This window comes from Triticum aestivum, chromosome 1D (assembly GCF_018294505.1).
Source record: "Triticum aestivum cultivar Chinese Spring chromosome 1D, IWGSC CS RefSeq v2.1, whole genome shotgun sequence".
NCBI classification, from domain to species: Eukaryota; Viridiplantae; Streptophyta; class Magnoliopsida; order Poales; family Poaceae; genus Triticum; species Triticum aestivum.
The window spans coordinates 233413372-233557550 of record NC_057796.1 but is presented as its reverse complement, the minus strand read 5'-3'; positions in this window follow the sequence as shown (position 1 = coordinate 233557550).

Genomic DNA, 144179 nt, shown 5'->3' with positions numbered 1-144179 from the left:
CCCCCTCTTGGTCCCAACCGGAAACACCCATGCCCCCTGACCGGATGACTGGCTTTAATCCAAGGCCATGGAACCCTCATCCCGGCCCCTCTATTTGGTGTGTACAAGGAAAGAGGTTTGCAACTTACTAAACTGTATTCTTTGCAGAAAACATGTGGCAGCACGGGAGGGGACGAACGGTAACGTGGCTCGGTCCACGTTAACGTCGGAGTTTATCGGATGACATAAGACTGGCATGCTACAACAATACCATCTTACTACCTCTCATGTCACCACATGATCAGGTCATCTCTCATCAAAAGATCACAGTAAACTTCGAAGCACACGGTTAGTTGCCTTGCATGCAACGAAACACTCACCGATGCTCATATGCTATGCACAAACTATCCAAGCAAACATGCAAAACACCCATCATATCAAATGTTCAAACATGCTTGCCTGGTTCGGAGAAGTCGGACTCTAGCTCGGCGAAGTTCGCGGCTCCGTCACCTCCTTCGGAACCTACGGTATAACGAAACCGTATACTAACGTGAATACCGTTGCGTGCATAAAACTTATTCCAATTTTTTTCCAAATAAATACTATAAAAAACTAGACAAAAATATAAGACTGACAAAAAAAGAATTAATCAAAAAGCATCTTTTATTTAAAAGATATAAGGTTTTTAGTCCAAGGACTGATCTGTGATGAAACAGAAAAGATCCAGGGACTTGTTTGAAAAACCGGAAAACGCTTCGGTATGAAATACGTCAGCCTAGAGAGAAAACACATTTTGCCCGAAGGCGCTTTCAGAAAACCGTTCGAAGGAGAAAGGAGAGAGGCTGACGGGGGGTCCCACCCGTCAGGTTCAAAACTCCAACAGAGTTCGCCGGCGCCCGAAGGCTGCGGTGGTCGCCGGCGTCGATCCACGACGAGGTAGGGTGATCGGAGGGTACCTACGGGTTCAGGGTGTCCTTCCGCGTCGGTGGGTGGTGGACTTGGCCGTCGGCGAGCACCACGTCGACGGTGACTCTATCTCCGGCGGACGGTGGTTCGGGCGAGGGTGGAGCTCTCCGGTGGGTGCTGCAAACTTCAAATTGGTGCGCGGGTCAGAGATGTGGATGCACTAGGAGACTACTGGCATGAGCTGAGAGGTAGGGGTGCACGCACGGGAGTGAATCGAGCTGGATCCCGAAGCGGGTCGAGGCGGCCGGAGTTGGGGAAGAAGACTCCCTCGGGGGCTGCCCAGTGGCTTGGCGTGGTACTAGTGGTGTTAGAGATGGTGCGGGTTCGAATTCGAGCTCGGGGCCTCCTTTTATAGGCTATCCGAGGAGGTGGCCGTGAACGGGATAACGCCGGCGAGAAATTACGGCGAGGCAGAGGTTGGGCAGGGGGTTTAGGTGGCTAGGCATCATCGTGGTGGATCACTGGCACTGTTTCTCCGCTCAAACCTCGGTCGGGCTTGTGTAATACACTGGCCCTCGACGGAACGGCCGTACGGGCATGACGGCGGCAGGGAGCACGCTCCGCGCCTTCCAGTTCACGACGATGGCCCTGCAGCGTGCACAGGTGAGTGGACGGCCACACGGTGGCCTCTGGTGGCTTGGGCGGCGCCGTCCAACGCTGCGCCTCTCTGGCAGCTGCAATGGGCGCTGCTGCTGCCACTCACGGGGAGGCGCACCTCTGCCAGCTCGTCGCCGACGCCCGCAAGCTTCCAGGCGATCGTGCGGCACAGGGATAAGAGGGAAGGAACAGGGAGCAAGGCGCCACCGCGGCTACTGGCGAGATCGAGGTAGGTTTCTGAAGAAAACGACGGCGGCTCTGAAACTGTATCTCTGAACACTGAACTTTGACAGTAACAGTGCACGCCAGGTGTTTGATGATATGACTTGGCATGAGGAATTTTTTTTGGAGCTAGGACTTGGTGAGGTGACCTCTCGATGCATCCAGAGGCTGCCTGAATTTTCTCAGATTTTTAGGAGGGGAAAACAAATGAATTTCATCAAATTTGACAAATATGGTCCAAACTTGCAGCAAGCACAAATTGAAAATTTTGAACTGGAGACCAGTGGATCTTCATGGATCTTGGTTGAGGGCTCTAAGGACTAGCCAGGGAAATTTGTTTGGAGGCAAAACTCAAAGGAAAAATGGTAGTTCCTTTGTAAATCTCCAAGGGTCAAAATAGAGGACAGAAAAAGTTTTTGATAAGAAATAAATGGAAATAAATCATGGGGGAGTTCAACTTGCTGGATTTGAAGTTTATCTTGACACCAAGAGGGGAGATGTCCTTTGGGGGGGATTTCCACTTAGGTCATGGCAAGAGGAGATTTTGGAAGGGGAAAGGATCACTCCATAAGCCAAAGGGCTATTTAAAAAGAAAAGATTTTCAAGAGCTTTCCCAAGGAAAAACACTTGTGTTGAGTAAACATAAGATGAAAACCTCCAAGACCAAAGATCAAGTCTTGGGTGAAACCAAACTAAATACATGTCATAAAAGAAATTTTTTGAGAAGGAGAGTTCTTTAGAAGAAAAATTCAAATAACCTCCTTCAAATCAAATAAAATTTTGATAAAGCCAAATAAAATTTTTGGGTGTCACAACTACCACGGTCTGAATTGATCTCTAGTGGAACACCATGAAGTGACACTATTCGAGAAATATATAAGTCAACGAGCTGACTAGCAGTGATACTCTCTCGAACAGGTAGGAAGTGAGCCACTTTGGAAAGACGATCAATGACTACGAAGATAGCGTTATTCCCTTTCTTGGTCCTGGGAAAGCCGGTGATGAAATCCATACCAACTTTATCCCATTTCCACTCAGGAATGGCTAAAGGTTGAAGGGTGCCAGCAGGTCTTTGATGCTCTGCCTTAACGCGATGACAAACGTCACAGTTAGCTATGAACTCAGCAATTTCTCTCTTCATCCTAGTCCACCAGAACCTTTGGCGTAGGTCCTGATACATCTTAGTACTACCGGGATGAATCGTGAGAGGGGATTCATGTGCCTCCTTAAGGATCAATTGTCGCAGATGTTGATTCTTGGGAACCACCAAGTGATTCTCAAAGAAAACAGCACCTCGATCATCCATGGAGAAACATCCACCAACTCCCTTCTTAAAGTTTCTCTTGATGCGGGTAACACCCCTATCAAACTTCTGGTCAGAAATGATCTGATCCTCAAGGGTAGGTTTCGCCACCAAGGTAGAAAGGAATCCATGAGGAGCAATGTGAAGATTAAGCTTACAGAATTCCTCATGGAGAAGTGGTTGGCCCTGCTGCAACATAAGATTGTTGCAATAGGACTTACGACTTAGCGCATCAGCCATGACATAGCCCTTGCCTGGGGTGTAGGTAATCCCTAAGTCGTAATCTAAGATCAACTCCAACCAACGTCTTTGCGTAAGGTTCAAATCTGGTTGGGTGAAGATATACCTGAGACTCTGGTGATCGGTGTAAATCTCGCAACGTTTACCGAGAAGGTAATGTCGCCATGTCTTAAGTGCATAGACTACGACTGCAAGCTCTAGATCATGTGTAGGATAATTCTCCTCATGTGGATGCAACTGTCGAGATTCATAGGCAATCACATGACGATTCTGCATAAGAATGCAGCCTAGTCCCTGTCGTGAGGCGTCGCAGTAGATAACAAAGTCTTTAGTGAAATCCGGTGGCACAAGTATGGGGGCAGAAGTCAGGTGTCTTTTCAGTTCCTGAAAACTGTATTCACACTGTGGGGACCACTCAAACTTTTTATACTTCTTGAAGTTCCGTGAGGGGTTTGGCTACTTTGGAGAAGTTTTCAACGAAGCGGCGACAATAACTGGCTAGACCAAGGAAACTCCTAACTTGTTTAACTGTTTCAGGTGGAGTCCAATCAAGAACGGCCTGAACTCTCTCAGGATTGACAGCAATGCCCTTACCAGAGATCACGTGGCCTAGGTAGGTCACTTCTGGCAACCAAAATTCACACTTGAAAAACTTGGCATAAAGGCGGTGCTCTCTGAGTTTTTCTAACACAAGTCTAAGATGTTCGGCATGCTCTTCCTCGTTCTTTGAGTAAATAAGGATATCATCGAGGTAAACCACGACGAACTTATCTAAGTACTCCATGAAGGTCGAGTTCATCAAGCGGGAGAATGTGGCTGGAGCATTGGTTAGACCGAAAGACATGACGGTGTACTCGTACTGGCCATAACGAGTGACAAAAGCCGTCTTAGGAATGTCCCCGTTTCTAATCTTGATTTGATGGTAGCCTAACCTCAAATCCATCTTGGAAAAGACTGAGGATCCAGCGAGTTGATCATACAGGTCGTTGATCCTAGGGAGCGGATACTTGTTCTTTATCGTGGCCAAATTAACGGGACAATAATCTACAACCATCCGGTCCGTACCATCCTTCTCCTTGACGAAGAGGACGGGGCAAGCCCAGGGAGAAGAACTAGGACGAATGAAACCCTTTTGCAAGGACTCATCAAGTTGTTTCTTAAGCTCAGCTAGTTCTAAAGGTGCCATCTTGTAAGGTCTCCTAGAGATTGGGGCGGTTCCTGGGATAAGATCTACGACAAACTCTACATCTCTGTCAGGTGGAACACCTGGCAGTTCCTCTGGAAAGACATCCGGAAAGTCACGGACTACCGGGATATCTTCAAGGTCTGGAAGAGGACTGGCATTAAGAGGATAGAGTTGACGCTTTGCAACTCTGGTGGAGACAGTGACTAACTTGCCAGATGGGTGTGTGAGTTGAACAGACCTGGTGTAACAATCAATCTTGGCATGATGAGCTGTCATCCAGTCCATACCCAAGATGATGTTAATATCTGTAGACTTGAGGGCTATAAGTGAGGCAAGGAATACAAGTCTGTCAACAAGGATTTCATTACCATGGCTTATTCTGGTAGTTTGCCATCTAGACCCTGGAGTTTGGATTTCAAGTGGAGTTGGCATATCACAAAATGACATGTCGTGCAAACGAGCATAGCCTTCAGAGATGAAGGAGTGAGATGCTCCAGTATCGAATAGAACCGAAGCTGGATGGCAATTGACAAGGAGTGTACCAAGAACGACATCCGGATAATCATGAGCGTCTTTAGCTGAGGCGTGATGCACACGTCCACACTCAGTGGGAGCTGACTTGACACTGATCATCTTGCATGATGGCTTACCACTGCCAACAGACTCCTCAGGCAGGGGTGGGGCATAGTTGGTTTGAGAGCAGTCACGTGCATAGTGTCCTGGCTTCCCGCATGTGAAGCAAGTCCCTGAAGTTGGATGTGGACCCGCATTGACAAGCGGTCTACCAATAGGCTTGGGTGGAGCATACTGCTGAACTGGGTGAGGCGCCACATAAGATGGCCTCGGTGAATATCCGGGTGGAAGCGCGGAGTTCGGAACCCAAATCCGGCGCTTATGAGAACTAGAACCAGATGAAGAAACCAAATCACGGGTGTGCTTACGAGACTCCTCGTAGGTGAGCTGAGCTGTCTCCGCATTAATGGCCTTGTTCACAAGAGCCTGGAATGTATTGCAATGGTGCAAGTGGAGATCACGACGCAACTTGGGGTTGAGACCCTTCCGGAACCTAGCCTGCTTCTTAGCGTCCGTGGACACTTCTTCTGTAGCATAGCGGGCGAGGTTCTCAAACTCTCTACTGTAAGCATCAACAACCATCTTACCCTGGGTGAAACTACAAAACTCTTCTCTCTTGCGGTCAATGAGAGCCTGAGGAATGTGATGCTCGCGAAAAGCCTCAGTGAAATCTCTCCAGGTCGGTATCTGGCCAGCTGGAAGCATAGCCTCATAGTTCTGCCACCAAAGACTAGCAGGACCTTCCAGGTGATATGCAGCATAGGTGACCTTGCCACCTTCAGCTACGTTCGCAGAATGCAGCTTGTGTGTGATACTACGGAGCCAGTCATCTGCATCGAGTGGCTCAATGGAATGATGGAAGGTAGGTGGTTTTAGACCAATGAAATCATAGATGGTCGCTGACTCTTTGCACTGGGGTGCGGTGTTCTCCTCGATACGTGCGAACAAGCGGTTAGACTCATGCTTGTTCCTCTCCATCTCTAACATAAACTCTGCCAACGAAGGCTGGTCGGGAGGATCCTCCTCATCCCTACCACCTCCGTGGTTTAGGCAACGAGCAACAGAACTTCGGTTAACTGACGACATCCTGAGAAGCGGAACCAAGGACGAGGTCAACAACAACTATAGGATGCAACATGTAGCACAAGGAAGTTTAGTATCTCTCAAACTCCTAAGACAATTCCGGCGGCATAACGACAATAGAATGCTCAAAATGAGACATTCTGCAAAGGACGGGGTAGCACCATACTCAACATCATCACTCAAGGTTCTGAGATATTACTAAACAGGCTACACCGGAGGTACTCGAACTGGGATATGACTCTGATCAACCAATCCTAAGAGACTACGGAGTAGTAACATGTGATCCTGATAGACAGAAGAGGAAGCCTAGTTCCTTAACCCCGTAGGAAAGATAGGATGACTCAGATCAGAAGGCCATGAGGTATAAGGAGTAAAAAGAGCTTTACGTTCCTTCCCACAATCAATTCCCTTACATAACTAGAGAATTTCTAGACTCAACTTCGACCAGGTTGGCTTGGAAATCCTACAGGCAGTCAGGCTCTGATACCAAAACTGTCGGGACCCCAATTCTAAGTCACACCGATCTAGCATGTAACACCTCATATCACTTTGCGGCCTCACGCATGGTATTCCCACGGGTGTCGCCTTACCATGGCCGGGACCGTTTGCGCCTTTTGGCTCACGTATATGATAGTGTTGCTAGCATCCATATGACAAAGAACCCGGGCCGACATGACTAGTCGTGAACCCAAAGTGGCACTAACTTACGGGGACAGGCATACATGAAACAACATCGAGCATGTCGGTCAGCAGCGTGTGAATCCGGGCTGTAGCAACTGGGCTAACAGGACTCTGGGAACCCGGGCTGTAGCTGGCTAGGCAGGACTCCGGATGTCACCGCGTGACATTTCCCCGAAGGGACAGACACAGGAACGAAGTGAATCACATGCCGGCTAGTCTAAGTGTTCCGGAGCAGTAGTGCTGGGCTAGCAGGACTCCGGTAAACCGGGCTGAAGCGGACTACCATGGCTCGGTGGAAGCACTAGACTACATTTCCCCATAAGAGAGGCTACCAAGGATAGACAACTAGGTTGTCGGATCCCACACATAGCAATACACGTTACACGTACGCATAACATGCAAGTATGTGCTGTACAACATGGCATCACAACATAACGCAAACTCATATAGATAAAAGGCCCAGAAGAGCCACATAGCATTAAGTACAAACAAGGGTCACATGACCCATCATTCAGAGCATACAAGCAACGGAAGCATTACATGTCTGAGTACAGACAACTACAGAAGAAAAGGGCGAGAAGCCTGACTATCTACAAGCCCCTCCCAAGGGTACAAGATCGTAGCTGAGGTACAAGCTACTCGTCGAAGTCCAAGCGGAACTACTAATAAGACTGAAGTCTCCGCTGCAAAAACATAAATAAAGCAACATAAGTACAAAGGTACTCAGCAAGACTTACATCAGATCCTATCATACATGCATTTGTATCAAGAAGGTAGTGTGGGGTTTAGTTGCAGCAAGCCAGCTTTGACTCAGTGGCTATCCTGTTCTACGACTACGAGAAACTTCTTGAGGTAAGAAGGCGCACACGAGTCCACTAATCACCACCTCAATACACCACTATGGATTCATTCCCGTCTCACTACGAGAAGCCATCCATAGCACTCACACTTACCTTGAGCATTTTAGAGTATCCACTTCAAGTTGTCTATGTACCACGTAAGCATCCAAGAAGTCCATAACCGAGGACACGGCTATTCGAATAGATCATGATAACCCTGCAGGGGTGTACTGCTTCACACACGCTCTCACCACTTACCGCCATGTACACGTCATGTACCTCGGCAACCTTCAAGCGGAAGCCTGGCGAGGGTGTCGGCCACGACCTAACTAACCACACAAGACTCTAGTCCAGGTTTATCGCCTATTCGGGTTCCATCCGCAAGGAGATCCGGCCGGGGTGTCGCTCACGGCCCCAAACGATGTGTGCAGGGTTCCCAAGCCCACCATCCGGGTGCCACTCGGTACACCGGGCCACGTGTGCCTAGTCTGTCCCAAGCCCACCCTGCCGGGTGCCACTCGGTAGAAAAATAGCACTACCTACAAACACCAGAAACTAGTTGCAACTCCTGGACAGAGATCAAGTTGGTTAATAAGTCGAGAGGGGCACTTAAGCATTCCAATGTGTGGTAGTAGCTAGTCATTGGACAACATACACAGAACTCAGTGCTTAAGGACGGTTCCAATGAGACAACCCACCATGTACTCCTACATGGCCTCTCACCGCTACCTTTACCAAATCGTGTTCACACGCTTAACTCTCGGCACCAGAACATATCGTAACACTCCAATTCATTCCCAATGAACCAGACCTGACACAACTCTAAGCAATAGCAGGCAAGGCATGGTAGGAACACAACATGGCTCAAACAACTCCTACACATGCTAGTGGGTTTCAACTATTTACTGTGGCAATGACAGGTCATGCAGAGGAATGGGTTCAACTACCGCAGCATAAAGTAGCAGTTGAATCGTTGTTGTCCTAATGCACTAAAAGAGAGCAGGAGCAAGAGAGTAGGATTGTATCGGAATGAACAAAGGGGGTTTGCTTGCCTGGTAGATCAACGGGGTGGCACTGCTCCTCAGATAGGTACTCTGGAACACTCTCCGGAGCAGGACCTACCGAGAAGGAACGGTGTCGACAATCAAAACACAATCATATGCAACAATATGATGCATGAATATGGCATGAATATGTTATGTGTTTTGAGCCAATGCATTTAGCATTCAACTTGGAAGAGATCCATTTGAACCAAAGGTTCAAATGCAACTCTAATATAAGTCCCTTTAAATGCCATAAGTGTGTTTTCATATATACAGCATGTATAGGTTGGTTTGTCATGCATGAAAATGGCACAGATGGATAGATTGAATTTTTCTGATCATTTTTCATATATAAATTATTTAAATCTGAGCTACGGTTGAATTTCTATGAATTTTTGAAGTTTATATCATTTTCTGGAATTTCCTGATTTAATTTAAATCCAGAAAATGAATAACTGCGTCAGCACTGCGTCATGCTTGCGTCACCAAGTCAACGGCGCTGACTGGGGTCAAACCTGACGTGTGGGGGCCACACGTCATTGACACACGTTTTAAACAGAGGGTTTAATTTATTCTAATTATAGGATTAGGCGTAGGGGCCCACTGTCAGTGTCCCAGAGGGGGGTAATTAGTGCGGTTTGACCCGGGTTGACCGGCGGTTAGTCGCCGGCGAGGCCGAGCACGGCGGAGCGCGTCGGGTTCGTCGCTCCGGCGACCATTTGGGCAGCGGAGGCCACCTACGCGAAGCCCAGGCTCGCGCGCATCCGGTGGGACACGCGGGAGACCGTGGGGTGGTCGGAGCTCGCCGGAGCGAAGCTCGCGGCAGTGGCCGGAGTTCGGCCAAGGGCGGGCGCAGCGCTGCGGTGCACGGGGGCGTGAGCGGAGAGGCGCTACGGCCTCCTGGCGTCACCAGGAGCACGGTGACGCGCTCGGTTGCGGGCTGCGGTGGCCAGGGCGACATGGACGGCGGCAAGGAGCTACGGCCATGGCGGGGGAAGGGCTACGGCGCGAGAACGGAGGAACGGGAAGAGGGAAACGGAGCAGAGGCTCACTGCGGACTCGACGGCGTCGACGGCGGGCTCGGGGAAGGGCTGGAGTCGGCGGGGCGGCGAAGACGATCTCCGGCGACCGGAGATGAAGACGGCGTCGAGGGAGGCGCTCCAGGGCCTCCCGAGGCGCGTGGCTTGACGGAGAGGTGGTGGACGACGTGGCGGAGCTTCTGAATACGGGGAGAGGGCGAGGGGGAGGCGGTGGCAACGGCGAGCGGCGGCGACGGTGGCGTTCGGCCGCGCGAGAGAGAGAGAGCGAAGGGGAAGAGGGAATGGGCACGGGGAAGAGCGAGAGAGGTGCGGGGCGGCGCGTGGCGTCGCGCGGGTGTTCCAGGCGACGAGGGGGAGAAGCAGGAGGTGGCCGGACGCGTGGCCGTGCGCACCGAGCGCGTGCCCCTGTCCTCCTGGCGCGAGGAAGGGGACGACTGGCACGGCCAGCTGGCTGGGCGGGCCTGCTGGGCCGCTGGGCCAGGCCAGGCTGCACAGTGAGGTAAGTGCAGGTGGGTTTTCTTCCTTTCTTTCTATTTTTGTTTTCTGTAATTTGTTTTGATATAGTTTTAAACACTAAATCATTTTATTTACTTCTGTCAATTTTTGTAGGAACTAGTTGGATTGCTCCAATACTCCTCACCAATTTGGAGCAATTTTTATCTGGGTCATTTCCAGAAATGATTTCTAAGGGTTTCACAAATCCCCATTTCAATTTTAAATTGAATTTAAACATGATGCTCACAAGAAGGCTAGCCTAGGTCATACCAGAGCTAGGGATGTGACATCCGCACTCCGCGTGTTGGCCATCCGCCACCTTCGGCTTTACGTTGAAGATCTTGAGCCACACTCCGAAGTGGGGCTGGATGCGGAGGAAAGCCTCACACACGACAATAAATGCCGAGATGTTGAGGAAAGAGTTCGGGGCTAGATCATGGAAATCTAGCCCATAATAGAACATAAGTCCGCGGATGAAAGGGTGGAGTGGAAACCCTAACCCGCGGACGAAATGAGGGAGGAACACCACCCTCTCGTTGGGCTTCGGTGTAGGGACGACTTTCCCCTTGGCCGGAAGCTGGTGGGTGATTTCTTTCGTCAGATACCCGGCCTCCCGAAGCTCGGCGATGTCCTTCTCCTTAATGGAGGAGACCATCCACTTGCCTTGCCCTCCGGATACGGACATGGTTGAGTGCTTGCTGGAGGTGGAAAAGATGGGAACTTGGGCACTGGAGCTCAAGGATGGAGGGGAAGAGGAAGAGAGAAGGCGTGGGCGAAGAAAGGGAATCCTTATCCCCTTATAAAGGCAGTGAATATCGAACGCCTCCCCACTCGCTTTAAAACTCGCCTATTCCCAAGGGATGTGCAAACAGCACAGTTGGATTATCCACGCCCGCATTGATGAGAATCCCGCAATAAGGGGACACGATCTCTGCTTTGACAAGACGTGCCAATGGAAACCGCGTCTTGAAACATGGAACGATAGACGAAAACGGTTCAAAATAATGACCGGGCAGACGTGATGTCATCTTGCAAAAAGTTGTCAGTGGATGAGACTCGTGAAATATTATACTCCCTACGGCTGTGTGTGTGGTACCTGTGTTGCAGATCCGGACACGTTCGTTTCGTCCGAAGACTATCATTGGAGTATTCGAAAAGGGGAACTCGCCTTGCAATGCCAAAGACAATCTGCGCGCCGAACGCCTCGTCATTGAAGCCTGGTTCAGGGGCTACTGAGGGAGTCCTGGACTAAGGGGTGCTCGGGCGTCTGGCCTGTTGGACATGGGCCGGACTAATGGGTTGTGAAGATACAAGACCGAAGACTCTCTCTCGTGTTCGGATGGGACTCCCCTTGGCGTGGAAGGCAAGCTTGGTAATCAAATATGAAGATTCCTTTTCTCTGTAACTGACTTTGTACAACCCTAGCCCCCTCCGGTGTCTATATAAACCGGAGGGCTTAGTCCGGGTAAAGAAATAGTCAGACAGGCTAGACTTCTAGGGTTTTAGCCATTACGATCTCGTGGTAGATTAACTCTTGTAATACTCATATTCATCAAGATCAATCAAGCAGGAAGTAGGGTATTATCTCCATAGAGAGGGCCCGAACCTGGGTAAACATTGTGTCCCCTGTCTCCTGTTACCATCAACCTTAGACGCACAGTTCGGGACCCCCTACCCGAGATCCGCCGGTTTTGACACCGACACCCCCGCATCCATTCTTTCGGGTTTTTTGAACTTCTTCAGTGCTCAGATCCACCACTTTCCTCCAAACACAATCTCATACTTTGCCGCATTTGTTTCAATGTGCGAGAACTTCCTTGGGTGTCAGCCGCACTGGGGTCTATTCAAACACATTTTACTTGCCAATCTCAGTCGGTAAAGAAAGCCAACCCAGATGACAAAAAGACACACGTGATCCAAATGTGTGGGGATTAGGGATCCAAATGAGAGGTAGGAGTACTTTTCCCCCCATGACCTTCCCCGGGTCAGTTAGAGGATGGTAGTCGACTTGGTTTTACTGCAAAGACATCCCGACTCCCGGTCAGTCGACCGGCCTTCCCCCTTTCACTCTAGATAGACTCCGCCGACCTTCTTCACTGGAAGTAACCACGGCGGAGAAGGGTGAGGTGTCCATGTTAGTCGACGCGGTCGTTGCATTAGTCCAGGGGGAGAGTGAATGGCATGGATCTGCTGGAGGTGTTTCTCAGTCGACGCATTCAACCTCTCCAAGCTCGTGACCACCCAATGTGGATGTACTCGGGCGTCGATGACACCGCTCGGGTCCACCCGGAGGAGGTCGCTGAGGAGACGGTGGCTCAGTGGCTGTGAAGCATCACTGGTAACAAAGACAACCCTCGTGGAGCCAGAAGAATCTTGCCATTCGATGCCAACAATGCTCCAGACGAGGTCAGGCTCGATTTACTGAGTGTTTTTTCAATACGCAATTGTTCTAGAATTCGAGTGATACTTGTAACTTGTGTCTTGTAGGTTTTCACCAATATGTACTCAATGCCAAACAGGGAGTAGCACCAAGGAGTAGAGAGTGATGGTGAAAGTGCAGACTTTGAATATGCAGATGATAGTGAGGATGACAGTGAGGACTCTGGTAGCAGTGAGGAAGTTGATTTGCTGCCCCGCTCTGAACGACGTTCCAAGGAATCGCAAGACCCTGCGGGTGGACGTGGCAAAGCACTTCCGTCGAGCGCGAAGGTTCCGAACCGCACTCAAACTTCAACCCCAGAGCCAACAGAGAAGGCCGCAAAGCAGGCCAAAGTTGTTCCACCGAAGCCTCAGAAGGCTCTGCCCAGGATCAAGGTGGCCGTGCCCATTGCCTCAACGTAAATGTTTCTTTTCCTTGTCTTTCGTTACCATTGTGAACTTCTTTACTTGCTTGACCGAGTGAAATTTGGAACTTTCAGTGCTGCTACTTCTGCAACATCTATGAACATCGACGAGGAGCGGGGTGATGCGGAGACCGCAGACGCGGCCAGTTCTCGGGCAGGTATGATTCCACAGCCATGCTTTTACTCTGTCAACTGTTTTGGTGGGCGACTGAAATCTTACTGTCGAGTGTTTTGTAGTGCCGACAAATGTTATCCAGCTTCCAGATGATGACGATGAGGATGTACCTCAAAGGAGTACATGGAGAAGGGGCGGAGCTTTGAGCAGGAGGGTACCTTCTAGCAAAGCGCCTCGCCCGACATCTGAGCCTATTGTTCAACAACTTGATGATCCAGTACGGGCTACTTTCTCTTTCGTTGATCCTCGATCGACTGGCCGACCTTTGGCGTCGACTACTCAGGCTTCTGGTCCGATTGCACAACCTCAAGCTCCAACCCCACTGGCCACGTCATCTGTTCCATCATCCACTCCATTTTTTATGCACCACGTCCCGAAGGACCAAGTAGGAGTTGCCAAGGAAGCCATGATCCAGGCAGGTCTGATGATGGACCGACTGAAGGTGGTGTATGACACCAGCAAGGCCGCCTACGACGCCAGCTCTGCCCTCCAAGCCAATGTTTGAGTAAGTGGGATTGTAAGTTGATTTCTGATTGGCTTTTCCAGCTTGACCCTTGCTCTGTTAGGATATGCTTCCTGAAAACCGCTGCTTTATTATTCGTAAGATGTCCATTTTGGAACCTTTAATGTGCATCTATCATGGGTCTATGCCTTGCATCTGTACACCCACTAGGTGTTTTCTCGTAGCTGTGTAGCTCTTCCACTCGAGTTTAGACAGGTCGTGTCGAGTGAGATATTGGTCCAGTGGGGGCACGCTGAGTGCACCCACCGGGTGTAGTCCCCGAGACCGCGGCCGATTGCGGGCTGTCGACGGTGGTCTAAGAACAAATGTTTTGTTACACTTTCCACTCGGGCTGGGCGGACCATGCCAAGTGGGAAATCGAACCAGTGGGGGCACGCTAAGTGCACCCACTGGGTGTAGTCCCCGATACTACTGTTGAATGTTTGATACGGCGGCAGTCTTAGAACTCTGTTGCCATAGCAATTTGATCTTGCACTTTTTCACTCAGAAGTAACTAATCTTTGTTTCTGTCGATTGATTTATCTTGTTGTTGATTGCAGAAATCTTGCAAGCTTGGGACTCAGTATGCTTCCTTGGAACAGGAGAAAATCCAACTCAAGCTTGACCTAGACCTGGCCAAGGAGAACTTGAAGAAGGCTCAAGATGAAGTGGCAATGATGGGAGGTAACGACTTATCGACTGCACGCCTTGTTATTTTTCCTTTCCCATCCCCTTTTGACATGAGTGAGTGATCCCACTCGAACGGATGTGCGTAGTGAAAACCGTCAACTCCAAGCCTGACTGAGGAATGTTGTTTCTTTAGAAAAAAATGAAGCAGGCTTTGGAGCAGAAGGACCTTGATCTTGCGGGGGTGCAGAAGACGGCGTGTGAGAAGACTGAACTGACTGACAGGAAGCTAGCTTCTGCCGGTAAGTTGGAAGAGGAGAATGCCAAGCTGAAAACTGATGTTGACGAGGCAAAGAAAGAAGCTGCACAGCTGAAGGAGGAGAAGGTGGTCCTGGCCGACAAAGTGGATGTTCTCACTCGAAAGAGGGATGAACTGGAGGCTTATCTGGGAGGTCTTTCCAAGAAGATGTTCCTCATGCTCGAAGGTACTTTTCCTCATCCGACTGGGTTCAAAAAACCTCTTCACCATGTTGCTGCCAATTCATTACTTTTCTTGGCGTGCAGAGTTCTGCCAGAATTTTGAGGAGGAAACCGAGCGGATCGAGACGGAATTAGACCCCATCAATTCTCCTGTCGGAGATGAAGCTGCAATGAACGTGTTGTGACTGGAATCTCACCTTGCCAACATCTTGAACTACATTGCTCGGCTGAACGTCGCACTGACTCAGGTGGACAAGGAGCTATGGCCAGAGGACAATCTTCAGAGTGACCTCAAGTCTCTGATGACTCGCCTCAATGACATCCCTGGTCGAGTGCAAGCTTGGAAGAAGTCAACTACTCATTGTGGAGCCGATGTGGCCTTATCACTCGTTCGAGTCCACTGCAAGGAGGCTAGGGAGGACATGCTGAAGGCACTCCAGGTGGCTAACACAAAGAAGCTCCAGTTTGAAGACTTTATGGAGACTTTTATCGATGCAGCCACTCGGATCGCCGACGGTATTGACTTGGACACCTTCGTCGAGCCAGCTAGCCCTCCTCCTGCTGAGTGAAAAACTTGATGATTTGAATACATTTGCCTCGGAATGCCGAGTGATCATATATCTGTTAAACTCTTTCGGGCCTGACGCACGAGTACTTTTGCTTGTGGTTCTGAACTTTGCTGGATTTATCCGAACTTGGTTGTTTTATCTGAATGAACTTTTCTTGCCTCCAATATGTTTGGATTCTTTAACTTAGGCGAAGCTGGTTCGCGGCTAAGTCCCCGAGTAGGGGGTGGAGCGGACGTTGTACTTGTGGCGCAACTCAGACTGCACCTCGTCGTACTTGCGAATTGCTCCTCCCGAGTGGGGGGATTGCTCTCCACTCGGAGTGTTTTTGAAACTTAGGCGAGTATGGGGTCGCAGCTAAGTTCCCGGGTGAGAGGATCGCTCTTCACTCTAAGTATTTTTGAAACTTAGGCGAGTACGGGGTCGCAGCTAAGCCTCCGGGTGAGAGGATCGCTCTTCACTCGGAGTATTTTTGAAACTTAGGTGAGTACGGGGTCGTAGCTAAGCCTCCGAGTGAGAGGATCGCCCTTCACTCAGAGTATTTTTGAAACTTAGGTGAGTTTGGGGTCGCATCTAAGTCCCCGAGTGAGAGGATTGCTCGTCACTCGAAGTATTTTTGAAACTTGGGCGAGTACGGGGTCACAGCTAAGCCTCCGAGTGAGAGGGTTTCTCTACACTCGGAGTATGTTTTAAAACTTAGGCAAATCTGGTTCGTAGCTAAGCCCCCGAGTGAGAGGGTTGCTCTTCACTCGGAGTATGTTTTGAAACTTAGGCAAATCTGGTTCGCAGCTAAGCCCCCGAGTGAGAGGGTTGCTCTTCACTCGGAGTATGTTTTGAAACTTAGGCGAATCTGGTTCGCAGCTAGGCCCCGAGTGAGAGAGTTGCTCTTCACTCAGAGTATGTTTTGAAACTTAGGCGAAGCTGGTTCGCATCTAAGCCCCCGAGTAAGAGGGTTGCTCTTCACTTGGAGTATGTTTTGAAACTTAGGCGAATCTGGTTCGCAGCTAAGCCCCCGAGTGAGGGGGTTCCTCTTCACTTGGAGTATGTTTTGAAACTTAGGTGAATCAGGTTTGCAGCTAAGCCCTCGAGTGTGAGGGTTGCTCTTCACTCGGAGTATGTTTTGAAACTTAGGCGAATCTGGTTCGCAGCTAAGCCCCTGAGTGAGATGGTTGCTCTTCACTCGGAGTATGTTTTGAAACTTAGGCGAATCTGGTTCGCAGCTAATGTCAGGACCCCGATTCTAAGTCACACCGATCTAGCCTGTAACACCTCATATCACTTTGCGGCCTCACACACGGTATTCCCACGGGTGTCGCCTTACCATGGCCCGGGACCGTTTGCGCCTTTTGGCTCACGTATATGATAGTGTCGCTAGCATCCATATGACAGAGAACCCGGGCCGACATGGCTAGTCGTGAACCCAAAGCGGCACTAACGTATGGGGACAGGCATACATGAATCAACATCGAACGTGTCGGTCAGCAGCGTGTGAATTCGGGCTGTAGCACTGGGCTAACAGGACTCCGGGAACCCGGGCTGTAGCAGGCTAGGCAGGACTCCGGATGTCACCGCGTGACATTTTCCCCGAAGGGACAGACACAGGAACAAAGTGAATCACATGCCGGCCAGTCAGGTGTCCGGAGCAGTAGTGCTGGGCTAGCAGGACTCCAGTGAACCGGGCTGTAGCGGACTACTATGGCTCATGGAAGCACAAGACTACATTTCCCCATAAGAGAGGCTACCAAGGATAAACAACTAGGTTGTCAGATCCCACACATACCAAGCATTTCAATCATACACGCAATATGCTCGATATGTGTAAATACAACATGGCATCACAACAAGACTCTACGACTCAGAGTATTTATTCATTAGGCTCCGAAGAGCCAGATATTACAAACATGGTTCTCATGACCCAACATTCAAAGCATACAAGTCAAAGCACATGCGGAAGCTTAACATGTCTGAGTACAGACATCTACAAATGAAAAAGGCTGAGAAGCCTGACTATCTACAAGATCCTGCCGAGGGCACAAGATCGTAGCTGAGGTATCAAGCTAAACGTTGAAGTCCACACGGAACTACTAGTGAGACTGATGTCTCTCTGCAAAACATAAAATAAGCAAACGTGAGTACAAATGTACCCAGCAAGACTTACATCAGAACTATCTACATATGCATCGGTATCAACAAAGGGGGGTGGTGGAGTTTAACTGCAGCAAGCCAGCTTTGACTCAGTGGCTATCCTAAGCTACAATTGCAAGTAACTCTTTTGAGGTGGCGCACACGAGTCCACATATTCACCATATCAATACACCACTATGGATCCGCTCCCGTCTCCCTACGAGAACGCCATCCACAGCACTCACGCTTATCTTGCGAGTTTTAGAGTATCCACTTTCACTTGTCTATGAACTGTACAGGCAACCCAGAAGTCCATTACCGCCGACACGGCTATTCGAATAGATCGTATTAACCCTGCAAGGGTGTACCTCATCACACACGCTCTCGCCACTTACCACCATGTACACGTCGTGTATCTCTGCAACCTTCAAGCGGAAGCCTGGCGAGGGAGTCGACCACGACCTGACTAACCACACAAGTCTCTCGTCCAGGTTTATCGCCTATTCGGGTTCCATCCGCAAGGAGATCCGGCCGGGGTGTCGCTCACGGCCGCAAACGATGTGTACAGGGTTCCAAGCCCACCAAACGGGCGACACTTGGCATACCCGGCCACGGTGCCTAGTCTGTCCCAAGCCCACCTATACCGGGTGCCACTTGGTAGACTACTAACACTACCTACAAACACCAGAAACTAGTTGCAACTCCTGGACAGAGATCAAGTTGATTAATAAGTCGAGAGGGGCACTTAAGCATTCCAATGTGTGGTAGTAACTGTTCATGGATCACAACACAGAACTCAGTTCCTGAGGACGGCTTCAATGAGACAACCCACCATGTACTCCTACATGGCCTCTCACCGCTACCTTTACCAGATCGTGTTCACACACTTAGCTCTCACACAGTAGGACATGTTCACAACTTTCCAATTCATTCCCGATGAATCAGACCTGACACAACTCTAAGCAATAGCAGGCATGACAAACAAGCATGAATGAGTAGGCACATCAGGGCTCAAACAACTCCTACTCATGCTAGTGGGTTTCATCTATTTACTGTGACAATGACAGGTCATGCAGAGGAAAGGGGTTCAACTACCGCAGCAAGTAACCGATGAAACGTTGTTGTCCTAATGCAGTAAAAGAGGGCAGGAGCGAGAGAGTGGGATTGTATCGGAATGAACGAGGGGTTTTTGCTTGCCTGGCACTTCTGAAGATAGCATTGAGTCTTCATTAGTGTCAACGATCACAACGCCGGAACATCGTCTACCGAGAGGGGACAAATACCGGCAACAGAGAAGAAATACAATCAATGCAATGCACAAGATGATGCATGATCATGACATGGCAATATGAATGTGTTTTGGGCTAATGCAAGCTAGAACAGATTGAGATGAGTCCATTTGAACCAAAGATTCAAATGCAAACCCATTTTATAGAGTCATATAAGTGCATTATCTTGTTTCATCTAAACAGCATGTTTAGGTTGCTCTAACATGCATGAAACCAGTACAGATGGATAGATTGGATTTTTCTGATCATTTTTCATATATAAATCTTTTCATTCTGAGCTATAGATAATTTTCTATGAATTTTAGAAGTTAGCACTATTTTCTAGAATTTCCTGAATAAGAATAAGTCTAGAAAAAGGTTAATTGCATCAGCATGACGTCGTGGTGATGTCAGTAGGTCAATAGCGGCTGGTCCAGGTCAAACCTGACCAGTGGGGTCCGCATGTCAGTGACACAGGGCTAATCCCGGTTAAACCCATCATTGACTGGGGTTTGACGAGTGGTTGGGCCCACTGTCAGTGCCTATTAGGGGGTGCTTAGCTGGTAGCGGTTAGCACTAATGACGTCCACGTCAGCACGCCGGGGTTTGACTGGCGACGACCATCCAACGCGGCGAAGGTGCGTCGGAATTGCGCTGCGGTTGTCGGCTGAGCATGCGGCTTGGTCCTACGGCGAGCTGGAGGTGTGCCGCATCTAGTGGTGCAGGCGGTTGGGTGCAGGGAGGCCGGAAACGCCGCAGGCGAGCTTGACAGCGGCGGCCGGAGTTCGGACACGCACGGGTTTGATGTTCCGGTGCGCGGCTGGACCAGCTGGTGGTCGGGATCGTCTCCTAGGAGCAACCCGAGCAGGATGACGCGCCCAGGCGCAGGCTACGGCATCGGTAGCCATGACGGCGATGAAGCACGGCGTCGGCGGGCTTCGGAGCTCATGGGGACGACGTCTACGGCAAGGGATAGACCACGGGGTTAGGGGGAAATGGTGGTAGAGCTCACCGCGGTTCTGACGAGCAAGCTAGCTAGGTCGGGGAAGCACGGACGGCGGCGAATCGACGATGAAGTTGCCGGCGGCCGAATATTGAAGATGAGCTCGGGGACGGCGCTGCGGGGCTTCCGGCGGGGCGTGGCTCGGTGAAGGGGCCGCGGACGACGTCGAAGAGCTCGGGGATGCATCAGAGAGGCGAGGGGGTGGCTCTGGCTATGGGTATGGCGATCGGTGGCGACGGGCTCCGCTCGGTGGTGCTCGGGAGAGAGGGCAGGAGAGGGAGAGACACGGGAGAGAGTGAGAGCGGTCCAGGGGGGTGCCTGGCGACGAGGGAGAGATCCAGGGCGAGCAGGCAAGCAGGAGGTGGCCGGCGCGTGCACGCGCGGGTCGGGCACACGCCCTCCTGCCTACTGGCAGGAGGTTGAAGACGGTGGCGGCTGCGGTGGGCTGGGCCAGCTCCTGGGCCAGCCAGGTGGCTACAGTAGCAGGCCACAGGTGGGTGCAGGTAAGTCCTCGCTTTTTTATCTCTTTTAATTCCTGTTTTCTATTTTGTTATTTTGTTCTGGGCTTTATTAAAAATGCCAGGGCATTTCCAAAAATCATGAAACTAATCATGGCTACTGTTTAGAATATATCCAACAGTAAACATTTTAGTCTATGATTATTTGAGCATTTAAATATTTAATAGCATTTAAATGCCCAAATGCAAATACTATATGATTTAATTCAGAGCCCAAATATGTCATGGAAAAATGTGCAGCACCTCTGGTTATTATTTCCAGCATTTTCCAGAAATGATGAACATTTTTAAAAGCCATTTGGAAACACCGAGAATATTTTAGTTGAACCTAGTGAATTCCTTTGATGCTAGGGTTTAGGCAATCCCCATTTCAATTTTCTGCAAAAATTCAAACATGATGCACACATGAAGCTAGCCCAGTGCAATACGAGAAGCTAGGGATGTGACAGCTAAGCCCCCGAGTGAGAGGGTTTCTCTTCACTCGGAGTATGTTTTGAAACTTAGGTGAATCAGGTTCGCGGCTAAGCCATCCACTGGGGGATTTGGACACACATTTATGCGAAAACAATCATTAGGATACTGCGGAAATCATGTCTTTGATAAACAATCTGAAAGTATTCTTATTACATCTCGACGATCGAGTGTTCAGGTATAAAAGCGGCGGAGCAAATTCGCGTTCCAAGAGCTTGGTTGAATCAGTTGGCCCCTCGAAGTATTTTCTCTTGGGAAGATTTAGCCCGAGTGTTCATCAAGACATTCGAGGGCACCTGCAAGCAACCCGCTGGGTTGACTGAATTGTAGCACTGCGTTCAGAAGCCGAATGAAACTTTGAGATACTTCATCCAGACATGGACTACCCTTCACTATGTGGTGGAAAATGTGTCAGAGCACCAGGCAGTTTGCGCCTTCAAGGAGGGTGTCCTATACAGAGAGCTCATCCTAAAGTTCAGTCGTTCCAGAGACATGTCTCTGAGCCGAATGATGGAAATAGCCACTCGGTATGCTAACGACGAAGAGGAAGACCGACTTCGCAATGGCAAGGGGAAACCAGTCGACCAGGACACCGGAGGTGGAAACTCCAGTCGGAAGCAAAAGCTTAAGGCTAAGCCTATTGGACCTACTGAATGTGCAGTCCTGAATTTTCAAGGAAAGTTTAAAGGAAAGCCTAAGAGGCAGTGAGTGCCCAAGAAGGTGAAAGATTAGTCAGGCCAAGATGTCTTGGATTGCCGTGTTATATTCACACGAAGAAGGATGAAGAAGGTAACTTGATTCAGCCCAGGCATACCACTCGACAGTGTCGACTCCTGATTCAGCAGTTCCGAGAGGGCCAGCCCAGTGAGAAAGAATCTGATAAGGATGAGGAGAAAGAAGAAGATGATGGTTACCCTAAGGTCAATGCAACCTTGGTGAATTTTACTGATATCGAGAGCAAAAGTCGACTAAAAGTCATTAACAGAGAAGTGAATATGGTTGCTCCGGCAACTACGACGTACTTGAAGTGGTTGAAGACTCCCATTACATTCGACCAGTCAGATTACCCAGCGCACGTTGCTACTCCCGGGTGGCAAGCGTTGGTGGTCGACCCAGTCGTTGGGGGCACCCGACTGACTAAAGTTCTTATGTATGGTGGCAGTGGTTTGAACATTCTGTATGTTGAGACCCTCCAAGGGATGGGCATTCCGATGTCCAAACTCAGTGAGAGCAACAAGCAGTTCCACGGTGTCATCCCAGGAAAGAAAGCAAAGTCACTTGGGCAGATCGCTCTTGATGTGGTTTTTGGTGATTCCAAGAATTTCTGAAAGGAGAAATTGACGTTTGAGGTGGTGAATTTCCACAGTGCCTATCATGCTATTCTAGGCAGGCCCACATATGCTCGTTTCATGGCCCGACCATGTTACGTGTATCTCAAGTTGAAGATGCCTGGTCCAAAAGGTGTGATCACAGTCACGGGAAATAGACAGAGAGCAGAGGAGTGCCTTCAAAAAGGCTCCAAAATTGCTGATGAGCATATGGCAACAGTAGAGATGGAGGAATACAAGAAAAATGCCGATCCGAGTGATTTGTTGCGAGCTAAGAAACCTGCTTCAGAATCTGCATTTGAGTCGGCAGGCGAGACAAAGCCGGTCCACATTCACCTGGGAGACCCCACTGCTTCTCTGCCCACATTTCAACGACACTTGACATTAAATAGGAAGCCGCGCTCATCTAGTTCCTCGTGAGAACTGGGACATCTTTGCATGGAAACCATCAGACATGCCAGGTGTACCCAGGGGGCTGGCTGAGCACCGTTTGCGTGTCGACCCAAAAGCAAAACCTGTCAAAGAGCATCTCCGACGATCTGCCGTGGAAAAAAGGAAGGCAATTGGTGAGGAAGTGGCTCGGCTCCTGGCAGCTGAGTTCATCCGCGAGATATACCACTCCGAGTGGCTCGCCAACATCGTCATGGTCCCTAAGAAAGATGATTCACTTCGCATGTGTATAGATTTCAAGCATATCAATCGGGCCTGCCCGAAAGATCATTTCCCTCTACTCTGCATTGATCAGATTGTTGACTAAACTGCGGGGTGTGAGCATTTGTCTTTTCTGGATGCGTATTCCGGGTATCATCAGATCCATCTGTATGGACCCAATGAAATAAAAACGGCCTTCATCACCCCATTCGGGTGTTTTTGCTATGTCACCATGCCTTTTGGTCTTAAGAATGCTGGTGCCACGTTCATGCGCATGATTCAGAAGTGCCTGCTTACTCAAATCAGTCAAAACGTGGAAGCATACATGGATGATATCGTGGTCAAGTCACGCAAAGGTTCCGACCTGCTGACTGACCTCGCTGAAACCTTTGCCAACCTAAGAAGATATGACATCAAGCTCAATCCGTCGAAATGCACGTTCAGAGTCCCAGGAGGGAAGTTACTCGGTTTTCCCGTTTCCGAACGAGGGATCGACGCAAACCCATAAAAGATTGGAGCAATTATCTGAATAAAACGCCCTGTGCATGTGCATGACGTTTAGAAGCTCACAGGTTGTTTGGCTGCATTGAGTCCATTCATTTCTCGTCTTGGCGAAATGGCATTGCCTCTTTACCGACTGATGAAAAAGTCTGATACATTCAAGTGGACTCCTGAAGCTGAAGTAGCGTTTGTAGAGATCAAAGCCCTGCTTTCCACCCAGCCGGTTCTTGCTGCCCCAGTCAGCAAAGAGCCTCTATTTTTATATATTGCAGCCACTGGACAGATTGTCAGCACAGTGCTCATAGTCGAGCGAGAGGAAGAAGGCAAAGCCTGCAAATTTCAATGCCCTGTAAATTACATTTCTGAAGTCTTGACTCCGTCCAAGCAAAGGTATCTGCATTACCAGAAGCTTGTCTACGGAATTTATCTGACCACGAAGAAAGTTGCACATTACTTCGCAGACCACTCGGTTTCAGTCGTCAGCGATGCTCCATTATGAGAAATTTTGAACAATCGAGATGCAACTGGTCGAGTGGCTAAGTGGGCGATAGAACTTCTCCCTCTGGATATCATGTTCGAAGCAAAAAAGGCAATTAAGTCCCAGGCAACTGCAGATTTCCTGGCCGAGGGGATTAAGCAACAACAGCCGACTCAAGTTCACTTGAAACACTGGACCATGTTCTTTGACGGATCTAAGATGTTGAATGGTTCTGGTGCTGGAGTGGTTCTGGTGTCCCCAAGAGGCGACAAACTCAGTTACGTCCTCCAGATTCACTTTGATTCCTCTAAAAATGAAGCTGAGTACGAAGCACTTCTGTATGGGTTGCGTATGGCCATCTCACTCGGCGTCCGTCGCCTGATGGTTTACGGCGACTCAGATTTGGTGGTTAATTAGGTGATGAAGGAGTGGGATATCAGGAGCCCTACCATGACTGGATACTGAAATGCAGTAAGGAAATTAGAGAAGAAGTTTGAAGGGTTGGAGCTCCACCACATACCCCGAGTCAAGAATCAAGCAGTTGATGATCTGGCGAAAAAAGGTTCCACTCGGAAGCCTATTCCCAGTAATATGTTCTTGGAGCATCTCCACACCCCGTCAGGTAAGAAGATCCCTTTACAGAGGAGCCCCCACAACCAATAAGTGCTACCAATCCGACTGAGGTCAAAGTGCCAGCAGTAGTCGACTTAATCATGGAGATTGTGGTAATCACCCCCGACTGGACAGTGCCGTATATTGCATATTTGCTCAGGCAGGAGCTTCTAGAAGATGAAGTTGAAGCACATCAGATTGTCCGCGGGTCGAAAGACTTCACAGTTATAGGTGGACAACTTTTCAGAGAAAGTGTTACTGGCGTGGCTCAGCGATGTATCTCTTCGGAAGAGGGTCGACTGATCTTGAATGATATTCACTCGGGGACCTGTGGTCACCACACGTCCTCTCGGGCCATCATGGCCAAAGCATACCAAGAAGGATTCTACTGGCCACAGGCAAATGAAATGGTGAAAGATATCATCGACAAATGTGAAGGCTGCCAGTTTTAGTCGAACATGTCCCACAAACCTGCATCAGCTTTGAAGACTATTCCACTCGTCTGGCCATGTGCTATGTGGGGACTGGACATGGTTGGGCCCTTAAGAACCGACATAAGTGGTTTCACTCATTTGCTCGTAGCAGTCGGCCAGTTCACTAAGTGGATTGAAGCAAAACCTACCAAGAACTTAGACTCAAGCACAACCATTAGCTTTATCAAAGAATTGGTGTTCCGATACGGAGTTCCGCACAACATCATTATGGACAACAGATCAAACTTTGATTCTGATGAGTTCAGAGCATTCTGCGCTTCCCAAGGCACTCGGGTCAACTATGCATCCGTTGCACACCTGCAGTCGAATGGACAAGCTGGAAGAGCGAATGTTTTGATCCTCCAAGGGTTGAAACCCTGATTGATGCATGATCTCAAGCATGCGGCTGGGGCTTGGGTGACCGAGTTACCGTCTATTCTTTGGGGATTGAGGACAACTCCCAACCGGTCGACCGATCGAAGCCCTTTCTTCATGGTGTATGGGGATGAAGCCGTGCTTCCGAGCGACTTGCTACACAATGCACCTCGAGTGGAACTTTTCTCAGAGGCCGAGGCAGAGCAAGCACGTCAAGACGCCATTGATCTTCTGGAGGAAGAGCGAGAGATGGCTTTGATCCGGTCGATCATTTATCAGCAAGACCTTCGTCGATTCCACGCCTGAAACATCGAAGGTCGAGCATTTCAGGAAGGAGACCTTGTGCTCCGAGTGCATCAGCAACGGCCTCATAAGCTCGTCCCTGCTTTAGAAGGAACCTTCATCATCACCAAGGAGCTGCACAATGGGGTGTATCACCTTTACAACATAGCCAAGAAGCAAGATGAGCCGTGCTCTTGGAACATTGTAAAGGTGATATGCCCTGTTGTGGATCACCTTGGTGATGATGAAGGGTCCTTCCCAAGCAGGGGCAAGCTTATGAGGCCGTTGCTGATGCACTCGGAGCACAAGGTTTCCTTCCTGAAATGCTCGCCCTTGCTTGGGAAGGACCCTTCATCATCACCAAGGTGCTCCACAATGGGGCGTATCACCTTTACAACGTTCCAAGAGCGCGGATCGTCTTGCTTCTTGGCTACGTTGTAAAGGTGTTACACCCCGTTGTGGAGCACCTTGGTGATGATGAAGGGTCCTTCCCAAGCAGGGGCGAGCTTATGAGGCCGTTGCTGATGCACTCGGAGCACAAGGTCTCCTTCCTGAAATGATCGACCTTTGACATTTTGTGCGTGGAATCGACGAAGGTCTTGCTGATAAATGGTCGACCGGATCAAAGCTATCTCTCGCTCTTCCTCCAGAAGATCAACGGCGTCTTGACGTGCTTGCTCTGCCCTGACCTCTGAGAAGTGCTTCATGGCTACATCATCGTTGCCTCGACCAATTTGTATTGCCACTCTGTAATCTTCCAGCCACGTGTCTGGCTTTGACTCACCAGTGAACTTGCTCACGCCCGTAGACAATCTGAAGTTGGGTGGGATCTCAGCTACTCGGATGGTTCTGCTGAAACACTCAGGCCCGGAAACAAACACCCTGCTTCCAGTCAGACGATCTCTGTCCAGCCCTTCTCTGTTAGCCCTACCTCTGTCAACCAAACCCTGTATGAGGAGTGACCTCGCATCAAACCCAGGCTCTCTTGGGTCGACTGGGGCTCTCCGCTTGTCACCATACTGGTGCCTGTCGTCATACCACTGGGGCGCGTACGACCCACCCCTCGGAGGGGGTGTAGGCACTCGATGGTGGTCATCACGAGGATATCAAGGATCAAACTGCCCGTGGCCTCGACGAAGGTACCGATCTTGGCGGTAACCACGATCTTCACGCCGCAGAGGCGATCTCGGGCTAAGTGCTGACTGAACTGTGTCTGCAACCACAGATCTGCTATGAATTTTGTTGCGCGACTGAGAAATAGCCGAGTTCTATTCCCCTGCTGCCCAGAGCAGCGCTCAGATCTGCTGCAATCCTCTACCAGCTTCTGAATGGGACGGCTGGATTAACTCTGTATGCGTGCTGCTGCCGCAACATTTTGGATCGGAGTATGGTATACCTGAGGTTCTTCTCGAGATTCAGTTGGAAACAGCTGTCGTGGCCTTCGACTGGAACCAGGAATCTGCTGACGGGCGCGTTCGTCAAGTGCTTGCTGAAGATTCTCCAGACGTGTACGCTCAGCCAAGGTGGCTAAGCACGCATCCTCCAAAGCCTGAGCCTCGGAGGTCTCCCCAATGATGGGGGTCTGGAGTGCCTGGACATTGCAGCGATGCAGCTCTTCCCTCTGATCCGCGGTGAGGGCTTGGGGAATGTATTCGTCATGATCACGCAACGGGCAGCCGATGCCGCCGCCGCGACGAAATCCGGGCTGACTGCGCTGGGAGTTGACCATGAGGACTTCCGCCGCTGGATCGTTGCTCTCGCACTCAGAAAGCGAATCCAAGTGACCAGCCAACAGATCAAACAAACTGTATAGGGATTCGTCGGGCTCGATTGCTGCGACTTGAGGGGTGGTCGACTGGCGAGCCACCGCGTGCTTCACCCACCGCCGGAGCCGCGAACGACCGGACCGCTTGAGACGGCGAACGACGGGGAGCGAAGACGCCATGGGAGCCAACCGATACTGAGTCGACGGCTGCCGCAAAAGGACGCCGTAGGGACTCGCATGGAAGTGCGCCGCCCCATGGATGGGGAGGGCCTCGGCGTCGAGGGGAGCTTCTTGAAGCCAGGCGGAGTCATCGGTGATGAAGACAAGCGCACCGAGATGGATCTCGTGGCCCAAAGCCAAACCACCGCCGGAAACCATGTTGGTGGAGAACGAAATTCGCAACCTCACCGGAAGTCGCTCAGACGCCGGCCCCAAGGTGGGCGCCAACTGTCGTTGGAATGAGTCTGACAGTAAGAGTAGGGGATACATAGAAGGAAGCAGTGTCCTAGCTGCAGCGAGGTTGTACACACAAGTTTACGAGTTCAGGTCCCTCTTGGAGGAGGTAAAAGCCCTACGTCTCGGTGCCGCCGAGGCTTGTTAACTGGATATGTGTTGAAGTCACAGGGGGTGCGAACCCTTGTGTCAGAGGAGGGGGTGGCTTATATAGAGTGCGCCAGGCCCCTCGCAGCCCTCGGTTACACAGGGTCAATGTGAGTTAAGACTAGGACGTTACTGGTAAGGCCTGCTATTAAAGATCTTTATGGCGACAGAGTGAATGCCTAACCGTTGCCATCCTAGGGTGACCTTAGGCCTTCTGTACTCTGAGTGATTCTTTATATGGTCGAGTGGAATTCGGATATCCGAGTGGAATCTTCCATCGAGTGGATTACACTTCAGGGTTATTTCAGTCGGTATCTTCTATTGAGCTCCGTCTATCTCTGACTTTAGGGTAGTGTCCTTGGGTAGGGTGTCTAGGTCAGGCCTAAGACCCTACCCTAGGTACATGTCATCGTCAGGCGGTAGCCCACTTGAGGTCCCACTGGGGTGCGCCTTCGGCGGACTGCGTAAAAAACACCCTTATAAGATGGCTATTGCTAAACAGGACTCATTGATAGTACACGGTACAAGAGCGATGACGTACCCTCGAGGTGCCAGTTTCTTACTCCCCATAGCAAGGGGGTTGTTCTCTAATTCATCGGAGATCTCAACTCTCTCTAACGACCTGCTAGCGGCCATGGCCAAGGTCCTCCTTGGCCTCTTCGAGCCCTAGGGCTATGCACCGGCTTCGGCATCTTCCGACGCCCCCTCTTCCCTTTATGGGGAAGGTTCTCCTCCTCCTCCCCCTCCCCCATGTCATCTTCATGGATGGAGGAGGCGTGGGTCTCCTCGGACTGGGTGACTGATGTCTCCCAAGTCCCAGCACTTACCTTGCCCTTCTAGGTCTTTGTCCCTTTGGGGACCACCATGTGTGGCTCCTCGACCAGGAGCGCCGTGAGCAGAGGAGTTTTGGGTTCCTCTGGTAGTGGGGCCGGGCACCGCACGTTCTGCACCCAGGCCGACCACTTCTGCAAGCATCAAACAAGGAGATTCAATTAAAACCTTCCCCTCGATGTGGGAGAAGAGAGCATAGAATTGTGTATTAGAGCACTTACTGGGTGTGCTTTGTAGCCATCCTTGAAGCCGAGGTCCTCCCCCTCTTTGGGGATCTTGTCCTTAGCTGGCTTGAGGAGCCGTGTCCACATACCGGCCAAGGTGGAACGGAAGAAGGTGGTGACGGCCCCCACGTCCTCGGGCTTGTGCCCCCACATCGGGGTAGTCCGGAGTTGGAGTGGGAGGATGCGGTGGTTGAGCATAATGTTAATGACGTCGGCAAGCTGGACGTTCTTCGTGGTAGACCACCATTTGATCCTCTTGACCATGGCTTTCACTTCGTCTGGTCCCCCCAGCCGACGCTCTTCTCCCTCTGGGATTTGAGCTTCTTGGGAGGTCCAGCCGAGAAGGCCGGGACCTCGGCCTGGCCCGGGGCGAGTGGCTCGGTGATGTAGAACCACTCGCGCTGCCACTCCTTCACCATTTCGATGAAGGTGCCCTTGAACCAGTCAGCATTCTGACCATGGCCCCACTACACTCCATCAGATCGGCGTCACTAGACTTCGGCTTGATGCCGAAGATCTTCAGCTAGAGGCCGAAGTGTGGCTCGACACGGAAGAACGCCTCGCACACCATGATGAAGGAGGCGAGGTGGAGGATGGATTTCAGGGCCATGTGGTGAATTCAAGCCCGTAATAGAACATCATCCTGCGCACAAAAATGGGTGCAGCGGGAACCACAATCCTCGGATGAGGTGGGGAACAAAGACTACCCGCTCCCTTCGGTTGGGAGCAGGCATTTTCTCATTCTTGTCCAGAGCGCGGGTGGCGACGTGGGCGGAGAGGTACCCCATGTTGCGTAGCTCTAGGATGGTACCATCAGTCATGATGGAACCACCCCAATGCCCCTTGAGGGGATCGGCCATGGCTGGACGTGGGAGCTCGGGAAAATGGGATGGGATTCCTAAGGAAGAAGTGAGACTAGATCTAGGCGCTAGAGCTCGATGAGGAGGCAGGCAGGGGAAATGAGAGCGTGGTGGCCTGCGTTATGCTCCTTTTTGGGTACTTATAGGTTGATTAAAATGTCAAACGTCCCATTGCCGCACCGATAAAACGCCACTCCCGTAAAAGATTTCGATTACTGGTATGGGGGAAACAAAATCTTAATTATATCCCTTAGAAAACGGGCACGATCTCCCCTGGATGGGACGCGCCAGTAGAAAGGCTACCTCGAATCGCGATTTGGGGGTGAGCAATAATTTCCTGACCCATCATGGGGTATGGCATTTTGATAAAGTTTTCAGACTAAGTGGCACTATTCACACCTCTACCGGTGGCCTTCAAGGCTAAGTTATCTCAACTCTTCGGATAAAAATTAAGCTCGGCAAAATCCTATGTGTGAAACTATACTCCTTCGAGAAGATTTTGAAATTGAGAAGAGGAACTCGTCTGTCAAGTCAAGGACTCGCCTTGTTATTTTTCCTTTCCCATCCCCTTTTGAGACGAGTGAGTGATCCCACTCGAACGAATGTGCGTAGTGAAAACCGTCAACTGTAAGCCCGACTGAGGAATGTTGTTTCTTTAGACAAAAAGAAGCAGGCTTTGGAGTAGAAGGACCTTGATCTTGCGGGGGTGCAGAAGACGGCGCGTGAGAAGACTGAACTGGCTGACAGGAAGCTAGCTTCCATCGGTAAGTTGGAAGAGGAGAATGCCAAGCTAAAAACTGATGTTGACGAGGCAAAGAAAGAAGCTGCACAACTAAAGGAGGAGAAGGTGGTCCTGGCCGACAAAGTGGATGTTCTCACTCGGAAGAGGGATGAACTGGAGGCTTATCTGGGAGGTCTTGCCAAGAAGATGTTCCTCATGCTCGAAGGTACTTTTCCTCATCCGACTGGGTTCAAAAAACTTCTTCACCAAGTTGCTGCCAATTCATTACTTTTCTTTGCATGCAGAGTTTTGCCAGAATTTTCAGGAGGAAACTAGGCGGATCGAGACGGAATTAGACCCCATCAATTCTCCTGATGGAGATGAAGCTGCAATGAACGTGTTGTGACTGGAATCTCGCCTTACCAGCGTCTCGAACTACATTGCTCGGCTGAAGGTCGCACTAACTCGGGTGGACAAGGAGCTATTGCCAGAGGACAATCTTTAGAATGACCTCAAGTCTCTGACGACTCGCCTCAATGAACTCCCTAGTCGAGTGCAAGCTTGGAAGAAGTCAGTTGCTTGTTGCGGAGCTGATGTGGCTGAAAGTGCAACTATCCCTGGGTGGTTTTGGTAATTATTAAGAACATATAGCTCATTGAACTAATGCTATTTCAAGATAAATATTTCAGGAAAGTTCAATGATTGGAATGGCATGTATTAGAATTGTGGACCCCTCAAAATGCTAAGGACACATATTGGCTCAAGCTCAAGACTCTACATTTTACTTTTAGTGATCCAAGATCACATTGAGTCCATAGGAAAAGCCAATACTATTAAAAGGGGATGAGGTGTTGCTTAATGGGTTGCTTTCTCAAAATTCTTAGTGATATGCTCCAAAAACCCTCAACCACTTTCTCATATCCACATATGTCCCAAACAAAAAGTCGAACTCGGCCCCACCGAAACAGTCTATCCGGCGCCACCGAGTTCACTTGACATAGACACTGCCACAAACCCTAGTCACTTCGCTTTCACAGATAGGGATCTCGGTATCACCGAGATGGGATTGCAAACTCTCTGTTTTCCTTCATAACATTTCGGTCCAACCGAGATGAGCGATCGGTCCCATCGAGTTAGTAATGCAAACTCTCTGTTTCCCCTTCGTAATGTTTCGGTCTCACTGAGATGAGCGAATCGGTCCCACCAAGTTTGCCTGACCAACTCTCTGGTTAGCTTATTACCAAAGTCGGTCTCATCGAGTTTGTGTAATCGGTCTCACCGAGATTACGTTATGCCCTAACCCTAATGAAATCGGTCTCACCGAGTTGACATATCGGTCCCACCGAAATGCCTAACGGTCACATTATGAAGTGAATCGGTCTGTCCGAGTTCTCTAATTCGGTCTCACCGAGTTTGGTGAATTGTGTGTAACGGTTATATTTTGTGTGGAGGCTATATATACCCCTCCACCCACTCTTCACTCGTGGAGAAAGCCATCAGAACATCCCTACACTTCTAGCATACATTTTCTGAGAGAGAACCACCTACTCATGTGTTGAGGTCAAGATATTCCATTCCAACCACATAAATCTTGATCTCTAGCCTTCTCCAAGTTGCTTTCCACTCAAATCATCTTTCCACCAAATCCAAATCTGTGAGAGAGAGTTGAGTGTTGGGGAGACTATCATTTGAAGCACAAGAGCAAGGAGTTCATCATCAACACACCATCTATTACCTTTTGGAGAGTGGTGTCTCCTAGATTGGTTAGGTGTCACTTGGGAGCCTCCGTCAAGATTGTTGAGTTGAACCAAGGAGTTTGTACGGGCAAGGAGATCGCCTACTTCGTGAAGATCTACCCTAGTGAGGCAACTCCTTCGTGGGCGATGGCCATGGTGGGATAGACAAGGTTGCTTCTTCGTGGACCCTTCGTGGGTGGAGCCCTCCGTGGACTCACGCAACCGTTACCCTTCGTGGGTTGAAGTCTCCACCAATGTGGATGTACGATAGAACCACCTATCGAAACCACGCCAAAAATCTCCGTGTCTACATTGCGTTTGCTCCCTCCAAACTCCTCCCTTTACCTTCATGTGCAATGTTCTACATTCCGCTGCTATACTCTTAGACTTGCATGTGTAGGTTCTTTGCTTGACTTGTTCTAAGTTGTTAAAATCTGCCAAGACTTAAAATTGGGAAAAGGCTAGATTTTTATTTGGTCAAGTAGTCTAATCACCCTCCCTCTAGACATACTTTCTATCCTACAAGTGGTATCAGAGCTTTGGTCTCCATTGCCTTGATTTCCATAGCTTTTGGTGATCATAGCCTTGGTTTCACAACCTAGGAGAGTATGGCATCTAGCGAGGGAAATTACCACCGTAGAGGTCCTTACTTTGATGGTACTAATTTTGCTAGTTGGAAGCATAAGATGAAAATGCATATTCTTGGACATAACCCTGCCGTTTGGGCTATTGTGTGTATTGGCTTGCAAGGTGAATTCTTTGATGGGAGAGAACCAAACCGTGAAGCTACCGCAGAAGAGTTGAAGATGCTGCAATACAATGCTCAAGCTTGTGATATTCTCTTCAACGGATTGTGCCCCGAAGAATTCAACAAAATCAGCCGTCTTGAGAATGCAAAGGAAATTTGGGATACTTTGATTGATATGCACGAGGGTACCGACTCCGTCAAGGAATCCAAATTGGATGTGCTTCAATGTCAGCTTGACAAGTTCAAAATGAAGGATGGTGAAGGTGTCGCTGAAATGTACTCTAGGCTCGCTCTCATCACAAATGAGATTGTCGGCTTAGGAAGTGAAGAGATGACAGAAAGATTCATCATCAAGAAGATCCTAAGAGCCTTGGATGGAAAATATGATACCGTGTGCACATTGATCCAAATGATGCTCCATTACAAAGATCTCAAGCCAACAGAAGTCATTGGAAGAATTGTTGCTCATGAGATGTCACTCAAGGATAAGGAAGAGCTTCACAACAAGTCAAGTGGTGCTTACAAAGCCTCATGTGATGCTCCTACATCATCAAGTGAGAAACAAACCTTCAATGAAGAATTGAGCCTAATGGTGAAGAATTTCAACAAGTTCTACAAAACTAGAAGCAAGGAAAGAAGTTCCAAGTCAAGGTCCTACAATGACAAAAGACCTTCAAGTCGTGAGCCTAATTGCTACAATTGTGGAAGACCCGAACACTACTCCAATGAGTGTACGACTCCCTAAAAAAGAAGAGAAGATTCACCCAAAAGAAGAAGTAGAAGAGAAGAATCACCACCAAGAGAAAGGAGGAGTAGAGATGATCGTTATGAACGAAGAACCTCTCGCAGTTGCAAGGATTCGAAAAGGAAGGACAAATCATCAAAGAGCTACACAAAACAAAGACATCAAGATCACATTGGTGAATGGGTATCCGGCTCTGACTCCGACCATCACTCCGAGAGAAGTTATCACTCCGACTCCTAATATACTCAAGATGAAGGTTTTGCCGGTCTAGCACTTGTGTCAACCAACTCCTATGACATATTTGACTCACCAAATGAAGGAATTGGAAGATGCTTCATGGCTAAAGGCCCAAAGGTATCACACCCCGAGTATGTTGATTTCAATAGTGATGAAGATGATTTGCTAGGAGATGATGATTTACTTGTTGACAACTCTAGTTATGAAAACTATGATGAACTTGCTATTAATCATGCTAATCAAGATAAAACGAATGATTATGATAAGAAGGAGATTGAGCGTCTAACTAAAGAACTAAACACTCTTAAGTTAGCTCATGAAACTACCTTGGAAGATCATCGAGAACTTTTAAAGACTCATGAAAAGCTATGCTTTGAAAAGCTCAACCTTGAGCAAGAGCATGGGTTCTTAAAAGCAATCAATGATGATCTTCGCAAGAAAAGTTGTTCTTACATTGCCAAGCGTTTACTCTTGTCTACTTACATGCCACAAGTAAAATCTAGCAACAAGAGTAAGAAAGATTCTTCATCTAGTAGTAACAATAATCATGCTAAATCCAATGTTGTTGCTTCTAGTAGTTATCTTGATTCCACTAATGATTCTCTTAGCCAAGTTACACTTGAGCAAGAAAATAGCTTATTGAAGGGAATTATAGAGAAAGGTGTTTACAAGAGCCTTGCCAGGAGTAAGCAATTTGAGGAAATTGTACGCAAGCAAGGAAGGCACCGGAAGAATCAAGGAATTGGTTTTGAACGAAAGTTCAGTGCCAATGGAGTTGAGTGGGAAGAAGATCAATACCCCAAGACAAAGTTTGTTCCTCAACAAGAGAATTATGATCCTACTTCTTTCCAAGGGACACAAGCTCAAGATGATCTTCCACCACAAGACCACAAGCAAAAAGGCAAGGACAAGCTCCAAGAGGAGATTGATGGATTTGAAGAAGCTCCTAAGGCCTTGGTCAAGTGGGTTCCCAAGACTACATCAAGTTCTACTACATCAAGTACGACTACAGCTCCAAGGATTCCCATCAAGATGATGTGGATCCCGAAGAAGAAGAACTAGAGAGTTCTTGAGGGTGACTCCGCCAACATACTTCACTCATATCTTTTTGGCAAGGACAAGTGCGAACAACTTCCACATCTTGCACTAGTTCAAGGAGTCACAAACCCTCTTGTTGGTAAGGCAAAGGACAAGGTAACCTAATGTTTTCATGGATATCATCTTGTGTGTACATCACTCTATGTCTATGGATATTCTTGGACATAACCCCTCCGTTTAGGCTATTGTGTGTATTGGCTTGCAAGTTGAATTCTTTGTTGGGAGAGAACTGAACCGTGGAGCTACCGCGGAAGAGTTGAAGATGCTGCAATACAATGCTCAAGCTTGTGATATTCTCTTCAGCGGATTGTGCCCCGAAGAATTCAACAAAATCAGCCGTCTTGAGAATGCAAAGGAAATTTGGGATACTTTGATTGATATGCGCGAGGGTACCGACTCCATCAAGGAATCCAAATTGGATGTGCTTTAAAGTCAACTTGACAAGTTCAAAATGAAGGATGGTGAAGGTGTCTCTGAAATGTACTCTAGGCTTGCTCTCATCAAAATGAGATTGCCGGCTTAGGAAGTGAAGAGATGACCGATAGATTCATCATCAAGAAGATCCTAAGAGCCTTGGCTGGAAAATATGATACCATGTGCACACATTGATCCAAATGATGCCCAATTACAAAGATCTCAAGCCAACGGAAGTCATTGGAAGAATTGTTGCTCATGAGATGTCACTTAAGGATAAGGAAGAGCTCCACAACAAGTCAAGTGGTGCTTACAAAGCCTCATGTGATGCTCCTACATCATCAAGTGAGAAACAAACCTTCAATGAAGAATTGAGCCTAATGGTGAAGAATTTCAACAAGTTCTACAAGAGTAGAAGCATGGAAAGAAGTTCCAAGTTAAGGTCCTACAATGACAAAAGATCTTCAAGTCGTGAACGAAATTTTGCTACAATTGTGGAAGACCCGGACACTACTCCAATGAGTGTACGGCTCCCTACAAAAGAAGAGAAGATTCTCCCAAAAGAAGAAGTAGAAGAGAAGAATCACCACCAAGAGAGAGAAGGAGTAGTTATGAACGAAGAACCTCTCGGAGAAGCAAGGATTCGGAAAGGAAGGACAAATCATCAAAAAGCTACCAAAACGAAGACATCAAGCTCATGTTGGTGAATGGGTATCCGGCTCCGACTCCGACCATCACTCCGAAAGAAGTTATCACTCCGACTCCAAATATACTCAAGATGAAGCTTTTGTCGGTCTAGCACTTGTGTCAACCAACTCCTATGACATATTTGACTCACCAAATGAAGGAATCGGAAGATGCTTCATGGCTAAAGGCCCAAAGGTATCACACCCCGAGTATGTTGATTTCAATAGTGATGAAGATGATTTGCTAGGAGATGATGATTTATTTGTTGACAACTCTAGTTATGAAAACTATGATGAACTTTCTATTAATCATGCTAATCAAGATAAAACGAATGATGATGATAAGAAGGAGATTGAGCGTCTAACTAAAGAACTAAACACTCTTAAGTTAGCTCATGAAACTACCTTGGAAGATCATCGAGAACTTTTAAAGACTCATGAAAAGCTACGCTTCGAAAAGCTCAACCTTGAGCAAGAGCATGGATTCTTAAAAGCAATCAATGATGATCTTTGCAAGAAAAGTTCTTCTTACATTGCCAAGCGTTTACTCTTGTCTACTTACATGCCACAAGTAAAATCTAGCAACAAGAGTAAGAAAGATTCTTCATCTAGTAGTAACAATAATCATGCTAAATCCAATGTTGTTGCTTCTAGTAGTTATCTTGATTCCACTAATGATTCTCTTAGCCAAGTTACACTTGAGCAAGAAAATAGCTTATTGAAGGGAATTATAGAGAAAGGTGTTTACAAGAGCCTTGCCGGAAGTAAGCAATTTGAGGAAATTATACGCAAGCAAGGAAGGCACCGGAAGAATCAAGGTGTTGGTTTTGAACGAAAGTTCAATGCCAATGGAGTTGAGTGGGAAGAAGATCAATACCCCAATACGAAGTTTGTTACTCAGCAAGACAAGTATGATCCTACTTCTTTCCAAGGAACACAAGCTCAAGATGATCTTCCACCACAAGACCACAAACAAAAAGGCAAGGACAAGCTTAAAGAGGAGATTGATGCATTTGAAGAAGCTCCCAAGTCCTTGGTCAAGTGGGTTCCCAAGACTACATCAAGTTCTACTACATCAAGTACGACTACAACTCCAAGGATTCCCATCAAGATGATGTGGATCCCAAAGAAGAAGAACTAGAGAGTTCTTGAGGGTGACTCCACCAACATACTTCACTCATATCCTTTGGCAAGGACATGTGCAAACAACTTCCACATATTGCACTAGTTCAAGGAGTCACAAACCCTCTTGTTGGTAAGACAAGGGACAAGGTAAACTAATGCTTTCATGGACATCATCTTATGTCTATGGATATCCTTGTTCCTTGTGGGACTAACCCGTGTAGGTATTGAAAGTGCAACTCACTCCAATGGATTGCTCCGAATGATCTACATCAACATTGAGCGTCCACATCTTCAACACCTACATGAAGTCATCATCGACAAAACCCAAGGTTCGTTCATCCCTCTTAGGGGGGATCTCACATCTAGGGGGAGCTTTACTCAAATCAATTGAGCTAAAGCAACTCTAGTGGTGTGAACACAACAATGCTTTATGTAAAAGTGGTAACTCCACTTGTGCTTGAATGATGAGTATGACCTATGATCAAATGTTCTCATTTGACTCCTAAGTCAATATACTCATATATAGATGACCTAGTCATCGCCAATTGCTTGATAGATGCTAGAGTGTTTGTGCATGCTTTGTCACATATTTCATTTGCTATTTTATTGTGTGAGCATGTTGATTGCATATTTCACTCATTCGAGGACATCCATTTGTTGCTTTGATTGTTTGCCTTTTTCTCTTTTGCCAAATGGATGGACAAGAATGCCTAAGAGCTCCCTCTAGCTATCTATGCTTTTCTCGTCTCAAACTCTATTCATGCTACATCACAAAGTTTGATCAAGTCAAATTCGAACCACTCTGTGTGAGGAGCACTCGGAGTCCCCGATTCGTCATAGGCTTAAACTTCCAAAACCTCTTTGTGCATTTCGGTATGACCGAGTTATGCACTTCGGTCACACCGAGTTCACTAAGTTGATCTAGGTTTTCCATCTCGGTGCAACCAATTTGAACTTTTCGGTCACACCGAGTTGCAGTAACCGCTTGCGATTCTGCATCTCGGTGCCACCGAGTTGTTCCACTTGGTCACACCGACAGGGTCGGGATATATATATATCCACGGGTGAGATTTTGGAAATTTCTTCAAAAGCCCTCAGCCCACGCGTATCCTGCTCTGCCGCCTCGGGTCTCCGTATCGTCTCCTCGCCGCCAACGACCTCCTACCGCTGGTTTTCGTCGCCATCAATGGAATTCTGCTCCGCCGTTGTCACCGTAGCGAACTCCCGCCGAACTAGGGTATGGGTTCGATACTTTATGCTATTTCCTTACTCCGATTCCTAGCATATTGCTTTGCCATGATCATTACCACATATGAAAACAATCCATCTAGATAAAACATCCTTTAAGTTAGGTTTGATTCAAAAATTTAGGGTTAGGTTTCCGCCGAACTCATCTCGGACCGACCGAGTTGTAGAAATCGGTCTCACCGATTTGGCTTAGGCCATTGCACATGCGCTTTTTGGTTTGACCGAAAATTGCAAATCGGTGTGACCGAGTTCAACTCTCTGTGAAACCCTAGCAATCTCGGAGCCACCGAACTGTGACTCGGTCCGACCGAGTTCACTAGTTTAGACTCCAAAAGTTGCTTTGGTATCACCGAGTTTATCAAATCGGTATCTCCGAAATGCTTTCTATGGAGAACTAAAACTAAGTTTTTGACTCATCTGTTTTGCAAAAAACTTTGCACTTTGTGATGCTCATCTACTCTACCTCATCTATATCTATTTACAAGGTTTGCTGTCAGTTTGCTTGTCGAGATGTCTGACCAGAGTGATAGCCAGAACAGATCTGAAGAGCAAGTGCAAATGAGTGAGGGCACTAGTCCCTCAAGCAGCTATGATGAGGGCAGCAGGAGCACACCAAGTAACTTGCCCTAAGCAGCCACCAGATCAAGGAAGAAGAGAACCTCGGATTCTGAGGATGAGGACTATGTGGCTACTGAAGAAGAAGTGAGCTCAAAGAAGAAAATCTTGAAGAAAGAGTACAGCACAGCTGCTGCAACCAAGCCAGGGTTGAACAAGAAGGCACCAGCAAAAAGATTTCCTATGTCAAAGGCTAGAACCTCCACTCAGGAACCCTCGAAATCAACTGGAGGAGAGGCTGCAGGTGAGGAGAAGAAGAAGAAGGAAAGAAAGAGAGGAAGATGGTGCAAGAAGGTGGACCCCATGGAAGAATTTGAGAGGCATTCTTCTGATGAAGAAGAAGAAGAGGAAGAGGATGCTACACTAGCAACCAAGTCCCAAAAGCTTATGGGAGATGCAATCAAGTCAGGGGCTGCCACGTCTAAGCCCAAAACTGCTCCCAAAGCAACAACTCAAGCTCAGAAGCCTTCTAAGCCAAAGAGAAGCACCAGAAACATTCCTGCTGAAGAGAAGAACAAGGCCCCAGTGCCTGAAGTTGAAGAAGAAGATGATGAAGCCCAAGTGCTAAGAAAACTGAAACAAAGATTCCAGATCACAATGACACTCATCCAGTGGCAGAGGACATGAACATCAAAAAGGATGCGGGATTGAGACTTTGGAGACAGTCTGATCCTTATGCTGTGAGAAGGAGAACTGCTGTAGATTACAAGTTCCACACTAAAGAACAACAAGACTTTTATGAGACCATTCTGCTTGATAAGAAGCCAATTGTCTGTGATATGAAGTGGGTTGATTGGGAATATATTGATGAGAATGAAGATCACTTCCCAGGTGTACATGAAAGCTTCAAAGCTTGTGGAGTTGACAAGTTTGTTGGACAGAAACTTACAAAATGGAATGATGAGCTAATCATGCAATTCTACTCCACTGCTCATTTTTATACAGATGGAAGGATAGTGTGGATGTCTGAAGGTACAAGGTACCAATCAACTGTTGAAGAATGGGCCAAGTTGATCAATGCCCCGGAAGAACATGAGGATGATTTGGATGTGTATGCCAAGAAGAAGAAAGACCACAATTCAATGGCAAATATCTATAAGGAGATCCCAGACAAAGCTTTAGAGAGACACAAGTTTGGATCTGTACACTATTTGTGGTCTGGTCTGCCTACTATCAACACCATCTTAAGGCATACTCTGTTACCCAAATCTGGAGATCACAAGATGATTAGAGGACATTCCATCAACTTGTTGCAGATCTTTGATGTGCCACAAAAATTCAAGGTCATGAGTCTGATTGTAGAGACAATCAAAAGGACAACTGCTAATCAAAAAAGATCTTGTTGGTATGCTCCACACATTCAGGTGCTCATCAACTCAAAGATGGGCACAGGTACTTACTTGTTGGACAAGGAGCATTTACCTTTGCACCCTGAATTTGAAGACAACATAGTTGTGATGAATGAGGATGAACCTTGATCTATGCAAGCACAAGAGAAGAGAGCAAAGGCCAAGGCAGAAAAAGCTGCAAAGATGCCAAGTATTGAGGAGGCATCTGAAGTGTTCCTAAAGACCAAACAAGATCAACTAGCCTATCTGATTCAAGCTACATTGAGGATTGAGAAGGGCTTGGCCACCCTGACTCAGAATTAGGAGAGCTTGGAGAGGATTATAGAGACCAAGTTTTATGATCTTGATCTGAAGGTCAATGAGATTCAGACAACAATTGAGCAGCTCTAGGAAGAAGCAGAGGAGAAGAGAGGACAAGGTACTACAGATGCTTTTCGGCGAGTGCCCAGAGGTCAGAGGTCAGCTGCAGTGCCAGTGCCAGATACGAGAGCTACATTATCTGCACCAGCAGCAACAGCTTCTGTTCCACCTCCAGCAGCAACTCCATCAGCTCCAGCTACATCAACTGATGCCTTCGTCCTTCGAGTTCTCTCTACACCACCTCCTGAAGACCAAGCCTGAGAGACACATAGCACTATGCATTTTCGAACTTTTTGGTAACTTGTTGCCAAAAGGGGAGAAAAGTATAGATCATAGGCTTCGAGAGAGAGTGTTTTGCTTCTTTGTCTCTCTTGCTATTTGGTTAAACTTTATTGTGTGCTTGTTGTGTGAGATACTTGTATGATCATGTGTTTGATCATATGCTACCTTAATGCTTGCTTGGATGATATTATCTCTTATATCCCATATACGATCATTCACTTTGCTTGGTGATGAGTGCATGCTTTTTATTTCTATCATTTTGAGCGCTCCACCAAGATGTATGTGACATGGAAGAGTAACCCATGATCCTAATCGATTGTGCATTTGCATTCAAAAGCAAATTTTAAATAATGCACAAATTTAGGAGGAGCTCTTGCTTATCACAAACTTCTCAAAGCGACGACGTATTTCAATCTTATTATCATTTGTCGAAGCTTTGATCTATATATTGTCATCAATTACCAAAAAGGGGGAGATTGAAAGTGCAACTATCCCTGGGTGGTTTTGGTAATTATTAACAACATATAGCTCATTGAACTAATGCTATTTCAAGATAAATATTTCAGGAAAGATCAATGATTGGCATGGCATGGATTAGAATTGTGGACCCCTCAAAATGCTAAGGACACATATTGGCTCAAGCTCAAGACTCTACATTTTACTTTTAGTGATCCAAGATCACATTGAGTCCATAGGAAAAGCCAATACTATTAAAAGGGGATGAGGTGTTGCTTAATGGGTTGCTTTCTCAAAATGCTTAGTGATATGCTCCAAAAACCCTCAACCACTTTCTCATATCCACATATGCCCCAAACCAAAAGTCAAACTCGGCCCCACCAAAACAGTCTATCCGGCGCCACCAAGTTCACTTGACATAGCCACTGCCACAAAGCCTAGTCACTTCGGTCTCACCGATAGGGATCTCGGTCTCACCGAGATGGGATTGCAATCTCTCTGTTTCCCTTTGTAACATTTCGGTCCAATCGAGATGAGCGATCGGTCCCATCGAGTTAGTAATGCAAATTCTCTATTTCCCCTTCGTAATGTTTCGGTCTCACCGAGATGAACGAATCGGTCCCACCGAGTTTGCCTGACCAACTCTCTGGTTAGCTTATTACCAAAGTCGGTCTCACCGAGTTTATGTAATCGGTCTCACCGAGATTACGTTATGCCCTAACCCTAATGAAATCGGTCTCACCGAGTTGAAATATCGGTCCCACCGAAATGCCTAACGGTCACATTATGAAGTGAATCGGTCTGACCGAGTTCTCTAATTCGGTCTCACCGAGTTTGGTGAATTGTGTGTAACGGTTATATTTTGTGTGGAGGCTATATATACCCCTCCACCCACTCTTCACTCGTGGAGAAAGCCATCAGAACATCCCTACACTTCCAGCATACATTTTCTGAGAGAGAACCACCTACTCATGTGTTGAGGTCAAGATATTCCATTCCAACCACATAAATCTTGATCTCTAGCCTTCTCCAAGTTGCTTTCCACTTAAATCATCTTTTCACCAAATCCAAATCTGAGAGAGAGAGTTGAGTGTTGGGGAGACTATCATTTGAAGCACAAGAGCAAGGAGTTCATCATCAACACACCATCTATTACCTTTTGGAGAGTGGTGTCTCCTAGATTGGTTAGGTGTCACTTGGGAGCCTCCGTCAAGATTGTGGAGTTGAACCAAGGAGTTTGTACGGGCAAGGAGATCGCCTACTTCATGAAGATCTACCCTAGTGAGGCAAGTCCTTCATGGGCGATGGCCTTGGTGGGATAGACAAGGTTGCTTCTTCGTGGACCCTTCGTGGGTGGATCCCTCCGTGGACTCGCGCAACCGTTACCCTTCGTGGGTTGAAGTATCCATCAACGTGGATGTACGATAGCACCACCTATCGGAACCACGCCAAAAATCTCCATGTCTACATTGCGTTTGCTCCCTCCAAACTCCTCCCTTTACCTTCATGTGCAATGTTTTACATTCCGCTGCTATACTCTTAGACTTGCATGTGTAGGTTCTTTGCTTGACTTGTTCTAAGTTGTTAAAATCTGCCAAGACTTAAAATTGGGAAAAGGCTAGATTTTTATTTGGTCAAGTAGTCTAATCACCCCCCCTCTAGACATACTTTCGATCCTACAAGTGGTATCAGAGCTTTGGTCTCCATTTGCATTGATTTCCATAGCTTTTGGTGACTTTTATCGATGCAGCCACTCGGATCACCGACGTTATTGACTTGGACACCTTCGTCGAGCCAGCTAGCCCTCCCACTGCCGAGTGAAAAACTTGATGATTTGAATACATTTGCCTCGGAATGCCGAGTGATCATGTATCCGTTAAACTCTTTCGAGCCTGACGCACGAGTACTTTTGCTTGTGGTTCTGAACTTTGCTGGATTTATCTGAACTTGGTTGTTTGATCTAAATGCAGTTTTCTTGCCTCCAATATGCTTGGATTCTTTAACTTAGGAGAAGCTGGTTCACGGCTAAGTCCCCGAGTATGGGGTTGAGCGGACATTGCACTTGTGGTGCAACTCAGAGTGCACCTCGTCGTACTTGCAGATTGCTCCTCCTGAGTGGGGGGATTGCTCTCCACTTAGAGTGTTTTTGAAACTTAGGCGAGTACGGGGTCGCGGCTAAGTTCCCGAGTGAGAGGATCGCTCTTCACTCAGAGTGTTTTTGAAACTTAGGCGAGTACGGGGTCGCAGCTAAGTCCCCGAGTGAGAGGATCGCTCTTCACTCGGAGTATTTTTGAAACTTAGGCGAGTACGAGGTCACAGCTAAGCCTTCGAGTTAGAGGATCGCTCTTCACTCGAAGTATTTTTGAAACTTAGGTGAGTACGGGGTCGCAGCTAAGCCTCCGAGTGAGAGGATCGCTCTTCACTCGGAGTATTTTTGAAACATAGGCGAGTTCGGGGTCGCAGCTAAGTCCCCGAGTGAGAGGATCGTTCTTCACTCGGAGTATTTTTGAAAGTTACGCGAGTACAGGGTCGCAGCTAAGCCTCCGAGTGAGAGGGTTGCTCTTCACTCAGAGTATGTTTTGAAACTTAGACGAATCTGGTTTGCAGCTAAGCCCTCGAGTGAGAGGGTTGCTCTTCACTCGGAGTATGTTTTGAAACTTAGGCGAATCTGGTTCACAGCTAAGCCCCCGAGTGAGAGGGTTGCTCTTCACTCGGAGTATGTTTTGAAACTTAGGCAAATCTGGTCGTAGCTAAGCCCCCGAGTGAGAGGGTTGCTCTTGACTTGGAGTATGTTTTGAAACTTATGCGAATCTGGTTCGCAGCTAAGCCCCCGAGTGAGAGGGTTGCTCTTCACTCGGAGTATGTTTTGAAACTTAGGCGAATCTTGTTTGCAGCTAAGCCCCCGAGTGAGGGGGTTGCTCTTCACTTCGAGTATGTTTTGAAACTTAGGTGAATCAGGTTCGCGGCTAAGCCCCCAAGTGAGAGGGTTGCTCTTCACTCGGAGTATGTTTTGAAACTTAGGCGAATCTGGTTCGCAGCTAAGCCCCCGAGTGAGAGGGTTGCTCTTCACTCGGAGTATGTTTTGAAACTTAGGCGAATCTGGTTCGCACCTAAGCCCCCGAGTGAGAGGGTTGCTCTTCACTCGGAGTATGTTTTCAAACTTAGGCGAATCAGGTTCGCGGCTAAGCCATCCACTTGGGGATTTGGACACATGTTTATGTGGCAACAATCATTAGGATACTGCGGAAATCATGTCTTTGATAAATAATCTGAAAGTATTCTTATTACATCTCGACGATCGAGTGTTCAGGCATAAAAGCGGCGGAGCAGATCCGCATTCCAAGAGCTTGGTTGAATCAGTTGGCCCCTGGAAGTATTTTCTGTTGGGAAGATTTAGCCCGAGTGTTCATCAAGACATTCGAGGGCACCTGCAAGCGACCCGCTTGGCTGACTGAATTGCAACACTGCGTTCAGAAGCCGAATGAAACTTTGAGATAATTCATCCAGAGATGGACTACCCTTCACCATGTGGTGGAAAATGTGTCACAGCACCAGGCAGTTTGCGCCTTCAAGGAGGGCGTCCGATACAGAGAGCAGATCCCGATGTTCAGTCGTTCCGGAGACATGTCTCTGAGCCGAATGATGGAAATAGCCACTTGGTATGCTAACGGCGAAGAGGAAGACCGACTCCGCAATGGCAAGGGGAAACCAGTCGACCAGGACACCGGAGGTGGAAACTCCAGTCGGAAGCAAAAGCATAAGGCTGAGCCTATTGGACCTGCTGAAGCTGCAGTCCTGAATGCTCAAGGAAAGTTTAAAGGAAAGCCTAAGGGGCAGTGAGTGCCCAAGAAGGTGAAAGATCAGTCAAGCCAAGATGTCTTGGATTTGCCATGTTATATTCACATGAAGAAGGATGAAGAAGGTAACTTGATTCAGCCCAAGCATACCACTCGACAGTGTTGACTCCTAATTCAGCAGTTCCGAGAGGGCCAGCCAGTGAGAAAGAATCTGATAAGGCTGAGGAGAAAGAAGAAGATGATGGTTACCCTAAGGTCAATGCAACCTTGGTGATTTTTGCTGATATCGAGAGCAAAAGTCGACTGAAAATCATTAATAGAGAAGTGAATATGGTTGCTCCGGCAACTACGACGTACTTGAAGTGGTTGAAGACTCCCATTACATTCGACTAGTGAGATCACCCAGCGCACGTTGCTTCTCCTGGGCGGCAAGCATTGGTGGTCGACCCAGTCGTTGGGGGTACCCGACTGACTAAAGTTCTTATGGATGGTGGCAGTGGTCTCAACATTCTTTATGTTCAGACCCTCCAAGGGATGGGCATTCCGATGTCTAAACTCAGTGAGAGCAACATGCAGTTCCATGGTGCCATCCCAGGAAAGAAAGCAAAGTCACTCAGGCAGATCGCTCTTGATGTCGTTTTCAGTGATTCCAAGAGTTTGCGAAAGGAGAAATTGATGTTTGAGGTGGTGAGTTTCCATAGTGCCTATCATGCTATTCTGGGCAGGCCCACATATGCTCGTTTCATGGCCCGACCATGTTACGTGTATCTCAAGTTGAAGATGCCTGGTCTAAAAGGTGTGATCACAGTCACGGGAAATAGACAAAGAGCAAAGGAGTGCCTTCAAAAAGGCTCCAAAATTGCTGATGAGTAGATGGCAACAGTAGAGATGGAGGAAAACAAGAAAAATGCCGATCCGAGTGATTTGTTGTGAGCTAACAAGCCTGCTTCATAATCCGCATTTCAGTCGGCAGGCGAGACAAAGCCGGTCCACATTCACCCGGAAGACCCCACTACTACTCCGACCCACATTTCAACGACACTCGACAGCAAATAGGAAGCCACGCTCATCCAGTTCCTCGTGAGAACTAGGACATCTTTGCATGGAAACCATCAGACATGCCAGGTGTACCCAGGGGGCTGGCTGAGCACCGTTTGCGTGTCTACCCAAAAGCAAAACCTGTCAAAGAGCATCTCCGGCGATCTGCCATGGAAAAAGGAAGGCGATTGGTGAGGAAGTGGCTCGGCTCCTGGCAGCTGAGTTCATCCGCGAGATATACCACTCCGAGTGGCTCGCCAACGTCGTCATGGTCCCTAAGAAAGATGATTCACTTCGTATGTGTATAGATTTCAAGCATGTCCATCGGGCCTTCCCAAAAGATCATTTCCCTCTCCCCCGCATTGATCAGATTGTCGACTCAACTGCGGGGTGTGAGCGTTTGTCTTTTCTGGATGCGTATTCCGGGTATCATCAGATCCGTCTGTATGGACCCGATGAAATAAAAACGGTCTTCATCACCCCATTCGGGTGTTTTTGCTATGTCACCATTCCTTTTGGTCTTAAGAATGCTGGTGCCACGTTCATGCGCATGATTCAGAAGTGCCTGCTCACTCAGATCAGTCGAAACGTGGAAGCATACATGGATGATATCGTGCTCAAGTCACGCAAAGGATCCGACCTGCTGAATGACCTCGCCGAAACCTTTGCCAACCTAAGAAGATATGACATCAAGCTCAATCCGTCGAAATGCACATTCGAAGTCCCAGGAGGGAAGTTACTCGGTTTTCTCGTTTCCCAACGAGGGATCGACGCAAACCCAGAAAATATTGGAGCAATTCTCCGAAAGAAATGCCCTGTGCGTGTGCATGCGTTCAGAAGCTCACAGGCTGTTTGGTTGCATTGAGTCGATTCATTTCTTGTCTCGGCAAAAAGGCATCGCCTCTTTACCGACTGATGAAAATGTCTGATACATTCGAGTGGACTCCTGAAGCTGAAGCAACGTTTGTAGAGATCAAAGCCCTGCTTTCCAACCAGCCGGTGCTTGCTGCCCCAGTCAGCAAAGAGCCTCTATTGTTATATATTGCAGCCACTAGACAGATTGTCAGCACAGTGCTCATAGTCGAGCGAGAGGAAGAAGGCAAAGCCTACAAATTTCAGCGCCCAGTATATTACATTTCTGAAGTCTTGACTCCGTCCAAGCAAAGGTATCCGCATTACCAGAAGCTTGTCTATGGAATTTATCTGACCATGAAGAAAGTTGCAAATTACTTCGCAGACCACTCGGTTTCAGTCGTCAGCGATGCTCCATTATCAAATTTTTTGAACAATCGAGATGCAACCGGTCGAGTGGCTAAGTGGGCGATAGAACTTCTCCCTCTTGATACCAAGTTTGAAGCAAAAAAGGCAATTAAGTGCCAGGGAATTGCAGATTTCCTGGCCGAGTGGATTGAGCAATAGCAGCCGACTCAAGGTCACTCGGAACACTGGACCATGTTCTTTGACGGATCTAAGATGTTGAATAGTTCTGGTGCTGGAGTGGTTCTGGTGTCCCCAAGAGGCGACAAACTCAGTTACGTCCTCCAGATTCACTATGATTCCTCCAACAATGAAGCTGAGTATGAAGCACTTCTGTATGGGTTGCGTATGGCCATCTCACTCGGCGTCCGTTGCCTGATGTTTTACGATGACTTAGATTTGGTGGTTAATCAGGTGACTAAGGAGTGGGATATTAGGAGCCCTGCCATGACTGGATACTGCAATGCATTAAGGAAATTAGAGAAGAAGTTTGAAGGGTTGGAGCTCCACCACATACCCCGAGTCAAGAATCAAGCAGTTGATGATCTGGCGAAAAAAGGTTCCACTTTGGAAGCCTATCCCCAGTAATGTGTTCTTGGAGCATCTCCACACCCCGTCAGTATAAGAAGATCCCTTTATAGAGGAGCCCCCACAACCAATAAGTGCTACCAATCCGACTGAGGTCGAAGTGCCAGCAGTAGTCGACTTAATCATGGAGATTGTGGCAATCACCCCCGACTAGACAGTGCCGTATATTGCATATTTGCTCAGGGAGAAGCTTCCAGAAGATGAAGTTGAAGCACGTCTGATTGTCCGCAGGTCGAAAGCCTTCATAGTTATAGGTGGACAGCTTTTCACAGAAAGTGTTACAAGTGTGGCTCAGTGATGTATCTCTTCGGAAGAGGGTCGACTGATCTTGAATGAGATACATTCGGGGACCTGTGCTCAGCATGCGTCCCCTCGAACCATCATGGCCAAAGCATACCGAGCAGGATTCTACTAGCCACGGGCAAATGAAATGGTGAAAGATATCGTCGACAAATGTGAAGGCTGCCAGTTTTACTCGAACATGTCCCACAAACCTGCATCAGCTTTGAAGACTATTCCACTCACCTGGCCATTTGCTGTGTGGGGACTGGACATGGTTGGGCCCTTCAGAACCGACATAAGTGGTTTCACTCATTTGCTCGTAGCAGTCGGCTAGTTCACTAAGTGGATTGAAGCAAAACCTATCAAGAACTTAGACTCAAGCACAACCATTAGCTTTATCAAAGAATTGGTGTTCCGATACGGAGTTAGGCATAGCATCATTACGAACAATGGCTCTAACTTTGATTCTGATGAGTTCAGAGCATTCTGCGCTTCCCAAGGCACTCGAGTCGACTACGCATCCGTTGCACACCCGCAGTCGAATGGACAAGCTGAAAGAGCGAATGGTTTGATCCTACAAGGGTTGAAACCCCGATTGATGCGTGACCTCAAGCATGCAGCTGGGGCTTGGGTGACCGAGTTAACGTCTATTCTTTGGGGATTGAGGACAACTCCCAACCAGTCAACCGATTGAACCCCTTTGTTCATGGTGTATGGGGCTGAAGCCGTGCTTCCGAGCGACTTGCTGCACAATGCACCTCAAGTGGAACTTTTCTCAGAGGCCGAGGCAGAGCGAGCACGTCAATACGCTGTTGATCTTCTGGAGGAAGAGCGAGAGATGGCTTTGATCCGGTCTATCATTAATCAGCAAGACCTTCGTCGATTCCACGCCCGAAACGTCAAAGGTCGAGCATTTCAGGAAGGAGACCTTGTGCTCCGAGTGCATCAGCAACAGCCTCATAAGCTCGCCCCTGCTTGGGAAGGACCCTTCAGCATCACCAAGGTGCTCCACAGAAGGGCGTATCACCTTTACAACGTAGCCAAGAAGCAAGATGAACCGCGCTCTTGGAACGTTGTAAAGGTGATACGCCCCGTCTCGGTGCCGCTGAGGCTTCGACTGGATATGTGTTGAAGTTACACGGGGCGCGAACCCTTGTGTCAGAGGAGGGGTTGGCTTATATAGAGTGCACCAGGCCCCTCGCAGCCCTCGGTTACACAGGGTTCAATGTGAGTTAAGACTGGGACGTTACTGGTAACGCCTGCTATTAATGATCTTTATGGCGACGGAGTGTATGCCTGACCGTTGCCATCCTAGGGTGACCTTAGGCCTTTTGTACTCCAAGTGATTCTTTATATGGTCGAGTGGAATTGGGATATTCGAGTGGAATCTTCCATCGAGTGGATTACACTTCAGGGTGATTTTAGTCGGTATGTTCTGTTGAGCTCCGTCTTTCTATGACTTTAGGGCAGTGTCCTTGGGTAGGGTGTCTAGGTCGGGCCTAAGGTACATGTCATCATCAGGCGGTAGCCCACTTGAAGACCCACTGGGGTGCGCCTTTGGCGGACTGTGTAAAAAACACCCTTATAAGATGGTTATTGCTAAACAAGACTCACTGATGGTACAGGGTACAAGAGCGATGACGTACCCTTGGGGTGCCGGTTTCTTCCTCCCCATAGCTAGGGGTTTGTTCTCTGATTTGTCGGAGATCTCAACTCTCTCTAACGACCTGCCAGTGGCCATGGCCGAGGTCCTCCTTGGCCTCTTCGAGCCCTAGGGCTGTGCACCGGCTTCGGCATCTTCCGACGCCCCCTCTTCCCTTTAGGGGGAAGGTTCTCCTCCTCCTCCCCCTCCCCCATGTCATCTTCATGGACGGAGGAGGCGTGGGTCTCCTTGGACCGGGTGACCGATGTCTCCCAGGTCCCAGCACTTACCTTGCCCTTCTAGGTCTTTGTCCCTTTGGGGACCACCATGTGCAGCTCTTCGACCAGGAGCGCCGTGAGCAAAGGAGTTATGGGTTCCTCTGGTAGTGGGGCCGGGTACCGCACGTTCTGCACCTAGGCCGACCAATTCTGCAAGCATCAAACAAGGCGATTCAATTAAAACTTTCCCCTCGGTGTGGGAAAAGGGAGCATAGAATTGTCTATTAGAGCACTTACTGGGGGTGGTTTGTAGCCATCCTTGAAACCGAGGTCCTCCCCCTCTTTGGGGATCTTGTCCTTAGCCGGCTTGAGGAGCCATGTCCACATACCAGCCAAGGTGGAGCGGAAGAAGGTGGTGACGGCCCCCACATCCTCGGGCTTGTGCCCCCACATCGGGGTAGTCCGGAGTTGGAGTCGGAGGATGCGGTGGTTGAGCATAATGTTGATGACGTCGGCAAGCTAGACGTTCTTCGTGGTAGACCACCATTTGATCCTCTTGACCATGGCTTTCACCTCGGCTGGTCCCCCCAGGCGACGCTCTTCTCCCTCCGGGATTTGAGCTTCTTGTGAGGTCCGGCCGAGAAGGTCGGGACCTCGGCCTGGCCCGGCGCGAGTGGCTTGGTGATGTAGAACCACTCGCGCTGCCACTCCTTCACCATTTCGATGAAGGTGCCCTTGAACCAGTCAGCATTCTGACCATGGCCCCACTACACTCCGTCAGATCGGTGCCACTAGACTTCGGCTTGATGCCGAAGATCTTCAGCTAGAGGCCGAAGTGTGGCTCGACACGGAGGAATGCCTCGCACACCATGTGAAGGAGGCGAGGTGGAGGATGGGTTTCGGGGCCATATGGTAAATTCAAGCCCGTAATAGAACATCATCCTGCGCACAAAAATGGGTGCGGCGGGAACCAAAATCCTCGGATGAGGTGGGGAACAAAGACTACCCGCTCCCTTCGGTTGGGAGTAGGCATTTTCTCATTCTTGCCCAGAGCGCGGGCGGCGACGTTGGCGGAGAGTTAACCCGTGTTGGGTAGCTCTAGGATGGTGCCATCAGTCATGATGGAACCACCCACTACAAAAAAAAGACACATCCGTGACATTTTGGGCCGAACGAAAAAAATGTCTGTCATACATATGACACTTCTATGACGATAATTGTGACAAAACCCGGTATCATCATAGATGTGGTGGGCTCCTACTTCTATGACAAAAAATCATGACAAAAAATGGGCTTTTCCTCTTGTGCGGGCCGGAGACGCAGCTGCATGAGATTCTTTGGGCCGTCCATGATGGAAAAAACCGTGGTAGAAGCGAGGGCGAGGAAAATTTCGGGGAGCTCCCGGTTACTGTGGGAGGTCGGGGGCCGAGCGATGCGCGTTTCTCTCGTACACGTACGCGCGTGTGTGCGAGGCGTTGGCTCTAACTGAACCCGAGCGAGGCATTGGGCTCTAACTGAACCCGAGCGATTGCACTACAGGCTACGCATTACTGAACCCGAGCGATCGATCGATGCCTGTTAACTGAACCCGATCGAGCGATTCCTTCGCTACTGCTACTAACTGAAGCTGATCGATGCTGCCTCTGGGATGAACAGTGAGTGTTGCGGGGGGGTTTGGATGAACAGTGAGCGGTGGCGTTGCCTCTGGATGAACAGGACCCCGTGGTCTGGTGGAGGGCTGGATGAACAGTATACGGTGGAGGGGTGGTTGAACAGGACCCCGTGGTGTGGAGGGCTGGATGAACAGTAGACGGTGGAGGGGTGCCCGTGGAGGGGTGGTTGAACAGTAGCCGGTGGAGTAGCGTGTGGTGGAGGCTGGATGAACAGGAGCCTGTGGAGGCTGGAGGAGGTCGACGGTAGCCCGTGGAGGCTGGAGGAGGTCGACGGTGGAGATGAACAATATCCCGTGGAGTCCCGTTTTGCGGTACGCCACACCTTTCCCGATGAACAGGACCCCCGTTTCGACCGTAGGAGGTCCGTTTCGTCCGTTTTGCGGTATGCCACACCCCTCCCCATCAACAGGACCCCCGTTTCGACCGTAGGAGGTCCATTTCGTCCATTTTGCGGTACGCCACACCCCTCCCGATCAACATGACCCCTGTTTCGACCGTAGGAGGTCCGTTTCCTCCGTTTTGCGGTACGCCACACCCCTCCCGATCAACAGGACCCCCGTTTCGACCGTAGGAGGTCCGTTTCCTCCGTTTTGCGGTACGCCACACTCCTCCCGATCAACAGGACCCCCGTTTCGACCGTAGGAGGTCCGTTTCCTCCGTTTTGCGGTACGCCACACCCCTCCCCATGAACACGACACATTCCGTTGCCTCCCCATGAACACGACGCATTCTGTTGCCTCCCCATGAACACGACGACGACGTTGTTTCTCCGTTCCGACCCAGCCATGTACACGAGCCCTCGCCGTACGTATGCGCCAATAGGCGTTCGAGACCCCGCCCGTATGTACACATACGTGGCCGTATTTTCTTTCTTGCACCCTGGCCGCTATACGTACGTGTACATGCTACGTGCGCGCCTCTACTATGACACGTACGCGCCTCTACTACGACACGTGCGCGCCTCTACATCCACCAGTATATATGTACGTACATGTTCGCGACCAGAATGACAACGCTACGTACGCTTCGACCAGGTGGGTCCCGATTGTCAGGCACTTCCTTGCCTGCGAAGATGTAGCTGGTGGGTCCCAGCAGTCAGGGGGGCGAATCGTTTTTTTTTGCCCGGACGCACTTCCTTGCGTGCGAAGATGTAGCTGGTGGGTCCCAGTAGTCAGGGGCAAATGTTTTTTCGCGAAATACGGTGGCCCGTCCGGTGGGTCCCCGCTGTCAGGTGGAGGAATAATTATTTTGCACGTAATAAGGAGGCACTTCCTTGCTGCGGCCGTGGACCCAGCTGTCAGCCTCTCCACGTACAGTCCACGTCCAATGGAAGCCGTTCCTTGACCATGTTGACCACGCCGCGCCGCGCCGAGAGCACCAGGGCGGTGGACGACGGCGAGGCCTAGGAAGGGGACGACGCGGAGCCGGGGAAGACGCGGCAGTGGATGCCCACGCGTAGAGGAGTACGGGGGTTCACTGGTTTGCTGCGGTGTGAGGCTGCTGTCGCCGCAGAATAACAGGGGGTGTGGGTGAGTAGAGGGATGGCCTGGCCAGCGGTGGGAGTAGTAGGGGGCGATGAGGCCTCCGCCGCATCGCAGCCGGCCACGGGAGGCAGGAGCACGAGGCACGACCGGCGCTGGTTTGGGTTGCTGGAGCAAGAAGGCCAGAGGTTGAAGAAGCACTACGGCCGTTGGATGGACATCGTACGGTCACTGGAGCTAGAATCGTGCATATTGACTAAGTTGACAAAGCCCTCTGTCCCCTTCAACTTAGTAGGTCCACAAGCCAGCCTGCCACTATACTGGGTCCCAGCTAACAGGGGGAGTATTCATTAATTTTGTGCGTAATAAGGAGGCACTTCCTTGCGTGCGAAGATATAGCTGGTGGGTCCGAGCTGTCAGCGGCGGTAACGTTTTTTTCACGAAATACAGAGGCCCTTTCGGTGGGTCCCTAATGTCAGGTGGAGGAATCATTATTTTGCGCGTAATAAGGAGGCATTTCCTTGCGTGCGGCCGTGGACCCAGCTGTCGGCCTCTCCACGTACAGTCCACATCAGATGCATGTCGGTCATTGACCACGTTGACCAGGCCACGCCGAGAGCACCAGGGCGGTGGACGACGGCGAGGCCTAAGAAGGGAACGACACGGAGGCAGGGAAGACTCGGCAGTTGTTTCCCACGGGGAGGGGAGTACGACTGTACGAGGGTTTACTGGTTCATCTGCCGTCATCGGAGAATAACAACAGGTGTGGGTGAGTAAAGGGATGGCTAGGCCAGCGACGGGAGTACGGTGGGGCGGTGAGGCCTGCGCGGCAGCAGAGCCGGCCGCGGGGAGGTGGGAGCAGGCAGTCCCGCCGGCGCTTGTTTGAGCGGCTGGAGCAGGAAGAGCAGAGATTGAAGAAGCACGACGGCCGTTGGATGGCCATCCAACAGTCACTGCTTGTGCGTCAACCTTTTTTTTAGGAAAGCCTCAAATCTGTGGAAAACAGCATACATCCCATCTGCCATTATTTCTAATAATTTACAGCCCATTTGCTAATTATTAAGGTTTTCTTGGAGCCCATATTCTTTTTGTTAGCATTACAGCCCATATTGTGGCCGCGGTTAAAAAATTATACGAAATTTTGCATATTTCGGTGCGGTCTGAACTGTTTTTAATCCCGAAATTTCGACTCACATTCAAACTGATTTTAAAAATAAATGTATATCAATATAAAATCCAACAATTTCTCCACGCATAAAAATTAATGTAATTTAAAATCTCGAAATGAAAAAAAAGATATTCGAAACTAATTGCCGGTTTGATGTGTTTTAAAAATGTACAGCCCATTTCTCATTACTGATGGGCCATTTTCTCGGCCAGCCGAATGAAAGCTCTCCTCGTCTTGAAAGATTTGCAGCCCAACAGGCCTGACAAAGCGACTTACTTGGCAAATCACAAAAAAACTTGGTTATGGCCGTGGACCCAGCTGTCAGCCTCTCCACATACACTACTCTTTCGATGGAAGTCGTTCCTTGACCACGTTGACCACGCCACGCGGAGAGCACCACGGCGGTGGACGACGGCGAGGCCTAGGAAGGGGACGACGCGGAGCCGGGGAAGACGCGGCAGTGGAAGCCCGCGCGGAGAGGAGTACGAGGTTCATTGGTTCGGCTGCGGTGTGAGGCTGCCGTTGCCGCAGGGCCTGGCCAGCGGTGGGAATAGTAGGGGCGGTGAGGCCTTCACGGCAGCACAGTCGGCCACGGGAGGCAGGAGCATGCGGCACGACCGGCGCTGCTTTGGGCGGCTGGAGCAAGAAGACCAGAGGTTGACGAAGCACTACGGCCGTTGGATGGACATCGTACGGTCACTAGAGCTAGAATCGTTCATATTGACTAAGTTGACAAAGACCTTCGTCCCCGTCAACTTAGTAGGCCCACAAGTCAGCCTCCCACCAAGGTGGGTCCCAGCTAGCCGGGGGAGTATTCATTTTTTTGTGCGTAATAAGGAGGCACTTCCGGTGGGTCCGAGCTGACAGCGGGGGGAACATTTTTTTTCGCGAAATACGGTGGCCCGTCAGGTGGGTCCCAGCAGTCAGGGGGCAAACGTTTTTTCGCAAAATACGGTGGCCCGTCCAGTGGGTCCCTGCTGTCAGTTGGAGGAATAATTATTTTCCGCATAATAAGGAGGCACTTACTTGCTGCGGCCGTGGACCCAGCTGAGACTCTCCACGTACAGTATACTTCCGATGGAAGTCGTTCCTTGACCATGTTGACCTCGCCGCGTTCCGTTGCATGCATGCGTCCATGGGCGTGGTGCGTCCCCACTATCAGCCTCTCACGTACAGTCATCTTCCGATGACTCTCGGTTGTTGACCATGTTGACCACACCGTGCCGAGCGCACCCAGACTGGAACGACCCGGAGATGGGGAAGACGGGGCAGTGGAGTCGTAGATGGAGAGGAGTGGGAAACTTCACTGGTTCGGGTGCGCGGCAGCACAACCACGGTGACGCCCACGGGAGACAGGAGCAAGAACAGAGGTTGAAGAAGGAGCACGGCTGTTGGATTAACATCCAACGGTCCAGCTGCTAGAATCATTTGTTGATTAAGTTGACAAAGCCATGCGTACACGTCCGCTTAGTAGGCCCATAAGTCAGTCACCAAATCTGACGGGTCCCAGCTGTCAACGGGATGAATATTTTTTTTTCACAAAACAAGGAGGCACTTCCTTCCGTGCGAAGATATAGCCGGTGGGTCCCAGCTGTCAGGTGGAGAAATAATTTTTTTCGCAAAACAAGGAGGTTCCTCCTGTAGCTGGTTCAAATCCAAACCTAGACTATGACTATATATGGTGCTATGCTACTCTGCAAGTAATGAAACTGACATATCCAACGTTCGCTTCTCCTCTTCTCTACTTACTCTGCCTAGCATCAGAAGCTCTGGCTGCAGCAACCATGTCCGCTGGCTGCTCGTCCACCTGCTCTTCAGCAGGCAACAACCAGATATGCGCCAAGTCGCCACCCATACCATCGCCTGTGGGTCTCATCACACCCCCGCCGGCACGCGCACCGCAGCCGATTGCTTACCGCAACCCGCTGCCGTTGGTGTGGTGCCACTGCTGCAAATCACGCAGAGTCATCCGTCACGTCTCAACCACAATCTGCAACCCTTGCTGAGTCTTCTACAAATGCCCGAATCATGGGGTAATAATATGTTTAAGTGTTGTTCTGCTGCTTTCAGTTGCTGATTTTTTTAATAGTTTGGTTGATGATCTTCCAATTTGATTCGTGCAAAAAAGGGAAGATTCGTGTTATTTGTATTTCTGGGAAGTTGCTGATGTGGGGGAATGCAACTACGCTGATTATTTGGTTAGCCGAGGAATCCCAATACCAGCAGGTTGGGGTGTTGGACAAGTAACTAAAGGAACGGCAGAAGAGGAAGATGCAGAGCAGAAGGTTAAAGATGCAGTTCCTCTGATCATGGCCAAGCAACAGCTGCTGAACGGCCTTGATAGCAATGAGGAGATGAAAGAGCTTGTGAAGATAATGGGCAAAATCGATGTGCTCTGTAGGATGATTGTCTCTTTATTTGCAGTGTATGTAGTACTCGTGATGTATTCAGTGGCTACAACATGAGCACTTTCCTGAAACTAGTAATGAATGAAACCTGTGTAGCAGGCTGGGCGTAGTGTTGTGAACATCTAATGGTTTCTATTAACGGAAATCAGGGGTATCCCCTTTTGCTCATATAAATAAATAAATAGCAGAGGCCCTGTCGGGTCAGCTTTGTTCTCATTTGAAGACGTCGAGCAAATTGCAGTCCAACAACAAACTATGTCATCAAATTCAAGTTTCACAGCCAAATATGAGTACAACTAAACAACAATGTCATCACGTTTTAGTTGTCATACAATCACCAAACACAAATCAGCATACATAACAAGTGATGTTCTCACAGCAAAATACTAAACAAGATGTTCATCAGGTTTCAGTTGTGATAGCAAACACAATTTCACATAGTAGATAAAAAAACGTCTTCTGACAGGCAAATACGACAAAAGCAATGTAATCATCATCCGCAACAGCAGCGTCAACATCTTCGCCATGTGTATCAGTCTAAATCGTAATTCCCCATGGTGTCATCTTCTTCTTCGTCCTCAACGTCCTCGAACGTTGGCTTCTTCTTGATCAACTCTTGTATGTCCACAGCACGACAGGCAATCTTTTCGCCGGCATCATTGACGTGATGGTTCTCAAAGATATTAGGAACATCTGTGTTATCTTGTACATCAGGAGCAGTGTAAGCATCATCTTGTTGTGCAACTTCATTAAACGAATTCCTCTGCTCAAACCTTTGCAATACTCTACAATCATCGCTACGTGTAAATCTGTCATCCAAGAAAATATTTGTGTTGCTTGATTTGCCAAAATAAAAGGCTCGTTGGTCTGGTACGCCGCCTTGACATTGATGGATTTGAAATAATCATCAGCTCTGGGTTTTGCGATCCTGGAAAACAGGTTATACCAATGACGGCACAACAGAACCACACACCGATGATCCTCGAAACTGGAGATATACTGCAACTGAACAATGTCTGTTATGTTAGCATACATTTCAGTTATCTCTTTGTCATACGTATCCGTGCTCATGATGGCACTGTTTTGTGTCTTCCTGCCTTCGTCTCGTGCAAGGGTGTTGTAGCGCACATCTCCAACAACGCAAGATTCATAATGTCTTACCCGAGTATCAGGACCCATTGCTAGTGAGTAAAGGGCATCATCAACTACCTGCCCATCCTCCCGCATCTTCTTAAACTATGGTTAGAAAATAGACAAGCTGATCATCTTATGTACTCAATATATTAAAAAAACTGACAGTGCACTTCAAAAGCTTACATGGTTCTTGAACCATTTCGAAAATCCTGCCATAACCAGTTTGTCAATGTTTCTTGGATTTTGCGGCAGTAACTCCTCTTTGTAGATGCTGCACAACATAGTGATCGCGGCAAACATCTAAATATATAAGAATTTGCTGCAAGTTTAGTAGATTACGATGTATAAGCTGCAGTACTGCACTTACTTGATATAAGGTTGTATCTCAGGACAGTTATTCAACACATACCAAACCATTTTGTCCAAATCTTTAGGTTTGTCCTCTTGTCGACTCTTCCCTGTAACTCGAACAGTATAATCGAAAACATTGAGCCCGGGATTGTCTTCACCCACCTCTTTGCTAAGCTAATCAGCTGTTTCAGTGTATTTTGAGCAGAATGTCAACGCTTCTGTAGCAATGTAGGCCTCTGCAATGGAACCCTCGGGTCTAGCTCTGTTCCTAACATAGCCCTTGAAAGTGCCTAGCCGCCTTTCAATAGGGTACATCCAGCCATACTGTACTGGACCTCTAAGTAGTGCCTCATCAGGTAGATGAACAGCCAAATGCACCATCACATCAAAGAAGGCTGGAGGATATATCTTCTCAAGGTCGCATAGGATAGTTGGTATCTTGTCTCTAAGACGCTCCAAAGCATCTATCCTGATATTCCTACTGCAGAGTTCCCTGAAGAATTGTCCCAACTCTGCAACTGCTCTGTATAAGTCAGGGTGGCCCAATCCTCTAAGGATAACAGGTAAAACCCTTTGAAGTAGGACGTGGCAGTCATGAGTTTTCAACCCTTGTACCTTGTTTCCATCTGGACTGACTCTCCTTTCAGGGTTGGAAGCAAATCCATGTGGGAATCTCACACGTGACAGGACCTCGCAGAATTCTTTTCTTTTTACCTTGTCCAAGACGTACACAGCTGGTGCCATATCCCGTGGTTTACCTTCATCTTGCACCTGCAAATCCTTTCTGATACCCAGGTGTGTCAAATCAATCCTAGATTTTAAGGTATCTTTCGTCTTGGCTTCAATATTAAGAAGTGTGCCGATAATGCTGTCACATATATTTTTCTCGATGTGCATCACATCAAGATTATGCCGCAGATCCAAATCTTTCCAATACTCCAAGTCCCACAAAGTGGACCTACGGGTAAACAATAACCTCTCTTCTACCCTGCCACGCTTCCTTTTCCCGCTACCATTACCAGGATGGTTTCCTGGTGTAATATGCCTGACCTTCTCTAATTCCACTTGCAACTCATCGGCGGTGAGCCTCTTTGGCACATCACGGTTTTCATGGTTTGAATTGAACACATGTCTTCGGTATTTTCTAGGATGCGGCTTGTCCTTGGTAAGGAAACGGCGGTGACCAATGTAACAGATCTTGCTAAGTATTGCGTATGACAGCAGATTCCTGTCACAGCGAACACATGCATTGTAACCATGTGTCGTTCACCCTGACATAGTGCCCAAAGCTGGATAATCATGGATGCACCAAATTATAACAACACGCAGAAAGAAATCAGTTGGTGGGCTGCTATATAGGTCTCGAGTGAGAACACCCTTCCATAGTTGTTGAAGTTCCTCCACAAGAGGCTCCATGAACAAATCAAAATCCTTTCCGGGACTTTTTGGACCTGGGATGAGCAAGGCCATCATGTAGTTTGATTCTTTTGTGCAGACATTTGGAGGCATGTTGTAAGGGATAACAAGCACTGGCCACATGCTATATGTGGCGCTCTGGTGGCCAAATGGGTTAAATCCATCTGAAGCTAAGCCAAGTCTAATGTGTCTCGGATCAGCAGCAAACTCTTTGTGTTTATCATTGAAGTTTTTCCACTCACTACCATGAGATGGATGGCTCATTACATTCTGATCTCTGTACTCCTGGTTCCTAGAATGCCACAGTACATCCTCTCTTGTTTCAGCATCATGAAACAACCTCTGCAATCTTGGTATAATTGGAAAATGTCTCAGAACATTACGAGGAATCCTCTTCACAGCATCGCCATCTTTCCATCTTGATGATTTGCATTTTGGGCATTCACTTAAGTTGGCATAATCCTTCCGGAACAGAACACAATTATTCTTACAAATATGGATCATATCATATCCAATTCCAACGGCACGAAGGAAATTCTTCATTTTACTGTAGGTGTGTGGCAGCTCAGACGCATCTGGGAAAGATTCACGGAAAGCAGCCAACATCGCATCGAATGATTTGTTGATCATCCGCTCAGATGACTTCACCTGAAGAAAGGTGACCATAGCGGAGAATACTGACAGCTTATTTCCTGGGGTGACAGCAACGTTGCATTGTTCCAACATGCGGGCCCACCGTTTTTCTTCTGCAGGTGAAAGTTCACGGAATGCACGAGCATTTCGTAGCATTGTTTCAATGTTGGTCAAACTCACTGGCTCCGCCACCACCACCTCCTCCTCCTCTTCCACCTGAGCATCAGGCAGATCAAGATGGTGATCTGCTGCTTCCACGTAGTCAATAACATTAACGTTCATAGCTTCACCATGATGAACCCACCTAGTATATGTGACCGACATCCCATACAAGTGTAGATGATTTTGCACACAGTTGACTGGGGTCTTGTAACTGAATTCATACAACTGCTACACGGGCAGAGCACATCTAATTTCGGACCACCGTACTCAGCTCTGATAAAGTTCATGAAGTTTTCAACCTCGACATATGCAGCGGAGAATCTTCGAGCAGAAGTTATCCAAGTCCTGTCCATCTATTAGACATACAAATTATTTCTTCTACTAGATATTACAGGAAAAACATATATGCTTTTTTATGAAGTCCAGAAAAAAAATACCTAGGTCGATGTCTAAAGCTATGGCAAGATATTTGGACGAGCAGATATAAGTAACGAAATATATGTAAAGCTAATTCAACAAAAAGATTTGAATGCCAAATTATGGCAGGCTGTTTTAGCAGTCAATGAGGCCGAGCACACAGCCATCGAACTATCGAAGGCCATCGCAGCAACAAAGATCGAGTATAAAACGGTGTAGAGCTATTTCACCTAACAGATTGGCTACTAGACCATGGCAATCTACGTCACTATAAATATATGGCAGGATATTTTAGCAACTAATCGGCCTTGGCATGCCATCTCAGCTAAACAGATTGAGTGCAGAACAGGGCAAGGAAGCTTCTTAAGCAGAACATATTGACAGTAAACTACTTCAGCAAACAGTGAGATTAACAACGTCTATCAGCTAACATTCAGCGCTACACCAACATGAACGGAGCCTCAGTCTAGAATGCGCGTACCGTGGGAGAAGCTGACCGCCGTGCGTCTCCACACGAACGTCGCCAGCGGTGGCGGCGCTGACCACCGTGCGCCTCGACAAGAACGTAGCCAGAGGTGTCGGCGCGGCTAGAGGATGGCAGTCTACGAGAGCGTACCGTGGGAGCGAGAGGATCGCCGAACCGCGGCGCCGACGTATCGGCGCGGCGGGGAGGGCGGTTTTGGCGGAGCGAATGGAGTGGAGGGGGACAGGGGGAGGGGGTTTGGGGAATATTTGGGTGTGGGGGGGGGGAGGATTTTCGTGCGGTGGGCGGGGGGAGTTTGGCGCATGGTCGGTTTCTCCAAGTGTAGTCCCACGTGTCAGTGAAGAGGCAAGCCGAAGCACGTTCCGTTTGCGTGAGCCGTGTGTAGGACCGAACGTGTGTGGGGTGCAATGCGACCGCGACAGGAGTGCTGTGAGTGTACCGCCTTTTTTCCTTTTAAACTAGGTGCTTGGCCCCCACAAAAAAAATTTTTGTTGCTTCGCGCGATCCATCGATACTACTACTAGTAATCCGGTAATCCCGACTAAAACGGCGCGGCCGGGTCTTATCCCGCGCGATATGCTGGGAGGTTGGCTTAGTTGGGTTTTTTAGGACGAGTAATGCTACACCTACGTAATCCCAGTTACGTAATTAACGTAATGTGAAACGTGTGAGCTGTTGATTGTAGATTGGGGGAGGGAGGGGCCCACCACCATGAAAATCAAGGGAGGAGAGAGAGAGGCAATTTACGTTAACCCTTTCGTAGGTTCCCGTAGATGTAGAAAGATGTGAAATGCGTGAATGTGTAGTGGACGTACTATTGGAGTGCCTAAGATAATTTGTGTATGTATAGACCCTATGTGTTTATTTTACTTCGCATGTTAGATTTGCCTCAGTTCAATAAAAAGCAGAGTTGGTGATGATGGTGTGCCTGTCGTCCTGCAATATAGGCCGTCCGATCTATATCTAACGGATAGGAAGGAAACTATGACAATTTACCCGCACTCCTCTCCACATTTGCAGATAAGGCTTTCCCTCGTTCATCCTTTTCTCCCACAAGATCTTGATCTTCCGTGCAACGCACGGGCATCTTTCTAGTACTCCTACAATATGTATATTATTGTGAAAGTTCATATACACCGGCCGAGATTAATGCAAACACGGCAGATTTTCATTACATTTCGAACTTTTATAGGACAGAAAAATAAAAGAAACCCGACCCTAAACCTATTCTACAGCGGCGACCGACGTCCTCCATCTGCGATCTCTATGTACGTGGGCGGGGTTCAAGACCCGTGAAGTGAAGGTGCGGTCTCCGGCGAGGAAGAGTAGAACACGGGATACGGACCGGCCAGTTGGCACACCATGCCCTGCCGCCTCCCATGCCCTACTCATCCTCGGAGGAGTCCCCGACCTCAGCGGTGCCGGACGTTGGACGGCGGCAAGTAGGACGCATGGCTGACGGTGCTCCCGTCGTCGCCCGCCAGCGTGGCCACCGCTTGTGCGGTCGCGTCCGCGTCCGGCTACGCCGCTATTGCGCCGCGAGAGGCGACTTGAGCGAGGGCGGCGACCTCGAGCTTCATCCCCGAAGACAAGCTCTCCCGCATAGCGTTGGCACTTGCGGTCATGACGGATGTGGTGCCAGGTAGGAGGACGATGCGCTATGGTGTGGAGGTTAGCTGGGCGTTGCCACTTTAAGTAGCGTATTCCGGTGAGGCCAAGCGTCCGGGTGCGTCATTAAGTCGCCGGAGTTGGTTCCTCGGGCACCGAGCCTCTTAACGATGACATACGAACGGACGACATGAATGCGGGCAGTTGGCGCCGGCTGGGAACGCACCGCGCGATGGCGCGAGGGACGAGGGTTTTGGTGTGCCAGGGTAGTCAGCTGCGGTCGTGGCAACGATGGAGATGCCCTTTGCTCACATGCGATCCCTGCATGTCATTGAAAAAGCAAGACGACCCGGCATGGTCTCAGGTCTAGAGGATGCAGTTGGCCGTGCTACACCACTCCGCGGACACGTCGCGGCGCCCCGTGCATCCTCGACGAGCCGGGTGTTGGGGTGTGTTTGGATTGTGGCCAAAGTGCACCTTACCAAAATTTTGGTCATGACCCAAAGATTGGTCTTTGTTTGGATGGTTGCCATTTTTTGGCATGCCAATGAACTCTAGCCAACTCTAGTTCATTTTTCTTGCCAATGTCGGCCAAATCATGGGCAACCAATACCTCAACCAAAATTTTGGTCATGACCCAAAGATTGGTCTCTGTTTGGATGGTTGCCATTTCTTTGGCATGCCAATGAACTCTAGCCAACTGTAGTTCATTTTTCTTGCCAATGTCGGCCAAATCATGGGCAACCAATACCTCAACGAAAATTTTGGCTACCCAATGCTTTGATGGGGCAACCTCAGGCACAAACCAAACATACCATTGGTCGTGCCACAGCACTAACGCCACCCTCGGCACACTGAAACCGACCGTGTCTAGCGACGATATGAGTGTGTCGCTCACCGCGGTCGCCGTGTCCAGAGGCTGTGCTGGAGCTGCGCCCCGTTGTTGGCCCCAACGACCCACATGAACGGTTGTCGGTGGCGAGGAGGTCGTGGGCCAGCTCCTCCATTGGACTAGTCGGCGCTACGTCATCCCGACGGGTGTGCCCCACATGTCGGTTTCCCTGTTTTCTCGGCCATATTCGAGCGTCAGTGCTCCGCGTTGCGCATTAGGCCTTTCACTATGTAGGCCAAGCGAGACAACTTATTGTTTATTTGAGCCGTTCAAGTATAATCATGTGGCGTTTGCTTATTTCTCATTCCTCTCCAACACTCTTCTCCATCGATCATGTCGCCCTCCAGTCGAGTCCATCCTCCCGCATGCCTCATTTGAACATTCCGCCGAGTATCATTCGCATGTACCCACCCTAGTCCTCTTTCAATAGATCTCCGGACCCCGAGATGAAATCGAGAGGGAACGAGTGGGGGCACGTGATACCTAAGGCGGATTCAAAATTTTGAACCGGTGATCATAGCATCCGCAAATCATATATAAAGGGTATTCAATGTTCGTTTCGTTTTTGAACGTACAATATACTCCCCCTATCCTTTCTAGTTTACATATAAGTTTTATGTGTAGTCAAAGTATCTCTACTTTGATCAAAAAGGTATCAACATTCAACAACGCCCAATCAATATTGTTAGATTCGTACGTACTCCTAGATTTGTACTCGAGATGGTTTCCAATTTGACTATTGACAAGATTAATAGTACATGAGATGTATAATGTGAAAATTATATCATTGGAAACTCCTTTCACATATGAATTTGACCGTATGCTTTGTGTAAGGTGCATGTTATATATTATTACTCTAACATTTGGTCAAAGTTAGCCTCGAAAAACGCATTAGACCCTGTATGCTTTGTGTAAATTGCATGTCATATATTATTACTCTAACATTTGTGTAAGTTGCATGTCATATATTATTACTCTAACATTTGGTCAAAGTAGTATAGTGGAAGTGGATCCTTTGACGTAGGTATCCCTGCCTTACCCTCCCTTTCGGTCACTTACTGGCGGACCCCATGCTTGCTAGGCCCCGCATGTCAGTTACTCAATGGGTTCGGCCACGTCAGGGGATCCTCATCCATAGTATACTCCCTCTGTTTTTATTTACTCCGCATAAAACAGAGGGAGTGGTGGTATAATAAATGACGCGGGCGGGGGAGGGGGAGGGACGTCGGTTTGCTCTCAACTCCGGTCCCACAAGCGAGCGAAAACGCAAGACGAAGCGCGTTCCATTCGGTGAGCGACGTGGAGGGTCCAGTGTGCCGAGCTGCAACGCGAACGCGACAAGAGCGATGTACAGTCAAAACCGATTGACCAGTCATCACCGGAACCACTATTCACACCAGAACCTTCGCTGCTCGGCCTACGCTAGCCACTGCCCTAAAACCACACCAAATCTCCAGCCCATTCCCCCACCTTTCGATCCCCTAGCCCGCATCAAGCGTCCCCTAGTTCGCCGGAAAACCATGGTGCGCCGCGAGATCACTTACTACAAGATGCTGACGCCGGAGCGCCGCACAGAAATCGCGGCGGCGGTCGGCTCCACAGACCTCCGTTCCCAAGCTCGCTTTGCGGCGGGTCAATCCCCGAGTTCTCTGGAGCCAAGCTACGAGGAGGAGGAAGCCGATCCAATGTTCATGGCGGAGGTCGCGGCGCAGAAGGCCCCCGATGGGTATGAGACGATGGACGTCGACTTCGTGCCGGCGTCCGAGTCCCCCATTGTGACACCCCAAAATTTTGGCCTTGTTTTATTTATCAAAATGTTGCCAGAAATAAAACTTTTCCATTATTGTCAAGTTTTACCTTTTGTGACCCTGGATTTTTACCTCAAGTAGGAAAAACCTTCAAAGGTATTGTTGGATTTGTTTACTCTCTTTTATAAAACAATTCCTCATCAGTGGATCCAAATTTGCAAGGCTTATTTTACTCAAAGCTTTATTCCTTTAAAATGATTTCTTTTGCATTTGGAGCCTGCTTTGCACTGCAACCATTTGATAAATGCTTTCAAAATTTCCACCAAAATTTGGAGATGTCATGTGATGTTTCCACATCACTTTCATGCAGAAATACCTCTTGGCCATTGGAGATTTTGAGCTCTACACCAACTTTTCCAATCTGGTCCAGTAGGCACTTTTGCACTGCAACCCATTTAAATATTCTTCTGAAAATTCTTCCAAGTGTTTGGAGATGTCAGTGGATGCATACCATTCATCTTCAAGCAAAAACCCAGTGATGTCCCTTGGAAAATTTGAGTGGATCAGCCTCTTTTGCATTCTGGTCCAATTTGGTGATTTGTACTGCAACCATGTTTTTCTTTGCCCTAATAACCCTGAGCTTTCTCCTACTTGTAGCCCTCCCTACCAAACTCTTAAGTCCAGGAGATTGGGCTCATTGGAGGTTTTGAAGTGCATGTTCTAAACCCTTTTTCTTTCTGTCCAAAACTGGTGTTTTGCAAAACTTGCACTATCAACTTTCTGTCTTTGCCAAACTAACCTTGCCATCATCTCCTGCATCTAGAGAGACACTGATCTGGAGATTTTGGCCACTCCAAGAGTTGCCTAAGTGCATCTGGCATTCTGTCGAACACCTGGTGTGCACAGTCATTTTTGGCAAGCTATCTGGTTTGCATGGTGGACTTGAACCCCTGACCTATCCACCTTGTCCACTGAATGCCTTGCTACCCCTACCTCCATCCTGTGCAGTGCCAGCTCCACCCTCGAGCTCTAGAGCGCGCTGGCATTTCGTCGAGCAGGTGCCGTGCGTGCTCTGGGCGCGCCCAGAGTGCACGTTTTGCACGCGCGCGCACTACGCCGACACGCCGCACTGCCGCGCTCGACGCGACGCGACCCTGGCTCCCTCTGCATCGCTGAGCCGTGCACTAGCCGCCCCCTGCTCCACGATCCCTCTGGCGTCCTGCTGCACCGCTGGCCGCGCCCTTGGCGGCACGCCGGCGTCGGCAGCGGATTCCGCCGCGGACGGCGCCGCCCAAGCCACCAGCGCACGACAGCTGCCTCAGAGCACAGGCCGTGCTTATCCTCCCACTCGTCGGAACGCGTTCGTCGCCGCCAAGATGCCCTGCAACTACAGCAACGGCTGTCGCCGGCGATCCTATCTTCTACCGCCACGGTCCAGCCTCGCCACGCTATATAAAGGGTCCCCGAGCCCCTCCGAGCACTCACCCGACCTCAGAACCACCCCGTAGAGCTCCCCTAGCAGTAGATTGACCGGAGAGGACCGCCCTCCCCAACTCCGGCCAGCTCAGCCGCCGCTAAGCCCCGGCGCGATTCGTCGCAACCGGCCACCCATTCGCCAATCCAGCGCCACCAAGATCCTCCCCGTAGCCTTGCGGAGCTGCCCAGCTACCCAAGCTCGATCGGAGACCACCAGAGCACGAAAGTCACTTCACCACCGTAGCTTTCCTCCGCCGCGGAGCTCGCCGCCGGCGATTCCTTCCACCTCCGCCGACCCAACGACCACCCAGAGGACCGCCTCGGTCCGGCCGTTTCATCCTCGCCCTTGGATGCCCTCGAGGAGCCGCCGTTCGTCGCCGGCGATCGCCGGAGCCTCGCCACCGTTCGGGCACAGAGAAAGGAGGGAGAGGGAGACCAGTCAAACCTGACTAGTGGGCCCTCTGGACCCACTGTCAGTGACCCGCACGTCCGCCCTCTCTCTGGTTAAGTGAAGGCGCAAAACCCCGAATGCGTTTTCCCTGCTGCGTAAGCGTATTTCCCTCGAAGCGTTTTCCTTTTTCTGGTTTTATTTTAAAAACAGAGTTGACCAAACTTTGACTGGCTATAACTTTTAAAATAAAACTCCAAATGAGTTGATTCTTTTTCCTACCTCTCTCAAATTGCATCTAGTTTATTTTAAGATTTATTTCAAAAATATTTGAGACAAGTTTTGGTACTGTGTTTGAAATATTTGTATTTGTGTATTTTGCAAAATAGGATTTTTGGAGGGAAAGGAAAGCTTCCAATAAGTGCATCCTTTGCATACTTTTGAAGGCAAGCATTTCTGAACTCTGGCATAATATTCTGTTGTGGTGTTTGGATGTGATCACAACACCTTTTGACTTGGAGTGTGTGATAGTTTATGTGCCGATATAGTCTCGTGCATAAGTGCACTTTGGAGTTGTTTTGTGGTCAGAAGGTGGATACACTAGTGATTTGGGTCATCCTCGTGAGTTTCTCTTGCACACCGGTAGGAAGCCGGGAGAGTCGTGGTCTTGGGTAGACACGAGCTCGTCCCTAATCCCTCGTCGAGACGAGTATGCCCGGCATAGCTTGGTGAGGCTCGAGGAGTGATGATTTATTTCACTAGTGGTGATGTGTTTGGTGGGTGCCTGGACCACCTGAGTCGGTGGTAGACCAAGTCTTGATCAATAGCTTCCTTCTTTGTCGGTACCACCACTTGTCCCTGCAGGGACAGGGTATGGTTCAGTAGGTTGTCAACCCCTGTCCAAAGCACACACCGTACAGAGAGGCCGTGATGAAGGTTCCGTGGCCACGGATTAAAGCCTGTCATTCGGTCCGGGGGCATGGGTGTTTCGGTTGTAGCCGAAGGGGATAGCTTCCCCCAGTATGCGCGCGGTATAAATTTTGTGATCCCATGCTACGTCGAGGTTGTAGCCTCCCCACTTAGAGTTTTGCTTGGCAGGTGTCGTGGGTGATTCCAGGCACTGGTGAGTTAAGCTGGTGTGTGCAGGTCGGGCGTGTTTTCAATCAAAAGACCGTAGACGGAATTAGTCCAGAGGGACTAAGTAAACCCGTTACTCGTGGAAAATGGTACTCCCTCTGCAGAGGATACATCCTGTCAGATAGTCATGTTCTTGAGTAGAAACCACAGTCTGAGTTGAGTCTTGTAACGGTGTTCGGATGGAGAACGATTCATCTAGAACTCTGTAACGGTATTCGGATGGAGATACGGCCTGACTAAATTATCGGTTTTTCGGATGGAGAAACGACTGTACTAAATTTTGTTTATGACTATGACACGTATGGATTGTGATCTTTATTATATTTTGGACTAACCATTTATATTATGTATATTATTGAGTATCCCTGGGATGGTCCTACCTCCTGGATATTCACTGTAATTATTTTTCTTATAAGCCCTTTATGTGGTGTCGCTCAGACGCCCGACTGCGGCATTATTTTTATTTCTGCATTTTCCGCTCGAGGAGTCATTCAGACACTCGTTTGGCACCAGTATTATTATTTCTGCATTTTCCGCTCGAGGAGTCATTCAGACACTCGTTTGGCACCAGTATTATTATTTCTGCATTTTCCGCTCGAGGAGTCATTCAGACACTCGCTTGGCACCCAGTATTTTATTTTGGTATAATTTAACCATATGTGTGCATCATGACCTTTCATATATTTCGTGGCAGATGTGTGTTTTATCTAGCTTAACTCGGAGCATGTTTGATATATTATACCCGTGTTCCTAATGTTTGCGAGTACATTCAAACGTACTCACTGGCTTGTCCCTGGCTATTGTCTTGGCCAGATTTCTCGCTCGGAGGCGAGCCACGCGGTGACAACCTCGGAGCCTACGTGTTGACGTTTGCAGCCTCGCGAAGATAGGCGTTATCCTAGTCAGCTGTTCTTGTGGGAAATGGAGTCCCATAGACGCAGATGTACCCAACCGCTTCCGCCCTCAACCATTAGAAACCGATTGTTGTACTCCTAGGCCTAAATGGTCTTGTACTACATATTTTTGTGCTTGCTTGGATATTCTTGTATCAAGTTGGTGCCTCATCAGCTAACAGTAATCCTGGGGCTGGTGAGCACACAGGCCGTTTTTCTAGGAATTTATATCCCAAAATCCGGTCGTGACAGACTTGGTATCAGAGCCAGGCTGACCATTGGCTAATCCTATCTTAGCCAGGTCAATAAACTTAGGTTAACCAAACCATCAGACCTTGGCCTAACCCCCGGTCAAGCTTCCCGCGTAAGGTAGCCCCACAGTGACCCGACGCCCTTTTTCGGCGGACGGTGCCCAACCTATCAGCCTAGCCCGTCGCTCACGCGCCAGTGACCGACACCAACCCGTCTCTATCGCCAGCGTGCGGAGGAAGACTCCGTCCCCTTTTCCTATAAAAAGGGCACGCTAGCCTCGGCACAGCACAACCTCTTTCCCCCCAAACCCAGCCACGATGCCTGGCCCCATTGTTCACAACGAGACCACAGCAACCAACCTTGGAGGTTTTGTGACCGTTCTCGCAAACCTCACCCGCCGTGCCTACGCGTTAGAAGAGCCTCCTGAGTATGTTGTGTACCAGGGACCCATGTACGGTGAAAGCCGTCAGTATTGGGCCACTGTGCACATCTACGGTAGGGGTCTGTCGCCAGAACGCCCCTACAGGTTCACTGGAAGGACAACTTCCTTTGAGCCACAAGCCATCCAACTAGCAGCCCGCGAAGCTATAGTTCAACTCTGGCACCTGTCGCCCAGAGTTAACTGTCGCTCGTTTCACTACTACCCCAGTCGTGACGGGTATGGTAGGCCGCCCCAAGTTGCCGACGGAGACCACGAGACGGATCCTGCGCTGTTGCATCTGGTGCGCTATGTAAGCGCACTAGAGCAACTGTTCGATCAGGTCACCCTCGATCTGATCGCAGCTCGTGGAGAGCTGGTTCGTCGAGCCCCGGCGAGAAGAGAAGCGGAGCCCGACACCGACAACCCAGTCGTGCTGTTCGGACACCCGATCGATCCCTTGAGGCCTGCGCCAGCCGTCAACCAGAGCACTTTGGTGACCCCAGAAGCGCTTCGTCGCCTTTTGGAAACCCATTCCAACGGGATTTGGGCCAACAACCCCCGGGGTGGTCATCACCATCTCCCCGACCCTGCAGCACCTCAGCCTCAACCAGCAAATCCTGACGGTGAGAGCCGTGGAGAAGCATCGGCGTCTGCAAGGCCAGCCCACTTAGACATTAACGAAGTAGACTAAGTCGCTCAAAGTTGTATCGAGCCTTAGTTTTCTACGCTTTGCAATGTGTGGCCTTGTATCGCTGTTGTTGCATGCTGTCTGTTTGAGCGCCCTTGTTTTTGGAGTAGTAGCTATGCATGTGTACGTTGGCGTACAGTTGCATTTTTTATTTTTTCGGACGCAGCTACCTAGACCAATCCCGTCAACGCCCACCGTAATGCGTCACCTTTATGTGATATGTATATCTGTGGCTTTGACCCGGGTGCAGGATCGTCAGCCAGTTACCTTTCACCCCGGTAGATATCCCAGCCCCGGTGCTATTTAAAGGCCACTTCATGACCTTGCCGAGCACCCCTCACCTTTGTGCGCAGCACCCACAGCCGCCCCTTGCCATGTCGACCCCCAGCATTTATCTGGGAACCCCAGACGCAACCCCGGGTAGCTTTGTCAAATTATTGTGGGACTTTACCTGCAGTACTATGAGCGCCACCCGTCCACCCCAGTACGAGTTGCTCAAATCGAGGATCACTCCTTCCACCTCGAAATATTGGGCAGTGGTGCACATCCCTCCCGCCTACCCAAACCAAGACCCAGCGGAAGTCTCCTTCGTGGGGAAATCCATGCCGACTCCGCAGATGGCCATAGAAGCTGCTGCGTACGAGGCGCTCACCCGCCTTCGATTCGCAGTGCCCTATGCCAGTGAGCGAGGGTACTATTATTTTCCGAGCCGTGCAGCACCCGGAGAAGTTGCATCTTTTCCCGGTGGGCGCATCGAGAGGGATCCAGTTTGGCCAACCTTGCCCAGTACGTCATTGCCCAGGAGCGTTTAACTCAGCGAGTAATGGGTTATCTCCAGAGCCTCGCTGATTTAAATCCTCGGATCGCTATTGGCAGACCACTGAGGCCTGACCAAGAAGGGCGCATTCATCGACTGGTTAACCCACTTCCCCCGATAGAAGAGGAGTGTGCCCCGGTGCCAGAAGCGTTTTCTCAGGACCCTGTCGCTTTACCCTTTTCTTTGTAAACGCCTCTGATGTATTTATTGTCCCAGTACTTGTATTTATGTGTTGCAGCATGTTCGTAAAAACCTTTATGCAACGGATCCAATTTTTCTTTAATTCCTATTTTGTGAGCGGTGTTGCCGCTGTTAGTGTTTTAAATTATTTCTTCTCCCGCAACATGTTTTTCGAGAAGATCTCTTTTCCCCGAGTTATTGCTGCATATATGTGCTTTTTCCCGGCATAGATTTTTTTATTATTATTCGCGCATCATCGTTACAGCAAACTCTCAGCCACCACTCGACCATGAGCACTGTTACAAGTCTCTGAGCACCTTTTTGCGCCTACCAAACCACACTCGAGGACACCACAGTCTCAGTGAGAGAGACTTTTGAGTGTTCATTCGAGCGCAAGCTGCCCCGGCACTCCGACAGCAGTCAGCCCCGATGCCGCGTCTAATCCACATGATCGCCGCCACCGCGAAGAGCTAACACTCGAGCAGCAGCATCACAATGATCATCCAGGATCATCGCGCACAGGAGCACGGAGAACCCCAGCATCACCACCAAGCCCCCACACACCAGGACCACATACCAGTCCGGCATTGCCTCCGCCATTAGAGCCTCGGCTCGAGCTCCTGCCAGCAGCTATGGAGAAGAAGGAAGGAGGAGTAGGAGCGAGGCCGGGTGTGAGGAAGAAGAGAGGAGCACCGCGACCATTTTATAGCGCGAGATCGGTGTACGGTGGGCGAGGTCCACCAGTGCCACCCGTCGCTCGGCCGCCGGTGTTCGGAGGCGAGCCCGCGAGCAGTGCCGACAGCGCCCTGGCCCGCGAGGTGAATGCACGCTGCACCGGCAGCTAGCACGCCGCGCACTACCACGGTAAGGCCTCGATGGCCTACGAGCTAGGCATCGCCGGTGGAGGAAGCGCGGGAGAACGCGCGAGAGAGAAGAGAGGGCCAGAGGAAGGAGAAGAGGCCGACAGTGGGCCCTGGGCCCACTTGTGAGCCAGAGAGAGCACTGTGCTCTCGGGTGCGACCAGCGTATATTAGTAATTTAGAATTTATTCTAAATTACTGTATCCCCGTAGAAACGTCTCATTTTTCGCTAACCGTGGATTTTTCCACACTACACCAGTGTGCCACACTGTGGTTTTACATCACTTATTGCCCTCTCACTGTAGCCGTTTTGTTTTGTGCAGTTGAAGGATTTCTTTGATAAAAACAGATTTTTATTTCAAAACAATTCTTGTTCAAAACAGCCTTTAACAAATCTCGAGGACGAGATTTTTCTTAAGGGGGGTAGTGTTGTGACACCCCAAAATTTTGGCCTTGTTTTATTTATTAAAATGTTGCCAGGGAATAAAACTTTTCCATTATTGTCAAGTTTTACCTTTTGTGACCCTGGATTTTTACCTCAAGTAGGAAAAACCTTCAAAGGTATTGTTGGATTTGTTTACTCTCTTTTATAAAACAATTCCTCATCAGTGGATCCAAATTTGCAAGGCTTATTTTACTCAAAGCTTTATTCCTTTAAAATGATTTCTTTTGCATTTGGAGCCTGCTTTGCACTGCAACCATTTGATAAATGCTTTCAAAATTTCCACCAAAATTTGGAGATGTCATGTGATGTTTCCACATCACTTTCATGCAGAAATACCTCTTGGCCATTGGAGATTTTGAGCTCTACACCAACTTTTCCAATCTGGTCCAGTAGGCACTTTTGCACTGCAACCCATTTAAATATTCTTCTGAAAATTCTTCCAAGTGTTTGGAGATGTCAGTGGATGCATACCATTCATCTTCAAGCAAAAACCCAGTGATGTCCCTTGGAAAATTTGAGTGGATCATCCTCTTTTGCATTCTGGTCCAATTTGGTGATTTGTACTGCAACCATGTTTTTCTTTGCCCTAATAACCCTGAGCTTTCTCCTACTTGTAGCCCTCCCTACCAAACTCGTAAGTCCAGGAGATTGGGCTCATTGGAGGTTTTGAAGTGCATGTTCTAAACCCTTTTTCTTTCTGTCCAAAACTGGTGTTTTGCAAAACTTGCACTATCAACTTTCTGTCTTTGCCAAACTAACCTTGCCATCATCTCCTGCATCTAGAGAGACACTGATCTGGAGATTTTGGCCACTCCAAGAGTTGCCTAAGTGCATCTGGCATTCTGTCGAACACCTGGTGTGCACAGTCATTTTTGGCAAGCTATCTGGTTTGCATGGTGGACTTGAACCCCTGACCTATCCACCTTGTCCACTGAATGCCTTGCTACCCCTACCTCCATCCTGTGCAGTGCCAGCTCCACCCTCGAGCTCTAGAGCGCGCTGGCATTTCGTCGAGCAGGTGCTGTGCGTGCTCTGGGCGCGCCCAGAGTGCACGTTTTGCACGCGCGCGCACTACGCCGACACGCCGCACTGCCGCGCTCGACGCGACCCGACCCTGGCTCCCTCTGCATCGCTGAGCCGCGCACTAGCCGCCCCCCTGCTCCACGATCCCTCTGGCGTCCTGCTGCACCGCTGGCCGCGCCCTTGGCGGCACGCCGGCGTCGGCAGCGGATTCCGCCGCGGACGGCGCCGCCCAAGCCACCAGCGCACGACAGCTGCCTCAGAGCACAGGCCGTGCTTATCCTCCCACTCGTCGGAACGCGTTCGTCGCCGCCAAGATGCCCTGCAACTACAGCAAGGGCTGTCGCCGGCGATCCTATCTTCTACCGCCACGGGCCAGCCTCGCCACGCTATATAAAGGGTCCCCGAGCCCCTCCGAGCACTCACGCGACCTCAGAACCACCCCGTAGAGCTCCCCTAGCAGTAGATTGACCGGAGAGGACCGCCCTCCCCAACTCCGGCCAGCTCGGCCGCCGCTAAGCCCCGGCGCGATTCGTCGCAACCGGCCACCCATTCACCAATCCTGCGCCACCAAGATCCTCCCCGTAGCCTTGCGGAGCTGCCCAGCTGCCCAAGCTCGATCGGAGACCACCAGAGCACGAAAGTCACTTCACCACCGTAGCTTTCCTCCGCCGCGGAGCTCGCCGCCGGCGATTCCTTCCACCTCCGCCGACCCAACGACCACCCAGAGGACCGCCTCGGTCCGGCCGTTCCATCCCCGCCCTTGGATGCCCTCGAGGAGCCGCCGTTCGTCGCCGGCGATCGCCAGAGCCTCGCCACCGTTCGGGCACAGAGAAAGGAGGGAGAGGGAGACCAGTCAAACCTGACTAGTGGGCCCTCTAGACCCACTGTCAGTGACCCGCACGTCCGCCCTCTCTCTGGTTGAGTGAAGGCGCAAAACCCCGAATGCGTTTTCCCTGCTGCGTAAGCGTATTTCCCTCGAAGCGTTTTCCTTTTTCTGGTTTTATTTTAAAAACAGAGTTGACCAAACTTTGACTGGCTATAACTTTTAAAATAAAACTCCAAATGAGTTGATTCTTTTTCCTACCTCTCTCAAATTGCATCTAGTTTATTTTAAGATTTATTTCAAAAATATTTGAGACAAGTTTTGGTACTGTGTTTGAAATATTTGTATTTGTGTATTTTGCAAAATAGGATTTTTGGAGGGAAAGGAAAGCTTCCAATAAGTGCATCCTTTGCATACTTTTGAAGGCAAGCATTTCTGAACTCTGGCATAATATTCTGTTGTGGTGTTTGGATGTGATCACAACACCTTTTGACTTGGAGTGTGTGATAGTTTATGTGCCGATATAGTCTCGTGCATAAGTGCACTTTGGAGTTGTTTTGTGGTCAGCAGGTGGATACACTAGTGATTTGGGTCATCCTCGTGAGTTTCTCTTGCACACCGGTAGGAAGCCGGGAGAGTCGTGGTCTTGGGTAGACACGAGCTCGTCCCTAATCCCTCGTCGAGACGAGTATGCCCAGCATAGCTTGGTGAGGCTCGAGGAGTGATGATTTATTTCACTAGTGGTGATGTGTTTGGTGGGTGCCTGGACCACCTGAGTCGGTGGTAGACCAAGTCTTGATCAATAGCTTCCTTCTTTGTCGGTACCACCACTTGTCCCTGCAGCGACAGGGTATGGTTCAGTAGGTTGTCAACCCCTGTCCAAAGCACACACCGTACAGAGAGGCCGTGATGAAGGTCCCGTGGCCACGGATTAAAGCCTGTCATTCGGTCCGGGGGCATGGGTGTTTTGGTTGTAGCCGAAGGGGATAGCTTCCCCCAGTTTGCGCGCGGTATAAATTTTGTGATCCCATGCTACGTCGAGGTTGTAGCCTCCCCACTTAGAGTTTTGCTTGGCAGGTGTCGTGGGTGATTCCAGGCACTGGTGAGTTAAGCTGGTGTGTGCAGGTCGGGCGTGTTTTCAATCAAAAGACCGTAGACGGAATTAGTCCAGAGGGACTAAGTAAACCCGTTACTCGTGGAAAATGGTACTCCCTCTGCAGAGGATACATCCTGTCAGATAGTCATGTTCTTGAGTAGAAACCACAGTCTGAGTTGAGTCTTGTAACGGTGTTCGGATGGAGAACGATTCATCTAGAACTCTGTAACGGTATTCGGATGGAGATACGGCCTGACTAAATTATCGGTTTTTCGGATGGAGAAACGACTGTACTAAATTTTGTTTATGACTATGACACGTATGGATTGTGATCTTTATTATATTTTGGACTAACCATTTATATTATGTATATTATTGAGTATCCCTGGGATGGTCCTACCTCCTGGATATTCACTGTAATTATTTTTCTTATAAGCCCTTTATGTGGTGTCGCTCAGACGCCCGACTGCGGCATTATTTTTATTTCTGCATTTTCCGCTCGAGGAGTCATTCAGACACTCGTTTGGCACCAGTATTATTATTTCTGCATTTTCCGCTCGAGGAGTCTTTCAGACACTCGTTTGGCACCAGTATTATTATTTCTGCATTTTCCGCTCGAGGAGTCATTCAGACACTCGCTTGGCACCCAGTATTTTATTTTGGTATAATTTAACCATATGTGTGCATCATGACCTTTCATATATTTCGTGGCAGATGTGTGTTTTATCTAGCTTAACTCGGAGCATGTTTGATATATTATACCCGTGTTCCTAATGTTTGCGAGTACATTCAAACGTACTCACTGGCTTGTCCCTGGCTATTGTCTTGGCCAGATTTCTCGCTCGGAGGCGAGCCACGCGGTGACAACCTCGGAGCCTACGTGTTGACGTTTGCAGCCTCGCGAAGATAGGCGTTATCCTGGTCAGCTGTTCTTGTGGGAAATGGAGTCCCATAGACGCAGATGTACCCAACCGCTTCCGCCCTCAACCATTAGAAACCGATTGTTGTACTCCTAGGCCTAAATGGTCTTGTACTACATATTTTTGTGCTTGCTTGGATATTCTTGTATCAAGTTGGTGCCTCATCAGCTAACAGTAATCCTGGGGCTGGTGAGCACACATGCCGTTTTTCTGGGAATTTACATCCCAAAATCCGGTCGTGACACCCATGGTGCAGGCGGACCAGCGGTTCAACATGGCGATACTAAAGGAGGACAGGGAGGCAGAGGCTCAACTCGACGCGGAATGCGCGCATGCCGCTGCCATCGAGGCTCTCCTGCAGGCGGAACTGGATGTCGTGGATGTGAACCGGGCGGCGGAGGCTCAACTTGAGGCGGAGCGCGCGGATGCCGCTGCCATCGAGGCCCTCCTGCAGGCGGAACCAGACGTCCTGGACTTGAACCGGGCGGCAGAGGCTCGACTCGACGCAGAGCGCGCGGATGCCGCTCTCATCGACGACCTCCAGCAGGCGGAACCGGACGTCCTGGACTTGAACCGGGCGGCAGAGGCTCGACTCGACGCGGAGCGCGTGGATGCCGCTGCCATCGAGGCCCTCCTGCAGGCGGAACCGGACGTCCTCGACTTGAACTGGGCTGTGCTCTCGTCCGTGCAGAGCGCCCGCATGGTCCGCTTGAACGAGTAGCTGGAGGCCGAGGACAACCACGGTGCGGAGACACACGTCGGCAACGACGGCTGGTTCGTGTCGGCAGCCAAAGACGACGAGGCCGTCTCTTTCCGCGAGCAGTGATAGTTTTTCTTTATGTTGTTGTTTTTATGGATATTTTGCTGTGTAAAAACATATATTTGTTATGCAAGTCGCCTGACTTGGGTCAGTCTACCATTTCAGGCGGTTGGATGAATATCCTACGTCTCCTAAACCTTCTTTCCTTCTTCCTCACCTCTTCTTCTTCCCCAACAGACCACCGCACGGACCGTACGGATACTCCCCAACATGTGGTTGGATAAACATACTCTATGAACGAAAATTATGTGTCAGCGATAGGATGGCTGAGTTTCGTTTGTTCACATGCGACAACACGTGTCAGTGAGGGTGCGTTCCCTTGGTTGGGTTTGCGGCGTGCAGGAGCGATTGTGTGAGGGTGCGGTGCGACCGCGGCGTGCAGGAGCGACCGTGTGAGGGTGCGGTGCGACCACGACAGCCGTGCGCAAGTGTACCTCCTTCTCGTTTTGAAAACTTTAGGCAAGCTTGGCAAAAATGTGTGGCGAAGTTTGGCAATGCAAGGCCTAGACCCAAACAGGATAAGTACGTACGTACTAGGAGTACTAGTGTTAAAAAAGAAAGGCGGGGTTTTCCTTTGCGGGATTTAATCGATACAAATCCTCGTTTCACGTGTCAATTAATGTGTATTTTTTTCTCCAAAGACCAAAGACCTAACCATCTCACTCCTCATCACTTGATTAATGCAGCGCCAAGCAAACCAACCTTCTCACTTCCGCATGCATGCAGGGGATAGTAATGTCCTTGGTTGCTAACCCCATCAATTTTGCCTCGATTAGTGTTAGTGGCCCTTTGCAAATTGTAATTTTGATATACTGGCCTTGTGTACAAAAAAATGGAGGTAGTAACTATATTTGACTTCCTTCCCCATTGCGGTGACGTCGACGATATCTTCTTTTTGGTGGTTTGGCGAAGTGCGTTCGACGGAGAACACCATTGAGGGAGACCACGGTAAGTCGTTCGCAAGTGCCGCCTGCAAGCCGAGACAACCACCTTATTTGCATCCAGGAAGTCCTTTACTAGTACGACTAGGAGTACTAGTGCGGTGAGATGGTTTCTCGAAGAAGACGATGGAGAAGCGGAGTCAGCGAAGAGTGAAATGATGGTTGCTTCGTCCGTGCTTTTGTGATTTGACGCCTCACTGCTTTGTGATTTGTGATAGAAGGGACAGGGGAGTAGACTTTGTGCTCTATACTGTACTACATGCGTCCAAGCATGGGAGAAAGAGAAGAAATGTTGCATTTTTCTATTCCTTCAATCAATCAATCAATGGGAGCTTCGGTTCCATCTTTTTGGCTTTGGCAACACCATCCACAATGGTTCCCATGATGCCAAAAGCTATTTTCACATTTGGCTACACATTGTGGATGCCCTTAACCGTACCACTTGGTTTTGCTCCTGTGTGCTATCTATACAAATCTCAATTATATTGATCTAAAAAATTATAGAATCAAGATTAGTAAAAAGGAGGTGATTTTGCCGCGCGGATGGCGGGGGAGGTTTCTTATTTGAGCAATGCTACATCCACGTAATGGTTTACGTAAAGTTACGAACTGATGTGATGTGGGACTATTTGATTGGATTAAAGGAGAGGATTAGGCCCACCCCACCTAAAAATCAGGGGGGCATATATAGATTAGATGGAAAGTATACGTAGCAGCTACGTAGCCCTTTGTAAGTCTAGGATTAGGCTTCTTATTTTCGGAGAACGTTGTCCTGGCGGTTTGCTAACATGCGGTCCCACGTATCAGTGCTTTACCAAGGCGATCCGCGTCCCACATGAGGCAGAACAACGGCAGAAGCAACACGTGGTTAAGTTGAAGAAGATGAGGGAGAAGCGGATTTAGCAACGAGTGAAATGATGGTTGCTTCGTCCCTCCAACTTAACTGCGGGAAAGGTGCAGCTTGTGATTTGATGCCTCATTGCTCATTACTACGCCGGCGCCATGACTGGGGTGCTTCACCCCGGCTGCTCTGCACTGTATTCCGGTATGGCACGTGGACCCGGTAGCTTGATGTCCCACATGTCGGCGAAAGGGACTAGAAGATTTATGAAAGCGAGCGCTCCACTCTTACGACGGAGGAGTAGACGACACGACAGCCTAGTGAACTGTCACTTATAGTACTGTATAGTACTATAGTTTTGTTGTGTTGCACGATCCATCGATACAAACCCGATTGAACAGGAAAGGGCGGGATTTTTCCCGTGCGGTAGATGATACTGGCCATACATTTCAAAGGCAATTTCAATGTATGCAAACTGAATAATTATAAGTAACAATATGATATCTAGTAGAACTAAAAACACATATGATTTATTGTGTTAGAGTGTAGTAGTAGTGCTGTATTGCATAGTTGTTAGATGTAACATGCGAGAACGTGTAGAGATGTAGTTTTGGAGGGCCTACAGAGAGAAAAGCGTAATACGGTCACCGAACTTCAAAATAAGCTGATTACGGTCACTATATACGTTTTGCGGTGATTATACGGTCACTTGCTCACAGTTCAGCATCAGATTGCACTCTGTTGACCGGCCAAATAGTCTGCGTGGCGCCATGTTGACTAGTTAAATTGACCATGTTCCTTGTGGGTCCCACCTGTCAGTTCGCATAGGCAAAAGGTTAGATAAACACAAATTTACGCAGGCGCGACAAGGCTCCAACCCGTGCGCGGGAATCACCTGGTTGTGTATGTGTCTGTCAGGGCCTGATGTGTGCGCATGCACGTGTAGGTTGAGCACTTGAGCGTGAGAGTGTGTGTTGGTCGTGTGGTGTACTGGTGTGTGCATGCATGCGTGCGTGTGTGCGTTTGCGTGCGTGCGTGTGAGTGTTGCGTGCGTGCGTGGCTGCATGTGTACGTGTGAGTGTTGCGTGCGTGTGTGGGTGCATGTGTTTGTGTGAGTGTTGCATGGATGCAGTTCGTGTGCATGCGTGCGTGTGTGTATAATCACCACACCAGCTCCTGTGTGTTAAAACAGACGGCTCAGCATACCAATACAAGGTCACCTTGTCCGCTGTGCCCGCAGTCATGACTTCGAACCACCGTCCAAATATATTTTTGTCGTTTGTTTTCATTCTTACTAGCAAGATGCCCGTGCGTTGCACGTAACATCAAGATGCATTTGTATGACTTGTTTATCTTGTGAGAGAAAAGGATGAATGAGGGAAGGCCTTATTTGCAAATGTGGAGAGGTGTGTGGGTACCTTTTTGCAAAATTGCCATAGTTTCTTTCCTATCCGTCAGATATAAATCGGACAGCCTATATTGCAGGATGGCAGGCACGCCATCATCACCAACTCTTTTTTATAAGATTGTATTTTATGTATTTTATAAGAGTGTAGATGTAGAGTAGATACAAGTCGAGAGGTGGGCACGATGGTAGTGAGATAATGTGATGCAACACTAGAGGTGCCACGTGGAGCGTTTAACTGGTCAACTAGTCATGTCATGAGCAAATACAGAGTTGTACGGTGAGCCCGTGACTGTATAATAACCACTAAACGTAAATGGTGACCGTAATGAGTGGATTCTGAAGTCCAATGTATGTATCGTGCTTTCGCTTCAAATACAATGATCGCCATTGCATATATCGCGAGAGAAAGATGAAACATGCGTGAATTTTCTGGGGGCTTACTTTTAGAGGACCTGGAGATAGTTTTGTGTGCATACGTGAAAGGGGCGTACAGGGGGGTATGCGATGGAGAAAGAGATGCTCTTCACTTCTCTTTATTATGACTAACTTTGTATATAGTATAAAAATATACAAATTCACAGTGCGGAACAAATATCATTGTGGGCACCATTGAATGCAAATTAGCGTTCGTACTCCTCCATGTAACTTTGTAATGTTGTATATATGTAGAAACTCTAAAATGATTTTTTGGCCACACTTTATTCAAAAGGAATGTTGTATGCGAAATAAACGTGAAGAGAGGGCTTTTTAGATCAATGGGGTACGTGATGTAACATGTGTGAATGTGTAGTTGATGTATTTGGCGGGGCCTAGAGAGGTATGTGTGTGTATTACGTATTCGAGAGAGGCATGGATAGAGGGGCCGACGGGGGGGCGTGGGAGAGATAGCATGAGAAATGAGAGTGGTCTAGAGAGAGAGAGACGAATATGACGTCGCGACAAGAGATTCCATTCCCTTTAGTGTGTATATGCAAGGGGGGAGGGAATAGAGGCACCAGGAGAAATTTTCTGTGTGTGTGTGGTGTTTGTGTTGGTATGTGTGGGTGTGAGAAGATAATGAGACGTGGGGGCAGAGGGTGTGTCACCGCGTGAGGTCCGGTGGGTCGAGGTGAGGCCCTTCGTTCGGTTCCGACCTACGCCACATTGGTCGGCCCGTGACGCATTTAGGAAGACCCATGGATGACTAGTCGTACAAGACAAAGATAGCAGAATTGTGAAGGACTCTATGTCCACTGACAAAGCCGGCTAGGATTTGTAACCCTAGGTTCTCGGACTAAGGTAACCCCTTTATCTCTGATATTACTATTCATCCAACCTAACTTTAAGGGGCATCCTACAGAATGCTCTGCTAGAATCATACTCGTCGATTAGGAAGAGAGGTGTGAGACAATGCGTGAGAGACAGGCGTAAAGATAATGTGCGTACATGAGACACGTAGGCAGGTCCATGTATATAGAAAGGGTCGATGAGGATTGTGCGTGTGTATGTTTGCGAGAGGAAGAGTGCTTGTGATAAAGGTTAGTGAAAATAGTTGTAAATGGTTACGAGAGGGAGGGAGGGTTATATCTAGAGCATGTGTGCGAGAAAGACACCTCGGGAGAGAGTGTGTGACCATGTGTGAGAGACCACCGATGGAGAGTGAAACTACACGTAAAAGACTGCTCTACACATTGATTAAAGATATAAATTGTATCCAAATATTAGGATGGGATCATGATATTTGCAATTCGCGTAAGGAGCGGTCATTGATCCATCAGACATCTAGATTCTATCGAATTTGAGCATGTCTATGTTATTATTCGACACAATTGATCCACATAGTTAGTATTTTGAACTCCAGACAATGCATCGCTTTAGCAATTGAATATAAACGTGAGTATAGTACATGTTGTGTGTGTAAAGCACATTATACATACGAAAGTTAGACAATGGACATTATAAATAGCTACCTATGAACTAGCATACATTTGAATTCAACTTAAGGTGGTTTAAAAATCGAATTCAACATGAAGTCCACTCAATTATTTGAATTTGATATCATGGCATTTGTAAACCATACCTAAATTATGGGGGCACCAATCTTTGCTTTGATTTTGTACATAATAGCATATGTAGTCGTGTACAAAATAGATTCAAATTTAGCTCCTCCATTCCAAAATAATCATAGTTATAGGATTTTCAAGTGTCAAAATTTCAAAAAGAAGCGAATAATTTAATGAGATTTTCAAACATACAAGGTCAAATATAACGTTGTCTATTTAGGTCAATCCTCATAGTTCAAGAGTACTCTAAACGTGAATTCTTGTGTTTCAAAATTTCGAACGAAGCGCCAAAAGAGCCTCTACTCGCTCGAAACCGCGTGAGACCAATGTTTGGTAGTACAAGGAAATTACTTTTCTAATAACTCCGACCCGTGAAACCTACCGGCCCGACGTCCAAAGGTCTAAACCGGGGTAGGTTTGTAGCTTCATCTAGACGCCACGCAACCGGATCCGAAAAACATTCATACACAATGGCCGCCTAAGCACACATGCGCGCGCCCAAAATCGCTCCCGCCCACTATTTGGGACACCTGGGATTACCATCCTACCCCCGACCCGCAGTAGGTCCGAAATTTAAGAGGGGGCAAAGTTTGTACTTTCCCCTAATTTCAAACAAGCGCGTCCCATCTTCTGTTCAAAAAAGCCAAAAACAAGCGCGTCCCAGCCCGAAACATGGTTCCCCCCACCCGTCCGATTCCCCATTCGTACTCCGCGGGCGCCAAAACTACCTCTCCACCAGCCGCGAAACCCAGGCGTCCTCCGTCCGCCACCCCATCCCACCCATCAACCGCCGCCCTCCTCCATCACGCCGGAGCCGATACTGTCAGGACCCCGATTCCAAGTCACATCGATCTAGCCGGTAACACCTCATATCACTTTGCGGCCTCACGCACGGTATTCTCACGGGTGTTGCCTTACCATGGCCCGGGACCATTTGCGTATTTTAGCTCACGTGTATGATAGTTGTCGCTAGCATCCATATGACAGAGAACCCGGGCCGACATGACTAGTCGTGAACCCAAAGTGGCACTAACTTACGGGGACAGGCATACATGAATCAACATCGAGCATGTCGGTCAGCAGCGTGCGAATCCGGGTTGTAGCACTAGGCTAACAGGACTCCGGTGAACCGGCCTGTAGCAGGCTAGGCAGGACTCCGGATGTCACCGCGTGACATTTCCCCGAAGGGACAGACACAGGAACGAAGTGAATCACATGCCGGCCAGTCAAGTGTTCCGGAGCAGTAGTGCTGGGCTAGCAGGACTCCGGTGAACCGGGCTGTAGTGGGCTACTATGGCTCATGGAAGCACAAGACTACATTTCCCCATAAGAGAGGCTACCAAGGATAAACAACTAGGTTGTCGGATCCCACACATACCAAGCATTTCAATCATACACAAAATATGCTCGATATGTGCAAATACAACATGGCATCACAACAAGACTCTACGACTCAGAGTATTTATTCATTAGGCTCCGAGGAGCGAGATATTACAAACATGGGTCTCATGACCCAACATTCAGAGCATACAAGTCAAAGCACATGCGGAAGCTTAACATGTCTGAGTACAGACATCTACAAATGAAAAAGGCTGAGAAGCCTGACAATCTACAATACCCTCCCAAGGGTACAAGATCGTAGCTGAGGTAACAAGCTAAACGTCGAAGTCCACGCGGAACTACTAGCGAGACTGAAATCTCTCTGCAAAACATAAAATAAGCAAACGTGAGTACAAATGTACCCAGCAAGACTTACATCAGAACTATCTACATATGCATCGATATCAACTAAGGGGTGGTGGAGTTTAATTGCAGCAAGCCAGCTTTGACTCAGTGGCTATCCTGAACTACGACTGCCAGTAACTCTTTTGAGGTGGCGCACACGAGTCCACATATTCACCATATCAATACACCACTATGGATCCGCTCCCGTCTCCCTACGAGAACGCCATCCATAGCACTCACGCTTATCTTGCGCATTTTAGAGTATCCACTTTCACTTGTCTATGAACTGTACAGGCAACCCAGAAGTCCTTTACCGCGGACACGGCTATTCGAATAGATCATATTAACCCTGCAGGGGTGTACTTCGTCACACACGCTCTCGCCACTTACCACCATGTACACGTCGTGTACCTCGGCAACCTTCAAGCGGAAGCCTGGCGAGGGAGTCGGCCACGACCTGACTAACCACACAAGTCTCTCGTCCAGGTTTATCGCCTATTCGGGTTCCATCCGCAAGGAGATCCGTCCGGGGTGTCGCTCACGGCCCCAAACAATGTGTGCAGGGTTCCCGAGCCCACCTTCCAGGTGCCACTCGTACACCAGGCCACGTGTGCCTAGTCTGTCCCAAGCCCACCTGTACCGGGTGCCACTTGGTAGACTACTAACACTACCTACAAACACCAGAAACTAGTTGCAACTCCTGGACAGAGATCAAGTTGATTAATAAGTCGAGAGGGGTCGAGTTACCGGAACCCAATGTGTGGTAGTAACTGTTCATGGATCACAAACACAGAACTTAGTTCCTGAGGACGGTTTCAATGAGACAACCCACCATGTACTCCTACATGGCCTCTCACCGCTACCTTTACCAAATCGTGTTCACACACCTAGCTCTCACATAGTAGGACATGTTCACCACATTACAATTCATCCCCGATGAATCAGACCTGACACAACTCTAAGCAATAGCAGGCATGACAAACAGGCATGAATGAGTAGGCACATCAGGGCTCAAACAACTCCTACTCATGCTAGTGGGTTTCATCTATTTATTGTGGCAATGAAAGGTCATGCAGAGGAAAGGGGTTCAACTATCGCAGCATGTAACAGATGAATCGTTATTGTCCTAATGCAATAAAAGAGAGCAGGAGCGAGAGAGTGGGATTGTATCGGAATGAACAAGGGGGTTTTGCTTGCCTGGCACTTCTGAAGATAGCATTGAGTCTTCATTAGTGTCAACGATCACAACGCCGAAACATCGTCTACCGAGAGGGGACAAATACCGGCAACAGAGAAGAAATACAATCAATGCAGTGCACAATATGATGCATGATCATGACATGGCAATATGAATGTGTTTTGGGCTAATGCAAGCTAGAACAGATTGAGATGAGAACATTTGAACCAAAGATTCAAATGCAAACCCATTTTATAGAGTCATATGAGTGCATTATCTTGTTTCATCTAAACAGCATGGTTAGGTTGCTCTAACATGCATGAAACCAGTACAGATCGATAGATTGGATTTTTCTGATCATTTTTCATATATAAATCTTTTCATTCTGAGCTATAGATTATTTTCTATGATTTTTAGAAGTTTATAGGATTTTCTGGAATTTCCTATATAAGAATAAATCCAGAAAAAGGTTAACTGCGTCGGCATGATGTCGTGGTGATGTCAGCAGGTCAAAGGCGCCAGCTTAGGTCAAACCTGACGGCTGGGACCCACATGTCAGTGTAACAACTAACTAACAGAGTTAGTTAGTGTTACGTTAGCACTAATCTAGGTTAATTAGGGCCTGGGCCCACATGTCAGTGAGTCAACCAATTAACTAAGTTAATTTGCGCTAACTAAGCTAACACCTAAACTAAACAGGGGCATGGCCCACACGTCAGTGACCCTGGGGGGTCAAATCCTCGGTCAACCGGGGCTAATCCATCGGCGACTCGACGCCGGCGAGGCCAGACGCGGCGGCGAGGTGCGGGATTCCTCCTCCGGCGACCAAATGGCCGGCAGAGGGCATCTACATGATGCGGACGAACTCGCGCATCGAGTGGTGGTGGCGGTTGGGCCTGGGGTGGCCGAGGTTGTCGCCGGCGTCGTCCTTGGCGGTCGCCGGAGCTCGGGTGAGCTCGGGGTCGACGCTACAGTGGCCGGGGAGGCTCGTGCGGGGCACCTACATGCTCTACATGGCGCGGGAAGGAAGTTGAGCACAACGGACGAACGACTAGGTGGACGGAGGCTCGTCGGCGGCGGTCACAGGCGGCGGCGCGTGCGGGCGAGCAAGGTGCGGCGGCTACGGCGCACGAGAGTGAGAACAGAGAGGGGGAAACGGTTCGGTGGCTCACGGCGGTTGCAGCAGGCGTCGAAGCGGGCTCGGGGAAGGCCGGACGGCAACGATTCGACGATGGGGATCCGCGGCGGCCGACGATGAAGAAGAGGTCGGGGACGGCATTTTGAGGCGTCTGGCGTCGAGTGGGTAGACGGGGAGGACGAGGGCGTTGAGGCGGAGGCCATGGACACGTCGGCGAGGCGAGCGGGGGCCTGTGGCCGTGGCTACGGCGAGCGGTGGTGACGGCGGCGCTCGGGTGTGTTCGCGGGAGAGCCAGGGAAGGGGATGGATCGAGGAGGTGAGCGAGGGGGTTCCAGGGGGGTGCGTGGCGTCTCCAGCCAGCTCCAAGCGGTCGACGGCAAGCAGGAGGAGGCGTGGCGAGCTTGGCGGTGTCGCGGTGTCCCTCCTCTGCCTACTGGCAGAGGTAGGCGATGACTGGCACCAGGCCAGTGGGCTGGGCCGTGCTGGGCCAGGCCAGGGAAGCGCCAGGTAAGACTCCTTTTTCATTTCTGTTTTCTGTTTTCTGTTATTTGTTTTGACTTAGTTTTAAGCACTAAACCATTTTGCTTTCTTCTGATAATTTTGCAGGGACTAAAAGGATTATCTCAAAGCCCCTCACAATTTCTCAGAATTATTGGACACATATTCGATATATAGCAAATATAAATCCAATGCAAATAGTTATTGCATTAGCTTCAAATTCCCAAAATAATTATTTATGAGCTCCTAAAAATATTGGTTTGAATTTTAATTCTGGCCAATATTTTCATAGAGAAACATGAACATTTTCTTGGACCTATTTGAAGCAATTTTTATCTTGGTCTTTTTCAGAAATGATTTCTGAGGCTTTCACATGTCCCCATTTCAAATTCATTGAAATTTAAACATGATGCACACATGACTAGCTAGCCTAGAGCAAACCAGAACTAGGGATGTGACAGATACCCCGACGACGTCGTCCACCGCAACCTCAACCGGAACGCCCTCCACGGCTAGTAGTTGAAGCTGAGGCCGAGCCGTCCGTACCCGAGCCAGTTCAACCACGCCGTCCTGCGCCTCACCGCTGCCGCTCCAACTTCGCCACCCTCCACCGCACCGGAGCTGTTCCTTCTAGGCCGTCCTTCGCCGCCTCGGATCTGCTTCCCCTCCGCCGACATACAGCCACGGCAACACAGTCAACAATTTGGCCATGGGTTCGTCCAAGCCTGCACCCTCCAGAACATCGGTTTCCCCGGTAAAAAGAAGATCGGCGCAACATGTGGAGGTGACCACACCGGCAAACGAAAAAGGTACTCCTCTTCCCTTATTCATGCAAATCTTACGTCTCTGCTTGCACGGTATTCATCCCACAGAAGACACTAGTTGGCCGCTTCTTGTTGTTACTAGATGTTCCTAGTAACTCGTGATGCACAAGGTTTCTCCTCATATACTATTTCACCTAGCTAGAGGTCCGTCGCCCCCCTGAATCTCAATTTCTGGCCAGTTGATTCCCAATTAACGGAAGCATTCCCTGGTGTAACAGGCGCTAGTACGCCTATTACGCTGGGGAAGCAGCGCCTTGGTGTTTATCTTAGGGGCGTGTGCAGCCTAGAGCTACTGGCGCCCGATCTGGAGGTCGGCCGGGATTAAAGGGATGGCCTGGGGGCGCTGCCAAGCACGGCGGTGGTGTGAGGTCGATGGGAGGGCGGGGCGGCGGAGGCAGGGGTCTGGGCCGGTGGTCGCTGGCAGTTCGAGAAAGATCGTCAACAGTGACTGGCGGGAGGTAGACGAAGGCCATCTGCCCGTTCCTTATAGATTGGACGGTTCATTAAAAAAATCGATTGGCCTATTTATTTTCAGTCGACTGTTATCTTAGATTTGACCACATGTGGTGGTGTGCTGGAGGAGTACTTGCATTTCCTGTGCTCATATATTACAAAATCATACGGAGTAGAATCTAATTTTGTTTGCCATGCAATGTTGTAGAGCTATCATATGTCTCCTGTCATTTATTTTTCAGCCACCTGCTATCTGCTACTTTTACAGTGCACTAGTTCTGCACACACTTCACCCTTACTCTCACTATTGTGTTTTTATGCAAGGGTATTTCAGACTCTGCTGCCATGAGAGAAGCCAAAAAGAAAAGAGAGAAGTCGCTCCAGCTTCGTGTGCGGTTAGGCAAGACACGTTACAGCGCTATAAAGGGTGCAGTGTCAGCAGATGGAGACGGTAAACGTAGCTCTGGAGTTGATGACCTCGCTCGCAATGAACCACCATCCAGGTGCTTGCTTTAACTTTGCGGTGTCATATGTGGTTGCATGTTCCATATGGTGTCTAGCTTGTATTCGAAAGGCCGAAGTCGGTAGATAAGGAAATATTTTTTTTACATGAACCACCATCCCGTCAGCACCAGAAGACAAATAGCTAATCAAGGCACTGGCCGAGCCAGTGACAAGCCCAGCAAAGATAGGCATCACCTCGAAGCCAACTAAAAAGCTGCGATGGTGGCGAAGCAGCCCGCCTCCCACCAGGCTCTCAGGTCCTAGATGATCATGCTCACCACTCCAGCCGGATGTCTAGCTTGTATTGCTTCCAATTTGGTTAAATTGCATCTGCTTAGCTTAGACATTATACCTTTGAATATGACATGCCTTTCTGTTTTTGGTACATACTAGTACATTTGTGTATTAACCATGTTCTTACATCAAACTAATGTTCTTGTGTATCCCTCATCAATCACTTATGACGAGGCAGGCAGGCAAGGGGACTACTCCTCATTTAAACAATGCAGCGTCAGCCTCCCGACATGATTCTCAAGAAACAGAAATGCTAGATGAAGATAGTGAACGTAGCTCTGTAGTTGATTATAGCATTTCCCCTACACTAGCATCGCAGGTGCTTGCTCTAACTTGGCAGCGTGATATGTGGTTGCATGTTGCATATGGTGTCTACTCCCTCCGTTCCTAAATATAAGTCTTTTCAGAGATTCCACTACAAACTACATACGGATGTATATAGATATATTTTAGAGTGTAGATTCACTCATTTTGCTCCGTATGTAGTCAATAGTGGAATCTCTACAAAGACTTATATTTAGGAACGGAGGGAGTAGATTGTAATTCTTCCAATCTGGTTAAATTGCATGTGCTAGTCTGCTTAGCTTATACATTATACCTGTTAATGTGACATGCCTTCCTGTATTTAGTACATAGTACATCTGTCTATTAAGCATGTCCTTTCATAAAACTATTGTTTTTTTGTATTCTGCATCAATCAACATGACGAGACACCTTTAGTATATGCAGTGCGATATTAGTTGCATCTTTCATATGATTTATAGCATACGCTGCTTCTAATTTGTTGAAATTCCATTTATGATGGGACGCTTTTAACTTGGCACAGTCATATTGGTTGCATCTTTCATGTGGTGTCTAGCTTGCATTGCTTGTTATTTGCTGGAATGGTTTTTGCTTAGTTTACACAAACAGTTGTGAACATGCCATGCCGTCCTGTTTTTCGTACATATTCCATCCTGGTATCATGTGTTTGCCTTACATCAAAGTAGTGATTGTCAGTATCATGCATGAATGAGTTCTGAAGAGAGAATTTTATTGCTTTTTCTTGTCGGTTTTACTTGACAATTCAAAATCAATAAAGCGGAAGGAAGTTAGCAAGGCAGCGGATAAAGGTGCTCCTTCCGAACGGAGGGCCTCTACAGTTTCTACTCCTCCACACCCCCAAGATGATTTCCAAGACAACACATGCATAGACACTCAACAAAGCTGTGTTGATGATGAGCATGTCTCCCCTAGTGCAGCATCACCGGTGCTCCCTCTAACTTGGCACTGTTAAATGTGGTTGCATGTTATGTGTGATGTCTAGCTTGTATTGCTTCTAATTTTGTTGAATTCCATCTGCTTACTTTACACATTATACTTGAATAAGACACGTGTTCCTGTTTCTAGAACATACAATATCTGTCTATCACACCATGTTCTTACATCAAATTACTACTGTTGTGTAACCTGCAACAATCACTTATCATAAGACACGTTTGACTTCGGAGTGTGATATAGGTTACATCTCACATTCTTTTCTAGCTTGTACTACTAATTTGTTGAAATGGCACTTATGACGAGACAGTTTTAACTTGGTAGAGTGATATTCGTTGCATCTTCCATATGGTGTCTAGCTTTCATTGCTTCTAATTTGTTGAAATGCCTTCTCTTAGGTTACACATCATAAGCTGTGAATATGCAATGCTGTGAATATGCAATGGCACTAATGACGAGAGACCTCTAACATGGTAGTGTGATGTTGTTTGCATCTTGCATATGATTTTTTCTTGTACTGCTTCACATTTGTTTAAACGCCATTTATGATGAGACACTGTTAACTTGGCAGAGCGATATTTGTAGCATCTTTCAGATGGTGTCTACCTTCCATTGCATTGCTTCTAATTTGGTGAAATGTCTTCTTCTTAGTTTACACATCATAGTTCTGGTTATCTCTTCCGTCCTATTTTTCATACATATTACATCCTCCTATCATGTGGTTGTCTAACATCAAAGTTCAGTTCGTCTGCATCACGCATCAATTTGTTCTGAAGAACTAAATTGTTATTCGTTTTTCTTGTCGGCTTGACTTAACATGGCACAGAGAAAGAGGAAGAAACACATAATGGCAGGGAATGAGAAGCGGATGAATCCTGAAGATTTTGCTTGTACTGATGGTGCAATAGAAGGTCAAAGTCCAGCGGAAAATTCTACAAACACGGCATCCCATGCTACCCGAGTTGCAAAAAAGCCAAACAGAAACAAATAGCTGCCACCAAACAAGCAGAGACAGCCCTAGTTCTTGCAACACCTACCACGGTACTACCAGCTGCACGACTTACTCGTGCGTCAACTGAGCTAGCAGCACGTTCCCAAGCTCCCTTGCCACCTGACACTACTTCCCAAGCACTCTTGACACAAGACGAGTTGGCAATATCAGATGAACCTTGTGAGCTTCAACAGCACGAAGGTAGTTGCTGGAGTCAAGTTACAGTTGCATGCTTCTTTATATGTAGTCTCACAGTTTGATGTACACTAACACTTCCTATGTTCGTTGTTGGACTAGCACCTAGGTGCAAGAGGAAACAAACATCAGGGATAATGCTCGATAGGTTAACTAAATCTAGAGGAGGAAGAATGGAGATCTGTTTTGAGGCAGGTTTAAAAAGGCCACGTGATGCTACAGAGTCAGCCAAGTTAGTATCAGAGGCAGCGGTTGTCGTTAGGTGTCATGTATGTATCCTCCCAACATGGATTCAGTACAGGAATGACAAAGACGAAACCCAGTTCAACACCTTCCTCGACCATTTATCTATAAGTATGGTTATGTATGGAAACTAGTAATATCGTCTTGCTCTGTCCCATACTTTCTAGGTTGCTGATAATGAGACTCCCATAATTTTCAACAGATGAGGTTCAAGTTGGATAGCCAAGATGATGCAACCAGACAAGCTTGCACCCATGTTTTCAAGTCTGCTCTGCGACAAGATCGGTATAACTTGAGGAAAACTCACTTTGAAGGCAAGGCTAACAGTGAACTTTCCCAAACATCTCCAGTGGACAATATATCGGATGAAGACTAGAGGGGCCTTGTTAAACACTAGTCTGATCCGAAGTATCAGGTACATTATATATATGTGATCAGATCACATCTTGAAGTCCTATTTACGCATGTGCCACACAAATCTATCTTCTTGTAGGTGAACTGTTCAAAGAACAAGGCCAACCGTACGAAAGTGAAATTCCAACAGACGACAGGATCTCGTAGCTATATTGCACACTACGAGGCTCTTGTAATTAGCTGTTGTTTCACTCTTTTCGCTGTACCATATTATCAGATCTATATTGACTTGTTCGAAATGCAGAGGAAAGCCCGCAAGGACCAAAAAGTACCTGAACCAAATGTTGTGCAAATCTTCAAGGACTGTCACACCAGCAAGAAGAAGGGCATGACTACACCAGTCAAAGCCGCTGTTGTAAGTCCTTAATCCTCATGCCTTTTAACTACTACTTACTCTGACTTGTGCCTTGATTTGCATGGTTTGCAGCCAATGTCTATTACTCTTTTCAATTTTATACACAATTGTCTTAGCGTATCATTGCACCTTACAAGGTTTAAAAGAGAGGAGTGATGTTCCTTTGATCTTGACCCGTAATCTAGTTCCGTGCTGGACTTGCCCACACAACGTTACAATTTCCTGTTTGTCTGTTCTCAGTTGTTTTGTGATATGAATGATGTCATACTATGCTTACCGTATTATAAACTTCGTCTCTTTATCCTTAGCCCTCAATACAATGTGAAGAAATAGACAATACATTAGCGATGGTACATGGTCATATGTTTGGAACCTGGTTTTATTATGTACTTTGCAATAAAATACAACTAATATTTTACATGGGTTCACCAGAATAAGTTGTGTATATAGACCAAAGCTATTTTGTTTGGTTTTGCTGCCTCCTTAATATCTTCTGTTCTGGTACTACTAATGTAAAACCTCAACTTTTCAGCAAGCTATGGAAAAAATGGTGGAACCGCCACCTTCTGAAGGTGGCGAGGCAACTATAACCGCAATGTCAGCTCTTGCTGCAGTGGGTCAGTACCTGTCCACTAACAGTGCCAAAAGCACGTTCCATCGTAGTACTGGGTTGGTTGTTAAGGCAATATCGTCCAAACTGCCTCATGATCAAGATATGCAAGCTCAAAGCAATGTTGTATCTGCGCTCCAGACACAAGTCCATTCCCTAACAGAGACCCTTTGTGAAACAAGGAGAAACATTGCTCAATGTCATCAAGATATGCATGGTTTTGAAACCATACTATCAGACATTTGCTATGTTGTTCAGGAGCCTAGGGGAAATGAAGGCAAGGGTTATGGTGCTCCATCGGACAATACAACATGAAAACGTAATAGTCAGGTCAAATGAACTGAGCTTCTGAACTTCTGGTGGTGCATTTATCTGCTAGACTGTTAAGTTTTATGCCAACCTTCCTTTTGTTATATAGTTGTAATTTGTTTTGGTGTGATACAAAATTTATTCTTAACGTGCAACCACCGGCTAAAGAAAATAGCAAGCCATTTTTGTAGTACCATTCCTAACAAGTGTTGCAGTTTTGAACTAAGATTCAGTAGTTAATTAATTCTGAGAGTGGCATTGCTTAATTTTACCAGCGGCATTAGATTAACGAAAAGCATAAACAGTTCCAGGGAGAGTGGGCGCAACAACAGTATGTGCTTCCATCTACTTATAAAGGGGGTGATGCAGAGTTTGTTGTAACAAAGCAACAAGCGTCATGTCTGGGTTGGTCCCATTTTTGTTCACTACTTAATGGGAAAAGACAGCAATACAATAGCTTCAATTCAACATTTACTTAAAACAGTACCAATACAAGTAGCACAGCATCTCAAAGCACACTGCACAATCATGTGGATGAAGGCCTGTACTGACCTTTCATGAGACCGACAAAGGTAAAATACGAATCTCGATCTCCTTTTGTGCAGTTCCACCAAAATTAAGCAAAGTCACCGGTGTGACATTCAAGTTGAACTGCACAAAACACTCTTAAAACATAAGTGTTTCGAGTAGCGAAGCAAAATGTCGCAATAGCAACAAGTTGAATCGATAGCCCTGTTTTAACAGAGGCAAAAAAGGAAACAATTACTTGCCGATAAAGGAGGATGAAACAAACAGTGACAGAAAGAAGCATCTAACTTATCTTGGATGGAAAACAAAGTAGGACAGTAGCATTTCTAAAATGGTTGCATTGATTCATATTAACAGAGACATTCTCTTGAAACAACATTCGTTAAAAAATGTAATTTACTTTTAACAGTGGCATTGCTTCAATTTTCCGGCGGCATTCTTAGATTAACAACAGCAAAATAGCTGTATGGGACATGCCAGCACCATGTGCGTCCACAAGTATAAATGGGTGATGCAGAGTATGTAGCCAAGCAGCATATATGCGCTGGTCCCATATTTGTTCTCTTTGAACCTTCTTCCTATGTGAGGGCAGCAAATCTAGTCCTGCACAAACTACCCGACCCCCCAGTTTCTTTCCCTTTTCAACAAAGAGATCGGTTCCTTACAGATGTGTGTACTGGGTTACCCCCTTTTTCCCTTTTCGACCTACAAAGCGGCTGGATAGCCAGTCTATACTACTTTCCGCCCCTCCTTTCCTCATTGAACCACGTCCTAGATTCTTGCTCCAGCCCACCGCACCCTTCTTTCCTCTTTGAACCAAGACCTAGATTCGACTACAGATCGAAAAAGATCCACATGCAGCTAGAGCAACGACGGTTTCAAAGAAACTTATACCTTAGGGTCGTCGGGATGTGGCAAGGCGTGCGGCGGGAGGCCGGATCTGCCCACACTACGTACGGCAGCGAGGAAGAAGGGGTCGGTGGCCCTCCCGCACAGGCGCTGGGTGAAAGAGAACAGCGCAGCCGGCAGTGGATTGCCTCCCTCGCCGAAGGCGATAGAGTGAACGCTGCACCTCCTCCCCTTCCCGGTGCGACGGGATACGGACGCCTCCTTCACCAGCTGTGAGGGGGGAGAGAGAGACAAGAGGCCAACGCAGTCTTGTTTAGATCTGGTGAAGAGAGGGTGAGAGACTGTGAATATAGCAAACCCTAGCAAATGAACGCTGAGCCTCCAGCGTGTAACATATATGTAGTGCGGCGAGCGTGTGGAGAGTGCAAACCCTAGCGAACAAGCGCTGAGGCTCCCGCTTATATATATACTACTGTAGTACGGACTGAGCTCCGGTGCCTTCACTGCACCTGCTTTTGGCTGTATGACAGGTGAGCCAGCCACATTTTGGGCCCACCTGTCATAAATCCAAAGGCAGGTGCACTAAGTCAATGAAGCTGCGTCCATATAGTACTCTCGTGTATACGACTAATATATAGTGGAGTGGTTTTCTTATTCTCTCCATAACAATCGTTTTAAATTGTGTAAGTACGAAACGAAACTCTTTATTTAATGTACAGTGAAGAAAACTAGTACTACTTCCGATGAACTAACGATCCACGCCCACGCGTCCTGGTCGCACTTCCTGTCCTTCACGTGTGGTACACTACCCTCCCTTAAGTGAACAACCACACATGCGCCAAATTATCGGAAACGTGTGAGAGTGTGTACAAATAAAGAATTTTAATTTCAATTATCGGAAAGGTTTGAGAGTATTACAAAGTTTGACTTCAGTCAAATCTAATATGCGGAGTAAATAAAAATGGAGGGCTACTACGTCCATCCGGGTTTTTAGTCCACACCATTTTTTAAATCAAAGTTAATAGCTGGACAAATAAAATTACAGGGGAGCTGGAGACAAAGTTGTGAGAAGGCTTAGAAATCAATACAAAACTTATGCTCTTAGTACCAACGTCGATCCTTCTTCGAGGAAACATTTGGTTCATAGCCAATTGTGTGATAAAATTGCACCAACGTGAAAGACGACTGCGTCTCCAACGCAACCAAGGTGAACTGACGAAGGATATCATCTTTGTGCGTAACAAGCAAAGAGCACTGATGGAAGACAGGTTGTTTTTCATTGAAAATCGATCAGCTTCACCAGCCGACGCAACCATGAGGCGCAACCATGAGCATCGATAGGTCATCGTGGTGATGCATCATCCATTTGGCATCAAGTTTGGGTGAGGCACCTATGAAGTTCGACAAATCCTCACTGTGGTCTGTTTCTTCTCAGTAATCAAGCTCGAGGAAGGAAGAACCACGTGGCAGAGGACAGTGAGGCGGAACAACAATGGCCATCCAATTTTGTGCAGTTCCACTAAAATTGAGGAAGACATGCCCGGGTATGGAGACACGCATCGCTGTTTCCAAAAATATAAAAAAGGGTTAGCAACGACATCTCAATTGTCAATAAGAATTAATGAAAAGTACACCAACAAACAGAAGCATCATAATTATCTTGATGGGAACTAAACCAGGATACCCGAGAAAAAAAGCATTTCTTCATTTAACCAGTGATAGTACTACCACCATATGGACAATGACCGCACAACCACCATGTACTTTTTGTCGAAACAACATGTATACCTCCACCGAGGCATAAATCAGGACAACTTTTCGAGTGGCATTTCCTCTATAATAGTACTAGTAGGTGATGTTGGACCAGCCGACGAACCCTAGCTACTATGCATGGGGAGCTGGGGAGTAGTCGCATAGAAGAAAACCCGCACGCAGCGACCTGGGGAGCTGGACCAGTACAAGAAGTTATACCTCAGGTGGGCGAGATGTCGTTTAGGCGGGCGGGCGGGATCTGCCCACACGACGGCAGCGAACAAGGGCGCGGAGGATCTTCGTCCGCGCCAGCGCCGGCTCCGAGAGGACGGTGCGCATCGGCTTCCTCCGTCGCCGACGGCGACAACGTCAACGCTGCACCTCCTCACCTCCCGCAGCGGACGGGATTCGGCCGGATCTGTGACCACCGGTGAGGAGAGAGATAGAGTGGACACTGTCATCTTGTTTTGATATGGAGAGGGTGAGAGAGCGAGACGCGAGAAACTCTATCAAACAAGAGGCTATAATGGAGTAAAAAATCTCTCCATAGCAGTGGTTTTAAATAGAATACGCGCGTTCCCGGAAAAAAGAAACGAAAACTGGCGGACAATTTTTCTAACGTACCAAGAAAGAAAACTCGATCAAAAACACGCCCCCGCTTCCAGGTCGCGAGAGTCGTCGCGCACACACACATAGACATAGACATGCATATCCGTGTTTACGTAAAATTCCATTTCCATCTCCATCTCCAATCATATTTGTCCAACTGGCACATTATTTACGTTGTTAATTATATACGCAGCAATATTAACGTACAACATCTCTTGTTTGCGCACGTCCGGACCGCTGCCACGGCCGGTCCTGACCAACCCGAACCCTCTTCATCACCCGCGCGTGCTTCCCGCCCGAAACGGTCAGTGCCGCATTCATGCCCGGCCAGAGCGGACGCGACCTCTCACTGGCGCCGGCATTGAAGCGGCGCGCCGGCCGAGAGAGCGTCGCCCGCGCCGCTTCCGGGTGCACGCGGCTGCTCCGCGTTCAAAGGTCGCAATAGCCGGCTACAACATGCATGTAAAAAGTTCTTGGGAGTCCGTGCTACAGCTAGCTGTCCTCCCCCAACTCGTCAATCTCTTCCAGTAGTGCTAGTACTCCATGGCGCGATCCATCGACAAGCAGGCGGGAAAGTTATCGTATACTCGGTTTGCGGTGAGTGGCATGCCGAGCGACCGTGTGGGGTCGAGCCGTGGAGGAGGGTGAGACACGAACACGACAGACGTGATTTAAACGTTGGTTTTGCTCGATGGCGCGATCCAACGAAACGAAACGTTGGTTTCTCTCCGTTTCCATTTTTTCTCCGGAAAAACGGAAACTTTCCACTCCATTTTCATTCCTATTCCAAGGTTGCCCCGTTACAACATTCCATCAAATACAAAGGAAAACTAACACGCATGCTGATGCATCTCAATGATTCACAGATCATAGCCAATATTTACTTCACAACTAAAGAAAAAAGTTGTGAGAGCGTGTACGAAAGAAAAACTACTGATGGGGTCACTACGACTTAAACCCTAAACCCTAAACATGATTTAATTTCCTGGCCAGGTAGAACCTGTCGAAGGAAAGACGGCTGGCACCCTCGGATCATACGATGCTTTTGTGCAGTTCCACTAAAATCGACCTGAGCATCCCTGATGGCAAAGATATTGAAGAAGTGTGATTAGAATAATAGTACTGGCACTAGTTCATGAGACATAAACTCATCACAAGTAGAAGCCGGTAGAAGTAGAGAAAGATCGACATGGAGATGGAGCTACGGCAGTGGAGCAAGCCGGCTCCAAAAGGAAGATGGACTACCTGGGACGTCGGGCTGTAGCTAGAAGGGCGGTTGGGACGCGGCATCGGCCCATACCGCGGTGACCCCCGATTGGGACGCACCGACTGTGGGTTTTCTCCCTCGCCGATGTCGACCGCGTCTACGCAGAACATTGTTCCCTTCCCCCAGCTGCGGGATCAGGCCCGTCGTTCTATGCTTGTGAAGAGAGCAACCTAAGCAAGCAGGCTTGTAGCTTAGGCTCCTGCTAGTGTATATATAGTGGTTTTCTTTTTCTCTCCATATCAACCATTTTATATTGCGTACGTGTCATTCAAGAGTGAAATGATGGTTGCTTCTTCCGACTAACTTACTGTGTGATTTGACTGCTCCTTAGTGGCCCCTACACGTACTCCCCCTACGTGTATGCAACAGTCACACGTACACATGGACGCAAAAACGCGCGCGACGCCCTAATGCATGCATGTCCGAGCACACGACGGAACACACACGGTCACGCTCAAGTGCTCAACCTACACGTGCATGCACACACATACTCAGTCAGGGTGAGCTAGTGACCGTATAAACACCGGAAAATATATATATTGAGCGCAATGAGCGTATTATGAAGTCCACTGACCGTATTTTTACAAATATACAGTGACAGACAGTGTATTTATCTCGTTTGAAATTAAGACAATATTAACCGGAGAGGAGGCAGTATGGACTAGCATTACTTTGCTGTGTCCCGTCAACTTGCCGAACGAGGAGAAGGTTGCAGGACGGGAGAAGCTTGCGCGCGGTGGCTCGCAGGACAAGGAGAAACTTTTGACTAATGCAAGCTCTCCCTCGCTCAGGCGGTGGACGTGCAACAGTTAATTCGGTGTCAGATTGCCAGAAGCATACACTATACTACTAGTGCTATTATTGTTCGACTTCCCGAATAGGCGAACAGCCAAGCGCAAAGTAAACAGGTCAGCAAACCTTGCGGCGCATCTTCGTGCGAACCGTGCGGCGCATCTTCGTGCGAACCGTGCTTGCTGCACTTTGAATGTGGCCGAGAGCTGGCTTGATGAAACACCTCGCTTCCTACTTCTTTTTTGCGGGGTACCTCGCTTCCTAGTGACCAGTGTCTTGGCTGATCGTCCTAAGAATGCTTATATATGAATAAAGCTCTCTCATTTACCCGCAAAAAAGATTAAGCCATATTAACCGGAAAGGAGGGAGTATGGACTAGCACTACTTTTTGGTGTGTCCCGTCAACTCGCAGAACGAGGAGAAGCTTGCAGGACAAGGTGAAGCTCGCTTACGCCTTTTGACTAATGCAACCTACCCTCGGTGGACATGCATCAGTCCATTCGGTGTCAGATTGTCAGAGGCATACACTGTAGTACCCAACATGCGGAGTACCATCATTGTTCGACTTCACGAAGAGGCGAAGAGCCAAGCGCAGTAGTACGAGTAGTACTACTACTAGAACCGCATGGTGGAGCGTCTGTACTCTTATTTTTTTATCTCTGATAAAGTACACGTTTATTCCGGAGAAGGGCGGAAAACGGCAGCCCAACATGTAATGAATGATATCGATCAACCAACCATGCTCGAATATATCTTGGCCTCCGTGCGAGCCCGTCTGTGTGTTCTCGCTCCTCGTCTCTCTCAAGGAACGGCGGGTTGGCTCTTTGCCGTCAATTGAGATCGGTTTGCTCACACTCCTGTCCCACATGTCAGTGATATGCCAAGAGGAGGTGCGTTGACCGACTGGCCATACGCGTACTTGGTTTTGCACCTTCATACTACTCCTCCCTCCGTCACAGTTTACAGGGCGCGCTTCATTATGATGCATTTCTCTCAATGCATTTCCACCACCAGAGAGACTTTAGACGCGTTTGGTTTAATGCTCAATTAATTAGGGCGTGGTAACCGCAATCAAGTCCACAATTTTCTCTCCATGTACTGTACTACTACGGAGTGGAGTAAGTGCATGCATGTGTGTACCCGGGGTGGAAGCACTGCATGCATGTGTGTACGCATTATTCCCTCTAGTAATAGACGCCGTGCTATAACTACCAATGCTATTTTTCAGGCCGATCGCTAGTCGCCTTGGTCCCACAGATTTTTTTCTTTTTTCTGAAGCGCGCTGTATAAACAGTGACGGATGGAGTAGTATGAGCGGATTCAAAGAAGAGCGTATTGATGGTTGCTTCTTCAGAGCAACTTACAGTGGGAAAGGTGGGGCTTATGATTTGACTGCTCATTACTCACTATTAATGCGGCGCAACGACCGGGCTGAGTCTCCCATGCGGTTGTGCACTACCCCCTCGGTTCTTAAATATACTCCGGAGTATTTGTCTTTCTAGAGATTTCAACGAGTGACTACTCAAATATTTGTCTTTTTAGAGATTTCAAATGGACTGGCACATACGGATGTATATAGACATATTTTAGAGTGTAGATTCACTCATTTTGCTCCGTATGTAGTCACTTGTTGAAATCTCTAGAAAGACGAATAGAATATTTAGGAACGGAGGGAGTACACATACGAAGCAAAATGAGTGAATCTACACTCTAAAATATGCCCGTTTGAAATTTGTAAAAAGACAAATATTTAGGAACGAAGGAGTATAATTTTGTGCATGGCACATGGACCCGGATGATGAAGAGGCTTCTGGCAATGCTATCAAGCTTCCATCATTTGTTTACATAATTGACGTACTATACAAATAATTTTCCAGCGACATGAAATTGTACAATGGTGTGAGCTTTCAGCTTTTGTTTCGCGTGTCTTGCCATCGATGCTCTTTCGGAAACAATAAAAAACTAACTTCCTTGCTAATGCATGTCAATTATTAGCAGATCAGAGCTAATAATTACATCACAACTGAAGACAGAGTTGTGAGAAGGTGTTAAATTAAAATTGATCCATGCTTTCATTGGCAGCAACGTCCCCCCAGCTCTGTCTAAATCAACAAGGCATGTTGGGAAAAAAGTAGCTGTCTGGAGCATGCAACATTCCGATCATTTTGTGCAGTTCCACTAAAATAGAGCTGAGCGTCCCTGTTCCAAAGATATTAAGTGTGATTACGATAATAGAGGACTGCTGATGAAACAATAAACACACAAATAGAAGCCGGTCACCTTTGCAGTCTCTCTTAAGACTAACTAGTTGGAGAAGATTAGGCTCGGAGTTGGATGAGGAGGATAGAGCAAAACCAATCTCCCTTTGTGCAGTCGCACTGAAATGTAGAGACGTTGCCCGTGTGACATTTTAGTACAACTGCACAAAACACTCTTAAGAAAAAAGTGATTTGTGCAGTTCACCAAAAGGTCGCAATAGCAACGAGTAGAAAGGAAACAATTACTGGCCAATAACAGTTGATGACACATGCGACGACAAAAAAGAAGCATATTCCTTGTCCTAAGGGAAGATAACAACACGGTTGTGTTTGTCTAAAACGGTGTGAGGACGAGAATGCAATATGGAAAGTACGCCGGACGAGCTACGTTTTGGGCAAAGAACTATGGAAGATCCACATGCAGCGACGTGGGAAGACGGGCAGTGGAGCAAGGCCGGAGGGGATACCTGGAGGTCGTCGGGATGTAACTAGGTGAGCGGCGGCGGGCGGAATCTGCGAGCAGGTGGCGTAGGCCCTGCCGCGCCGGAGCTTGGTCAGAGAGAACGGCGTGTACCGCAGATCGGGACGTGCTGCCTCGGCGCCGTCAAACGGAGAAACGATGCACTTCCTCCCTTTCCCCCGGCGGACGGGATGCGGCCGGATCAGTGACCAACGGTGAGAGAGAGAGAGGCCACCGCACTCCCTTTCCCCCGGCGGACGGGATGCGGCCGGATCAGTGACCAACGGTGAGAGAGAGAGGCCACCGCACTCCCTTTCCCCCGGCGGACGGGATGCGGCCGGATCAGTGACCAACGGTGAGAGAGAGAGAGAGGCCACCGCAGCCTTGTGTGAGATACTCTGAAGAGCGACAAACCAGGCAGGCAGGCTCCATTGTATATAGTGAGCGGACTACCTTTTTCTCCATAAAAATCGTTTTATATTCTGTGTACGTGCCATTGAGCGCTATAACTTTATTTAAAAATAACGCGGCAACGCGTCAAGTCGAACTTTGTTTCGTGCACGCGTGGTACACGACCTCCCTAGGTAAACAACCGCTACAGGCGTTCAAATTAGCACGTGGGCTGCCATTTCGTAAAGAAATGAGCTCCACCGTGTACCCGCGCGGGTGTGGCTGGGCACGAAGCGTGAGTACGTGCACGGTGCACCTATTCTCTTCTTGTATACGTACACCACCTACGTGGGGTTGTGTGAGAGAGATACAAACCTAGAGAGATATAGTGTGTGGGTTCTTGAGAGTTTTTTTGGGGGGGGGGTCAATCAAAAAATGTAACATATGCAATGTGTGTGAAATAGAGTCCTGGATATAACATATATATAGAGGGGGCGATCCACGAGAAGAGAGTGGAGGTATCATCGGCTTGAGGTGTCCATAGAATCGAAGAGAGGGATGATGTGTGTGTGTGTGCGCGCGATCGATAAAGAGTGCCATCGAATTTGTGTGTGCCCACGTCAAAGATATAGAGTGGCTGGCCTACTGGAACGTGAGATGGGACATGTGCAGTTTGTCTCTGTGGCATGGATACCTACCTGCAGCGCTCGACTATCGGTGTGTGGTGGGGGAAGAGGGAGGCCCAATTAACTATAGAGGTACAATGGCTGGTATATGTGTGGAGGAGGAGAGAGGCCTACCTCATGTATTAAGGAGATCGATCTGCCTCATGTATTAAGGGAGATCGATCGGCATCCATGCATATGTGCAGGAGAGGAATAAGGTTGGGAGAGAGACAGAGCTAGAGTGTTGGAGGGGTGGTAGTGGAGTTGCTTCTAACAAATGGTGGGATAGGCTTGCTAGACAAACGGAGGGCACGCCCGCAATATCAATAAGAGAGGAGATGGCTGCTTATTGTCTGTGCACGTGCGTGTGAGAGACGGGTCAGGAGGCTTGCACGAATGATGAGGGGGGACGATGTGGCTGTGGTAAGCAGACGTAACTACATAGGAAGATCAATCGCCCTTTGTTAGAGAAAGGAGAGACATAACTTGTGAGGTACGTCGATCGATGGGGGGGTAGTTAAAGTTGATCTAGGTATATGTTGGGAGATCGATCGGTATACATGCATGTGTGTGTTAGAAGCAAATGAGGCACGAGGAGAAGGATAGAGAGAGAGGGATGCATGTAGGAGGTGGTACGAGAGGCATACTATATCGAGGGGGGAGGAGTGTGCGAGTACGAGAACGATGAAAAGAGTGGTAGGAGTGAGGCATGGACGGTGACAAGAGAAGAGGGGAAGCTTGTGTTTGTGCTAGGCACACCTGGCTAGAGAGGTATATCGATCGATGTGTGCCGTAAAGAAGGATCTGGGGGGCCTACACACACCGTGGGTGAATGACCTAAAGTGAAAAGACGAATTTGCGCGATGGAGCTAGAGAATGCTGAGGGAGGGTGAGAGGGATGCGAGCGTGTGCATGCACAAGAGAAAGTTAGCACTAGCTACAAAGATAAGAGGGTTGTGTGGGTGTAAAAGACGAATAGAGATAATATATACTTGATTATAAAAAGCGAATTCGGATATTTGAAGAATTTATCATAGTGTTTCAAACCGACGCATGTGTGAATATATATAACGGTGATACACATGGTGTGGTTATGAACATGTTATACTACATTTAATATATTTTATCTCTAATCTTATAAAAACTGGAGTTGTTGATGATGGTGTGCCTGCCATCCTGCATTATAGGCCGTCCGATTTATATCTGGCGGATAGCAAGGAAACTATGATGGTTGAAGTTGGCAACAATCATGATTGTAGATTCTTATTGAAATAGAGAAACGAATTCAAATTTAGTTCGAATTGCAGCGGTAGTAGACATTTGGAATGCACTAAAATGTTGGTATGAGTAGGTTACATGCATTATACAGCAAGCGAAAAAATTTAATCGGACATAACATGGATTCATACTCCCTCCTTCCATCTATATAGGGCGTAATGAGATTTTTAAGACCGCCTTTGACTATTGACAAGATTAATAGTACATGACATGCACAATGTGAAAATTATATCATTGAAAGAAACTTTCACAGACGAATTTAACGGTGTGCTTTGTGTAAGTTGCACGTCATATATCATTGCTCTAATATTTGGTCAAAGTTAGCATCGAAAAACGCATTAGGCCCTATATAGATGGAAGGAGGGAGTAGCTTTGAATAGCATTTGTATAGTAAAACGGGGCAAGACTCTCTCTTTGTGTGGTGTGAATAGTTTTTTTTTTCGTTTTATTTTTGGTTGAGGGAAGTGTGAATTGATTTGGTACGTACAAGTACAATATTACTACATGTTAGGCTTGTCCCTAAAATTCAACCCGCGTCTTGTTATATCCCAAAAATTCAGATATCGTGCTCCCAAAACTGGCGCCTTCACAACCCGCGCCTTGCTATCCCGAAATTACAACGCGCGCGAAAACTCCCTCCAGCTGCCAAATCCCGACACGCGAAATCCCCCTTCTAACCCTGAGCCGAAAGGGCCGCTAGTTCAAATCCCCCTTCTAACCCTGAGCCAAAATCACCCTTCTAACCCCGCGCCTTGCTATCTAGGATATGCATAGCAATGAGAGGGGGAGAGTGTGTCCACGTACCCTCGTAGACCGAAAGCGGAAGCGTTTGACAACGCGGTTGATGTAGTCAAACTTGTTCTTGTTCTGACCGATCAAGCACCGAACGTACGGCAACTCCGAGTTCTGCACACATTCAGCTCGATGATGTCCCTCGAACTCTTGATCCAGCAAAGTGTCGAGGGAGAGTTCCGTCGGCACGACGGCGTGATGATGGTGATGGTGAAGTGATCCACACAGGGCTTCGCCTAAGCACTATGAAGATATGACCGGAGGCGTAAACTGTGGAGGGGGCACCGCACATGTCTAGGAATCAATGTTGTGTGTTCTAGCGGTGCCCCCCCCACATATATATAGGTGGGAGAGGGAGGGGAGCAGCAAGGGGCACCCGAAGTAGGAGGGATCCTTCTTGGGCGCCTCCTCCAAGTCAGCCTCCCCCCTTCCATATGTATCGGAGGGGGAAGGAAAGAGAGGGGGAGGGAAGGAAAGGGGGAGGCCGAATCCTCCCCTTTCCTTCTCCCTTCCCTCCTTTTCTTCTCCTCGTATTTCGGGCTATAGGGGGGCACCAGCCCCTTAGGGGCTGGTCTGTCCCTCTATTGGCCCATTAGGCCCATATAGTTTGCTGGGGGGTGCCCGGAACCCCTTCCGGTGTCCGAATACTATCGTCCTATATATGAATCTTTACCCCTCGACCATTTTGAGACTCCTCATCATGTCCGTGATCTCATCCGAGACTCCGAACAACATTCGGTCACCAAATCACATAACTCATATAATACAGAATCGTCATCGAACGTTAAGCGTGCGGACCCTACGGGTTCGAGAACTATGTAGACATGACCGAGACACCTCTCCGGTCAATAACCAACGGCGGAAGCTGGATGCTCGTATTGGTTCCCACATATTCTACGAAGATCTTGATCGGTCGTACCCTAATGTACGTTATTCCCTTTGTCATCGGTATGTTACTTGCCCGAGATTCGATCGTCGGTATCTTTATACCTAGTTCAATCTTGTTACCGGAAAGTCTCTTTACTCGTTCCATAATACATCATCCCGCAACTAACTCATTAGTCACATTGCTTGCAAGGCTTCTTATGATGTGCATTAACGAGAGGGCCCAGAGATACCTCTCCGATACTCGGAGTGACAAATCCTAATATCGATCTATGCCAACCCAACAAACACCTTCGAAGATACCTTTAGAGCATCTTTATAATCACCCAGTTATGTTGTGACGTTTGATAGCACACAAGGCATTCCTCTGATATCCGGGAATTGCATAATCTCATAGTCGAAGGAATATGTATTTGACATGAAGAAAGCAATAGCAATAAAATTGAACGATCAATATGCTAAGCTAACGGATGGGTCTTGTCCATCACATCATTCTCCTAATGATGTGATCCCGTTCATCAAATGACAACACATGTCTATGGTTAGGAAACTTAACCATCTTTGATAAACGAGCTAGTCTAGTAGAGGCTTACTAGGGACACAGTGTTTTGTCTATGTATCCACACATGTATCAAGTTTCTGGTTAATACAATTCTAGCATGAATAATAAACATTTATCATGATATAAGGAAATATAAAATAACAACTTTATTATTGCCTCTAGGGCATATTTCCTTCAGTCTCCCACTTGCACTAGAGTCAATAACCTAGTTCACATCGCCATGTGATTTAACACCAATAGTTCACATCTTTATGTGATTAACACCCATAGTTCACATCGCCATGTGACCAACACCCAAAGGGTTTACTAGAGTCAATAATCTAGTTCACATCGCGATGTGATTAACACCCTAAGAGTACGACACTGTGATCATGTTTTGCTTGTGAGAGAGGTTTAGTCAATGGGTCTGCCACAGTCAGATCTGTATGTATTTTTCTAATTTCTATGTCTACAATGCTCTGCATGGAGCTACTCTAGCTAATTGTTCCTACGTTCAATACGTATCTAGATTGAGACTTAGAGTCATCTAGATCAGTGTCAAAGCTTGAATCAACCCTTTACGACGAACTCTTTGTCACCTCCATAACTGAGAAACATTTCCTTAGTCCTCTTTAGGTACCTAAAGATAATTTTGACCGCGATCCAGTGATCTACTCCTGGATCACTATTGTACCCCCTTTCCAAACTCATGGCAAGGTACATAATAGGTCTGGTATACAGCATGGCATACTTTATAGAACCTATGGCTAAGACATAGGTATGACTTTCATTCTCTCTCTATCTTCTGTCGTGGTCGGGTTTTGAGTCTTTCTCAACTTCATACATTACAACTCTAGCAAGAACTCCTTTGACTGGTCCATTTTGAACTCCTTCAAAATCTTATCAAGGTATGTATTCATCGAAAGTCCTATCAAGCGTCTTGATCTATCTCTATAGATCTTGATGCCCAATATGTAAGTAGCTTCACCGAGGTCTTTCTTTGAAAAAAAACTCCTTCAAACACTCCTTTATGCTTTCCAGAAAATTATACATCATTTCCGATCAACAATATGTCATTCACATATACTTATCAAAAAGGCTGTAGTGCTCCCACTCACTTTCTTGTAAATACAGGCTTCACCACAAGTCTGTATAAAACCATATGCCTTGATCACCTCATCAAGGCGTATATTCCAACTCTAAGATGCTTGCACCAGGTTATAAATGGATTGCTGGAGCTTGCACACTTTGTTAGCACCTTTGGGATCGACAAAACCTTCTGGTTGCATCATATACAACTCTTCTTTAAGAAATCCATTAAGGAATGCAGTTTTGACGTCCATTTGCCAGATTACATAATCATAAAATGCGGCAATTGCTAACATGATTCGGACAAACTTAAGCATCACTACGTGTGAGAAGGTCTCATCATAGTCAACTCCTTGAACTTGTCGAAAACGTTTCGCGACAAGTTGAGCTTCGTAGACAGTGACATTACCGTCAGCGTCAGTCTTCTTCTTGAAGATCCATTTATTCTCTATGGCTCGCCGATCATCGGGCAAGTCAACCAAAGTCCATACTTTGTTCTCATACATAGATCCTATCTTAGATTTCATGGCCTCAAGCCATTTAGCGGAATCTGGGCTCATCATAGCTTCTTCATAGTTCGTAGGTTCGTCATGGTCTAGTAACATGACTTCCACAACAGGATTATCGTACCACTCTGGTGCGGAACGTGCTCTGGTTGACCTACCAGGTTCGGTAGTAACTTGGCCTGAAGATTCATGATCCTTATCATTAGCTTCCTATCTAGTTGGTGTAGGCATCACGGGAACGGTTTTCTGTGATGGGCTACTTTCCAATTCGAGAGAAGGTACAATTACCTCATCAAGTTCTACTTTCCTCCCACTCACTTCTTTCAAGAGAAACTCCTTCTCTAGAAAGGATCCGTTCTTAGCAACAAAGATCTTGCTTTCGGATCTGTGATAGAAGGTGTACCCAACAGTTTCTTTTGCGTATCCTATGAAGATGCACTTCTCTGATTTGGGTTCGAGCTTATCAGGCTGAATCTTTTTCACATAAGCATCGCAACCCCCAACTTTAAGAAACGATAGCTTAGGTTTCTTGCCAAACCATAGTTCATACGGTGTCGTCTCAACGGATTTAGACGGTGCCCTATTTAACGTGAATGCAGCTGTCTCTAGTGCATAACCCCAAAAAGATAGTGGTAAATTGGTAAGAGACATCAGAGATCGCACCATATCTAATAAAGTACGATTACGACGTTCGGACACACCATTACGCTGTGGTGTTCCAGGTGGCATGAGTTGTGAAACTATTCCACATTGTTTTAAATGAATGCCAAACTCGTAACTCAAATATTCTCCTTTGAGATCAGATTGTAGAAACTTTATTTTCTTGTTACGATGATTCTCCACTTGACTTTGAAATTCTTTGAACTTTTCAAATGTTTCAGACTTGTGTTTCATCAAGTAGATATACCCATATCTGCTCAAATCATCTGTGAAAGTCAGGAAATAACGACACCCGTCGCGAGCCTCAACACTCATCGGACCGCATACATTGGTATGTGAAATTTCCAATAAGTCAGTGGCTTGCTCCATTGTTCCGGAGAATGAAGTTTTAGTCATCTTGCCCATGAGGCATGGTTTGCAAGCATCAAATGATTCATAATCAAGTGATTCCAAAAGTCCATCCGCATGGAGTTTCTTCATGCTCTTTACACCAATATGACCTAAACGGCAGTGCCACAACTGTGTTGCACTATCATTATCAAATTGCATCTTTTGGCATCAATATTATGAATATGTGTATCAACACGATCGAGATTCAACAAAAATAGACCACTCTTCAAGGGTGCATGACCATAAAAGATATTACTCGTATAAATAGAACAACCATTATTCTCTTATTTAAATGAATAACCGTCTCGCATTAAACAAGATCCAGATATAATGTTCATGGTTAACCCTGGCACCAAATAACAATTATTCAGGTCTAAAACTAATACCGAGGGTAGATGTAGAGGTAGAATGCCGACGGCGATCACATCGACCTTGGAACCATTCCCGACGGGCATCATCACCTCGTCCTTAGCCAATCTTCGTTTAATCCGTAGCCCCTGTTTCGAGTTACAAATATGAGCAACCGAACCGGTATCAAATACCCAGGCACTACTACGAGCATTAGTAAGGTACACATAAATAACATGTATATCAAATATACCTTTGTTCACTTTGCCATCCTTCTTATCCGCCAAATACTTTGGGCAGTTCCGCTTCCAGTGACCAAACCCTTTGTAGTAGAAGCACTCAGTTTCAGGCTTAGGTCCAGGCTTGAGCTTCTTCCCGGGAGTGGCAACTTTCTTGCCATTCTTCTTGAAGTTCCCCTTCTTTCCGTTCCCCTTTTTCTTGAAACTAGTGGTCTTCTTAACCATCAACACTTGATGCTGCTTCTTGATTTCTACCTCCGCAACTTTGAGCATAGCGAAGAGCTCGTGAATTGTCTTATCCATCCTGTAACATTCCAATTTTCATTTTGGATGTTATACATAGGTCATCATATGCATATCATATTTTTATTTGCATTTTGGTTTTGATCCTAGAAATCTTAAGCAACTCAAGGACCCAAGGAGAGAGTTGGAGATTTCATAAATTTTCATATTTGAATTTTCTCAAATTTGAAAAGAGGATCAATTTGGTTTTAATATTTTTCTCTCCGAATATTTCTAATACTAAAATAAAAGAGAGAAGATAATACGACTTCTTCAAAAAGAGAGGAATATTGGAGGAAAAATTTTAGAGCCAAATAAATATTTTATTTGGATTTTTATTGCTATTTTATTTGAATTAGGAAAAAATGCATTTTTGAAAATTGCATCTTAGGCCAGAAAAATGTTCACTTTGTTCTAAATATTTTATTAAGACGGCGAAAATTGTTTTTGGCATTTTTTTTGAATTTTTTTATATTGTATTAGGATTTTTCTTCAGCGGAATTTATTTAAAAAATTATTAATTCATGCCCGACTGGGCCGAAGACCCAGCCGAGCCGTCCCGCGCCGCCAACCGCCTCGCCCGCCCGTGGTCGTGCCGGACTCCGGTAGGGAGCCGGACTCCGCGCCGCCGCCGCTTGCCCCTTGCCCAAGCCGGCCGCCCCCCTCTTTAAATACCTCTACCCCGGCCCACTCTCCACCCCAAGCCGTCGCCCACCGCCGCCCGCAGCAGCCGCCGGAGCCGCCGCCTCGCCGGGATTCCGCCGCCGTTGACCCGCCGGTTTTCATCGTGAACGGGTAAAAACCGCCGCCGGTTTTTTTTGGTTTTAGATCTAGATTTGTTTTATTTTAGGGTTAGGGGTTTCTCGGTTTTCTCGGTTTTTCCGATCAGCTCTATTTAGTGAACGCTCACCCGAACGTCTCTGTTCGCAAACGTTTTCGTTCGTTTGTCTCTGTTAGCGAACGTTCGTTCGATAGCGTTTTTCTTTTTATTTTATTTTTCGGCCAGGGACCTATCCGAGATTATTTTTATCGCAGATTAGCCCCTGATCTTCTAAGCCTCGCAACTTTTTAACCATTCGTCCAAATCCAGTGAAACCAACGCCAAAATCTTCGTCTTGAACCCCTCTTTCCAGTTAACCAACTTGAACATGATTTTGAAAATTTAAAATTTAGTTGCAAGCAGATTTGAATTCGAACTTCTTATGATCGTAGTTTGAGTTTTGTAGCTCCGATTCAATTGATTCTTTTTGCAAATCGAAGCTCTTCAGTTGAATTTTCAATTTGGACTTTCTCATCTGAGTTTTACCCTTGCATCTATGCTTGAGTGCTTCTGTATGCTATTGCTTGTTTGCGATAGAATTTCCGGAGTGCGAAGCGTGCTACTACGAGTCTCTAGGGTTTGCAGATCGTCAGCAAGGCAAGTAACACTTTGATCATACCCTTTATTACCCAGTTTTATGCATTAGTTTCAACCCTCAAACATTGCATGAGTAGGATCTGATTAACATGTGGGTATTGCGAAGTAGATGATGAGGTAGAACCTATTGTCCTTTATTTCAAACCCTAGGAGTTACTTCTACGTTATGCTTACACTATTATGCTATGCTCGTAGACGTGGCTTGGTTGAGTGATTCATGACAGATGTGAGAGATTATTATGAACTAAGGGTTTATTTAAGGTGGCTACTTTAATACACATCTGGGTGGATTTTTTGTGGGCACCTGGGGAATCCAGTGTTGTCCAAGGAGATCCCAGGGAATCCGTGTGATCATCCTATGGTTCGCCACCCAGGCTCAAAGGGATCATAAGATTATTCATGCTAGAAACTTCTGTGTGTAGCCAAAAGCCATTATGGGATCTAGCATAGTTGAGTATGTTGTGTGACCTCTTTCGGTGGTAGACTAGCAGATGTAGGGGATGTAGGTGGTACGGTCTACCCGTCAAAAGACTGTGTCTCGGGCATCCATTTCTCAAACACCATGTAGTGCGAGAAATCCAACAGAGGAGATCGAGTCTTGTGGGGAAAAGTGTGCAAACCTCTGCAGAGTGTACAAACTAATCATGGTTAGCCGTGTCCCCGGTTATGGACATCTTGAGTATATGGTATTTGAATTAATTATTTGATCTCATCACTTTACTTAAATAATTTGTTGGGTTATTGATTATTAATTTGGGATTGAGATGGGGTTTCCATTCTCAATATTTAACAACCAACTTTGTAGTTAAATAAAATATATTCCTTTGGAGTAGGGAAAAATTGGCTTTACGCAAAATGATAACCATAGAGCCTCCATCAGCCATATATGCATGTAGATATAGTTGTTATCTTGTTCAATGCTCTATAGTGCTGACCCATTTCGGGCTGCAACGTATTATGTTGCAAACTTTTCAGACGAAGAGTAAGGTGGGCTAGGTCGTTGTCGTGCACTTAGCTATGCCATTGGAGTTGATGGACTCATTTACCTCCGATGCTTCCGCAATTATCTTAATTAGATGGCCTTAAGCCATATTATTGTAATAAGTTCTCTTTTGAGACGTTCGATGTAATAAGTGTGTGATTGAAACTCTGCTATAAATCCTCCAAGTACTGTGTGTGTCAGCATTACAGATCCAGGGATGACACTTATGGACAGAGATTTGACCGTTTGAGGTCGGATCGCTACACATCCCTTGCATATTACAGTTCATCACGAAGCCTTTGTAGCTTGGTGGCAGTGATTGAAGAACTTTGTCAATAACACTATCATATGGAAGATTAACTCCCAGCTAAGTCAAGTGGTTATGATATCCAGACATTCTGAGTATGTGTTCACTGACTGAACTGTTCTCCTCCATCTTGCAGCTATAGAACTTGTTGGAGACTTCATATCTCTCAACTCGGGCATTTGCTTGAAATATTAACCTCAACTCCTGGAACATCTCATATGGTCCATGATGTTCAAAACGTCTTTGAAGTCCCGATTCTAAGTCGTAAAGCATGGCACACTAAACTATCGAGTAGTCATCAGATCGAGCTTGCCAGACTTTCATAACATTAGCATCTGCTCCTGCAGCAGGCCTTTCACCTAGCAGTGCATCAAGGACGTAATTCTTCTATGCAGCAATGAGGATAATCCTCAAGTTACGGACCTAGTCCGTGTAGTTGCTACCATCATCTTCCAACTTAGCTTTCTCTAGGAACGCATTAAAATTCAAGGGAACGGTAGCACGGGCCATTGATCTACAACATAGATATGCAAAAACTATCAGGACTAAGTTCATGACAAATTCAGTTCAATTAATCATATTACTTAAGAACTCCCACTTAGATAGACATCCTTCGAGTCATCTAAATGATCACGTGATCCAAATCAACTAAACCATGTCAAATCATCACGTGAGATGGAGTAGTCATCAATGGTGAACATCTCTATGTTGATCATATCTACTATATGATTCACGTTTGACCTTTTGGTCTCCAGTGTTCCGAGGCCATGTCTGTACATGCTAGGCTCGTCAAGTTTAACCTGAGTATTCCGCATGTGCAAAATTGTCTTGCACCCGTTGTATGTGAACGTAGAGCCTATCACACCCGACCATCACGTGGTGCCCAGCACGACAAACTGTCGCAACGGTGCATACTCAGGGAGAACACTTATACCTTGAAATTTTAGTAAGGGGTCATCTTATAATGCTACCGCCGTACTAAGCAAAATAAGATGCATAAAAGATAAACATCACATGCAATCAAAATATGTGACATGATATGGCCATCATCATCTTGTGCCTTTGATCTCCATCTCCAAAGCACCGTCATGATCTCCATCGTCACTGGCTTGACACCTTGATCTCCATCGTAGCATCGTGGTCGTTTCACCAATTGTTGCTTCTACAACTATCTGTTGGGGGAAACGACACCTATGGATCATAGGGAATCCCTAATACGGTTGGCGGGGCACGGGGCTGCGCAAAGAGCAGGTCTAAAAGATCAGCACGAGGGGATTTTTACCCAGGTTCGGGCCTCAAATGATGTGTAATACCCTAGTCCTGGTTTTGTGTGTATTTGGTGTTCTTGAGTTCTTGAACTAGCCGCGGTGCACGCCCAGTCCAAAAAGTCCGAATCCTTCCTCAGTACGCCTCGGGCCTCCTTTTATACGTCAAAGGGGTCGCCACAGTGGCATACAGGAGGTGGAAAGTATTTACAGTGTAGAAGTCTATCCCTGACATCGTGGGCCAAACGCATTTAATGCGCCGCCTATGTGTCCTCTTGCTTTATTGGGGATGGCAAAGAAGCTTGTCCCGTTCACCGCTGCCTCGCCTTGCTTTGACGCGCGTCCAAGCTGATGAGGCGTGCAGTGCCATGCTGGCTGCCTGGCTACTGCGCTAGTGCAGTGGTAGGGTCTTCACGAAGATATGCATGCCACCACGCAGGTGCTTGACTGGTTGGCCTAGAGGTTGCTTGCTACCACGCAGGCGCTCGCCTAGTTGGCGTGTCGGCACGGGAGCAGGGAAGTGAAACTTCGGTAGGTGCAGGCCTGGTTGTGGACCCGCGGATGCCCCCGGCAAGGGTCTTGCCGGGGTCGGCAAGGGTCTTGCCGGGGTTTTGTGGGCGTCCCCGGCAAGGGTCTTGCCGGGGGTCTCGTGGCCGTCCTGGCAAGGATCTTGCCGGGGGACTTCGTCTATCCCTGGCAAGGATCTTGCTGGGGTCTTCGTCTTCTGGTTCCCATCTAGATTTGCAGGTCTTTGGTCTTCACAAAGATCTGCATATCACCACGCAGGCACCCCTGAGCCTTGGTCTTGATGTTTGTCGATGGTGTCAGGACTCTCAGGCTCAAGGGTGGCGGCATTGCTGGTGTTGGGCAAGTCGCCCCGGCAAGGCTCTTGCCGGGGCTGTGTAGGCCACCCCGGCAAGGGTCTTGCCGGGGGGAATCCACCTTGCCCCTTTGCTCTTCATGCTTCTGGCTTGAATGCTGCCCCAGCAGCCTTGGACCTTCCCTTCCTCTACCCCGCCAAGCCTGGCCGCAGGTGCGGCTACGACTGCCTGTGCATAAGTAAAGGGGTACAGAAAGGCCCCTACTTTTGTACACCGACAGGAGCCCCCGGGCCTGGGCCACACATAAGCGCGAAGCGTTGTTGGGCCAGGCCCAGAACGGTGCGCGGGCACGTGTGGCAGAGTTTTTACCGTAGTAACTTCTTTGCCAGTTGTGCTTCTCCACGATCCGCATTGAGTGCGCGATGTGGGGGTCGTGCGTGGAGTGGCCGCAGCACGCTTGCGTCACCCTGCGGTGAATAGTAAAGAGGCAGCCACGTCTTCCCCATAAAAAAGAGGAAAACGCAGGGGCGCTGCTCATTTACCCTCTGCGCCCTTTCCAATCTTGGAACCATCGTTCCCCTCTCCTTCCTTAAGCATAAATAGAAGCTTTCGCCTCTGCTCGCCGTCGCCGCGCCCCCATTGCTCTCGATCCTTCTCCCCCCCCCCCCAGCCGCCATGGTGCCCAAGACAAGCAAGGGCAAGGGAGTGGCCAAAGACGACGGAGGGAAGGAGGCGCCAGAGAGCGAGTTGGTGGAGCTTCGGACGCAACGCGCCCTCTTCACCTCGACGGTCGACGCACTCACCCTCAGGGACATGTTCAGGCCCGTGTGGGGAAGGGAGATGTCGGGGCACCCTGCCACGCACATCGTCCCTGCCTCACGGCCGCCGGTCCGCAGCAAGGACTAGGGCGAGCTCGACGCCGAGGGCAAGAAGCTCACGGTCGCCACCACCAGGATCCATCGCCTCACCTCGGCCGGGCTCACCCTCGAGATGATTGTGGCTGACTTCATCCGCCGCCGATTGCTCCCCTTCACAACAAGGGGAGGCCGACCTGGGACTTCAGGAACGCGGCCAACGTAAGGAGGCTCCGCCCCGACCTGAAACACAATTTCACGATGCTGCATCACGCTCATCTTTTCCAGAGGCTTTTTCAGCTCAAGGTCAACGAGGCCGGCAGGGTCGAGAGGACCGGCAAGGCCGAGAAGGCCGGCAAGGCCGGCGGGTCTCTGTTTGGGTTGCCAGCGGGACGGTTCCGTTGAGCAACAACTCTTGCCAGACCGCCATCATCTCCATGATGCCGGACTTCAACGCGCACGGCCTCGATCCAACCTGGGCCGAGCCGGAAGTGGAGCGGGTGCAGGCATTCTTCGACAACCTGTCGGAGAGGTATGTTCGTGACGAGCCATTGCTCGTCCGTGACACCACTCAAGAAGGGCTGGCATACATTGCCGCCAGGGCGGAGGAGGCGGCACTTGCTAAGGAGGCCGGCAGCATCGGCGCCATGGAGGACGAGGCTGACACGGCCGCAGAAGAGAAAGAGTTCTCCGAGTGGGCGGGGTCTGCCGGGGAAGCCATCGGCGTCGGCGCCGGGGCCCCCCTTGTTGAGGAAGCGGTCGAGGAGTCAGCCGAAGGGGAGACCGAGGCGGATGACTCCTCGGCCCCGGGAAGGAAACGCGTCCTGCGGCGGGCTAGCTCCGGCGAGCCGGTCCAGCCCGGCAGGACCACGCAGCGGTAACAGGCCTAGGCGCAGCCCGTGTGCCAGACAAGGGCTGCGGCAGCGAAGAAGGCAGCGGCCGCCACCTCTTCCTCATCCAAGCGGCGCAGGACCCCATCCCCTTCTCCTCCTCCTTCGGACGGCGCCCCAGAGGCCGACTTCGACCTCGGGTCCTTCAGCCCGAAGAGGAAGAGGAGGCTAGAGGAGGAGGACGAGTAAGCACCTTGCCCTTTATCATCTTCTGGTTCCCCATCGCCCACATTATCTTTCCCTAACTTGATCTTGTTTTCTCAGCGACACGGAGACGCTGGCCCAGAGGGCGGCGAAGAGGGCCAAAGCTTCGACAGGAGACGAGCCCCCGGCGAGCGCTTCACGCACGCCGACACTGGTGGCGATCAGCCCGGACGACAGCCCTCTACACAGCCCCCGCTCCAGCCCCCCAGCGTGAGTCCGTTACCCACTCCCCATCGACGGGCGTTGGGGCATGTAACCTTGGTGCTGATCTTGCCGGGTTCGCGGGAGGAGAGGGGCAACAGGAGGAGCCGCTGAGGGCCGCTCTTGACATGCCGCCCCCATCAACTACGCTACCCAGAGGGGTGTCTCCGGCAAGGGTGAACACCGCCGAGCCCACACGCATGAAGGAAGAGGGGGACGGCATGGGTACTGGTGGCTCAATCCCGGCAACATATGTTGGCAGGGAGGGAACCACCCCTCCTCAGCTCGGCACGGGTAAGTCGCCTGCCTCCCGTCCCTTGATGTCCCTGCTATGTGATGTTCTCTCCTTTTTCTGTTCTGAACTTTGATCTTGGCCTCGCTTCATTCCCTTTTCTGGTTTCCAGACCCTCCTTCGATGGACCAGGAGGACATTGACACCATCATCGAGGAGGTCACCAAGGATGCCGAAGCCGAGGCCTACAAGATCGCGGTTGGTGAAGCCGCCAAGTCCACTGCCAAGGAGGCTGGCAAGAGGCCTGCCGGGGAGGCCGGCAAGGCCACTGCCGAGGAGGCCGGCAAGGCTGCTGAGGGAGTCCTGGATTAGGGGGTCCTCGGACAGCCGCACTATATCCTTTGGCCAGACTGTTGGACTATGAAGATACAAGATTGAAGACTTCGTCCTATGTCCAGATGGGACTCTCCTTGGCGTGGAAGGCAAGCTTGGCAATACGAATATGTAGATCTCCTCCCTTGTAACCGACTCTGTGTAACCCTAGCCCCCTCCGGTGTCTATATAAACCGGAGGGTTTAGTCCGTAGGACGACAACAATCATACCATAGGCTAGCTTCTAGGGTTTAGCCTCTACGATCTCGTGGTAGATCAACTCTTGTAATACTCATATCATCAAGATCAATCAAGCAGGAAGTAGGGTATTACCTCCATCGAGAGGGCCCGAACCTGGGTAAACATTGTGTCCCCCGCCTCCTGTTACCATCCGCCTTAGACGCACAGTTCGAGACCCCCTACCCGAGATCCGCCGGTTTTGACACCGACATTGGTGCTTTCATTGAGAGTTCCACTGTGCCATCATCATAAGGCCGGATGGCTCGCCTTGTTGTCAAGGACAACATCACCTCTGGGGGAGCCCTGGCTGTAGGCCAAACTCTCCGACTAGGCGGTTTCGTCCTGACCGCCTGTTCGGCCGCTGCGCCGATGATGCCTTTTCGGGTCATCGGAAACAGCCTCCACGTCAGCTCGGGACTCGCCGAGCAGTTGGATCCAATGGAACTCTCTTCTTTGAATGAGCTCTTGGATCGCATCGCCGCTTTGGGAGTCGCTACAGACTATGATCAGATCGGGCTGAAACCCGACCAAAGGGAGATTAACTCCCCGCCGGTCACCCATCAGATAGGGGTGGTGGAGGAGCAATGCGGCGATTCTTCCTCTATCTTGAGGACAAACTATGTCCGAATTCCCGAGCTCCTTGAGCCGGATACCCGTCTACGGGAGGACATCGCCCAAACCCTGAACCTAGAATCAGGCAGCGGGCCAGACCTATCGGGCAACATCCCGGAGCCCGAACTTCCAAGATCGGAAACTCCTCCGCCACTGGGTCTCAGATTGGGTCAAGGTTTGGACTTAAATCCACCCACCCACCCAGATATAAACGATCTTTCCCACATTAGACAAGAGCCCCAGGAGACAGTACACCACTATTGGGCCAGATTCCTCCTTGTAATGAAAAAGGTCAAGGACTGTCGCGAGGAAGACGCAATTTCATTCTTTTGCAATAATTGCACGGACAAGGGAATCCTCAACGCCATAAGTCGCCATGACATAGCACACTTCGCTGACTTGGCGGCCATAGTACGGAAGTACTGTGCGATGGAAAGCGCCTGGAAAACCCAAACAAAATTTTGGGATGCTCCGGCTCTGACAAAACCCCCAGTCCAAACTAAAAGGGTGCACTCTCGTAAGTCGCCCGACCCAATTACAAAGAAGAAAAAGCCCACTACAGGGCGTGGAACCGTATTGGAGGGATGGCTTAATGGGCCATGAAAAATTCATAGTACAACGGATACCATACCAACACACAGCCTTAGAGCATGTTGGGTGCTCCGGCAGGTGGCCAAGAGCGGTGAGGATCTCCTCATTAAAAATACCGTAGAGCACCATCCCGTGGATAACAACAATACAGTATTGACAGTCTTCGAGAACTTCGCCTCAAATAATAGGCGTAAGCGAGCACTCTGCAGCCTTGCCGAAGTCTGCCACGTGGCAACAATAAATCCATTGAGCGACACGGCTATCACCTTCAATGCCAGTGACGAACCTAAATTCCGAATAGTCCGAGCACCAGTCGCTTTGGTCCTTAGTCCAATTGTGGACGACTTTCGGCTTAATAAAGTGCTCATGGAGGGCCGCAGCGGATTAAACCTCATCTATGAGGAAACTCTTCAAAAAATGGAAATAGACAGAAATCACATTGAGCAAAGAAACACGACCTTCAGAGGAATTATCCCTAGTCGGGAGGCACGATGCGCTGGGAAAATCACACTAGATGTGGTATTTGGCACACCGAAGAATTATAGGTCCGAAGAAATTACATTCCAAGTGGCCCCGTTCAGTAGCGGATACCACGCCCGTCTAGGGCGGGAGGCATTCACGACCTTCCAAGCCAGACCCCATTACAGGTACATGAAGCTCAAAATGCCGGGGCCCAATGGAATCATCACTCTAGCTAGTGATCCGGACATAGCACTCCGCGCCGAAAACAAAACAGCTGCACTGGCCCTCGAGGCATTATCCGAAGCCCTCGCGGCCGAGGAATTAACTGCGCTGCGCTCCACAGTGGACAGGGACGACGTGATACTCGACAAAAGATACAAGTCCACCTCTTTTGAACCAGCGGATGAAATAGTCAAATTCCAAGTCCACCCAATGGACCCTACAAAAACAGCATCCATCGGGGCATAGTTAAACCCCGCTATAAACGCCGCACTACGGGAGTTCCTGCGCGAGAATTGGGACATATTCGCCAGGCATCCTTCTGACATGCCAGGAATCCCGCGCAGGCTGGCCGAGCATAGCCTTAACATCCTAAAGGGATTCAAGCCGGTCAAGCAAACTCTTCGGCGTTTCTCTGAACCTAAGCGACAAGCCATGGGAGAGGAGCTAGCCAAGTTACTAGAGGCCGGATTCATTAGAGAAATAAAACATCCGGACTGGCTAGCAAACCTGGTGATGGTACCAAAGAAGGATCAATCCTGGCGCCTATGTGTCGATTTCAAGGACCTTAACAAGGCCTGCCCCAAGGATCCCTTCCCCGTCCCCCGCATCGATCAAATTATCGATGCTACTGTAGGACACGACTCATTGTGTTTTCTCGACGCATACTCCGGATACCATCAAATTAAGATGGCGGAGTCCGACCAAGCCGCAAAAGCATTTATCACCCCATACGGCCCCTTCTATTTTAACACCATGCCTTTCGGGCTTAAGAACGCCGGTGCAACGTATCAACGCATGATTCAGACATGCCTGGAAAAACAGATCGGCAAAACAGTGGAGGCATACGTAGACGATGTGGTCATTAAAACCAGACACGTCGAATCCTTACTAGACGACTTGAGGCTCACGTTCGACAATCTCCGAACATACGACATCAAGCTCAATCCGGAAAAATGCGTTTTCGGCGTGCCCGCCGGAAAGCTCCTGGGCTTCATCGCCTCCAGTAGAGGAATTGAAGCAAATCCGGCTAAAATCCGAGCTCTGTCACAGTTGGCTATCCCAACTGACCTCAAGCAAATCCAGAAATTAACTGGATGCGTGGCGGCCTAAAGCCGCTTTATCTCCCGACTAGGAGAAAAGGCACTACCCCTTTATCGCCTTCTTCGGTGCACCGAACACTTCGAGTGGACGGATGCGGCCACGGCCGGATTGGAAGAAATAAAAGCCATCCTGGCCACCAACCCAATCTTGGCCGCGCCAAATGTCGGCGAACTAATGTTGTTATATATAGCGGCAACTCACCAAGTTGTAAGCGTAGTGCTCGTCGTCGAACGAGAGACGGACGGACATAAATTCCCACTTCAAAAGCCGGTATACTATGTATCCACTGTCCTCACTCCATGCAAATCACGGTACCCACATTATCAAAAGATAGCGTACGCGGTATTTATGGCATCCCGGAAATTATGACACTACTTTCAAGAGTGTTCAATTACGGTGGCCTCGGAAGTACCACTCAACGACATAATAAACAACCGCGATGCCATGGGCCGGATTGCCAAATGGCCTATCGAGCTCCTCCGGTTCGACATAACATATAGACCACGGCGAGCCATTAAGTCGCAAGTACTGGCCGATTTTGTCGCCGAGTGGACAGAAGCCGAACTCCCTAAAGAATACGGCACGTACTCCAATTGGACCATGCACTTCGACGGCTCTAAAATGCTGGCTGGTCTAGGGGCTGGCGTCGTCCTGACGTCCCCCACCGGAGATACAGTCCAATACGTACTCCAAATACTATACACAGACTCCAACAACGCAGCCGAATACGAGGCCCTGTTACATGGTCTCCGGATGGCAGTTTCCATGGGCATTCAATGCCTGGAGGTGCGTGGGGAATCGAACCTCGCAATATCTCAAATAAATGGAGACTTCGACACCAAGGATCCGAAAATGGCGGCTTATCGCAACGCCATCCTCAAAATGTCAGCTCGGTTCGAGGGGCTTGAATTCCACCATGTGGCTCGGGAAAACAATCAGGCGGCGGATATCCTCGCCCGTATCGGCGCTAAGCGCGACCCTGTCCCACCTAACATCTTCTTGGAAAGGTTGTTTAAGCCATCCGTGGTATGGGAAGGGGACACCGGTAACAATAGTCCAGACCTGGCCACAACACCGGACACCGAACACTCTGACACAATCGGAGGCTCTGTCACCGAAATAACACCTTCAACCCACGTGATAATGGCTGTCATCGCCCCGTGGATAGAACCATTCCTGGCCTACCTAACCAGGCAGGAACTACCCGAGGACCAAAATGAGGCACGCTGCATAGTGCGGCGGTCTAAAGCCTACAAGGCCCACGAGGGAGAGGTTTATAAGAAAAGCACTACCGGAGTCCTTCAAAGGTGCATCTCCGAAGAGGAAGGGCGGAAGCTTTTGGCAGAAATCCATGCTGGACTCGGTGGCCACCACGCCGCAGCCCGGGCCCTTGTAAGCAAGGCCTTCCGTACAGGTTTCTATTGGCCGACGGCCCGAGCAGACGCACAGGACCTTGTTCAACGTTGCGTCGGTTGCCAGCTTTTTGCAAACCAAAGCCATATGCCGCCTACCGCTCGCCAAACAATCCCCATTACTTGGCCCTTTTCGGTCTGGGGGCTTGATATGGTCGGACCCCTCAAAGGGGGAACCCATAAGAAAAAATACCTATTGGTCATGGTTGACAAATTCACCAAATGGATAGAAGCCAAACCAGTCAAAACGGCTGAATCCGGACCGATGATAGACTTCATATCTGAGGTTGTACACCGTTATGGCATCCCCCACAGCATCATCACCGACAACGGCTCGAACTTTACAGCCGACGAGGTGAAACTTTGGTGCAGCAACATGGGCATCAAGCTCGATTATGCTTCTGTCTATCACCCGCAAACTAACGGTCAAGTCGAGCGAGCAAATGGTCTTATCATGAGCGGCATTAAACCCAGATTAGTGCGGTCCTTAAAGGAATCAAACATGCACTGGGTAGAGGAGCTCGACTCTGTACTATGGGGGCTGCGGACCACGCCGAATCGCACTACTGGATACACACCGTTCTTTATGGTGTACGGCGCAGAGGCGGTACTGCCCTGCGACATAATTCATGACTCACCTCGAGTGCGCATGTATGAAGAAAAAGAGGCCGAGCTCGATCGGCAGGACAGTTTGGACGCCCTGGAGGAGGAGCGTGACGTGGCAAAAGCCCGTTCCGCATTCTATTAGCAACAGGCTCGAAGGTATCAAAGCAGAGAAGTACGGGCCAAAACTTATAACGTTGGCGAACTCGTTCTACGCCTACCGGAGAAGAAAAAGAACAAGCTCAAGCCCAAATGGGAAGGTCCCTTCATTATTGACCAAGTTCTGGCCAGTGGAGCGTACCGTCTGCGGGATGCATCAGATAATCGACTTGAGCCAAACCCATGGAACGCAGCCAGACTCTGAAGGTTCTACGCTTAGTGCCGGACTCTATGTTCGTCTCCTTACCTCCATCAATTTTTTACATATCCGTTATCTGTCTTTTCTCTCTTTCTCTCCTTTTTTTCTTTTCTTCAAGGCCTTAAAAGGCTAAATTGTGTCTTGACTACACAATCTTGACGCGCTAACCGCGCTCATTATACCTGGGGGCTTCTTATACAGAAGCTTAATATAACCATTTTCCGGGCTTTATGCCCCACACATGTGTTATTCTTCCACATGTACCTTTTTTCGCCATTATATGCATCGATATGACTTAAGTTTTGGCCAAGCTGGGTTGCCTGGCTCTTGTGTTTATGCCCTATGTTCCCGTTAATTCAGCTAGGGCATAAGGGGAGCACCTCTGCGATTTTTACTGCCGGGTCAGCCGGATGTGTACCTCAGACTGGGTGAAGCCTAAAGCTAGCGTTCTTAAGGGAATACTCGGTCGGTGAACAAAAGATGACTTTTATTTATTTTAATACATGCCCCTAGATGTTTATAGCCTGCGTCTCTTTTCGCGGTTCAGACATGCACATTAGGGCATGCATACCGAGGGAAAGGAACCCTTAACGGAACTATTCTCCCTGGAAGATGTTTCTTACTACCCATGTAATATAACATAGCTAGTTGGGTACTTGTCTCTTTTCGCAGTTCAGACATGCACATTAGGGCATGCATACCCAGGGAAAGGAACCCTTAACGGAACTATTCTCCCTGGAAGATGTTTCTTACTACCCATGTAATATAACATAGCTAGTTGGGTACTTGTCTGTTCAAGCACTTATGACCCCTACGCCTGGTCTCCACGCGTACCCTGGTTTTTACATAACTGAGCGGGTATTCGGATACACTCCGGACTATTGGGTCCAGAGGTCGAAGCAAAAAGGTCCGCCATGACAAATGATTTACAATCCGGCTAGGGACAATATATGTCACTTGAAGTACACAGTCACTTAGACTGACTAAATTCTTCTTCTATACCATCCAACAGGCTGTCTAGCCTACAATCCTGTTGGGAATACTTTGCGGCTAATTATACTTGGTCATACACCAAACTGATGGGGATCTCCTTCCCGTCAGGCCCCACAGGTCCGACCTCGGCCATGTGGTTAGGGTCAGCCTTGGTATACCGCGTCTTCACCATGGCCCAGGCTTCTCTCGCACCTTGTCGGCAGGCTGATATCTTCCATAATCGGAAGCGCTGCTGCGCTCCCTTGAGCTTCTCTACAAGCTCCCCCATGCCCCTGGTAGGGAGACGGATGGCCACAAGGCTTGGGCAATGCCCTGTATCACCTGCCGAACTTGTTCGTGCAGTTGTGGGAGCTCTGGCAGAAGATCACCCGTGGACCTGGGCATCTCCTCCTCGGGACGACCCGTCAGCATACCTGCAGATATAAATCTGTTAGCCGGTCTCTTCGCCAAACTCTTTAAATGTTCGTTCAAGCACTTACTGAAAATGTCGCGTCGAAGCCTCTTATTCTCCTTTACGGAGTCAACAAGCTAGGCCTGAACATCCTTCAGTTCCACACCCAGCTGGATATTGGCATCTTGGAGATTGTTTTTCTCCTGCCTAACCTTTTTAAGCACGCGCTCACCAGCCTTTAGCTGTCGTTGGGCATGTGGCTTGTTCCCTATCATGACCTCCGGATTCGCTTCGGAGTCACCAGCAGAATGTATTGTTAGATTTGCACGCATGCCGCATACTATCTGGTACCTGTCATTCTTTACAATAGAGACAAGTGTTACCAGAGGGGGCCTTCTCGGACTCCTTCAGCGCGGCAACTACGGCCCGTAGCTGGGCTTTGCACTCTTCCAGCTCTTGAGAAGATTGGGTATTCTTCTCTGTAAGAACCTGCACACATAATGATCCTTAAATCAGTTGTGTCAACTGTTTCAAGTCTCAGGGGCTACTGATATATATAATCATCAGATTTTCTTACCCGTATATCCTTTATATACTGGTCCGTGGCTCTGGCAAGACCATTTTGAGCAGCACGGATGTACGCGTCTCCTGAGTTGATGGCATCAAATGCCTCTTGGGAGAAACAAGCGTCACGGAGTACGGCCCGGCGACGCCTGTGATTCATGGCGCTCTCCACTTTGGAATTTGTAGCGGATAGTCTATCCGCATCCTCTGTAGGAGGAGCATCTGGTGTTCGCCCCGTGTTAGCTTCCGCCTCTATGTCCGGCGCTGGAGCCCGACTGGTGGAGGCGTGATCGGCAACCTCTCCGGATATAGTCCGGTGAGCGTTTTTCCTACTAGGAAACGTGGACGTTATTATATTTTAAAAGACGACAAGCACGGAGCGAGGTTCTGTATCATACCTCTGCGACGGCGTCTCAGTCCTGACCGCCTTCCTTTTTAGCCTACCCGGCTTCGGTGCCCCTTGTTGGCGAGTCGCTGCGGGTTCGGCATGGCGTCCCGAGGGCCTTCCCTGTGAGACACCATATGTGTACGGTAGGTGAAGTGCATAAAAGGGGATCCTTTTCGGAAGTCGGGACTCCGGTTTTACTTACGTGCGATGCAGGGAGTAGCCCAGGATAGTCGGCTATGATGGCCACCATGGCATCATCGCAGCTCAATTGATAGAATGTCCTATCGATCAGCTCCACAAATATGACTGGATCCTCTTCGAGTCCGGGATCGAGGGCCCGGTCGGGGTCCTCCGGTTGTGGAGACGGGCTGTGGACCTCCCTTATAGCTTTTCGCAGTTCCTGCCATAAAACGGCAAGGTAAGTACTTATGACGAAGAATGCGGCAAGGTTGGGAGTAAAAGGTGACAGCTCACCCAGCTCGGAGGGTTGTACATGGAGAATCCATCCCGTAGCTTAATGCGGATGAACTCCTCTTCCTCTCCCTTGTACAAATCGGATAGGATTTTTGCTAGAGCAGCAACTGAGTCCGGTCCCTTACGCCCGCAGTGGGTGGCATCATCTTCCCCGTTAAAGTGCCACATGGGGTGCCCTTGATATTGAAGTGGCTGTACCCCCCGCATTATACATATTGACATAACCTCGATTATTGTCAATCCTGATTGAGCCAGCATTTTTATCCGGCCCATCAGGTAAAGGACTTCTCCGTTATCTTCCTCCTGAGGACTCCGAGGGTGCCAGCTGCGGCTTTTCTTCAGGGGAGCGTTGTCGAACTCAGGGAGGCCCATCCGAATAGGGTCCGGAAGGGGGACGTCCTCCATATAAAACCACTCCGAAGGCCAGTCCTCGGATGTCTTCTTCGGAGTACCGGATAGGTATCTGGTCCCGGCGATGCGCCATATTTTGGCTCCGCCCACTTGGTACAGTGACCCCTCCTGTGTACGGGGTACGAGGCAGAATAAACTCTTCCATAGCTAGCAAAGGGCGACATAACCAGCAATGTGTAATATGGAGGCGGGGGTGAAATTATGCAGCTGGAGGCCATAGAACTCCAGGAGCCCGTGGAGGAACGGATGAATTGGAAATCCAAGCCCTCTTAATAAGTAAGGGACGAGGCATACCCGCTGCCCCATGGATGGGCTAGGAAAGATCTCCGCTTGCTCCCCGCCATTATAGGTGGCGAGCCCGGCTCGAACGGGGACCATATACGCTGGAGGGAGAAACCCCTGGGTCTGTAACTCTACTAATTGGTTGTGAGGGACGGAACACTTCTTCCAATTGCCGGGCTTAGGGCTACGGGAGCGAGAGGAGGAGCTGCGACGACCGGCCATGTTGGAATGGATTTTTTCCGGGCGCGCTCCGATGGATACTCGTTGTGGGAGGATGGTGTGATTTGGATCTGAGAATCCCCGTCTCTTTAAAAGACGATTTACCCACATGGCTAGGGCGGCAATTGTAAAAATGCCCCGACATCTCGCATTCGCTCGACGCGTGGAGAATGTCCATTATTAGGCACGGGAGCCAAGGAGTGCAACATTTATGGGAAGCCGGACACTACTCAAACAAGTATTCAGAATTTGGAGAAGAACCTGCCTTGCAATGCAGAAGACAATCTGCGCACTGGACTCATCGCCATTGAAGCCTGGTTCGGGGGCTACTGAGGGAGTCCTGGATTAGGGGGTCCTCGGACAGCCGGACTATATCCTTTGGCCGGACTGTTGGACTATGAAGATACAAGATTGAAGACTTTGTCCCGTGTCCGGATGGGACTCTCCTTGGCGTGGAAGGCAAGCTTGGCAATACGGATATGTAGATCTCCTCCCTTGTAACCGACTCTGTGTAACCCTAGCCCCCTCCGGTGTCTATATAAACCGAAGGGTTTAGTCTGTAGGACGACAACAATCATACCATAGGCTAGCTTCTAGGGTTTAGCCTCTACGATCTCGTGGTAGATCAACTCTTGTAATACTCATATCATCAAGATCAATCAAGCAGGAAGTAGGGTATTACCTCCATCGAGAGGGCCCGAACCTGGGTAAACATTGTGTCCCCCGCCTCCTGTTACCATCCGCCTTAGACGCACAGTTCGGGACCCCCTACCCGAGATCCGCCGGTTTTGACACCGACAGCTGCCGCCGAGAAGGCCGGCAACGCTGCTGTCGAGGAAGCCGGCAAGGCTGCTGCCGAGGAGGCCGCCAAGGAGCCTGCCGGGGAGGGGGTGGCCAACGACCAACCTTCCTCCTCCGCAGCCCCCGGCACGAGAAAGTACTTGAAGGTGGGTGATGACCTGTTCATCCGCCTCCCAGGGATGGCAAATACCAGAGCGCCGGCCGAGGGGGAGGTTTTTGATGATGAGGCCCTCGCCCCCGCTGGGCTCCAGGTTGTTGATGAGCCGAGTGCCAGCACCGGTGGTTCCCAAGAAGAGCAGCTCCTCCGGGGCATGGGCGCCAATTTCTAGAAGCTCCAGGCCCTCCACTGTGCCCGCCAAGACAAGGTGAACTCCAGGATGGCGGCTATGGACAAGGCGGAGGCAGATTTCCAGGAGTGTGTCGCCCAAACGCAAGTCTGGTTCGACGAGGCCCGGAGGAATTGAGCACCGCCCAGGGTGAGCTGGATGAGCGCAAGCGAGAGCTCCTTCTGAAACAGGCCAACATCGAGAAGGCCCAAGAGGCGGCGAAGGAGCAGGCCGCCAAGGACGAAGCTGACCGGAGGTAGCATAAAGCTCTGCTGGACACTCAAGAGGAAGACCTTGTCGCCCGTGAGTAGGCGCTTGCCGCCACGCTTCGCGGCAAGGACGAGGAGGTCGAGAGGCTCGTCGTGCAGTGGACCTAGGAGCTGGAGCAGAAGCACACGGATGCGCTTGACGCACTGGCTCTGGACCACGTCGGCACGGTGGAGAAGCTGGAGCGGGAGCGGGAGCAGCTGAAGAAGGAGGTCTCAAAGCTGACGGAGGAGAGGGATGCGGCTAACCGCGCCCTGGCGGATTCGCTGGTCACCATCTCTGACAAGGCCAAACTGCTCTCCGAGGCCAATGACTCCTTCAACGATCTGAACTTGAAACTGGACGGTTTGGAGGGGACGCTTTCGGGGGCCAGGGCCCGTGAGGAGACCCTGAACAAGGCCCTGGAGGACGAGAGGCAGTTGCGGAGTGATGATGCCACCGCCCACAAGGTGAACAGCGTAAACCTCTGGATCGGCCGCCTCGTCATCGTCGCGGGGAAGCTCACCACGCAGCTAGCTATCATGGGCATGTCGGACGTCAGGATCTCCCAGGAGGCGAATGTAAGCCCCAACGCCAGGCTGACCTTGTTCTTCGAGCGCATCCTCGACGCCCCTGGAGCAGCTCCGCTCCAATCGAGCAACTTATCTGGCCAACGAGGCCCGGAGGCTCTGCCGGGGCGCCCTGACCAGGGTGCTCACCAAGGTGGCGTTCTGGAACCCCAGTGTCAACTTTGCCAACGCGTTGGAGAGCTTGCCGGAGGATGCGGACCTCACGGTGCTCGAAGAGCGTATCAAGCCCATCATCAGCTGTGTCGACGAAGTCAAGAGGGTGGAGTGCCAGCGCCAGGACTAGGCACCTCGTTTCTCATCGCCGCTGCGAGTTCATGACCAAGACAATTTTATCTTAAGTTAGAACCGCAGCAACTACTGATGTAATATAACTTTGCAGTATTCTGAAATAGTGCGTACTATCTTCTTGTTTGGTCTTTCTTTGTATGTACGCACCCTACGCTTAGTTGGATAGGCTTTCCGGCGCATAAACCCGTGGTATGGCGCTTTGCGGAACGGATCCTTAGCAGCCTGCCGGGGGGGCCCTTGCTGCTGGGCAATCCACCTTGTCGTTCTCAGCGCGGCCGCTTGAACTGTTGAGCGGACTCGAAACGGAACAAGGGCGTTGCCAATAGCGGAAGGGTTCCATTGCATGTAGGTTTTCCATACAAGGAGCAAGATCTTTCGAGGAGAATAACCTTACAAAAAGAAAGAAATTGCTCAAGGTTTGGTGTGACTTAGCTCTTCGTCGCCACGCGGTTGACTGTTGCAGTTGCAGATGACACCACTCACCTGGCTGATGACACCAGAGTGTGGCTGGTGGTTGTTGCCTTCTTCCTTGCAGCCATCGTGATAAAGGATTCGATGCGCTCACTTCTAGACCATATTTTCACAGCTTGTGCCCCCTACCTGGCGCTCCAAAGATGTCGGGGGAAACGACACCTATGGGATCACAGGGAATCCCTACTACGGTTGGCGGGGCGCGGGGATGCGCAAAGAGCGGGTCTAAAAGATCAGCACGAGGGGATTTTTACCCAGGTTCGGGCCGCAAATGATGCGTAATACCCTAGTCCTGCTTTTGTGTGTATTTGGTGTTCTTGAGTTCTTGAACTAGCTGCGGTGCACGCCCTGTCCAAAAAGTCTGAATCCTTCCTCAGTATGCCTCGGGCCTCCTTTTATACGTCAAAGGGGTCGCCACAGTGGCATACAGGAGGTGGAAAATATCTACAGTGTACAAGTCTATCCCTGACATCGTGGGACAAATGCATTTAATGCGCCGCATATGTGTCCTCTTGCTTTATTGGCGACGGCAAAGAAGCTTGTCCCGTTCATCGCCGCCTCGCCTTGCTTCGACGCGCGTCCAAGCTGACGAGGCATGCAGCGCCACGCTGGCTGGCTGGCTGCTGCACTAGTGCGGTGGCAGGGTCTGCACAAAGATCTGCATGCCACCACGCAGGTGCTTGACTGGTTGGCCTAGAGGTTGCTTGCTGCCACGCAGGCGCTTGCCTAGTTGGCAGGCCGTTTGCCGCATCGGCATGGGAGCGGGGCAGTGAAACTTCAGTAGATGCGGGCCTGGTTGTGGCCCCGCGGAAGCCCCCGGCAAGGGTCTTGCCGTGGTCGGCAAGGGTCTTGCCGGGGTTTTGTGGGCGTCCCCGGCAAGGGTCTTGCCGGGGGTCTCATGGCCGTCCCGGCAAGGATCTTGCCGGTGGTCTTCGTCCGTCCCAGGCAAGGATCTTGCCGGGGGTCTTAGTCTTCTAGTTCCCATCTAGATTTGCAGGTCTTTGGTCTTCACAAAGATCTGCATGTCACCACGCAGGCGCCCCTGAGCCTTGGTCTTGATGTTTGTCGATGGTGTCAGGACTCTCAAGGTCAAGGGTGGCAGCCTTGCTGGTGTTGTGCAAGTCACCCCGGCAAGGCTCTTGCCGGAGCTGTGTAGGCCGCCCCGACAAGGGTCTTGACGGGGGGAATCCACCTTGCCCCTTTGCTCTTCATGCTTCTGGCTTGAAAGCTGACTCGGCAGCCTTGTACCTTCCCTTCCTCTTCCTCACCAAGCCAGGCCGCAGGTGCGGCAACGACTGCCCGTGCACAAGTAAAGGGGTATAGAAAGGCCCCTACTTTTGTACACCGACACTATCGTTAACGCCTAGTGATAAAGTAAAGCAATTACATGGTGTTTGCATTTCATACAATAAAGCGACAACCATAAGGCTCCTGCCAGTTGCCGATAACTTTTACAAAACATGGTCATCACATACAATAATGTATATCACATCATGTCTTGACCATATCACATCACAACATGCCCTACAAAAACAAGTTAGACGTCCTCTACTTTGTTGTTGCAAGTTTTACGTGGCTGCTACGCGCTTCTAGCAAGAACCATTTTTACCTACGCATCAAAACCACAATGGTGATTTATCAAGTTTGTTGTTTTAACCTTCAACAAGGACCGGCCGCAATCAAATTTGATTCAACTAAAGTTGGAGAAACAGACACCCGCCAGCCACCTTTATGCAAAACTAGTTGCATGTCTGTCGGTGGAACCGGTCTCATGAACATGGTCATGTAAGGTTGGTCCGGGCTGCTTCATCCAACAATACCGCCGAATCAAAAGAAGATATTGGTGGTAAGCAGTATGACTATCACCGCCCGCAACTCTTTGTGTTCTACTCGTGCATATCATCTACACAAAAACCTGGCTCTGATACCACTATTGGGAAACGTAGCATGCAATTTCAAAAAAATTCCTACGCTCACGCAAGATCTATCTAGGAGATGCATAGCAACGAGAGGGGGAGAGTGTGCCCACGTACCCTCGTAGGCTGAAAGCGGAAGCATTTGACAACGTGGTTGATGTAGTCAAACTTCTTCTCGTTCCGACCGATCAAGCACCGAACGTACGGCACCTCCGAGTTCTGCACACGTTCAGCTCGATGACGTCCCTCAAACTCTTGATCCTGCAAAGTGTCGAGGCAGAGTTCCGTCAGCATGACGACATGATGATGGTGATGGTGAAGTGATCCGCGCAGGGCTTCGCCTAAGCACTACGAAGATATGACCGGAGGCGTAAACTATGGAGGGGGGCACCGCACACGGCTAGGAATCAATGTTGTGTGTTCTAGCGGTGCCCCCCCCCCACATATATATAGGTGGGAGAGGGAGGGGAGCAGCAAGGGGTGCCCCAAGTAGGAGGGATCCTACTTGGGCGCCTCCTCCAAGTCGGCCTCCCCCTCTTCCGTAAGTATCGGAGGGGGAAGGAAAGAGAGGGGGAGGCCGAATCCTCCCCTTTCCTTCTCCCTTCCCTCATTTCCTTCTCCTCCTATTTCAGATTATAGGTGGTCGCACCAGCCCCTTAGGGGCTGGTATGTCCCTCTCTTGGCCCATTAGGCCCATATAATTTGACGGGTGGTGCCCGGAACCTCTTCCGGTCCCCCGATATGTACCCGGTACCCCCGGGACACTTCCGGTGTCCGAATACTATCATACTATATATGAATCTTTACCTCTCGACCATCTCGAGACTCCTCGTCATGTCCTTGATCTCATCTGGGACTCCTAACAATATTCGGTCACCAAATCACATAACTCATATAATACAAAATCGTCAGCGAACATTAAGCGTATGGACCCTACGGGTTCGAGAACTATGTAGACATGACCGAGACACCTTGCCGGTCAATAACCAACAGTGGAACCTGGATGCTCATATTGGTTCCCACATATTCTACGAAGATCTTTATCGGTCGTACCGTAATGACAACATACGTTATTCCCTTTGTCATCGGTATGTTACTTGCCCGAGATTCGATCGTCGGTATCTTTATACCTAGTTCAATCTCGTTACCGGCAAGTCTCTTTTACTCGTTCCGTAATACATCATCCCGCAACTAACTCATTAGTCACATTGCTTGCAAGGCTTCTTATGATGTACATTACTGAGAGGGCTCAGAGATACCTCTATGATACTCAGAATAACAAATCCTAATCTCGATCTATGCCAACCCAACAAACACCTTCGGAGATACCTGTAGAGCATCTTTATAATCACCCAGTTACGTTGTGACGTTTGATAGCACACAAGGCATTCTTCCGGTATCCGGGAGTTGCATAATCTCATAGTCGAAGGAATATGTATTTGACATGAAGAAAGCAATAGCAATAAAACTGAACGATCAATATGCTAAGCTAACGGATGGGTCTTGTCCATCACATCATTCTCCTAATGATGTGATCCCTTTCATCAAATGACAACACATGTCTATGGTTAGGAAACTTAACCATCTTGGGTAAACGAGCTAGTCTAGTAGAGGCTTACTAGGGACACGGTGTTTTGTCTATGTATCCACACATGTATCAAGTTTCCGGTTAATACAATTCTAGCATGAATAATAAACATTTATCATGATATAAGGAAATATAAAATAACAACTTTATTATTTCCTATAGGGCATATTTCCTTCACTCCCTTCCCCCTATATATAGAGGGGTAGAGGGAGGGCAGCCGCACCCCATCCATGCCACGACGCTGCCCTCCCTCTCCCTCATAGTCCATCTTCTCTCTGCATAGTTTAGCCAAGCTCTACTGAGATTTCTCCACCACCACCGCCATCACATCGTCGTGCCGCCAGAGGACTCGAGCTACTACTTCACCATCGCTCACTGGACCGAGGAGGTGAAGGCGTCATCAAGCCGTACGTGTGTTGAGCGCGGAGGTGCTGTCTGTTCGGCACTTGGATCGGGAGTTCGCGGGACGGATCGTGAAGACGTTCGATTACATCAACCGTGTTTCTTAACGCTTCCGCTTGGAGATCTACAATGGTATGTAGATGCAATATCTCCTCTCGTAGATGTTTGTCTCCTAGATTGATCTTGGTGAGCATAGGAAAATTTTTGTTTCCCATGCAATGTTCCCCAAAAGTGGCATCATTAGCTAGGTTTATGCGTAGATGACATCATGAGTAGAACACAAAGGAGTTTGTGGCCGTTGATATTCAGATTACTTCTTTCCTTGGTCTTTTATTGATTCAGCTGCATTATGGGATGAAGTGGCCCGGACCAACTAATTTACATGTCCACGTACATGAGACCGGTTCCATCGACTGGCATGCAACTTGTTGCATAAAGATGGCTGGCGGGTGTCTGTCTCTCCCACCTTAGTTGAATCGGATTCAACAAAGGCGGTCCTTGTAGAAGATTAAATAGCAACTTGCATATCACTGTGGTGGCCTTGTGTAGGTAAGAATCATTCTTGCTAGATACCCATAGCAGCCACGTAAAACATGCAACAACAATTAGAGGACGTCTAACTTGTTTTTGCAGGGTATGTTGTGATATGATATGGCCAAAGACATGATGAGATATATTTGATGTATGAGATGATCATGTTTTGTATAGTTTATCACGACTTGCATGTCGATGAATACGGCAACCGGCAGGAGCCATAGGGTTGTCTTAATTATTGTATGACCTGCGTGTCAATCATTAAACGCTATGTAATGCTTTACTTTATCGCTAAATGGTAGCAATAGTTGTAGAAGCATGGTTTGCGTGACAACCCCGATGGCGACACGATGATAGAGATCATGGTGTCATGCCGGTGACGATGGAGATCATGCCAGTGCTTTGGAGATGGAGATCAAAAGCACAAGATGATGGCCATATCATGTCACTTATGATTTGCATGTGATGTTAATCCTTTTATGCATCTTATTTTGCTTAGGACGACGGTAGCATTATAAGATTATCCCTCACTAAAATTGCGTTCTCCCCAAGTGTGCACCGTTGCGAAAGTTCATGCACCACGTGATGATCGGGTGTGATAGACTCTACGTTCATATACAACGGGTGCAAGACAGTTTTGCACATGCGGAACACTTAGGTTAAACTTGATGAGCCTAGCATGTACAGACATGGCCTCGAAACACAAGAGACCGAAAGGTCGAACATGAGTCATATAGTAGATATGATCAACATGGAGATATTCACCATTGAAACCACCTCATCTCACGTGATGATCGGACTTGGGTTGGCGAATTTGGATCATGTCACACTCGAACGACCGGAAGGATGTCGATTTGAGTGGGAGTTCTTAAGTAATATGATTAATTGAACTCATTATCATGAACAATAGTCTAAGTTATATTTGCAAATTTATGTTGTAGATCAATGGCTCGCGCAGTAGCTCCCCTGAATTTCAATGCGTTCCTAGAGAAAGCTAAGCTGAAAGATGATGGAAGAAACTTTGTAGACTGGGCTGCAATCTAAGGATTATCCTCATGCACTACAAAAAAAATACACTTCTGTGATGATACGTGTTTGTCACAGTAGGTCGCGTTTTTTGTCATGCATGTACATCCATGACGATTTTATGACAGAATCAAGATAGTCATACCTGTGCTGTCGTAGAAGTGTTCCATGACATTACCAAAATTATCATCACGGAAGTGTCCACTTCCATGACGATAAATCGCGCGTCACAGAAGTGCTTTCGTCAAGGGTGACCGACACGTGGCATCCACCATAACGGAACGCTGTTAAGCTATCGGGTCGGGTTTTGGATCCGATAACCCGTTAACAGCCCCGACCAATGGGAAATTTCCACGTGTAAAATTCTTATTGGCCGGACGAAACACGTGTCAGCTCGTCAGTGGGTCAGATAGGCGCCTATGATATGTCGACACGTGCCACGGCCCACCACTGGCCCATTTAGCTTACAAAGCCGGCCCGTTTGACTTGGTCAAAAGTTAACGGGCTGGCCCATGAAAAGCATGTTAACGGTCTCTTCGCAAATAGCCCATTTTACGGCCCGTTAACTCATGGCCCGTTAGGCCCTAAAGGAAATCGGCCCAACAACGTCATGTGGGCCGTTCAATATAACACCAGCCCATTTCACTTTCGGCCCATGTATGGCCCACGACGTCCTTCGGCCCATATGAGGCCTTCGTATCTTTTGGCCCTTTACAGGCCCACGGTGACTCTAGCCCATAATGAACAGTAATTTTCTTTATACCCGTTAACGGCCCGTGATTTACATGGGCCGTTTCCGGCCCGTGTTAGCTTTTGGCCTGTTGACGGCCCATACGTTCTTGGGCTCCTTTTCAGCCCTCGATTACTTCCGGCCCGTTACTGGCCTCTTCCCCTAATGGGCCAAATTCGGCCCATGGCAAGAGTCGGCCCGTTACTGGCCTGTTCCCCTAATGGGCCAAATTCGGCCCATGGCAAGAGTCGGCCCGTTACTAGCCTATTACCCTAATCGGCCAAATTCGGCCCATGGCAAGAGTCGGCCCGTTTCTGGCCTGTTAACCCGTTGCGCCATTTCCAGCCCGTCCTATATTCTGGCCCATTAACGACCTGTTATGCCTGTGACAGAATTAAGCCTTTGCTGTCCTACGGCCTGTTAATGGCCTGTTACCGTGCTGGGCCGATACCAATTACGCCCGATTACGGCCCATGTAGACCCATTTATCCGACGGCCCGAGGCCCATTTATGGACGACCCGTAGGAGACCAATGGATCCTACGGCCCGTATATGGCCCATGGTAGTTGCGGCCACTAGCAAACCAGGGAAAAAGAAGACTAGGAAATAAATAAGGCCGAAACTAAAGCTAGGCTATTAAGGCGATTGCACAGATTACATCCACTCGGCATCAAAGATCGCCGCCATTGCAAATATAGGGAACACCCTACACTATACAAAAGTGGCTTGCTGTTTTCTTCAGCCGGTGGCTGCACGTTAAGAATAAATTTTGTATCGCACCAAAACAAATTACAACTATATAACAAAAGGAAGGTTGGCATAAAACTTAATAGTCTAGCAGATAAATGCACCACCAGAAGTTCAGAAGCTCAGTTCATTTGACCTGACTGTTACGTTTTCATGCTGTATTGTCCGATGGAGCACCATAACCCTCGCCTTCATTTCCCCTAGGCTCCTGAACAACATAGCAAATGTCTGATAGTCTGGTTTCAAAACCATGCATATCTTGACGACATTGAGCAATGTTTCTCCTTGTTTCACAAAGGGTCTCTGTTAGGGAATGGACTTGTGTCTGGAGCGCAGATACAACATTGCTTTGAGCTTGCATATCTTGATCATGAGGCAGTTAGGATGATATTGCCTTAACAACCAACCCAGTATTACGCAGGAACGTGCTTTTGGCACTGTTAGTGGACAGGTACTGACCCACTGCAGCAATAGCTGACATTGCGGTTATAGGATCCTCGCCACCTTCAGAAGGTGGCGGTTCCACCATTTTTTCCATAGCTTGCTGAAAAGTTGAGGTTTTACAGTAGTAGTACCAGAACAGAAGATATTAAGGAGGCAGCAAAACCAAACAAAATAGCTTTGGTCTATATACAGAACTTATGGTGGTGAACCCATGTAAAATATTAGTTGTATTTTATTGCAAAGTACATAATAAAACCAGGTTCCAAACATATGACCATGTACCATCGCTAATGTATTGTCTATTTCTTCACATTGTATTGAGGGCTAAGGATAAAGAGACGAAGTTTATAATACGGTAAGCATAGTATGACATCATTCATATCACAAAACAACTGAGAATAGACAAACAGTCAATTGTAACGTTGTGTGGGCAAGTCGAGCACGGAACTAGATTACGGGTCAAGATCAAAGGAACATCACTCCTCTCTTTTAAACCTTGTAAGATGCAATGATACGCTAAGACAATTGTGTATAAAATTGAAAAGAGTAATAGACATTGGCTGCAAACCATGCAGTTCAAGGCACAAGTCAGAATAAGTAGTTGTTAAAAGGCATGAGGATTAAGGACTTACAACAGCGGCTTTGACTGGTGTAGTCATGCCCTTCTTCTTGCTGGTGTGACAGTCCTTGAAGATTTCCACAGCATTTGGTTCAGGTACTTTTTGGTCCTTGCGGGCTTTCCTCTGCATTTCGAACAAGTCAATATAGATCTGATAATATGGTACAACGAAAAGAGTGAACAGCAGCTAATTACAAGAGCCTCGCAGTGTGCAATATAGCTACGAGATCCTGTCGTCTGTTGGAATTTCACTTTCGTACGGTTGGCCTTGTTCTTTGAACAGTTCACCTACAAGAAGATAGATTTGTGTGGCACATGCGTAAATAGGACTTCAACATGTGATCTGATCACATATATATAATGTACCTGATACTTCGGATCAGACCAGTGTTTAACAAGGCCCCTCCAGTCTTCATCCGATATATTTTCCACTGGAGATGTTTGGGAAAGTTCACTGTCAGCCTTGCCTTCAAAGTGAGTTTTCCTCAAGTTATACTAATACTGTCGGAGAGTAGACTTGAAAACATGGGTGCAAGCTTGTCTAGTTGCATCGTCTTGGCTATCCAACTTGAACCTCATCTATTGAAAATTATGGGAGTCTCATTATCAGCAACCTAGAAAGTATGGGAAAGAGCAAGACGATATTACTAGTTTCCATACATAACCATACTTACAGAAAAATGGTCGAGGAAGGTGTTGAACTGGGTTTCGTCTTTGTCATTCCTGTACTGAATCCATGTTGGGAGGATACGTACATGACACCTAACAGCAACCGCTGCCTCTGATACTAACTTGGCTGACTCTGTAGCATCACGTGGCCTTTTTAAACCTGCCTCAAAACGGATCTCCATTCTTCCTCCTCTAGATTTAGTTAACCTATCGAGCATTATCCCTAATGTTTGTTTCCTCTTGCACCTAGGTGCTAGTCCAACAATGAACATAGGAAGTGTTAGTGTACATCAAACTGTGAGACTACATATAAAGAAGCATGCAACTGTAACTTGACTCCAGCAACTACCTTCTTGCTGTTGAACCTCACAAGGTTCATCTGATATTGCCAACTCGTCTTGTGTCAAGAGTGCTTGGGAAGTAGTGTCAGGTGGCAAGGGAGCTTGGGAACGTGCTGCTAGCTCAGTTGACGCACGAGTAAGTCGTGCAGCTGGTAGTACTGTGGTAGGTGTTGCAAGAACAAGGGCTGTCTCTGCTTGTTTGGTGGCAGCTATTTGTTTCTTTTTGGCTTTTTTTGCAACTCGTGTAGCATGGGATGCCGTGTTTGTAGAATTTTCCGCTGGACTTTGACCTTCTATTGCACCATCAGTACCAGCAGAATCTGCAGGATTCATCCACTTCTCATTCCCTGCCATTCTATGTTTCTTCCTCTTTCTCTGTCCCATGTTAAGTCAAGCCGACAAGAAAAACGAATAACAATTTAATTCTTCAGAACAAATTGATGCATGATGCAGACGAACTGAACTTTGATGTTAGACAACCACATGATAGGAGGATGTAATATGTATGAAAAACAGGACGGAAGAGATAACCAGAACTATGATGTGTAAACTAAGAAGAAGACATTTCACCAAATTAGAAGCAATGCAATGGAAGGTAGACACCATATGAAAGATGCTACAAATATCGCTCTGCCAAGTTAATAGTGTCTCATCATAAATGGCGTTTAAACAAATGTGAAGCAGTACAAGAAATAAATCATATGCAAGATGCAAACAACATCACACTACCATGTTAGACGTCTCTCGTCATTAGTACCATTGCATATTCACAGCATTGCATATTCACAGCTTATGATGTGTAAACTAAGGAGAATGCATTTCAACAAATTAGAAGCAATGAAAGCTAGACACCATATGAAAGATGCAACGAATATCACTCTACCAAGTTAAAACTGTCTCGTCATAAGTGCCATTTCAACAAATTAGTAGTACAAGCTAGAAAAGAATGTGAGATGTAACCTATATCACACTCCGAAGTCAAACGTGTCTTATGATAAGTGATTGTTGCAGGTTACACAACAGTAGTAATTTGATGTAAGAACATGGTGTGATAGACAGATATTGTATGTTCTAGAAATAGGAACACGTGTCTTATTCAAGTATAATGTGTAAAGTAAGCAGATGGAATTCAAGAAAATTAGAAGCAATACAAGCTAGACATCACACATAACATGCAACCACATATAACAGTGCCATGTTAGAGGGAGCACCGGTGATGCTGCACTAGGGGAGACGTGCTCATCATAAACACCGCTTTGTTGAGTGTCTATGCATGTGTTGTCTTGGAAATCATCTTGGGGGTGTGGAGGAGTAGAAACTGTAGAGGCCCTCCGTTCGGAAGGAGCACCTTTATCCGCTGCCTTGCTAACTTCCTTCCGCTTTATTGATTTTGAATTGTGAAGTAAAACCGACAAGAAAAAGCAATAAAATTCTCTCTTCAGAACTCATTCATGCATGATACTGACAATCACTACTTTGATGTAAGGCAAACACATGATACCAGGATGGAATATGTACGAAAAACAGGATGGCATGGCATATTCACAACTGTTTGTGTAAACTAAGCAGAAACCATTCCAGCAAATAACAATCAATGCAATCTAGACACCACATGAAAGATGCAACCAATATGACTGTGCCAAGTTAAAAGCGTCCCATCATAAATGGAATTTCAACAAATTAGCAGCAGCGCATGCTATAAATCATATGAAAGATGCAACTAATATCGCACTGCATATACTAAAGGTGTCTCGTCATGTTGATTGATGCGGGATACAAAAAACAATAGTTTTATGTAAGGACATGCTTAATAGACAGATGTACTATGTACTAAATACAGGAAGGCATGTCACATTAACAAGTATAATGTATAACCTAAGCAGACTAGCACATGCAGTTTAACCAGATTAGAAGAATTACAATCTAGGCACCATATGCAACATGCAACCACATATCACGCTGCCAAGTTAGAGCAAGCACCTGCGATGTTAGTGTAGGGGAAATGATGTAATCAACTACAGAGCTACGTTCACTATCTTCATCTAGCATTTTTGTTTCTTGAGAATCATGTCGGGAGGCTGACGCTGCATTCTTTAAATGAGGAGTAGTCCCCTTGCCTGCCTGCCTCGTCATAAGTGATTGATGAGGGATACACAAGAACATTAGTTTGATGTAAGAACATGGTTAATACACAGATGTACTAGTATGTACCAAAAACAGAAAGGCATGTCATATTCAAAGGTATAATGTGTAAGCTAAGCAGATGCAATTTAACCAAATTGGAAGCAATACAAGCTAGACATCCGGCTGGAGTGGTGAGCATGATCATCTAGGACCTGAGAGCCTGGTGGGAGGCGGGCTGCTTCGCCACCATCGCAGCTTTTTAGTTGGCTTCTAGGTGATGCCTATCTTTGCTGGGCTTGTCACTGGCTCGTCCAGTGCCCTGACTAGCTATTTGTCTTCTGGTGCTCACGGGATGGTGGTTCATGTAAAAAAATATCTTTCCTTACCTTACCGACTTCGGCCTTTCGAATACAAGCTAGACACCATATGGAACATGCAACCACATATGACACCGCGAAGTTAAAGCAAGCACCTGGGATGGTGGTTCATTGCGAGCGAGGTCATCAACTCCAGAGCTATGTTTACCGTCTCCATCTGCTGACACTGCACCCTTTATAGCGTTGTAACGTGTCTTGCCTAACCGCACACGAAGCTGGAGCGACTTCTCTCTTTTCTTTTTGGCTTGTCTCATGGCAGCAGAGTCTGAAATACCCTTGCATAAAAACACAATAGTGAGAGTAAGGGTGAAGTGTGTGCAGAGCTAGTGCACTGTAAAAGTAGCAGATAGCAGGTGGCTAAAAAATAAATGACAGGAGACATATGATAGCTCTACAACATTGCATGGCAAACAAAATTAGATTCTACTCCGTATGATTTTGTAATATATGAGCATAGGAAATGCAGGTACTCCTCCAGCACACCACCACATGTGGTCATATCTAAGATAACAGTCGACTGAAAGTAAAGGTCAGTTGATTTTTTAATGAACCGTCCGATCTATAAGGAACGGGCAGATGGCCTTCGTCTACCTCCCGCCAGTCACTGTTGACGATCTTTCTCGAACCGCCAGTGACCACCGGCCCAGACTCCTGCCTCCGCCGCCCCGCCCTCCCATCGACCTCACACCACCGCCGTGCTTGGCAGCGCCCCCAGGCCATCCATTTAATCCCGGCCGACCTCCAGATCGGGCGCCAGTAGCTCTAGGGGGCACACGCCCCTAAGATAAACACCAAGGTGCTGCTTCCCCGGCGTAATAGGCGTACTAGCGCCTGTTACGCCGGGGAATGCTTCCGTTAATTGGGAATCAACTGGCCAGAAATTGAAATTCAGGGGGGGCGACGGACCTCTAGCTATGGTGAAATAGTATATGAGGAGAAACCTTGTGCATCGCGAGTTACTAGGAACATCTAGTATCAAGAAGAAGCGGTCAACTAGTGTCTTCTGTGGGATGAATACCGTGCAAGCAGAGACGTAAGATTTGCATGAATAAGGGAAGAGGAGTACCGATGTGGTGACCTCCACATGTCGCGCCGATCTTCTTCTTTTTACCGGGGAAACCGATGTTCTGGAGGGTGCAGGCTTGGACGAACCCATGGCCAAATTGTTTACTGTGTTGCCGTGGCCGTATGTCGGCGGAGGGGAAGCAGATCCGAGGCGGCGAAGGACGGCGTAGCAGGAACAGCTCCGGTGCGGTAGAGGGTGGAGAAGTTGGAGCGGCAGCGGTGAGGCGCAGGACGGCGTGGTTGAACTGGCTCGGGTACGGATGGCTCGGCCTCGACTTCAACTACTAGCCGTGGAGGGCGTTGCGGTTGAGGTTGCTGTGGACGACGACGTCGGGGTATCGGCTCCGGCGTGATGGAGGAGGGCGGCGGTTGATGGGTGGGATGGGGTGGCGGACAGAGGACGCCGGGGTTTAGCGGCTGGTGGAGAGGTAGTTTTGGCGCCCACGGAGTACGAATGGGGAATCGGACGGGTGGGGGGAACCATGTTTCGGTCTGTGACGCGCTTGTTTTTGGCTTTTTTGAACAGAAGATGGGCGCGCTTGTTTGAAATTTGGGGAAAGTACTGCGGGTCGGGGGTAGGATGGTAATCCCAGGTGTCCCAAATAGTGGGCGGGAGCGATTTCGGCCGCGCGCATGTGTGCTTTGGCGGCCATTGTGTATGAATGTTTTTCGGATGCGATTGCGTGGCATCTAGATGAAGCTACAAACCTACCCCGGTTTAGACCTTTGGACATCGGGCCGGTAGGTTTCACGGGTCGGAGTTATTAGAAAAGTAATTTCATTGTACTACCAAACATTGGTCTCACGCGGTTTCGGGCGAGTAGCGGCTGTTTTGGCGCTTCGTTCGAAATTTTGAAACACAAGCATTCACGTTTAGAGTACTCTTGAACTATGAGGATTGACCTAAATAGACAACGTTATATTTGACCTTGTATGTTTGAAAACCTC